The 143,111-nt window shown below is 42.5% G+C and overlaps 1 protein-coding gene and 1 long non-coding RNA gene across 3 annotated transcripts; both read left to right on the top strand.

The window, feature by feature from the left end:
* Positions 1–21,616: 21,616 nt before the first annotated feature.
* LOC135229453 (uncharacterized) lies at positions 21,617–80,045 on the top strand. Of its 2 annotated transcripts, none has more exons than XR_010320158.1 (5): positions 21,617–21,726; positions 63,773–63,920; positions 70,934–71,108; positions 75,161–75,279; positions 75,527–80,045. It is a non-coding gene; the product is annotated as an uncharacterized LOC135229453 (long non-coding RNA). The 2 variants fall into 2 exon arrangements; XR_010320159.1 differs by lacking the exon at positions 21,617–21,726 and adding an exon at positions 22,973–23,168.
* Positions 80,046–86,414: 6,369 nt separating this feature from the next.
* On the top strand, positions 86,415–110,443 carry LOC135229454 (protein FAM170B-like). The gene is made up of 2 exons (XM_064279023.1): positions 86,415–96,198; positions 96,907–110,443. Exon 1 carries the CDS (start codon positions 94,174–94,176, stop codon positions 95,233–95,235), a length of 1,062 nt encoding a protein of 353 aa, XP_064135093.1. The 5' UTR covers positions 86,415–94,173; the 3' UTR covers positions 95,236–96,198; positions 96,907–110,443.
* The last annotated feature ends 32,668 nt before the right edge of the window (positions 110,444–143,111 follow it).

Raw genomic sequence — 143,111 nt, 5'->3', positions numbered from 1 at the left:
CATAGATAGAACACTTCCTAGTGTAGTATGTTTTAGGTAGTTCAATATTTGTGGAATGGATGCATGAATCCAAAGAAAGACAGCTCGAATAGGGAAACTCTCTGCTATCTCTTCTCCCAATAATGGAGGCACAACTGTCATATCTCTGGTGATTCCAGGGCTTTCCATGCCTCTCATTTGCAGCCAAAGCTGTAGACTGGGATTTCCTAACTACTCTTTATGCTGGAGACATGCACGTGAAATGCTCCATGTCCCCCTCCCACCACTGAGATTCAAGTTGACACCCCTCACCCAGGCCCAACCAACATCCCCTCTTTTTTGCTCTTTTGGGCACTCGCTGCATCTGATCTTGCGATGTCAGCAAGGGTCAGAAAGCCCCATGGAAAGAAAGAAAGGCCCCCCCGTGTCAAATCTGCGCCCCAAAACAGACACCAACCCCATCAGAAAATCCCAAGGCCACAGATCTTCTCATCAAATTTGTCTCAGAGGTGTCTCCTATGGAAGAATTCTGAGCTGACCATAGGGTCATGGAGCCTCACCAGGTCTAGAAGGAGGGAGTCACAAGTTGGGCCTGCGTGTATTGAGGTCAACACTCACACCCGTGCTTATGATAGAAGTAGACTCGGCCACTTCTGACTTCACCAATCCGTATTACTCTCCTTTGTACCTTGGTGGGCTGAGCACAGGAAGGAGCTTTTGGGAACCCAGCCATGGCTCTGGCTACTGCTCTGATATCCCGGTTGGGTTTGGGAATGAAGGATGGTTGCTCTAGGCACTTTTGATCCCCACCCCTCTCAGAGGTATGGCCAGTTGAATTGATGTAGATGTTTCTTCTTTATTCCCTGAATCTTCTTGAATCTGAATTCTTCATTTGGATATTCTAGGACCTCTCTCCTCAGGCTGGGATCCAGGGACCAGCAGCACTGGTAGCACCTGGAACCTTGATGGAAATGTAGACTCTTGGGCCTCAACCCAGACCTCCTGACTCAGACTCATCATTTTAACACGATCCTTAGGTGATCTGGGTGCACAGTGAAGTTTGGGAAGCACCATGACTGACCTGGATCTCAGAGAAATCAAATATAATGCATGTGAGTTCTTGGGCCCATTACAAAAGGGATTGTCATCCCTGAGATCTGGTTTGGCCCCATCTTTCTGTCAGTAAGTGAGATCTCTTCGGTTCCTTCTCAGGAGATAAGCCTTCCCAGCTTCTAGTTGAGGTCTTAAAGAGAAGTACTTAGTACCAAAGGACATGAAAAATAAACTTGAAAGAAAAATGTGTTCATTTCGAGGAGAAAACCCAGTGCAAAGTGTTGCATTTATACTTGGTATATTTTCAATCTCAGAGGAATTCACAGTTTAAATAATTCTGTTAAAACATTTTTTGTTAATTGACTGCTGAATTAATGTCTACCACTGGGACATGGAAACAACACTGATTTCCTCAACCTTGATAATGTGAATTTATCGTATTATTTCAGGAAGAAAATGCACGTTTCTTCATGAACGTGTAATTTAAATAGGGAATCTGCAGAGTTTTATAACTGTTTAACGGTTTAAGCAAGGATAATGAGATAAACTTAACAGATTCTTAGTGTGAATTCCCTTGGATTCACTTGTCGGAAAAGACAGGCAGAGGAGAGTTAAAACATATAGAAACAGTATGCTTCAAAAGCATTGATGATATGTCTTTTCATTTCTGTAGAGTTGTATGTGACTGTTGACAGTGTGTACTGCCCTGGTGGCACAGTGGCTAAAAGCTCGCTTGCTAACCAAAAGATTGGTGGTTCAAATCCACCAGCTGCTCCTTAGAAATCCCATGGGCAGCTCTACTCTGTTCTATAGGGTTACTATGAGTCGGAATCAACTTGCTGGCAGTGAGTTCGGGTTTTTTGTTTTTTTGGTATGTTCCCGTTTATATATGAGTTAAAAATTAGAAGAACCAAAAAGATAGCGTTACTGCCATGGCTACTGACTTATGGGAACCAAGATAAATTGTCAAGTGAAGAATGGTGCAGAGAAACATGTGGGTAGAGTGTGACCTAATCTCCAGAAAAGCAAACAAACCATAAAGCTACGTGTGTACCTGTGACTATGCATATGTGTTCCAGCAAACAGGAATGTGTGAAGAGGTACACATGTGTCTTTGAACATGGACACCTTGGAGAAGCAGGTAAAATTTACACATGTGGGGATAGCTCTTATTATAATTCTTATAAAGATCTGTGTTGTTAAATGTGTTATAATAAGAATACAAGAGTTTTCAAAGTAAAAAAAAATCATAGAAATATATATATGTATATATTTAAAACAGTTTTATTGGCTGTTATTTTATATAGGCAAAACACTGTCATCAATACTGGATTCAGAGACTTTCACCACTGGGTGAAGAGCAAACTCAGAGATGGAACAAAGGTCTCAGCAAATTTCTTGCTTGTTCTTGGAGCTAATGACCTCTTCTGGTCTCTATACCTGGAAATGGCCAAAAAGAGTTCTGTCAGGATTAATGCAGTCATTGTTCAAACATCTACTGCATGTACATGTCTTCGGGGTAAGGAAGAATGCTGGACACCATGTGCAATTCATTAAGTAACAAGTGGACCATTAGACAGTTCTTTCTCTGATGTCCCACTACCACGTTCCTCCCCTTGTTGCTCTACTGGAAAACCCACGGTATACATTGTAGGCCTTTTTTCAGGACTCAACATAGAGGAAGTTAACTGGAAAGATACATCTTTTAAAGATAAAGAAGATTTTGTCCACAAGGTCTTTAGACAGGTGGACCTCCCAGGCAGCCTCTGCATAGGATGGGAATGCAAGACCCCTCTCACTCAGTATCTCTGAGCATTTCAGTCTTTCTGTTTCTTTATCAGGAGACTGCAGAATTTACCCACTTCAGAACCCTTGCTGCCATCAACCCCAACCAGTCCCATATAGGACCCCTCACTTCCACTCTGAGAAATAAAAGTAGGACAGCCTGCAGGTGGAGGTGCCTGACCTGGAGTCCCTGTCTATCCTTCCTTACCCCTGAGGGCTTCCCTGTGCCAACTGGGGTTTCATTTCCCAGGGTGGACATACCTCTGGCACTTCCAGGGCTTCCCAGGCCCTGGAGCTTGATATTGAGGATGGGACTTGGGCTTTTCTGGGCCTGCAGAGCCTGGGCCTCAAGCTGCCCCTTCCTACCCTCAACCTTTGGTTATCTGTACTCTGGCTGTCTTTACCAGGTTTAGGAGGCCTTGCCTTCTCTTTTGCTCCTTTCATCTCAGTCAGGCTTTTCTCTTCCAGTTCTCTGATCTCGGGGCAGTTCAGGCTAGACCATAGAAAAGAGAAAGACGAAACAAGTGTCACTGATTATGTGTGAAGACTGCTGGGAAAGGAATTGACTGTCATTGGCTTAGGGCTTTATGCCCACTGCTCACCTGCAGGCAGGTTTCCCCACAGCCTACTGTCTCATTGGCTCCTTCTGCCACAAAGAACTTGGTGATGCCCCCTTCACCATCACACTTCCCTTAGACCTGTCATTACAGAGGCTCCCTCTCAGTCTCCCAAGTCCCACTGAAATCCCATTTCACTTTCCCTACTAATGCTGTGCTCATCCTCAAGGCCTCAAGAGCTCACCATCCAGATGAGGCCTGTCCTTTCCTCTCCAAGAGAGCCTCTGAGCAGACCTGGTGTCTATGGTCAGCTGTCCTGAGGTTTCTTCCATCCAGTTCCCCCTCGGGCTGGAGCTCTCCATGCAGTTAAGGGGGTGGAGTGGGGTGGGGAGGAAGGCACATGTGAGGGTTTTACAGGTGCAGTGGGTGAAAGGAGCCTGAAAGGACGTCTTTCCAGAAGGGCCCACATTTTGAGGCCATGCCTGTACCCTCTGTAGCCAGGTCTCCCACATCTGCAGCAGCACCAGTAGGTGCTGTAGTCTCTCCAGCCCCTGTCTCTGCTCCTCTAGATGCTCCTGAAGGTGCCCGGCTCTTCTTGCCAGGACTCCAGGATGCTGACCGAGGCTTAGGTATTGTGTAGACTGGAAGCAGAGCCGATGGGGCTGTCTTTGAGAACTTGGCCTCAAGACTGGGGGCATCTTGCCTACGGAGGCAGGGGATGTTTTGGTCTGCCGGACCACGGCTACCCCCTTAACTGTACACACTTGGGTGAAGTACACATACTTGACTCATGGCTTCTCTGGAGTAGCTTGATGAGTGAGATATCTGTTCAGAGGAAGCTGAGAAAGAAGACCTCTCTGATTCTTAAGGAGTCTTCCTGGACCTGAAGCTTACGTTTTTTGCTTCCGATATTCTAGCTTGAGTGGCACTTTCCTCTTGGGTTGAGACTTCTGATAATAAAGAGTTAACTTACATGAACCCTCTGGGCACTGAGTTCTCAACTGTGACCCAAGACCCTGGTTTCAGGTGTCCCTGGGAGCCTCTCCATCATCACTGTCCTCCACCTCTGCAGGACCTGTGGTTTCTTCCTTTTTCCCTGGGGACCTTCTATCTTTGGGGAACATCACTGTGGGAGACCAAGTCTCCTCTGGGAAATCTTTTGTGATATTAGCACTTCATAACAGAAGTCTATAGTCTTTCAAAGGACTATAATACACTGATAATTTCTATTGCAAAGAGAGGGTCTCCACATTAATTTTTTTGGCATTTGTTGAATGCCAAATGAAATTGTTCCTTTGGAACTTGAAAATGACCTCATTTGCCTGATCTTTCATAATCACACATGACTTCTCTGAGAGACATTTTCTATGAAAGTGATTTTCATAACAGATTTAGAGTGTAAACAGTGAAACAGGAGAAATTGTCATCACTTTTTAAACTTTTTTCAGCCTTCTTTTAAGGGAAGGGTATTTATAGGAGGAAGCATACTTAGAAAAATTTGTATTTTATATGCATATAAAGCTTCTCCTTGTATCCTTAACCAACCCAGGGTAGAAGGTTAAAATTGCCCTTTTCTGAACAGAAGGCCCTTACCATGCTGCTATGAGAAGCACTCCTTCAGGGTGATGCAGAAACAGATGTCCATTTCTGAGAGTTTTGATGCCACAAACCTCAGGTGGGCAACATACAAGAACCTCACCTGAGTGTGTCTGGGTGTGCTGTAATGTCAGCCTAACGGTCTGTGCACATTTCTGAATATGAAGGAAGGATTGGTGAGTTAACGAAGAAATGAATGGAAGCAGTTTGGGAGGGGAGTGAAAGCTCCAGGGACAGACAGAAGATGGGATGGGGGACTTGTCAAGAGGGTGTCAGAAAACCAGGAAGGAGCAGGAAGCACGGCCAGGGGAGGGCAGCATAGGCTAGGGGGCAGCAGAGATAATGGTAGTGGGGAGAGCAACAAAACTGGCCTATGATACAGTGGGAAATTAGTAATCCTAGATGAAGCTCAGGTTAAGTCAAGTAGGAATGTAAAAAATTCTATCCTGTAGCTATCTTTGCTGTGAGGGATTTAGGTCCTTGGGGAGAGGTGGGGAGGAGACATAGGAGGAAAAGGCGCGTTCCTGGGTCTAGGGAAGGAGTGTGAAAGACCTTCTTCTGCCCTAACAGGCTGGGGCTGCATGGTTCACAATGATGTGGGCCCTGTGCTTCTTCACACCACCCACTCCTAGAACCTCCTGAAAATTTTCTTAGTTCTTCACATAGTATGTTCATTCCATTTCATTAGAAAATATAATAATGCAATACACTTTTCCCTCACCACCCTTTCCTCAGTCCTACATTCTCTGTCCCAGTTGTACACTGGCTTCCTTCCTTTCCATCAGGTTTAAAGGCCAGAACAATTGAGTATTATTTCTGCACTTATTCCAGAAATTTCTCAGAATCCTAAGTTTGATCATTGATTTATTCCTGCATTTCCCATGGACATTACAAACTTTGGTGAATTATCTACTAAATGACAGGAAATGCTTTCTTAGGTCAATCCTCCTTATGACCCTATCTGTTCACCTCAAATCCTTCATCTTCTCCTGTCATAGCTCTGATTTCTGTGGAAATCAGATCCCCTAGTTCCCTAGCTCTCACCCATCTGGGAGATTTTTCCTCTCACCCTTATTTAGAGTCTTAGAGAAAGGCCTCTTCTTTGTTTATCACTGATTCATCCTGTCTGGGTGAAGACATCCAAAAAATAATGGTACTCTGAAGGATCTCTATCCCTCCTCCCAGTTACTGATGATATCTGAATCTTTCATGACTTGGAGACTCTGATGTAGCCCTGAATTTCCTGGATTTGCTATCTAAAGACACTCTCCTGCAGGAGACCTCAGATCGACACCCTCTCCAAAGAGCAGTTGACATCTGAGCGAGCACCAAGACTTCCATAGCCCTTGTGTGACATCATTGTTGACACTGCTCGGTTCTATGGGCCCAGTTTGAAGCAAAGCTGGGCAGCAAGGAAAATATGGCAACTGTTGAAGTAGGGGCTTGGGGGCTGGGAGGAGGGAGATTATATATTAAAAATAAATTAAAACTTCTCTCTGCACTCAAAGAGGTTACCATCCCTTGGGAGGGAGAGAGAGCATACAGGGAATGAAAATAGTGTGAAGGGCAGTTGCTTCCACCAAATCCTCTCATTTAACTCAGTTTGAATCGTCTCTCCAGCCCTGGTCATACAACATCCACTCTGCACCCTTTTCAGGTCTCCTTAGCCTCTGAGGCTTCACACAGGCTCTTCACTCTGACTAGGAGATGTTGTCCCCCTTCCCATCTCCTGGCCTACTCTCCCTGGTGAAGTATGTGGTGAAGAGAACTGACCCTGTTGGAACAGGTTAGGCTTATGGCCTCACCAAAAAGCCCTAAGACTCAGGACTTTTATGCAGCCAGAATAGGAGGTTTAGGAGTTGACTTGGGAAAGGCCATGACCTCTGCTTCTTCCAGACTCTATTTTTGTTTTGGATGCCATTTAGAAAAAGATCCTGGAAATGGGGAGATCTATTATGGAAGAAATTAGGAAAGTTGGGGAGGTGACGAGAGAGGTGCTGACTTCTCGGTAGAAAATAGAAATTACAACACGAAGATGCTAGGGGCTCGTTTTGTGTGACTCCCAACTGTATAGGAGGGAGGACTGGTTGGAAAACAGAACAAAAGACGATCTGTGCCTGTTGACAAATGCTCCAGTGGCTTCACTCTGTCTCCTCAGAATGTTCTCATCAAGCCATCCCTCACCTCGTACTGAAGCCTCTAGAGAATTCTTGGGGTTTCCTGGATTCTGGGCCTTTGTCATCCCTTAACTATCCAACCATATTCCCAACTTGGTTCAGGCATCACTTCCTAGTTGAGATCTTCCCTGACCCTTTTCCTGGTAAATTTGTCCACTTCTTCCTCTGTACACCTTTGTATTTAAGATGCCCTTTACCACCACATAAAACACAATTACATTTACTTGCCACAGATGATTTTAGGAAGGTCGACACATTCTCCCTCTCTCTGTGTCCATGCCTTCTGTGAGACTCTGGAGCGCCTTTCCTCAGCAGCAGGAGTCTTTCTGCACCCTCATTTGAGGCTGACCTTACGGTTGCTTTGGCCATTAAGATAGTAGTGAACCGGATACAAGGTGAGAGTTGAAAGGACTTTGCATTGAGACTTGCCCTTTTGTTGCTCTTAAACCCTGAGAACCCATGGGAACGGACCCAGGCCAGCCTGCTGGATGGTGGGAGACCATTGGAGAGAGGATCCAGCAGTTTCACTGAGTTGATTTTAGACGAAATGGCTCCTAGCTGACCTGGAAGCGAACTGTAGACACATGAGGAAGGCCTGCTGCGAGTCACTGTGCTTGGCCCAGATAGGAAGATCCCCAAATTGACAACCAGAATAACTCTGAGCTTAGTAAGTGGTTGTTCTTTTAAGTGCTACATTTTGGGGTCATTTGTTACACAGCAATACACAACTGATACAACGGTTAACTTGGCTCTTTCTCTGATCAGGCAATGAGGGACCTTCTCTGAGTTATCTTATCATCAAGAGTACATGGCATAGGGTCTGACATGTAGTCAGTATACAGTAAATCTTTGTTGACTTAATGGATAAATGAATAATATGAATCATAAGTGTGAATCTGCATAAAATCCTGTGTGAAAAAAAGCATGATATTTCTTTAAATAAACTGAATTCCAGCTCAGAGCAGCCTGCTTACAAAATTGGGGGGCGGGGGGGGGGGACGGGGTGGTGGATTTTCACCTTACTTATTTTTAGGTTTCCTCCTCATCCAGATATGCAATAATTCCTGGGGTCTAATGAAGGACCAAGGTTTGGAGACAGGCTTCAAAACACCCATTGCCCCAGCCTACGTGGGTGATTTCTCTAGAAGTATTGGCTCTGCTCCTTCCATTCCTAGCTGGAGCAGGAGAACCTTGGCAGGGCTGCGAACACCATGATGGGGTTTGTGTACCTATGTGCCTGCATTATCCTTTGAGGTGCTGCCGTCTACCCCAGGGCACTGTCAAGAAGCAGGGCCAACCCCTTTCCTATTTCTAGGACTCTGCTATCCGACTCTCACTCCTCCCCTGGGCTTCAGTTCACGCAGTGTGATTACTCCAGTGAGCTGAGGCTTTTACAACAGGCTCTTCAGAGTCTCAAAGTTTCAGAGGTTCAACCCTGTGAGTCCAACTACCTCCTTGAAATGAGACAGGGAAGGAAGAAAAATATAGGAAAATTTTATTTTGAATTTAATGTTTCAATAAATTTTCTTGCCATGTGTTTTGAAAGCGTCCTGCCTAAAAATTCCCCCTGTTCTCTTGCAATTTGCAAGACAGTGAAAAGGGAATGTTTGATTGTGTCATAATCTGCAGAGGATGTAAAGCACACATGGGGTCCATTCCTCCCGATGCTCACACTAGAGCACCCCACCCACTTGGAAATTTCTGCAAGTATTTCGGAGTCCCTCACACGTCCACAATGAACAGCTTTCAAATTCTCCTAAGCAGGAATTATTACTGTCACAGCCTGTGACCCAATAAGCAAGGTTATGCATGGGTCCAGTTGTGCCTTCCCACTAATCTACAGTGCACCATTTCACCTGTCAACCACCACATCAAAGACGTAGTGAAACCCATGTGAAATTGCTCGCCGTACATTGTTGCTGTTGTGTTGTTGTTGTTAGGTGGGTCTAATCAGTTCCAGCTCATACTGACCTTATGGACCACAGATGGAAACACTGCCCAGTCCTGCACCATCCTCACAGTTGTCACCATGTTGGAGACCACTGTTGCAGTCACTGTGTTAATCCATCTCATTGAGGAACTTCCTCTTTTTTGCTGAGCTTCTACTTTAACAAGCACGATGTCTTTGTCCAGGGACTGGTTCCTCCTGATAACATTTCCAAAGTACGTGAGACAGAGCCTCATCATCCTCGCTTCTAAGGAGCACTGTGGTCATACTTCTTCCAAAACAGATTTGTTTCTACTTCTGGTAACCCATGGTATATTCAATATTTTTTTGCCAACACCATAATTCGAAGGTGTCAGTACTTCTTCGGCCTTCCTTATTTATTGTCCCAGCTTTTGCATGCATGTAAAAAAAAAAAAATGCATATAAGGCGATGGAAAATACCATGGCTTGGGTCAGGCCCACCTTAGACCTCAGAGTGTCATCTTTGCTTTTGAACACTTTAAAGAACTCTTTTGCAGCTCAATCTGCCCAATACAATAAGACATTTGATTTTTTTGACAGCTGCTTTCCTGGGTGTTGATTGTGGATCCAAGCAAAATGAAATCCTCTACAACTTCAGTCTTTTCTCTGTTTATCATGATGCTGCTTATTGGTTCAGTTTTGATGATTTTTGTTTTCTCTGTTTTCACCATACTTATTCAATCTGTACGCTGACCAAGTAACCTGAGAAGCCAGACTGTATAGAAGAATTTGGCATCAGGATTAGAGGAAGACTCATTAACAACCTGTGATATGCAGATGACAAGACGATGCTTACTGAAAGTGAAGAGGACTTGAAGCACTTAGTGATAAAGATCAAAAACCACAGCCTTCATTATAGATTACACCTCAACATAAAGAGAACAGAAATCCTCACAACCAGACCACTAAGAAACGTCATGATAAAAGGAGAAAATATTGAACTTGTCAAGGATTTCATTTTACTTGGAGAGACAATCAAAGCAGCACTCAAGAAATCAAATGACGTGTTACTTTAGGCAAATCTGCTGCAAAAGACTTCCTTAAAGTGTTAAAAAGCAAAGATGTCACTTTAAGGACTACGGAGTGCCTGATCCAAGCCATGGTGTTCTCAACTGCCTTATATGTGTGTGAAAGCTGGACAAGGAGTAAGGAAGACCAAAGAAGAGTTGGTGCTTTTGAATAATGGTTTTAGTGAAGAATATTTAATGTACTGTGGACTGCCAAAAGGAGAAAAAAATCTGTCTTGGAAGAAGTACAGCAAGAATGTCCTACTGAGCAGTTACATCACTCTTATAGGGTTGCTGTAAGTTGGAATCAACTCAATAACAATGGGTTTCATTTGGTTTAAGTGGCGTTCAAGGCAAAAATGTTTTATATAAATATCGCCAAATACATTTCCTAAATATAAATTGATAATTTATATTTAGGAAATGTATAAATTTTGTTGCATTTTTGATTTTATAAGAAAATAAAATTTATAACTCTTCAGGGTTATACTTTATCTTATACTTTCTGAGCATTCTTTTTAGTTTATATGATTTTTCAGTTGAGTCTAATAGTGTTTCAGGATGATTATATCATACATAAATACCATTCGTTTTTGCTAGCTTTTCAAAGGTAAGATATTTTTGGTTCCAGTGTTGATATCCAGATCTACGATTTCCAAGAAAAGTGTTGAGTATTTGATCCTTAATGTTTGATTCTAACATTGATGGAAAACATTAACAGTGTTTTATTTTCCATTTAAAATATGTATGCATTTTATCATATTACAGATTTTTTTCTGCCTCTTCTAGACTATTAAAAAAAATTAGTATGTTTGTATTTAGTGTTCTATGGGAATTTGTATTATTTTTTACCAAAAATGTTTCTCCTCCACTGATGTGATGTTGGGGTTTTTCTCTAATTTGGAGTATTCATTGACTTCTCTCTTTCTCTAACATCTTATATACAACACTTTCTGTTGGTTGTATCTTCAGAATAGATTCCATATCTGCCCACTTCTAAATTACTCCCTTGCCAACACCCTGGGCCTGGCTGCCATTACAGCTTGCTCAGACACTGTAAGGGCCTCCTAACTGCTCTCCCAACTTTCAATTTTTCCCTCTAGAGTCTAATCAGACAACAACCAGGGAGAAGTTCTTAAAACATTACTCAGGTGACATGTCTCTCTGATCAAATCTTTTCAAAGATTTTAGATAAATCCAAGTCCTTTAGGCTGCCATGATAATCTTTTGGACATATCTCTCACCTCACTACAGAGCACCCCTCTCTCCCTTGATTTCTGCTGTGCATCCTCCTTGTTTTGTTTCATTGCCTCCAGGCCTTTGTACTGGGGTTGGTTCTCTCTCCTAGTATTTTTTTTTTTGTTTTTTTTTTGCATATTTTCCTGTTGGTTGTCTCTCCCCTTTCATTCAGATCTCTGCTCAGATACCACTCTTAAGAAAGGACTTTGCTGACCAACTAATTTAACCTATAAATTAACATTCTACTTCAATGCCTTGCTCATTTTGTAAGCATTAGCATTACTTTGAGTTTTACTGTATCTCTATTTGTATATGCATTTTTGTGTATTTCTACATTGGAATGTAAGTTTCTGATGGGTAGAGAATTTGTCTGATGGTTTACTTCCATTTCTATGGGACCTGAAACAGCAGTTGACAAACAATATGCACTTACTTAATATTTTTTAATGAATGGATGACTGTACTGGTCCTATTGTAGGACCATCTTAGGAATTTTGTAATTACAAATATATGTTTAAAATACAGTATCTTTTTATCTACTGATAGCACACATTTTCTGGGATTTTATTTATGGTGTTAAATAATATGCATAAGTGAGACTTGTCCAACTTTATATTTTTGTTCTCTTTGTTATCAAATGTTTCAGTGATAATGCCATAAATATTCATGATATATTGATAACAATTAAGTAGCAACTACAATATACCAAGCAGTGTTCTACACATTTTGTTTACAATAAGTCACTTAACTTTCACAGGGAGTCCCTAGTTGCACGAATTATTAAGCTCTCTTTGCTGTTAACCAAAATATTTGTGGTTTCAATCTGCCCAGAGGCACCTCAGAAGAAAGACCTAGTGATCTACCTCCAAAAGGTCACAGCAATTGAAAGCCCTACAGAGTACAGTTCTGCTCTGACACACATGGGTTTGCCATGAGATGAAATCAGTTGGATGGCAACTAGTTAATCCTCACAACGTCAAGACCTATTACTTCTATTGAATCTGTTACTGTTATTACTGCCATTGTACAGATGACAAAGTTGAGGCTCAGAGAGGTTAAGTAACTTGTTCTTGGTCATGCAACTAGAATTTGTATGATTATTATTAATCTCACGGTTTTGTTCTATTTTGTATTCTCCATTGTCTAAACAGAAGCATCGCAAAAGGGGGGCAGAGGAGGGCACGTGCGCCAGGGTCCAAGTCCAAGGGTGCAGCAGACAAGGTACAGAATGCTTTCAGGCGCCGCAAATATGAAAGCCAGACAAGAGGGGGAGACATTTCTGCTGACTCATCAACATCTATTCGTCTTGAAATTTGGGATAGGGAAAGGCTGAACTTAGAGATTGCCCCTGGAAATGCCTTACCCTCACTAGGCCCTGTGTCTGAAATATATTACAAAGTATAAGAATTGCAAGTTTCTTGATATTTTGATAAAAGTAACATAAAAATTATATGACAGTGATTTGCTTTGGATTTTACTAGTTCAGTAGCTTTCTAGTTTAGGTATTTTCTATTCAGTATTTTTTTGGTATTTTATTGATTATATTTTGTTAATGTATATCTGTGAACAGACTTACACGCGTGTATATGAACGCACACATGCATGCACACACTCCTACACTCGTGAACACACATATCCACTCAAGGATTTCATGGATAAAATTATAATATTGACATGAAGGTAGATCTCAATAATTCTTGAGATATAGAAAGTTAATGGTTAAGAAGACTAAATTCCACCAATACTGTTTATATATTCTATGCAAATCTAATAAAAATCACAACAAAATTTGTAAAGAAAATGACAAACTAATTCTAAAACTTACGTAGGTATGTAAAGGCCCAATAGTAGCTAGAGTAGTACTAAAAAATAAGTAACAGCCCCTACCAGATACCTGACATTTTGTAAGAAATGAACAGTGCTGTGTCCTTACTTAAATAAACAGACTTCTCATTTGACTAAATCTAGTTTATGTCATTGTTTAATTTCTATCTCTATGCTTACAACTACCAAATTTATATCTCCAAATAGAATCTCTTCCCTGAAATCTATGGTTGAATATCAACTTCCAAGTTAATATCTCCATGAGGATATATATTAAGTATTCAAAATTGACTTATTTGAAGTTTAAAGGTTGATTAGGCTCTCCAAGATATTTTCCTGCTCAATCTTCATCCTATCAATAAATGATGCCTTTATTCAACCAAAGCTTTAGTAGCATCCCTGACTCCACTGTTCTCTCAAAGAATGCATTATTCAGCATTTGCTCATTGTCTTCAGGATTTTGCTACTTTTGCTATTTTCCATACTTGATGGTTCAAGTCATCATACTTACTCACCTGTACTTTTGTAATATCTATCTAAATGGTCTTACTGTGCCCATCTTTGTACCATAAAGCACATGGAATAATCCATTTAAAGTATGTTAGATTTTATTAAGGTTCTATTCAATTTTACAAAAACCTGAGTTGAATGGAAAGCTTTTAAAACTAAACTCAAGGCCCAACTCCACCTGGCCTCCATTATTGTATGCTCCTCAATTCCTATTACATCACTGGGCTCTTTCATTGTATTACAGCTATATTTTGCTGAGGTTTCTTCTATTTTAGGGCTTTAGCCAGTTCATTTGCTTTGAGCAGTCTGCTTCTAGAAATGATAGAGAGACTTCATCCCTGAACCAGTTACTATCTTGTCCTTTTACCCTACTTTTTAAATTTTTCTTCAGATAGCAAGGCACCATCTAACTATATATATGTAATTATGTGTATCTATTTCTGTCTATCTACTACTAGAAAAAGAATTGATGCATGCAAACTCCAGCGTTGATGAAGAATGTTGAATATACCATAGACTCCCAATAGAATGAATGTTAACTCATTCAGTCGTAGAAGAAATACAACCAAAATGTACCTTAGAAATTAGGATGGTGTCTTAGTCATCTAATGCTGCTATATCAGAAATACCACAGGAGGATGGCTTTAACAAAGAAAAATTTATTCTGTCACTGTCTAGTAGGCTACAAGTCCAAATTCAGTCGTCAGCTCCAGGGGAAGGCTTTCTCTCTCTGTCTGCTCTGGAGGAATGCCCTTGTCATCAATCTTCCCTTGGTCTGGGAGCATCTCAGTGCAGGAATCTCAGACCCAAAGGACATGCTCTGCTCCAGCACTCCTTTCTTGGTGGTATGAGGCCCCCATGTCTCTCTTCTCACTTCTCTCTTTTGTATCTCAAAAGAGATTCACTTAAGACACTACCTGATCTTATACATTTCATCAACATAACTTCTGCTAATCCATCTTATTACATCATAGTGATAGGGTGTACAACACTTAGCGAAACCACATCAGATCGTAAAATGATAGGCAATCATAGAATCACACAAGGTAATCATGACCTAGGCAAGTTGACAGATATTTTGGGGGAGGGACACAATTCAATCCATGACAGATGGTGAGACTTCAAATTGCTTACTTTGAACATGTCATCAGGAAAAACCAATTGCTAGAAAAAGGTACCATGTTTGGTAAAGTAGAGAGCCAACCAAAATGGGGGAAACCCTCAGTGAGACGGATTAACCCAATAGCTGCAACAATGGACTCAAAATACCAAAGATCATGAAGATGTTACAGGACATGGCAATCTTTCATTTTATGATGCATAAAGTCACCGTAACTCGGAACCAACTTGATGGCAGCTAACAACAACTAGAATGCATATACTTTGACATCCTGCTTTGGTATCTGAAAAAAATATTTGTGTCCAGAAAGTATTTCTTGGATGAGTGAATGCAACTTGTGTAGATTAGATTATTAGTCACCAAATATTGACATTATTCCCCTGCTTGCCCCCCCCCCACAGACCTACACTGTCTCCATGGGAGGAGTATATTTCCTGACCCATTGACACTAGTCTTGGCCATGTTACTTGGTTAATGGAATGTGGATATGAGTGTGAGTGTGGTGTTTCCCAGCCTAGTCTGTAAGAGACTTCTCCTCTGAAAGCTTGAAGTTCTACCATGAGATGAACTTGCCTCAAGTGTCTGCCGCCCCTTCAACTTGTCCAAGGAAATTAAGAGATGCATGGAAACAACCTGAACTCAAAACCTAGCTGATCTGTAGAGTTGCATGAAATACTTTTTATTACTTGTCACTAAGATTTTGTGGTTGTCTTTTATGCATCATTATTGTAGTAAAATTCTGACTAATATCCCAACCCAGTGCCTTCGAGTCGATTCCATGACTAATATAGGAACATGATATGGAAGCCAAATACAGACCTAATGGTATATGAAGTATATGATTAATTCACTATACCTAGAAACAAGGGAAAGGGTTATCCTTGGTGCATCCTGAGTAGCGGGGTATTTCTCATCTCTTTCACGTCAGGATTTGCCATATGACTTGCTGGGCAAATGGAATATGAATGAAGTGAAAGATTCCACATTCAAACAGAAGAATTAAGTGCCATTTACCTGGTTCCATCCATATTCCTATGCATTTGCCATGATAGTGGCTAACATAAGAGCTGCTAACCAGAAATGAAATTAGAAAAGATGATAATACAGAGCAGATTTGCACTTGACTCACACCCAAGAGGTATTATAAATGAGAAATATCCCCACATTTTAAGTCAATGAAACTTGTGGATTGTCAATCAACTAGGATAGAGTTCAAGCCCAGTTCTAAGGATATAACCTAACCATTTCACCAATAACAGTAATCCCATTTGTCGTGGTTATTTCTGGAGCATGAATTAAACCAGATGTTGTCTAATTAGGTCAATTGTTTATTTATTCTAGAAGGGGTTCATGCACCTGTAATTATTATACAAGTTTGAACTCAGGTTTTTTTTTTTTTTTTTAACCCAGTTAACACAAATTTTAACTGATTTAGTGATAATGCAAAAAAAGTGCTTTTGCTGATGATAATGGTGATGATATACACCCGTCCCAACCCATATGTATTTTATATAATTAATACTGACAGAAGCTTGGGTGAAACTTTGACTTGCTCTACAAACATGACTAGAAACCAGTGAGATATCACAGGTGTCTCCTATGAACAATAGGCATATTGGTTTTTACAGACCCTAAACCAAAGATGTCTCTATAATAGCTGACTTGAATATCATATTTTTAATACCATTAGGTGACCATTAATATATATATATTTTTATTAACTTTTATTGAGCTTCAAGTGAACGTTTACAAATCAAGTCAGTCTGTCACATATAAGTTTACATACATCTTACTCCGTACTCCCACTTGCTCTCCCCCTAATGAGTCAGTCCTTCCAGTCTCTCCTTTCGTGACAATTTTGCCAGCTTCCCTCTCTCTCTATCCTCCCATCTCCCCTCCAGACATGAGATGCCAACACAATCTCAAGTGTCCACCTGATATAATTAGCTCACTCTTCATCAGCATCTCTCTCCCCCTCACTGTCCAGTTCCTTTCATGTCTGATGAGTTGTCTTCGGGGATGGTTCCTGTCCTGTGCCAACAGAAGGTTTGGGGACCATGGCCGCCAGGATTCCTCTAGTCTCAATCAGACCATTAAGTATGGTCTTTTTATGAGAATTTGGGGTCTGCATCCCACTGATCTCCTGCTCCCTCAGGGGTTCTCTGTTGTGCTCCCTGTCAGGGCAGTCATCTATTGTGGCCGGGCACCAACTAATTCTTCTGGTCTCAGGATGATGTAGGTCTCTAGTTCATGTGGCCCTTTCTGTCTCTTGGGCTCTTAGTTGTCGTGTGACCTTGGTGTTCTTCATTTTCCTTTGCTCCAGGTGGGTTGAGACCAATTGATGCATCTTAGATGGCCGCTTGTTAGCATTTAAGTCCCCAGACGCCACATTTCAAAGTGGGATGCAGAATGTTTTCATAATAGAATTATTTTGCCTATTGACTTAGAAGTCCCCTTAAACCATGGTCCCCAAGCCCCCGCCCTTGCTCCGCTGACCTTTGAAGCATTCATTTTATCCCAGAAACTTCTTTGCTTTTGGTCCAGTCCAATTGAGCTGACCTTGCATGTATTGAGTGTTGTCATTCCCTTCACCTAAAGCAGTTCTTACCTACTAATTAATCAGTAAAAAAACACTCTCCCTCCCTCCCCCCCCCCGTGAAATATTTCATAGTTTGGAGGAATCTGGAGGGCATTATGTTGAGTGAAATTAGTCAGTTGCAAAAGGACAAATATTGTATGAGACCACTATTATAAGAACTCAAGAAATAGTTTAAACAGGGAAGAAAATATTCTTTGATGGTTATGAGGGTGGGGAGAAAGGGAGGGAGAAGGATATTCGCAAATTTAGATAGTAGACAAGAACTATTTTAGGTGAAGGGAAAGACAACATACAATAAAGGAGAGGTCAGCATAACTGGACTAAATGAAAGGCAGTTTCCTGAATAAACCAAATGCTCCAAAGGTCAGAGTAGCAGGGGCAGCAGTTGGGGGACCATGTTTTCAGAGGACATCTAGGTCAATTGACATAATAAAATCTATTAAGAAAACATTCTGCATCCCACTTTGGTGAGTGGCGTCTGCAGTCTTAAAAACACTATCAAGCGGCCATCTAAGATGCATCAATTGGTCTCAACCCACCTGGAGCAAAGGAGAATGAAGAACACCAAAGATACAAGGTAATTATGAGTCCAAAAGACAGAAATGGCCACGTAAATCCAAGACTACATCAGCCTGAGACCGGAAGAACTAGATGGTGCCCATCTACAACCGAAGACTGCCCCGACAGGGAATGAAACAGAGTATCCCTGACGGAGCACGAGAGCAGTGAGATGCAGACCTCAAAGTCCCATAAAAAAATCAGACTTAATGATCTGACTGAGACTAGAGGAACCCTGGAGGTCATGGTCCCCAGACCTTCTGTTGGCCCAAGACTGGAACCATTCCCAAAGCCAACTCTTCAGACAGGGATTGGACTGGATTATAGGATAGAAAAAATAGTGGTGAGGAGTGAGTTTCTGGTCTCAAGTGGACACATGAGACTATGTGGGCAGCTCCCGTTTGGAGGGGAGATGAGAAGGCAGAGGGGGACAGAAAGTGGCTGACTGGACACGGGGAATACAGCGTTGAGAGGAGTGTGCTGTCTCATTGGTGGGAGAGGAACTAGGAGTACATAGCAAGCTGTATACTAATTTTTGTATGAGAGACTGACTTGATTTGTAAAATTTCACTTAAAGCACACACACAAAAGATGGAAAGAATACACAGAGTCACAGTACCAAAAGAAATGGTCAATTTTCAGTCGTTTCATGAGGTGGCATATGATCAAGAACTGGTAGTAGTGAAGCAAGAAGTCCAAGCTACACTGAAGACACTGGCGAAAAACAAGGCTCCAGGAGCTGACAGAATACCCACTGAGTTGGTTCAACAAACAGATGCAGCACTGTAGATGCTCACTCCACTATGCAAAGAAATTTGGAAGCTAGCTACCTGGCCAACAGACTGCAGGAGACGCACGTTTGTGTCCATTCCAAAGAAAAGCAATCCAACAGAATGTGGAAGTTATCAAATGTAAATCATAGTATTAGTAAATATGGTAAACAAAGAAACTCTATCTATTCTACACTGAATATGACATTCTATCCCCAGGAGATCTAGTGAGTTTATGATGTTGTTGTTAGGTGCTGTTGGGTCAGTTCCAACTCATAGCAGCCCTATGTACAACAGAACGAAACAGTGCCCAGCCCTGGGCCTTTCTCATTGCTATGTCTGAGCCCACTGTTGCAGCCACCGTCTCAATCTGTCTCATTGAGGATCTTTGTCTTTTTCACTGACCCTCTACTTTACCAAGCACGATGTCTTTTTCCAGGGACTGATTCCTCCTGATAATATGTCCAGAGGACGTGAGACCAAGTCTTGCCACCCACCTTTCTAAGGAGCATTCTGGCTGTACTTCTTCCAAGACAGGTGTGTTCATTCTTCTAGCAGTCCATGGTATATTCATTATTCTTCACCAACAACATAATTCAAGTTTCAGTTCTTTTGTCTTCCTTATTCATTGTCCAGCTTTAGCATGCATATGAGGCGATTGAAAATATCATGGCTTGGTTCAGGCACACCTTAGTCCTCAAAGTGACATCTTCAATTTTTAACACTTTAAAGAGGTCTTTTGTAGCAGATTTGTCCAATAAAATATGTCATTTGATTTCTTGATGGCTGCTTCCATGGGTGTTGATTGTGGATCCAAGTAAAATGAAATCCTTGACAACTTCAGTATTTTCTGTTTATTGTTCCAGTTGTGAGGATTTTTGTTTTCTTTATGTTGAAGTGTAATCCATACTGAAGGCTGAAGTCTTTGATCCTCATCAGCAAGCGCTTCAAGTCTTCTTCGTTTTCAGTAAGCAAGGTTGTGTCATCTGCATGTCTAGGCTGTTAATGAGTCTTCCTCTAATCCTGATGCCCCTTCTTCTTCATATAATCCAGCTTCTTGGACTGTATGGATTATATGTTTTTTTAAAGACACTGAGTTTTTGGTAATTTACTATGGCAGCCCTAGAAAATGAATACAGAGCCCTTCACCAAGAACAAGTCAAGTTAGCACCAAAAATGCTCCTGTAAGGGTAGCCACGTAACATGAGACATGGCAGTTTTAAAAAGTATGAAGTAAAACTCTCAGCTTTGACAGACAAAGAGCTCCTCTAAGACTAAGTTCACTGCTGTTGAGTCGATTCTATCTCATAGCGACCCTAAAGGACAGAGTAGAATTGACCCACAGGGCTTCCAAGGAGTGGCTGGTAGATTCGAACTGCTTGAATAAGTATTGTGAAAAAATACAACCCTGACACACAACTTTTCTGAGCTTAGTATTAAAACAAAACAAAACAAAGTCGCTATCGAGTGGATTCTGACTCATAGGGACCCTATAGGACAGAGTAGAGCTTCCCCACAGGGTTTCCAAGGAGCGACTGGTAGATTCAAACTGCAGACCTTTTGGTAGCACCCAAATGCATAATCATCGCACCACCAGTGGCTTTCAAATCAGCTATAGGCTGATGATCTCCAAATTCTTAGAACCTGGAAAACTACTCTACCTCAGAGTGGTATCCACAGCTGGGAACTGTTCTCCACACTTGGATGACCTCAGACATCCAAATCTAACATGTCCAGAAAAAATCTTTTGGTCATTTTCTCAAGTTTGTTCCTCCATGGTTTTCCACATGGTAGAGAATGGCTCTGGTGACCATGCTCTCATGGTAGCCTGAATTCTAGAAGTCACCTTTGATTCTCCATTCCCCTCATCCCGTACGTCTGATCCACCAGCAATTCTTGGCAGCTCAAGCTCCAAAGTACACCTCAAGCCTGCCCACTGTTCCCACCTGCACTACCACCATCACTCCTCACCCTGACCACTGCAGAAGCATCCTGACTGGTCCTCTGTATTTGCTGTCTTCAAGTTCTCCTGGGCTACAGTTAATTCCTGGGACACATTCTTTCTCAAGACCATTGAACAATAGAAGGAGAAGGGCATTTAGTTGTATGCTACCTCCTCCGCTTGAGCTGCACGCCCCTCAGAAATCACTTTTCACTGTCCACTCTATAATGTCTCTATTCCAATTTCCTGTCTTTGGCCGCACTGCTTTGATAGCGTGCATGGATGTGTGCTTCAGGGGTCATGTAGACAGCTGCTTGGAGGAATTTTTCTTAGTACAATCATGGTTGTGTGCCATCAAGAGATTCTGACTCATATCAACCCTGTACGACAGCTTAGAACTGCCTCACAAGGTTTCCTAGGTTGCAGTCTTTATGGCGCAGCCCTGGTGGCACCGTGGTTAAGAGCTCGGCTGCTAACCAAAGGGTGGGCAGTTCGAATCCACCAGTTGGTTCTTTGCAGAAAGACATGGCAGTCTGCTTCTGTAAAGACTTACAGTCTTAGAAACCCTATGGGGCAGTTCTGCTCTGCCCTATAGGGTCACTATGAGTCGGAATTGATTCAACAGCAACTGGTTTGGATTTTGTTTGGTTAGAATCTTTATGGGAGCCCATCTCCAGATCTTTTCAACTCCTGAGCTGGTGGGTTCCAACGGCCCACCTTTCAGTTAGCCAAGCACTTAACCGTTGCACCTCCAATACTTAACTCTGCGCCGGAGAGGGCCCTCTCCTGACGTCTCCTGTCTCCTCACCCCGTACACCTAGGCCTTGTCCTTGCTTCTAGACCCCACCCTCCCCTCTGGAGGCCCAACCCCCCCACGCCCGCCCCACACCCGGGCCGCTGGGCGGGGCCGGCAGCCATGTTCCTCGCCGTCCAGCCAGTTACTCCCGGAAGTGCTGGGACGGGTGGTGAGGGGCCCGGGCAGGTGGCGCGCCTTACAGCGGACGGTGTTCGTGCTGCTTTCTGTGCTGTATTTTCTGAAAGGTATGAAACTCCGGCAGCTGGGTGGAGGGACCCGCTCCCAGACTGAACAAGCCCGGCCCCTCGAAGGTGTGGAGGGAAGGCGCCAGGAGGGCGGGTCCCAGTCCCAGCAGTCCGTGGGCTCCAGAGGTTGGGGAGTCCGGACGTTGGGTTAGCAGCTGGCATCGCCCCCTCCGGGGTACCCCGTCCCGAGTGATCCCCAGGGGCGGATGCGGCGCGGGGGCGGGCGGACGCAGCCACTCTAGGGGCTGCGAGAGGGAGCCTCTGGCCCGGGAGACTCAGCTGGTCTGCGAATTTGCATCCCCGTGGATTTGCGGGGGGGGGGGTCTAGCCGCGGGATCCAGCTGCGGAGTGCCCTCGGGCCTGGGGGCTTGAAGGGCTTGGGGAGAAAGGCTGTGTCCAGGGCTGCGCCAAGGTCCCTACTCTGCCCGGGGAGGGTTTGCGGGCCAAGCTGGGGGATGGGCGCCTGTCCCCCCGCCCCCCACCTGCTCCCTGTGCCAGGGGGGAAACCAAGGCCCAGAGTTCGCCCGGGGGGGTGAGATTCCAGACTGAGGGCGGGGCACTCGCCCCCATTCGTCCTCCCACCTCCACCAGACTCCGTAGGGTGCCAGGGACAGGGGAGAGAGGGATCCCCCGCCCAAGGCCATGCTGCCCCTTATTGTTTTGGGTGCTGTGCCTGGGAGGCTGAGGCACCCCGCGCCCGCGCCCGCGCCGGCTGGTCTACTCTCCGGGCTGGGTCGTCGGCTTGGCCCCGGCCCCACCTGGAAAGGAAGGGGTCCTGGGAATCTGTGGAGCAGCGTGGGGATCCTACTCCTTGTGGATGCAGCAGCGATTCAGTGTCTGTTAACAGTGTGGATGCCGGGTCCCGCTCCCCCTCTGGGTGCCGGGGGTGGGGGTAGCAGGAAGGGGTCCTGAGCAACCAGGTCGTTTGTTAACTTAAACATTTGTGCGGCGCTGTGTACCGGTCGCTGTGGACGCGATCTCTGGTGCTGAGGGGATTTGAGGGTTCCTCACACTGGCGGGATTTGGAGCCTCTACCCTGGTGGCAGTGGGTTCAGTGGGTTACCCTGGTGGCGTAGTGGTTAAGTGCTAAGGCTGCTAGCCAAACGATTGGCAGTTCGAATCCACCAGGCGCTCCTTGGAAACTCTGTGGGGCAGTTCTACTCTGTCCTATTGGGTCGCTGTGAGTCAGAATTGACTCCACGGCAGCGTGTTTTTTTTTTTTTTTTTTTTTTTTTACGTTGGAGGAGATTAGGTGTCTCTCGGGCTGACTTTTGAAGGTCTGGAGCTGGCCGTTTATGAGGGTTTATAAGGGTTTTAAGCGCTCCGGCCATGGGCACCAACCCGATCTTCCAGCCCCTGCGGACGGACTGCCCCCCCCCCGCCCCGGGGGGATTGGCTGCTCTGGGACCCCGAGCCCAGAGGGCAGTGAGAAGCTGACAAACGTGAGTGATGCCCTGCAGGCTCCAGTCGGCGGGGCAGCCCTGCTCACACGGTCTCAATACGGGCAGTCGGCTTCGTGCTTGGGGGGTGGTTTCCGGATGTTCACTCGTGTCCCCCCACCCCGTGCAGGGCGACAACTCTGCTCTGGACGGGGACCTAGTAGAGGCCTGCAGGGCATCAGGGTGTGGAGGGGCAGAGCTTGGGCGGGGAGGGCGCGGCCCTGCAGGTTCCTGTACGTGACCACGGCAGGGGGATGCGGGTCCTGAAGGCTGGGCCTGGTCGAGGACCCACTAGGTCTCGCAGAAGGAGTGGGTTAGGATAATAACAGCATTAATGGGAGTATTGAGAGAGCGCCCTGGGGCGTTGGGTCCCTCGGGAAGAAAAGCTTCTGCTATCGCCACTGGAGCGGTACCCAGGTCGGTCCCGGCTTAGGTCCAGGAGGTTCCCATACTCAGAGGGCCTGGTGGGCAGAACAGAACCGGCGGTGCGCACGCCCTCTCGCGGCCTTGCACCGAATCGCTGAAGTTTAGTGACAGGCGATTCTAAGCCATGGTTTTGGAACTGAATAGTGAAGCAGAGCAAAGAAATGATGCAGTGCCTTGATGGAACCGGTGGAGACAACAAGAAGCAAAGCACAGCTCAAACTTCAAAATTCCACTGAGTGTTAGTACGATTTGGAGGGAGAAAATAGACGGAGAGTCGAGAGGCCCAGAGATGCAGAAGGGTTGGAGGATTAGGGTTAGGGGTTAGGGTTTGGTGCTAGGGGTCCAGGTTTGGGGGTTAGAGGTTTGGGAGTCAGGTTTAGGGGTATAGGTTTTAGGTGGTTGGGGGTTGGGGTTAGGGCTGGGGTTACTAGGCTAGGGCACAAGTGGTTTAGGGTTAGGGTTAGAGTGAGGCTGAGGTTGATTCCCAGTCTTGTGTACCGTCTCTTCCTTCACCAGAGTTACCACATATGTGTCGTTTAGTTGGAAACCCTGATGGCGTAGTGGTTAAGAGCCACCGGTGCTAACCAAAGGCCTGCAGTTCAAATCCACCAGGCGCTCCTTGGAAACTCTATGGGGCAGTTCTAATCTGTCCTATAGGGTCGCTATGAGCTGGAATCAACTCGACGGCGGTGGGTTTGGTTTTTTTGGTTATTGTTTAGTTGGCTTTTCTCTACCCACTCTTCGTCTCCCTAGTGAACATCAAAGATTGTTTCTGTGCGTAAATGTTTTCATGATAGTGGTCACTTACTGTATATGTCGTTTTGTGATTGACTTAGTGTGATGCGCTCCAGATTCATCCATGGTGTGAGATGTTTCGGAGATTCATCATTGGTCTTTACTGTCGTGTAGTGTTCCACTGTGTGTATGTACCGTAGTTTGTTTATCCGTTCCTCTGTGGATGAGCACTTAGGTTGTTCCCATCTTTTTGCTACTGTGAATAATGTTGCAGTGAACACGGGTGTGCATATGTCTATTCCTGTGACTGCTCATGGTAACCCTGGTGGCTAGTGGTTAAGTGCTATGGCTGCTAACAAAAAGGGTTAGGGTTTGGGCTTAGGGATGTTAGGGTTAGGGTTGTTAGAGTTAGAGTCCTTAGGGTTTGGTTTAGGGGTTGGGGTTTGGGGGTTAGAGTTTAGGGTTGGGTTTTTTGGTTAGGGTTTTTGGGTTGGGGTTAGGTGTTAGGTTTAGGGTTTGAGGTTAGAGTTTGGAGTTACAGGTTAGGTGTTAGGGGTTGCAGTTTGGGGTTTAGGGTTTTGGGGGTTTAGGGTTTTGTGGTTTAGTCATTAGGGTTTGGGTTAGGTTTTAGGGATTTAGGTTTAGGCTTGGGGTTGGGTTTGTTTGGGATTTGTGGGTTGGGGTTAGAGGGTGGGTGTTAGAGGGTTGGGGTTTAGAGTTTGGGGGTTAGAGATTGAGGGAGTCAGGGTGAGGGGTTAGAGGGTGAGGGGGTTAGAGGTTGAGAAGATTATAGAGTGAGGGAGTGAGAAGGTGAGGGTGTGAGGGGGTGAAGGTTAGGGTTTAGGGTTAGAGGGTTTAGGCTTAGGGTTCAGAGGCTTAGGGTTGGGGGTTAGGGTTTGGGGGTTCAGAGGTTGGGGTTGGTGTTGTGGTTAGGGTTAGAGGGTTAGGGTTAGAGGGTTAGGGGTATAGTTTAGAGGTTTAGGGTTACTGGTTAGGGCTAGGGTTTAGGGGTTCAGGTTTAGGGGTTTGGGATGGGTTTGGGGTAAAGTTTTAGGGTTTAGGGTTAGAGGGTTAGGTTTAGGGCTTAGGGCTTAGAGTTTAGGGTTTTAGGACTTAGGGTTTAGGGCTTAGGGCTTAGAGCCTAGGGTTTAGGCCTTAGGGTTTAGGGTTTAAGGCTTAGAGTGAGGGTTAGGGCTGGGGGCTGGGGTTAGGGTGTAGGTTTTAGGGTTTAGAGTTAGGGTATTAGGGTTAGATGACTTAGGCTTTAAGTTAGGGTTTAGGGGTTAGTGGTTGGGGTTAAGGGTGTTAGTGTTTAGGGTTTTGGCATTTAGGATGTTAGGGTTAAATGTGTTAGGGCTAAGGGTGTTAGGGTTTCGCGTGTTAGGGTTTTAAGTGTTATGGTTTAGGGTTTAGGGTTGTGTTAGGGTTAGGCTTAGGCTCATTCTTAGGTTTAGGGCTAGGGATTTGAGGTTTAGTGTTTGGGGTTGGGTTTGGGGGTTGGGGTTAGAGGGTTAGGGTTAGAGGGTTAGAGTTAGAGGGTTAGGGTTTTGGGTTAGGGTTTCAGGTTAGCATTAGAGGGTTAGGGTTCGAGGGTTAGGGCTAGAGTAGTTAGGGTTAGGGTCGTTAGGGTTAGGGTTGTTAGGGTTAGGGTGGTTAGGGTTTAGGGTTAGGTGTTAGGGTTTAGGGCTTACGGTTAGGTTTTGGGTTTCGGCTTTGGGGCTTGAGGTTTGGGTTTAGGGTTTCGGGCTTAGAGTATAGGGTTTAGTGTGTATGGTTTTTGTGTGTAGTGTTTTGGGGTGTAGGTGTTTAGATTGTAGGGTTTAGGGTATATGGTTACGGTTTGGGTTAGGGCTAGAGTTCAGGGTCTTGGTGGTTAGGACCTAAGGGCTTAGGGTCTTAGGGGCTTTGGGGCTCAGGGCTTAGGGGCTAGAGTTAGAGGGCTAAGGCCAGAGGGCCAGAGGGCCAGAGGGCCAGGGTTATGGTTTGATTCCTGGCTGGCAATTTTTTTCCTTCAATATTTTATATAAGTCATCCCATTGCCTTCTTGCCTCCATGATTTCTGCTGAGTAGTCCAAGTTTATTATTATTTACTTTCCTTTGTTGGTGACTTCTTTTATCCCTAGCCTCTCTTAAAATTCTCTTTATATTTGATTTTGGCAAGTTTGATTGTTATATGTCTTGGTCACTTTCTTTTGAGATCTACCGTATGTGGAATTCGATGAGCATCTTTCATGATATCAGGGAAGTTTTCTGCCAACAAATCTTCAACAGTTCCCTCTGTATTTTCCGTTAGCCCTCCCTGTTCTGGTACTCCAATCACTCATAGTTATTTCTCTTGATAAAGTCCCACATGATTCTTTGGATTTCTTCATTTTTTAATTTCTTTTCTCTGGTTTCTCTTCAAATATATTGGTCCCAAGTGCTTTATCTTCAATCTCAGTTATTCTGCCTTCCAGTTCTTCAATTGTGCTCTTCTTACTTTCTGCTGAGTTTTCTATCTCTGTAATTTTATTGTTTATCTTCTGAATCTCTGATTGCAGTCTCTGTATGGTTTCTTGCAGCCTATTAAATTTTTAATTATATTCTTGAGTAACCTTTTTAATTTCTTCAGCTGCTTTATCTGTGTGTTCCATGGCTTGTTCTGCATTTTGCCTCATTTCCTTCCTGATGTCTTTAAGAGTTCTGTATATTAATCTTTTGTATTCTGCATCTGGTAATTCCAGGATTGCACCTTCATCCAGAAGATTCCTTGAGTCTTTGTTCTGAGAGCTTGTTGAAGCAATCATGGGTCAGCTTTTTTTTTATTTCAATAATTTTTGTTGTGTTTTACGTGAAAGTTTACAAATCAAGCCAGTCTCTCACATGAAAACTTATACACAACTTCTTACATATTCCCAATTACTTTCCCCCCAATGGGAGAGCCCACTCCCTCCTTCCACTCTTTCTTTTTGTGGCCGTTTTGCCAGTTTCTAAGCCCCTCTATCCACCCATCTCCCTTCCAGGCAGGAGATACCAACATTGTCTCAAGTGTCCACCCAAACCAAGTAGCTCACGCCTCACCAGCATCCCTCTCCAACCCATTGTCTAGTCCAATCCATGTCTGATGAACTGGCTTTGGGGATGGTTCCCGTACTGGGTAAACGGAAGGTGTGGGGGCCATGATCACTAGAGTCCTTCCAGTCTCAGTCAGACCATTAAGTCTGGTCTTTTTATGAGAATTTGGGGTCTGCATCCCACTGTTCTCCTGGTCCCTCAAGGGATCTCTGTTATGTTCCCTGTCAGGGCAGTCATTGGTTGTGGCCCGGCACTATCTAGTTCTTCTGGTCTCAGGATGATGTAGTCTCTAGTTCATGTAGTCCTTTCTGTCTCTTGGGCTCGTTATTATCTTATGTTCTTGGTGTTCTGCATTCTCCCTTGATCCAGGTGGGTTGAGAATCATTGATGCATCTGAGATGGCCGCTTGTTAGCATTTAAGACCCGAGACGCCACATTTCAAAGTGGGATGCAGAATGTTTTCTTAGTAGATTTTATTATGCCAGTTGACTTAGATGTCCCCTGAAAACATGGTTCCCAAACATGTGCCCTTGCTTTGCTGACCTTTGAAGCGTTCAGTTTATTTAGGAAACTGCTTTGGTTTAGTCCAGTTGTGCTGACCTCCACTGTGTTGAGTGTTGTCCTTCCATTCACGCATAGTAGTTCTTGTCTATCTCTTTAGTAAATACCCCTCTCCTACTCCCCCTCCCTCCCCCCTCTCATAACAACAAAGGAATATGTTCTTCTCAGTTTAAACTATTTCTCAAGATCTTATAATAGTGGTCTTATACACTATTTGACCTTTTGCAACTAATTTCACTCAGCATAATGCCTTCCAGGTTTCTCCATGTTATGAAGTATTTCACAGATTCGTCACTGTTCTTTACCGATGTGTAGTATTCCATTGTGTGAATATACCATAATTTATTTATCCATTCATCCATTGATGGGCACCTTGGTTGGTTCCATCTTTTTGCTGTTGTAAACAGTGCTGCAGTAAACATAGATGTGCATATATCTATTTGTGTAAAGGCTCTTATTTCTCTAGGATATATTCCGAGGAGTGGGATTGCTGGGTTGTATGGTAGTTCTATTTCTAGCTTTTTAAGGAAGCACCAAATTGATTTCCAAAGTGGTTGTATACCATTTTACATTCCCACCAGCAGTGTATAAGTGTTCCAGTCTCTCCACAGCCTCTCCAACATTTATTATTTTCTGTGTTTTGGATTAATGCCAGCCTTGTTGGAGTGAGATGGAATCTCATTGTAGTTTTGATTTGCATTTCTCTAATGGCTAATGATTGAGAGCATTTCCTCATGTATCTGTTAGCTGCCTGAATGTCTTCTTTAGTGAAGTGCCTGTTCATATCCTTTGCCCATTTTTTAATTGGGTTGTTTGTCTTTTTGTGGTTGAGTTTTAGCAGAGTCATGTAGATTTTAGAGATCAGGTGCCGGGCGGAGATGTCTTAGCTGAAAACTTTTTCCCGGTCTGTAGGTGGTCTTTTTACTCTTTTGGTGAAGTCTTTAGATGAGCATAGGTGTTTGATTTTTAGGAGCTCCCAGTTATCTGGTTTCTCTTCGTCATTTTTAGTAATGTTTTGTATTCTGTTTATGCCATGTATTAGGTCTCCTAATGTTGTCCCTATTTTTTCTTCCATGATCTTTATCGTTTTAGATTTTATGTTTAGGTCTTTGATCCATTTGGAGTTAGTTTTTGTGCATGGTGTGTGGTATGGGTCCTGTTTCATTTTTTGCAGATGGATATACAGGTACGCCAGCACCTTTTGTTAAAAAGACTGTCTTCTCCCCAATTAACTGACACTGGGCCTTTGTCAAATATCAGCTGCTCATATGTGGATGGATTTATATCTGAATTCTCAATTCTGTTCCATTGGTCTATGTGTCTGTTGTTGTACCAGTATCAGGCTGTTTTGACTACTGTGGTGGTATAATTGGTTCTAATATCAGGCAGAGTGAGTCCTCTCACTTTGTTCTTTTTTAGTAATGCTTTACTTATCCACGACTTTTTTCCCTTCCATATGAAGTTGGTGATTTGTTTCTCCATCTTTTTAAAAAATGTCATTGGAATTTGGATCGGAAGTGCATTGTATCTATAGATGGCTTTTAGTAGAATGGACAATTTTACAATGTTGTCTTCCTATCCATGAGCAAGGTATGTTTTTCCAATTACGTAGGTTCCTTTTGTTTTTTTGCAGTAGTACCTTGCAGTTTTCTTGGTATAGCGGTTTTAGTTTTTGGTGAGGTTTATTCCTAAGTATTTTATCTTCTTGGGGGCTGCTCTGAATGGTATTCATTTGATGATTTCCTCTTCAATGTTCTTTTTGTTGATATAGAGGAATCAACTGATTTTGTACGTTTATACTGTAACCTGAAACTCTGCTGAACCCTTCTATTTTAATAATTTTCTTGAGGATTCCTTAGGATTTTCTGTGTATAAGATAATGTCGTTGGAAAATAGAAATAATTTTACTTTTTCCTTACCAATCTGGATGCCCTTTATTTCTTTGTCTAGCCCAGTTGCTCTGGCTAGGACCTCTAGCACAATGTTGAATAAGAGCGGTGATAAAGGGGATTCTGGTCTGTTTCCCCTTCTCAAGGGAAATGCTTTCAGGCTCTCCATTTAGGATGATGTTGGGTATTGGCTTTGTACTAATACCCTTTATTATGTTGAGGAATTTTCCTTCTATTCCTATTTTGCTGAGAGTTTTTATCATGAGTGGGTGTTGGACTTTGTCAAATGCCTTTTCTGTATCAATTGATAAAATTATTTGGTTCTTGTCTTTTTTTATGTGGTGGATTACATTAATTGTTTTTCTAATATTGAACCAACCTTGCATACCTGGTATAAATCCCACTTGGTAATGGTGGATTATTTTTTTGATACGTTGTTGAATTCTATTGGCTAGAATTTTGTTGAGGATTTTTGCATCTATGTTCATGAGGGATATAGGTCTGTAATTTTCTTTTTTTGTGTTGTCTTTAGCTGGTTTTGGTATCAGGGTTATGCTGGCTTCATAGAAGGAGTTAGGTAGTATTCCGTCCTTTTCCATGCTTTGAAATACCTTCAGTAGTAGTGGTAAGTCTTCCCTGAAAGTTTGGTAGAACTTTGCAGTGAAGCCGTCAGGTCCAGGGCTTTTTTTTGTTGGGAGTGTTTTGATTACCTTTTCAATCTCTTTTTTTGTTATGGGTCTATTTAGTTGTTCTACTTCAGTGTGTGTTAGTTTAGGTAGGCAGTGTGTTTCTAGGAATTCATCCATTTTTTCTAGGTTTTCAAATTTGTTAGAGTACAATTTTTTGTAGTAATTTGATATGATTGTTTTAATTTCAGTTGCATGTGTTGTGATATGGCCCATCCCATTTCTTATTCGGGTTATTGGTTTCTTTTCCTGTATTTCTTTAGTCAGTCTGGCCAGTGTTTTATCAATTTTGTTAATTTTTTTCAAAGAAGCAGTTTTTGGCCTTGTTAACTCTTTCAATTGTTTTTCTGTTCTCTAATTCATTTAATTTTGCTGTACTTTTTATTTTTTGCTTTCTTCTGGTGCCTGACAGTTTCTTTTGTTGCTCTCTTTCTCTTTGTTCAAGTTGTAGGAACGGTTCTTTCATTTTGGCTCTTCTTTAATATGTGTGCCTTTATTGATATAAATTGACCTCTGAGCACTGCTTTCACCGTGTCCCAAAGGTTTTCATAGGAAGCGTTTTCAGTCTCGTTGAATTCTGTGAATTTCTTTATTCCCTCCTTAAGGTCTTCCATAACCCAGTCTTTTTTGAGCAGGGTATTGTGCAGTTTCCAAGCATTTGATTTCTTTTCCCTGGTTTTTCTGTTATTGATTTTTACTTTTACGGTCTTTTGTTCAGAGAAGATGTTTTGTAATATTTCAGTGTTTTGCATTCTGCAAAGGCTTGTTTTATGACCTAATATGTGATCTATTCTAGAGAATGTTTCATGTGCACTAAAAAAAAAATTATACTTTGCAGCTGTTGGGTGGAGTGTTCTGTATAAGTCTATGAAGTGAAGTTGTTTAATTGTAACAATTAGATCTTCTGTGTCTCTATTGAGCTTCTGACTGCATTTCCTACCCTTCACCGAGAGTGTTGTGTTGAAGTCTCCTACCATAATTGTGGAGGTGTCTATCTCACTTTTTAATTCTGTTAACGTTTGTTTTATGAATGTTGCGGCTCTATCATTGGGTGCATAAATATTTAATATGGTTGTATCTTCCTGGTAAATTGTCCCTTTAATCATTACGTAGTGTCCTTCTTTATCCTTTGTGGTGGATTTAACTTTAAAGTCTGTTTTGTTGGAAATTAATATTGCCTCTCCTGCTCTTTTTTGATTGTTGTTTGCTTGATATATTTTTATCCGTCCTTTCAGTTTTAGTTTATTTGTGTCTCTAAGTCTAAGGTGTGTCTCTTTTATGCAGCATACAGACTGATCGTGTTTTTTTATCCAGTCTGCAACTTTCTGTCTCTTTATTGGTGAATTTAGTCCATTTACATTAAGTGTAATTATAGATAAGTATGAGTTTAGTGCTGTCATTTTGTTGCCTGTTTTTGACAATTTCATTTTTCCATTTACTTTTTTGTGTTGAGTTTTCTTTGTAGAATGTGTGTTACTCCCTTTTATAGTAGTTGAATTTATTTTGGTGAGTCGTTATGTTTATCTTGGTTTTTATTTTGAAGTATGGAATTGTTAGACCTCATTGTGGTTACCTTAATATTTACCCCAGTTTGACTAAGTAAAAACCTAACTTGTTTCACCCTATATCACCTTGGTTTCCTCTGCATATGTAAGATCTATGCCTCCTGTATTTAGTCCCTCTTTTTTGACTGTTGTAATCTTTTACGTAATGACATCAATGATTCCCTGTTTTGAGTAATTTTTTTTTAATTAATCTTATTTTGTTTTTGTGATTTCCCTATCTGAGTTGATATTAGGATGTTTTGTTCTGTGACCTTGTATTGGTATCTGATATTATTGATTTTCTGACCAAAGAATTTCCTTTAGTAATTCTTGCAGTTTTGGTTTGGTTTTTGCAAATTCTCTAAGCTTGCGTTTATCTGTAAATATCTTAATTTCACCTTCATGTTTTAGAGTTTTGCTGGATGTATGATTCTTGGCTGACAGTTTTTCCTCTTTGAGTGCTCTATATATGTTATCCCATTGCCTTCTTGGCTGCATGGTTTCTGCCGAGTAGTGCAAACTTATTGATTCTCCTTTGTAGGTAACTTTTCGTTTATCCTTGGGTGCTTTTAAAATTTTCTCTTTATCTTTGGCTTTGGCAGGTTTGATGATATGTCTTGGTGATTTTCTTTTGGGATCTATCTTGTATGAGGTTCGATGAGCATCTTGGGTAGATAGCTTTTCATCTTTCACGATGCCAGGGAATTTTTCTGCCATCAGATCTTCCACTATTCGCTCTGTATTTTCTGTTACCCCTCCCTGTCTGGAACTCCAGTCACACGCAAATTATTCTTGATAGAGTCCCCCGTGATTCTTAGGGTTTCTTCATAGTTTTAAATTCTATTATCTGATTTTTCTTCAACTATATTTGTGTCAATTGTCTTATCTTCCAGCTCCCCCACTCTGCATTCCAGTTCCTCGAGTCTGCTCCTCTGACTTCCTATTGAGTTGTCTGATTCTGTGACTTTATTGTTAATCTTTTGGATTTCTGAATGCTATCTCTCTATGGATTCTTACAGCTTATTAATTTTTTCACTATGTTCTTGAATGATCTTTTGGATTTCTTCAACTGCTTTATCCGTGTATACCTTGGTTTTTTTGTAGATTGCCTTATTTCATTTGTGAGGTCATTCCTGATGTCTTGAAGCATTCTGTATACAATTTTTTTTTTATTCTACATTTGGCAATTCTAGGAATGTATCTACATCCGGGAATGATTTTGATTCTTTGATTTGGGGCTTTGTAGAAGCAATCATGGTCAGCTTCTTCATGTGATTTGATGTCGACTGCTGTCTCTGAGCCATCTATAAGATTTTGTAATATTTTCTTTTATATTTGCTCACTGAGTCTTGTTGTTTTGTTTTGTTACAATACACCCACATGGGCTACTAGATTGTGGTATCGTGATTGCTGTAGCTTTTGAATCACTTACGTCCTATTACCAGCTTGCCTGAGCTGTTACCAGGTATATAAGTGTATGAGTCCATTCACTATTCTTGAATAGAATCAGCTCAGGTGTCCTGATAGCTGGTCACCTAGTGTGTGGTGTAGGCTCTCACCTATTATCTTAGAGGAGTAGTGGTGATGGTTGTATGTGCCAGTTTCTATTAGTGGCAGGGGGTCACATTTCGAGGAGGGCAGGATGCTGACAGCCTTCCTTCAAGTGTCAGTGAGGTAGGTGTGGCTCTATTCTCTAGAGTGCTCTGGTGGGTGAGCTCTGCAGCTGTATCTTAGGCACCCAATACTTGGGTAGACGTCACTATTCTCAGACCCCTCTAGCAGGTGGCTAGGTGGTGTGGGTGGAGTTTCAGCCTTCTTTTCGCTGGTGTGGACCAGTGAGGGCTCTGTTTAATAGGTACAGAGGTATCTGACCTCCAAAACTTGCCTTTCCATTGCTGAGCTAAAACAATTATGGTCAGATCTCTATCAGAATTGCCTCTGCATTATAATAGCCACCTAGTTACCTGTAGGGTGAAAGCCAAAGACTATGGGTCTCTTAATGCCTGGATGGAGCTGATTCTGTATTGTTAATTGCAGCTTAGGGAAGTCAGGGAAGGATTTTTTCTTTGATTGTTAAATGGTACTTTTCTCAGGCCAGGAGAATGGGTTAGAAAAGAAAGAAGAAAAAAAAAATCGAGCAGTGCACTTCACTCTCTGGCACAGGGAATTCCAGTCTTAATGAAGCTGGCTGGGGCAATGAGGGGTGGAATCAGATATATAGAAGAGAGTAGCCTGGCAAAATATACAAAGTTACTTATGTTGTTTGGTGAGGACTGTTTTTTCTGAGATTCCAGAGCGTTGTGTAGCTTGCGTGTGCTGGCTGTATCCCTGCTGAGACTGTCCCAGAGGGTTAGGGTTAGCGTCCATGCTCACACCATCTCAGGAAGCCACAATCAGCTCCCCTACACTTAGTCCAACACCCAGCACCAAGGTTTCCTTTCTGGGGCGCTGCACTCCAGGCTCCAAAACCAGTTGCTGCTTCCCCGTGGTTTTTCATTTCCCTGCCAGCCGCGTCTGTGTGGAGCCTGCGTGTGCTGCCTGGGTCCCCTCTGAGGTTGGTCCTGAGGTTAGGCCTACATCCGTGCTTCCCTGTCTCAGTAAGCCACAATCAGCCCCACCACTCTGACACCAGGAAACCGCGAGGGCTCAATGCTGTGGCGTGGGACTCTGGCTCCGGAAGCGGTCGCTGCTGCAGTGTGGCTTTTCACTCCCCTGTCACTCAGGTCAACTCCTTAGCTCTGTGTTTGATGGTCAGGGTTTGTAGATTGTCCTTTATGTAATTAATTCACTTGTTTTTTCAAGTCTTTGTTTCAAGAGGGATAAGCGGAAGCTTCTACCTAGTCAGCCATCTTGGTCCTGCCCCCGTGTCTGCCTCTTTATGTGATTTGATATTGACTGTTGTCTCTGAGCCATCTATAAGTTATTGTATTAGTTTGTTTTATGCTTGCTTTTTGTATCCTAGCTTCTTCCTTTGTTTAGTTTTGGTATACCCAGATAAGCTGCTTGAGTGCGTTAGGTTGATTATTTTCACCTTTGAAGCTCTAATGTACTATCACCAGATGGCTAGCACTGTTACCAGGTATAGGAGCCTAGGAGTTCATTTATTTTTCTTGTATGGATTCAACTCAGGTGCCCAGGTAGTTGGTCATAAAGTGTGTGGTACAGGCTCTGTCCTACAGTCTTAGAGGGGCAGGGGTTATTGGTGTAGGCAGAAGTATCTGGCTGCAGTAGGGGGTCAGGCTCTGATCAAGGCAGGGGTCTGACAGCTGTGCTCTGAGTGTCTGTGAGGAAAGTGCATCCCTGTTCTGTAGAGCACACGGGTGGGTTCTGCAGAAGGGCGGTGGATACCCAATGCTTTTGGTTGTAAGTTCTGGGCGGTACTACTTACCCTTGGAGCCCTGTCACAGGTGGCCAGGTATTGTGGGTGGAGCCACCAGTCCTTAGGCCCCTGATGTGGGTAGGTGAAGACCCTGTTTAATAGGCAAAGCAGTGTCAAACATCAAACACCCATCTTTCCACCGTCCAGCTGAAACCATTGCAGTCTGGCAACAAGGGCCTATTCTCCTGAAATGGGCCCACGCAGGTCCATGCTGGGGTGAAAAATATTCAAAGCCCATGGACCGTTTGTGCCTGAACAAGAGCTACTTCTGTCCTGAGCTCCCCAGCTTAATTGAGCTGGCAGATTATCTTTCCCCCAGTTGTGAACTTATACCTTCTTCAAGGACGGAAGAATGGCTCAGAGTGCTACCGGGGCCTATCTCAGGCCCAGGGAAGTTGACGGCCACTGAAACCGGCTTGGGAGTTTGAGGAGTGGTAAAATAAACACAAGTAATTAGCTTTTGCCGAGAGTGCCATTCTTCTCTTGTTCTGGAGGTGTGAGTAGTCTGTGCAACTAGCTGTCTTTCCCTGAGTGAAGCGCCTCTGGAACGCTACTGCCAGCCTCACTGCAGTCGCTCCAGGGAATGGTGCCTGAGGGTTCCTGGCAATTCAGGTCCAGTAACTCCTCTCCCCTTCCAAATAGTCTCTCCCTCCCCCTGCCGTTGAGTCCATTTTCTAACTTTGCCTTTGATGTTCAGGGTTCCTAGCTTGTCATAAATATAATCGCTTCACTTGTTTTTTCGGGTCTTTTTTGTAAGAGGGATCACTGGCAGCATCTCCCTACTCTGCCATCTTGGCCTCGCCTCTCTAATATAATCAACAATTTTTTTTAAAAAGAAAGAAAAGAGTGAAACCTGTAGAAACAACAAATAACAGAATGAGATCCACAGAAAAACTAGATATTTGAACTATCAGACAAAGACAGTGAAATAACTCTATTATGTTCAAAGAAATAAAGGCAAGACTTAGAAATTTGGCAAAAAACTAGAAACTACGAAAAAGATCAACTTAGAAAGTCAACTGAAAACTATAGCTGAAGTTAAAATCTTAATGTATGTATATAACAGCAGATTACAAATGCTGAAGAGAGATTTAGTGAACTGGAAGACATGTTGGAAGAAAATACAGGCAAAGACAAAAGGAAAAATATATATAATATAAAAAGGAATAAGATACAGAGAATACAATGAGAATATCTAGCATAAAATACTTTAAGAAGGAAGAAAAAGAATGAGGCAGAAAAACTGAGATCATGGCTGAGAATTTTCCTCAAATGATTAAAGATATCAAGTCACAGATTCTAGAAGACTTACAAAACCCAAACCAAAAAAAAAAAAAAAAAAAAAGAACAAAGCCACTGCTGTCAAGTTGATTCTGACTCAAAGCGACCCTACAGGACAGAGTAGAACTGCCCCGTAGAGTTTCCAAGGAGCGCCTGGTGGATTCGAACTGCTGACCTTTTGCTTAGCAGCCGTAACGCTTAACCCCTACGCCACCAGGGTTTCCTCATAAGACCCATGTAGGGTAAATACAAAGAAATTCATAGTAGGACTGCTGAAGCTAAAGACAAAAAACCCCACAAAAAGCAAATAATTGAACACTACTAAAAGATTATCTTTAAAGGACAAACAAAGAAACTGACCGATGACTTCTGTACAGAAATAGTGAAAACCGTAAGACAATAAGATGGTATATTTAAATTACAGAGAGAAAATCCATGGCAACCCAGAACTCTATGCTGAGGAAAAACATCCTTCATGAACGAGCAAAGACCTTTTGTTTTCAGACAAACAAAACCTAGATAAGTTAACATCAGCATGCCCACATTAAAGAAAATTCCAAAGGTATTCTTCAAGCAGAAAGAAAATAGGGTAAAAGGCTTAAGATGCAAGAAGGAATGAAAGTTAATGAAATGGGTAAAAATAGAGGATTACTGACTGCATAACATAATAAGAATAGACTTTATTGGGTTTAAAATATGTAAGAAATTAAAATGTATGATAACGACAGCATTTTGACTTTTATGGCTTTATGGTCAGGAAACATGCTGTGTAATATTTTGATGTCTTGGATTCTGTTAATGCTTGCTTTGTGGCCTAATACGTGGTCTATTCTCAAGAATGCTCCATGAGCGTTAGAAAAGAAAGTTTACTTGACTACCGTTGGGTGAAGTGTTATGTTTAAGTCTATGAGATCAAGTTGGCTGATTGTGGTATTTAGGTCTTCCGTGTCTTTATTGAGCTTGTTTATGGATATCCTGTCTGTCATCAGAAGCGGTATGTTGAAGTCTTCGACTATTATTGTGGAGCTATTTCTCTTTTCAATGCTGTTTGAGTTTGTTTTATGTGTTTTGGAGCCCTGTCATTGGGTATGTAAGTATTTATTATGATTTTGTCTTCCTGGTATATTGACCCTTTAATCATTATATAGTGTATTTCCTTTTCCTTTGTGGCGGATTTTACTTTAAAGCCTGTTTTATCAGAGATTAATATTGCCACTCTTATTTTTTATTGTTGTCTGCTTGATATATATATATATATATATTTCCATTCTTTGAGATTTAGTTTGTTTATGTCTTTGAGTCTATGGTGTGTCTCTTGCAGTCTGCATACAGACGGATCATGTTTTTTAATCCATTCTGCTACTCTCTGTCTCCTTATTGGTGCAATTAAACCATTTACCTTTATCATAATTATTCATAGTTATGAGTTTAGTGCTGTCATTTTCTTCTTTTTTGTGAATGTCTTGTTGACATTTTCCTTATTCCACTTAATTTTCTCTGTTGAGTCATTGTTCTTTGTGCATTTTCTTTTCATCCTCTTCATTTTTGTTGCCTTTGTATTTACTGCTAATTAATTTTTTCTGTGCTGAATCGTTTTTCTTTTTAGTCTTTCATCTTTTTCCTTGTTGTTGCTTTTGTATTTGCCGAAAATTTATGTTTTCCTTGTTTTAATGTGTAGGATTGTTAGTTTCCTTTGGGTTACCTTAACATTTACCTCTGTTTTTCTAAATTTAAACCAATCTTTTATTTCTTTATATCGTCTTGACTTCCTCTCCATATGAAAGATCTATGACTACATTATTTAGTCCCTCTTTTTTCTCTTAATGTTGTCATCTTTTACAGATCGATGTCTCTGTTTCTACATTTTCAGTGTTTTAGCTTTGATTTATTTGTGACATCCCTACGTGGGTTGATATCTGGTTGTTCTGTCCCGTGTTCTAGTCTTGGGTTGTTAGCTGAGGTTATTGATTTTCTAACTGGAGAACTCCCTTTATTATTTCTTGTCATATTGGTTAGGTTTTTAAAAATTCCCTAAACTTCTGCTTATCTGGAAATGTCCTAATTTTACTGTCACATTTGAGGGACAGTTTTGCTGGATATATAGTTCTTGGCAGGCAATTTTTTTTTTTTTTTCCTTCAGGGCTTTGTATATGTCCTTCTTGCCTGCATGGTTTCTGCTGAGTAGTCCGAGCTTAGTCTTACTGACCCTTCTTTATAGGTGACTTTTTGTTTATCCCTAGCTACTCTTAAAATTCTCTCTTTATATTTGGTTTTGGCAAGCAAGATTATTATATGTCCTGGTGACTTTATCTTGGCATCTACCTTGGGTGAGGTTCAGTAAGCATCTTGGATAGATATCTTCTTATCTTTCACAAGATCAGCGAAGTTTTTAGCCAAGAAGTCTTCAACAATTCTCACTGTGTTTTCTGTTATCCCTCCACCCCCTGCCCCGATTCTGGTGTTCCAATCACTCTCGATAGAATCCCGCATAATTCTTAGAGTTTCTTCAATTTAAAAAAATTACTTTATCTGATTTTTCCTCAAATAAGTTGGCATCAAGAGCTTTATCTTCAGTCTCACTAATTCTGACTTCCAGTGCCTCAATTCTGTTCCTCTCATTTTCTATTGGGTTGTCTAATTCTGAAACTTTATTGTTACTCTTTTGGATTTGCTTGCTGTCTTTCTATGGATTCTTGCAGCCTGTTACATTTGTCATTATACTCTTGTGTAACTTTCTTAAGTTCCTCTATTGTTTTATCTGTGTGTTCCTTGGCTTGTTCTTCGTTTTGCCTGATCTCCTCCTGGATCTCTTGAAGGGCTCGGTCTATTAATCTTTTAAATTCTACCTGCAGTAATTCCTGGAATTTTTTTTCATTTGGAAGTTTTCTTGATTTGTTGTTTTGGGAGCTTCCTGAATCCATCATGGTCTGCCTCTTTATGTTATTTGATATTTACACTTGTCTCTGAGCCATCAATGAGTTATTATATTCATTTATTTTATGTTTGCATACTGAGTCGGAACCTACTTGATGGCACTGGGTTTGGTTTTGTTGTTGTTGTATTGTGTCCTAGTTTCTTGTTTTATTTTAATATGCCCAAATAGGCTGCTTGGTTGAGCTAGTTTGATTATTGGCACCTTTGAAGCTCTTACATCCTGTCACCAGGTGATCAGAGCTGTTACTAGGTATGTGAGCCTAGGAGCCCTTTTACTTTTCTTGTATGGATTCAGCTCAGTTGTCCACATAGTCGGTCACCAAGTGTGTGGTTTAGGCTCTCACCTACAGTCCTGCATATAGACAGGGTTGATTGGTGTAGGTACAGGTGTCTGGCTACTATGGGGGGAATGACTGCCCCTGAGTGTCTGGGAGGAAAGCATGTCCCTGTTCCCTAGAGCACATAGGTGTGTGGGTTTTGCAGCCAGACCATGGTCACCCAATGCTGTTGGTTGTAAGGACTGGCATTCACCACTTATTCTTGGACTCCTGAATTGGGTGGCTAGGTGACGTGGGTGGAGCCACCAACCCTCAGGTCACTGATGTGGGTAGGTGAGGACCCTGTTTAATTGGCAGAACATTGTCAAATATCCCAAACCTGCCACTCCACTTTATAGCTGATACAGTTGAAAACAGGCTTCAGGTATATACCCTGTTGTAGTGTGCTAATGAGGGCTTATGCTGTTGAAATGGGCCCACACAGGTCTATGCAAGGGTGAAAGGCACTCAGAGTCTTTGGACCCCTTATGTCTGTGACTTCCCTGAGTTCCTGGCTTAGGGAAGCTGGCAGATTATTTTTTGTTGTTTGTTCCTGCTCCAGGGCATGTGATAGTTCCTACTTCTGGCCCAGGGGACCCAGAAATAGCTGAAGCTGGTCTAAGACTAAAAACAGAGAGGGAGGAAGCAGATAAATGGGAGAGATGTTCTTCCCAAAGGGGATGATTTTTGATTTGTGTGGCATTTTAAATGCATGTACTTATCTTTTGCCAACTTAGCACTGCTTTTCACTGGTTCTGGAGGCTTGTGTAGACTTTCTACCACTCGGTCTCTTCTGATGTGAAAAACATGTCCCGAGCGTCACTGCTTGCGTCACCGCACATGCTATTCAATCCAGCCTGCAGGGTGCTGGTTTCTGCCGGGTCAGATCTGTCCACCTCTCACTGCTTCTGAACCATATCCCCCTCCCCCTGCCACTAAGTCCAATTCTGTAACTTCACCTTTGATGTTCAGGGCTCCTAGATTGTCATATATAATCGATTTACTTCTCTGGGTCTTTGTTATAAGAGGGGCTACACAAAGCATCTGACTATTCTGCCATCTTGTCCCCACCCCTACAAGAGACATTTTTCATCACATTCCTGAATCTGACACTATCACAGAAACTTATCTCTGAGAAAATGAAATAGGGATGAGGCAGTAGGCAGAACAAACCTGTTGGGTTGGAGTCGATTGTGATGCATAATGACCCTATAGGTCAGAGTAGAACTGCCTCATCGGGTTTTCAAGGAGCGGCTGTTGCATTTGAACTACTGGGCCAGAGTATATTTGGAGCACTGGCAGTGCAGTGGTTAAGAACTCAGCTGCTAACCAAAAGCTTGGCAGTTTGAATACATTAGCTGCTCCATGGAAACCCTATGGGGGCAATTCTATTCTGTCCTATAGCGTTGCTATGTGCTGAAATCAATTCACCAGCAATGGGTTTGGTTTTTTGGTTTACACGCCTACATGAGTAAAATTTGTCTTGAATCTCTAAACTTAATTCTAATGTAAGAATGAAATTGTAGCACTTCTCCATAAAGCTTTATCTTAAGTCATCAGGATAAAAACCAAACCCACTGCCGTCGAGTCGATTCTGACTCATCCCGCCCCTAAAGGCAGAGTAGAACTGCCCGATAGAGTTTCCAAGGAGCGCCTGGTGGATTTGAACTGCTGTCCTCTTGGTTAGCATTCGTAGCACTTACCCACTGTGCCACCAGGGTTTCCTCGTCAGGATAAGCCTGTGCTGGTTTATTGGGTACCTTCAGGAATTCTTCATCAGTTATATTCACATTAAGAAGGAAAAAAATATCAGAAGGAACTTCATACATCTTCACCCTTCATTTCATGCAAGATTCAGGTGTGTCAGTGAGGATGGTTGTGTGAAATTGATCCCTGGCACTCAATACTTCTGGAGCATTTCTGTCATTTACTTGTTTCTTTTAATGCTTCTGCAACAATAAACTGCTTGATAATCAGTATTTGGCAGTATTTGTTTTATTGTGTTTTCAAAATATTCTCTTATGTAAATATCTTGTTAATAGCTGGTAGAGATCCATGCATGTCTATAAATTTACTTCTCAATCTTGGAGAATTGACTCATCAAATGAAAATGATGCAATATATTATTATACATAACAAACATAAATATATGGGCTGTGTTTCCATTTTGTTGGTGACGTTTTAAGCTTCTGTTCTGGTATCTCCTTTTTGTGACTGGTCTTCAGCAATATTCTCTGTGGCACCTAGAATCTGAGTGTGTGATTCCAGGATTGCACTCGTTGCTATAGCATGTGCTTCCCAGTGGGTATTAGAAAGACATTTTAATGCTGATCATTTCCTATGAAGAGGTCATCGGTGAATACAGATGGCAAAAAATTTGTAAAATATCTGAATAGAAGAAAAAATCATTTTTTTTACAAAAATCCATTGTGATACATCCTACAAAATTAAGTGAATATGCAGCACCTTGGTATGAAAATGGCATATTCATTACATTCCAGAATTTTCTGTTGCATGCCTTTATAATGCAGTGACGTAATGGCAGCATTGTCATAGGATTGGTCTCTGCACTTAGAAAAATCAATTTTGCAAACTTCACGTAATTAGTGAAACACTTGCTTTGCAATGTCTTTACCAGTATGATTTTTTAGATTTTTTAAGCTAGCAAACGTGATAAATCACCACACAGGTTTTCTATCTGTTGGAGATACGGATCTTTAAACAATACTTAGCTGGCCTGTATGAGAAGGCTCAGAAGTGGAATCCACAGACAAAATAAAATATCGAGCTATACTTATTTCACTGACAGTAGTTGATTGAACTTCATCACTTATCAAGATTATAATTTTTTTACACATTATTTTAGAATTATAGGATGGATTGCCCTTTCCTGTGTTACCATATTTTGAGATGTGACTTGCTAAAAATAGATCAAATGAGCAACAAGTTGAAGCCAACTTTAAAATTTTCCATTTCGTGGGGACCCAAAGACTTCATTTCTTTTTCACGAAGATAGTCCACATTCAGTGATTGTTAGGACAACAAAGACACATTACAAAATGGCTTTTCAATACTGATGTTCATTAATTTGTGATTCCAGTTCATAAATTAAGCCAGAACAATGTGTTTGGTTTAAATATGATAACATGATCTCTGTGAATTGAACTATTTTCATGTTTACCGATCCTATTCAATTTGCACCAATTGCTAAATTCATCTGTAACAATTCGAGAATTAAATGAGGATGAGGGGTTTGTTTGTTTGGTTAGTAGGTTTGCAAACAAAACAATACACAGAGCTGTCTGATGGAGATTGCAGTAGCCACTCCCTCTTATAATTTTCATCATTAACTTTGCACTCTAGAAAAAATTCTGGCTACAGAACTTTGTTTACCGTCCAGGAATTTTCAACACAAATTTACAAGTGGACAACTGTGATGTTGACAATCACTTGGGCCTCTTTTGATCCAGTAATTTACTTCATTGGAAGAAAATTATTCCACAAGGCAGGATCTGCATTTCTGTTATTTATGGGGTCTGCAGACGTGACAATTTAATATTCTTAGTTTCACTTTCTAGATCATTACTAATTTCTTTTTTTTTTACTACAGCAAGAAATAGTTGCAGAATTTGGAACAAATTCGGTTATATTTGTATTGCCATCGTTAATTTCAGCACTAGTGGTACTAGTAAGATGATTCCCACCCATTAAGCACGTACCTTTAATGCAAGAAGTCTCTGCTGATTTATTACATTCTAAAAACGAATTTTGGAATAGTCTTTAGGGATTCACAGATCATTTTCTTTTTATCTTCTGCAGGCTTCCTTTTTTGTACGGCACTTAGTTATTGCCGTTTCATTTTGCCTGGATTGAAAATTAATGTCACTTTTTAAATTTGATTCTGCCATAACAATAAATTTGAATAATAGAAAATAAATTTATAAAACCGGAAGTTTATAAAATAAAATTTACTTTAGAATTTAGACATGAACACAAAAAATTTATATTTGAAAATTAAATAACTCATTGCTGTGGATTAAATTTTAACTAACAGTGACCCTATTGGACAGAATAGAACTGCACAGCAGGGTTTCTAAGGAGAGGCTGGTTGAAACCTTTTAGTTTCAGCCAAGCTCTTAACCACTGTTCCACCAGGGCTACATTTGAAAATTAGTAAGTAAAAACGTTAATTTGGACCATGAGATTTTGTTCTTCAGGTCTTAGATAGTCCAAAGAAATAGTACATGATATCCTTCTCCATGGACTAATTCCTTCTGAAAACAGGTCCAAAGTACGTAGGATGTAGTCTAGCCAGCCATCTTTGCTTCTAGGCTAGGGTACATTCTGGTTATACTTCTTTCAGGATAGATTTTTTCCTTCTTTTGGCAGTTCATGGTATATTCAGAATTCTTCACCAACACAATTAAAAGGCATCAATTCTTCTACGGTCTTCCTTATTCATCAGCCAGCTTTCCCACACATACGAGGCCACTGAAAACACCTTGGCTTGGATCAGTTGCATCTTAGTTTTCAAGGTGATGTCTTTGCTTTTCAACACTTTGGAGGTCTTTTGCGCCGATTTGCCTGATGGCAGTGCATCTTTTGATTTCTTAACTGCTGTTTCCATGGGTGTCGATTGTGGATGCAAATAAAATGAAATCCTTGACAACTTCAGTCTTTTCTCCGTTGATCATGATGTTGCTCATTGGTCCAGTTGTGAGGATTTTTGTTTTCTTTATGTTGAGGTGCAATCTCTACTGAAGGCCGCGGTCTTTGATCTTCATCAGTAAGTGCTTCAAGCCCTCTTATCTTTTAGCAAGCAGGGTTGTGTCATCTGCAAAATGCAGGTTGTTAATGAGTCTTCCTCCAATCCTGATGTCGTGTTCTTGGTAAAGTCCAGCTTCTCAGATTATTTGCAGATTAAATAAGTATTGTAAAAGAATACAACCCTGACACACACCTTTCCTGACTTTAAACCACGCAGTATCACCTTTTTCTGTTTGAACATCTACCTCTTGATCAGGTTCCTTATCAGCACAATTAAGTGTTCTGGAATTCCCACTCTTCGCAATGTTATCCATAATTTGTTATTACCCAAGCAGTCAAATGCCTTTGCATAGTCAATAAAACACAGGTTTAAATATCTTTCTGGTATTCCCTGCTTTTGGCCAGAATCAATATGGCATCAGCTGTGATATCCCTCCTTCCATGTCCTCTTCTGAATCCTGCTTAAATTTCTGGCAGTTCCCTGTCAATGTACTGCTGCAGCTGCTTTTGCATGATTTTTAGCAGAATATTACTTGCATGTGATATTAATGATATTGTTTGATAATTTCCACATTTGGTTGGATCACCTTTCTTAGGAATAGGTGTAAATATGGATCCTTTCCAGTTCATAGGCCAGGTAGCTGTATTCCAAATTTCTTGGGATTAGACAAGTGAGTGATTCCAGTGCTGCATCCATTTGGTGAAACATCTCAGTTGGTATTCCGTCAATTCTCGGAGGCTTTTTTTTCTCACCAATTCCTTCAGTGCAGCATGGACTTCTTCCTTCAGTATCATCGGTTTCTGATCATATGCTACTTCCTGAAATGGTTGAAGGTCGACCAATTCTTTTTGGCATAGTGACTGTGGGTATTACTTTCATCTTCTTTTGATGCTTCCTGCGTCATTTAATATTATACCCGTAGAATCCTTCAGTATTGCAACTCAAGGGTTGAATTTTTTCTTCAGTTCTTTCAGCTTGAGAAATGCTGAGTGTGTTCTTCCGTTTTGGTTATCCATCTCCAGATCTTAACACATGTCATTATAATACTTTTTCTTCTCAAGCCACCCTTTGAAATCTTCTGTTCAGCTCTATTACTTCGTCATTTCTTCATTTCCCTTTAGCTACCCGACATTCAAGAGCAACGTTCAGAGTCTCTTCCGACATCCATTATGGTCTTTTCTTTCTTTCCTGTCTTTTAAAGGACCTCTTGCTTTCTTCATGTGTGATATCCTTGATGTCATTCCACAACTCACCTGGTCTTCAGTCATTAGTGTTTACCACATAAAATGTATTCTTGAGGTGGTCTCTAAATACAGGTGAGATATACTCAAGGTCATACTTTGGCCCTTTTTGACTTATTCTACTTTTCTTCCGTTTCAACTTGAACTCCCATATGAGCAATTGACAGTCTGTTTCACAATCGATCCCTGGCCTTGTTCTGACTGATGATATGAGTTTTCCCATCTTCTCTTTCCACAGGTGTAGTCAGTTTGATTCCCGTGTATTCCATCTGGTAAAGTCCACGTGTATAGCTGCCGTTTATGTTGTTGAAAAAAAATATTTGCAGTGGATGAGTCACTGGTCTTGCAAACTTCTGTCATGAGATTTCTGGCATCATTTCTATCAGCAATGCTGTATTTTTCAACTACTTTTCCTTCTTTGTTTCCAACTTTAACATTCTAATGACCAGTAATTATCAATGCATCTTGATTGCATGTTTGATCAATTTCAGGCTGCAGAAGTTGTTTAAAATCTTCAATTTCTTTGTCTTTGGCATTGGTGGTTGGTGCATAAATTTGAAGAGTCATATAAACTGGTCTTCCTTGTAAGTGTATGGATTTTAGCCTATCAGTGGCAACATTGTACTCCAGGCTAGATCTTGAAATGTTCTCTTTGATGATTAATGTAACGTCATTCTTTTGACTGTGGTGGAATATCCACGTTTGTAAGACTGCTCACAGACTGTTTCACCAGAGAGTTTTCTGGTACTGCAATATCTACCACTAATCTCTGTGATCCCTGTGAATTGGCAAAATAAGAATAGTGCTATAGATTTCTTCCAAATACAGAAAACATAATTATGAAAATGTTCTTGCCATTGATTATGTTCTTTACCAATCCGTTCCGATGGGATTTTTGATACTTCACTCGAAAAATGAGTCCAAGGTACTGTGATGTGATTGTTTACTTTGTGTGGCCTTCCTAGCCATGGTCTTATAACATCCACCCTGGTGCTTGGGCAGGACTGTGTGATAGGGTAATTGTGGCTCACCAAGGGGATTGTTTAGTTTTCCCTTCAAAGAGAACCAGTTCCAGAGCAAAGAGGAGGATTCAACTCCCATCAAGGAAGAACAGCCAGGAGCTGAGCATATATTATGGACCTGAGATCCCTGCACTGAGAAGCTCCTAGAAGCAGGAGACTGAGATAGAGAGAGGAAGCTGTAACCCTGAAGACGGTAAGATGCCATGGCAGGAGAGACCAAGCAACAGGGACCCGGCTATAGGAGATGCTGGCCCAGGGAGAAGGAAAGCTGAGTGCCTTTGGAGAGAGGCCCAAGGCCAGGCAGAGGCACACCTATGAGCACAGGAGGGAAGAGGCTGTCCTGATAGAAGAACTGTATCCTGAGTGTCTTTGAGCCCGAGTTATAACTGTTACTTCCCTAATAAACCCCATAATCATGAATATGGACTGTGAGCTCTGTGTGGCCGTTGCAATGAATTATTGAACCCAGCAGAGAAGTAGGGAGTGCTGTGTGAGGGACAGTTGGTGTCAGAGTTAGTGAAGATGGTGGAGAGAGGATAGTTTTTTCACCAATGCCTTCAATGCAGCTTCGATTTCTTCCTTTTATACCATCAGTTCTTGATCTTATGCTACCTCTTGAAATGGTTGAAAATTATCCAGTTCTACTGCAGTACTATATTAATATCAGACAAATTATACTTCAGAAAAAGGAGTATTATTGGGAATAGGTAGGGACATAACATAATAAAGGTTCACTTCTCCAAAAAGATACAACCATCCTAAATGTGTACATATTTAACAACAGGGCTCCAAAATACAAAAACTAATAAATCTGAAAGGGGAAATGGACAAATACGCATTTGTAATTGGTATCAGTACTTTTCTATCAATAATTAATAGAGCCCTGCTAGTCGAAGTCCAAAGCATCTGTATGAACCACTCATGGATGTCTATGTGTGTGTGTATGTATATAGTATAAAGACAAGTAATACAGAAATAAACATAGAGTCCTTGGGAGGTGCAAACGGTTAATGCATTCAGCTGCTAACCAAAATGTTGAAGGTTTGAGTCCACCCAGAGGCACTTCGGAAGAAAGGCTTGGCGATCTACTTTTGAAAAATTAGCCGTTGAACTGACACACTTGTGTGTCACTACTACTCTGACACACATGGGGCGAGGGGTCACCATGAGTCAGATCAGCTTGATAGCAATTGAATGATTTTTTTATTCATTCTGCCAGTGTTTGTCTTTTAATTGGTATCTTAGGCTGGGTTCTCTAGAGAAGCAAAACCAGTGATGTATATATATGTATGTATTTATATATAAATAGATTTATATCAAGGAAATGGCTCCCGAGGCTGTAGAGGCTGGTAAGTCTCAAGTCCATGGGTCAGCCTGGTGGCTTCTCCTGACTCACATAGATGCAGGGACTGCAGAACTGAAGATCTGCAGGTCATACAACAGGTCTGTGGCTCACAGGCTGCAAAGGCTGACAAATCTCAAGATCGGCAGGTAAGCTGGCAGCCCGTGGCTCACAGACTGCGGAGGCTGATGAATCCCAAAATTGGAAGGTAAGCTGAGAGTTCAAGTCCCAAAAACTTGAGATCAGATGAAGAGGAGCCAGCTGCAGGATTCAGAGTGAGCAAAAGCTCAAGAGCCTTGCCAGAAAGTCCACCTATATTGGATGCAGTCCACACCCCTGAGGAAACTCCCTTACATCTGATTGGCTACTCACAGCAGATCCCATCATGGAGGTAATCACGTTATATCACATCTCATCATGGAAGTGATTGCATCGTTTTACGACTGCTAAACTACATCATAACTGCCAAAGCACTGAGAATCATGGTCCAACAAAGTTAACACACAACTTTAATGATCCCAATTGTGAATTTAATCTATTTATATTTAAAGCAATTCATGATAAGGAAGGACTTATATCTTCTACTTTGTAATAGTAGGTCATATACGTATTTTGTTTCTCATTTTCTTCACTACTGTCCACTTTTGTGTTTGACTGATTTTTTTTCAAGTGTACAATTTTGATCCGCTCCTTGTTTCCTTTCCTTATATTTTTTAACTTCTTAGTGGTGAGCATGAGGATTACAATTAATATCTTATATTTATAACAATCTTCTTTTAATTAATACAAATTTAGCCTCAACAGTATACAAAATTCTGCTTTTATTCAGCTCAGTTACCTCCCCTACTTACGTTGCTGGTACAAAAATTGCATCTTTATACATTGTGTGTCCATTAAGAGAGATGTGTAAGTATTTTTATGCATTCGTGCTTTAAATCACATATGAAAAAAAGAGAGGCGTGATATAAAAATATTACTGACTTTGTTTTATCTAAGTAGTTACCTTTACGGAGTCTTTGTTTCTTTTTATGGCTTCCAGTTACTGTCTAGTGTCCTTCCATGCCAGCCAGAATGATTCCCTGTAGCATTTCTCATAAGGCAGTTCTGCTGCTAACACACTCCCTCAGGTTTTGTGTATCTGGGCATGTCTTAATTTCCCCTTCATTTTTGAAAGATAGTTTTGCTAGATACTGACATCTTGGTTCATAGTTTTGTTTCTGTATTTTTTTTCCAGTATCTTAAATACATCATCCCACTATTTTCTCATCTCAATGGTGTCTGATGAAAAATCAACAGTTAAACTTGTTGAGACTCTCTTCTTGTACATTAGGGGTCACTTATCTCTTGCTACTTTCAAGTTTCTGTCTTCGTCTTTTGACATTTTGATTATGTCTCTCTGTGGATATCTATGTATTTATTGTCCTTTGAGTTTATTGAGCTTCTTGGATATCTAGATGACATTTGGGAGACTTCCAGTCATTACGTTTTCAAATATTCTTTCTGTCCTTTCATCTTTCTTTCCTTTCTGGGACTCCTTAATGAGTATATTGGTATGCTTGATGTTGTCCCGCAGGTCCCTTAGGCTCTGTTCATTTTCTTCATTCTTTTTCCTTTACGCTCCTCAGTTAGAACAATTTCAGTTGTGCTTTTTCAAGTTTACATTTTCCTGCTTTCTTGCTCAAATCTGCTGTTGAGCTCCTCTAATGAAAATTTTATTTCAGCTATTCTACTTTTCAGCTCTATAATTTCTATTTGGTTCTTTTGTATAATATTTCTTTATTAATATTTTCTACTTGTTCATACATTCTTCTCTTGGTTTCTTTTTTTTTTTTTTTTGTCTATGGTTTCTTTAGCTCTTTGAGGAAATTTAAGACAATTGGTTTAAAATCTTTGTCTAGTAATCCCAATATCTGTGTTTCCTTAGGGATGCTTTGTGTTCATTCTCTTCTTTCTTTCTTCTTAACAAATGAACCATCCTTTTCTTTTTCCTTTTATGACTTAAAATAGTGTGTTGAAAACTGGATATCTTAAATATTATAATGTAACTCTGGAAATCAGAGTCCCTCCAGTCATTAGGGTTTGCTTTTTTTTTTTTTAATTGTTGAGGGCCAGTCATCCATTTGCTTAGTGATGTTTCCAAACTAGTTCTGCAAAGATTGTATGTCTTCTCATGTGTGGACACTGAAGTTCTGTTCTGTTATGACAGCAGTCAGTTCATGACCTGACAGTGATTTCTTTAAATGCTTGTAGCCAAAAAGAAAAAGTAACATTATCCCAGTCTTTGCAGATTGGCTCTGAACTGGGGTGTTCTTTCAGTGCTAAGCAAGAGCACCTAAAACTCTGCCTTAGCCTTCACTTCCTGCCCCCGTGGAGCCCAAAGATCAGCCAGAGGTGCAAGCCTAAAGCTTTGTCAGGATCTTTATGAGCATGTCTTCATCCTTAGGCAAGAATATTGCACTTCAGATTCTTCAGTATATGTGGTAGCCCTTCAAAGCCCTTAAACCACCAACCATTGTCCTCTCAGCCCCCTTTTTTCCAAGCTTTTGGATGTCTCTGCTGTTTTCTCTGTCCTTCATCCTTTGACCCTGGATGTAGGTTCAATTCTTATACCTTCGTACTGCTCAGTTTCCATCACATCATACATTTTTTCTTATGTGCTGTTGAGTCAATTCTGACTCATAGTGACTATAGGATGGAGTAGAACTTCTCCAAAGGGTTTCTAAGGCTGTAATATTTATGGAAGGAAACTGTCATATCTTTCTCCTGTGGAATAGTTGGTGGATCAAATCAAAAGGTTTAACAGCTGAGTGCTTAACCACTGCACTACTGGGGCTCCTTTTGACATCATGCATCATAATAGATTTTTAACACACCCCTCAGAAACATAGAAGTCCATAAATTGTCAAGGATACAGAAGATTTAACATGTATAAAAATACCAAATTGATATATGTGTATGTGTGTGCATTATCTAACCACTAAAGAATATACATTCATCTCATGCACATACATAGTGTTTATAAAAATTAACTGTATACTGTGTTATAAAGCAAGTCTCAACAAATTTCAAGAGTCTGCAATAATATAGAGGATACTGTGTAAGTACAGCGTAATTAAAAAAAAAAACCATCTTAGAAAAAGAAAATACAAAATCTCCATGTGCTTGGATATTTTAAAATACTAGGCATTAAAAAAGACATCATAATGAAAATTAGAATATATTTTGAAGTGAACAATTATGAACATAGTACATATAAAAATTGGTGCAGTACAGACAATATAATATAGGAAACTTATAGCCTTAAAAATATAATTGGAAAGAACAAATTTTGAAAAATAAGTGAGTTAAACATCCATTCAAAATGTTGGGAAAAAAACAGAAACAAACATTCATAGGAATTTTTGTTTCTATTAATGATTGGATACATGCAACAGACGATCAACGAAGACTAAAGTTAATTCTTAGAAAATGCTAGTAAAATTGACAAACTTTAGGCAAGATTGATCAAGTGAAAAAGAATGAAGGTATAAATAACGAATATCAGGAATTAGAAAGAAAATGACTGCAGATCTTGCAGAACTTAAAGATAATGTGAGAATGTTATGAACCATATTAGCTAATAAATTTGCAAATTTAGGTAAAGTAGGCAAACGTATCATACCATGTAAGTTAATAACAACGATTCAAGAAGAAACAGGAAGCAAAAGTAATTCCACAGTTGTTAATAGAATTGAATTGGAGCTCAAACTATTCTCAGAAAGAAAACTTCATGTCAGATGGCTTTTCCTGCAAATTCTGCCAAATATTCAAGAAATACTTCACAAATTCTTCAATATAAAATGAAATATATACCCAAACTCATTTTATAAAGCTTGTAGAATGAATATTGATACCACAACCTGACAAGAGCAGCACAAGATGGGAAAATTACAGGCCAATGTCACTGATGAACATAGATGCAAAATATAAAAAGAAATAGGCAAAACAAATCCAGCAATACTCTAAAGAAGAATATATTATGACCAAGTTGGGTCTATCCCAAGAATTCAAGGTTAGTTTAACATTCAAAAATGAATCAGTATAATTTGCCATATGTACAGGAAAAATAAATGTGGTTATACTAATAGGTGTAATAAAATAAGTATTTGATAACCTCCAGCATCCACTCATGTTTTTTAAAAGAACATCTAGCATGCCATGAGACCAGAAGAACCAGAAGGTTCCCGGCTACTGTCGCTGAACATTTTGATCAAAGAGTCCATAGCAAAGCCCTGATCAAAAGGGGGAAAATGCAGAACAGAATTTCAGATTCTCATGAACCCTAGACTTTTTGGAGCCATTGAGGGTGAATGAACTCCTGAAACTATTGCCGTGAGATAATCTTTAAACATTACACCAAAAGCCTTCCCTTGAATCATCTTAAAACTGAAGTATAAAAAAGAAAACACCATACTGTTGCCATTGAGTTGATTCCGACTCAGAGACCCTGTAGGACAGAATAGCACTGCCGCATAGGGTTTCCAAGGTGCAGGTGGTGGATTCAAACTGCTCTTCTTTTGCTTGGCTACCGTATCACTTAACCACTGTGCCACGAGGGCTCCAGAACATTAGCTACTTAACTAATAAAAATGGTCTACCTTGAGCATATGCTCTTTTAAGAACTGTCTATATGGCATCAGATTGCCAACAGCTACTGAAAAGATTAGATAGGAACCTTAAGGAGCAGTGGGTTTATGCTAATGACAGAGGAACTACTCAGAAAAGGAGGGTAAGAATGGTTGCACAACTTGAATGTAACCGATGTCGTTAAATTGTACAGGTAGAAACTGTTGAGTTGGTGTATGTTTTGCTGCATATATTCTCAACCACAAAAAATACATTTACAGGTAATAATTAACAAAAAATGTCAAGGAGAGCTAAATATTTTGAAAATAAGACAGAGTTGCATGTGAGGGAATGAGTGGGGTGAGCTGTTTTAGATTAATAGTTAGTAAAGGCTTATGGGATCAGGATATTTGAGGAGATAACTGACCTATATCAAAGGAGAGAATAGCTGTATGAAGTTCTGGAGGGAGGATATTGCCAATAAAGGAAAGAGTTGTTTCTGAGGCCCTTTAATAACCAAGTGTTCTGGCATGTTTTGAGGAAGCTCAGGAAATAAGTCATGGCTAGTGTGGAGTGAACCGAGGGAAGACTGTTAGGAAATGAGGTTAGTATGGTGGGCAAGCCCCGCATCATGAAAGACCATGGGAAGGATTTGGGAATTTTTCCTAATTGCCATGAGAAGCCACTGAGGTGATGCTGTTATGTAGACTGTAAGAGGGAAGATCGGTGGCACGGAGTCCAGTTTTCACCAAGAGATGATGGTGGATGTAAGGTGGAGGTAGTGAGAAGTGGATAGAGTCAGGATTTATTTTAAGGTAGCGCCAAGAGTCCAGAATATGTGTCAATGGATTGGATGCAAGATTTGAATAAAGGAGAGAAATCAAGGATGATTTCTAGGTTTTTGTCCTGAACAATCCAGAGGATAGTGAGAACATTTGCTGAGATAAGGAAGACTGGGAGGTAGATAAGACACTTGGACGAAGAATTTTATTTGAACCACATTAAGTTTCAGATGCCTAGTAGACATTCAAGGGGAGATGTGAGGTCAGCCATTGGTGAAGGAACAGGGCAGAGTATGTAAATGAGGGTATCCTAGGGCTCAGGTGGAATTGACTGCCATGAATTGGGTCAGATAACCTAGACAGTGAGAAGTGATGAGTGATGTTACTTAAACAGGGCATGGAAATCAATGAAAAAGGTGTGGGAGTGGCAGGGAGGCTAAGGTAGAGAAGTTTCTCTCTTCCTAAACCTGATTGGCTGGATTTGAAGACATCATAAGTTCCTGTATGAGAAATATCCAGCAAATTACCAGTTGATTTAATAAATTGATAACAAAGTCTACCTTTCAGCCAAAGATTGAAAAACAAACAAACCAATTGCCATCCAGTGAATTCTGACTCTTAGCAACCCTATAGGACGGAGTAGAACTACCCCATAGGATTTCTAAGGAGCAGCTGTTGGATTCAAACAGCAGACCTTTTGGTTAGCAGCTGAGCTCTTAACCACTGCACCACCAAGCTCAAACCAAGAATAACACACATGAGGAACTTACTCCTTAGTTCAATCAAGTATGTAGAAATTCAAATTTGTAATTTTGGAGATTCCCCCTCTTTTTTTTCAAAGTGGGGGGCATTGAGATGCAGGATTTTCCTATGCCCACCATCCTAAGGGATTTAATTAACCCATAGTTGAGACATTGTAAACATCTCAAGAAATTATTACCTTTGAGAAACTTGAGGGTGAGTAAGCATATCACCTGGCTCCTCTTAAACTCCTTTTAAAAACCTGACTTGAAGACTCACCTGCCTTTTTGAATAAGTGCCAGCTTGAATAGGCAGGGTTCAGGGAATTGCCAACCAAAGGTATGGTTTCTCCAGAGGCCTCCAAGGGGTGTAAAAGAAGAGCGGAGCCAGACCCCGTGCTTGGGACACACCCTTGGTAGGAAATATTTGAGTGTGTGTGTGGTGAGGGGAGCACTCGGTGTGGGAGAGTGGGGTGGGTGGGTAATAGGGAAATGCCTGTTTTTTTTTTTTTCTGGTTTTAAGAAACAGTTTTTTACTTTTTTTTTTTTTTTAATTACAACGAGCAGTTCAGTGGAGACATGTTCCTTATCTGCAGGGGCTAGTGGAATTGCTGATAGCTGAGAATGTAGCCTGCTCCCCAAGTGCGAGTTGGCATTTTAGAGAGAAATCTTGATGTTTGGAGCACTGACTGGCCCTGCCTTTTCTAAATAATTAAGGGTGGTGGGGTGGTGGTGAGAGAAAGAGGATGGTCTGTGAACACTGACCCTGGAAAATTAACTCCCAAGTGTGTGGGTTGTGGATAGCAGGAAAAGAACATCACCCGCAAATGACAGCAGTGCCTTTATTTATTTATTTATGCTTCTTTTTAGTTCTGAGTTGTTTTTAAGCCACAAATTAATGGGGCCACCATGAGTTTTCAGAGAATGAGTTTTACAAAAATCTAAGTGTTTTAAATATTGCAAGGATTTACTTATATATGCTGTATATGAGAAAAGTCCTTACAGTTACAGGGAGGAGAAAGAAAGTATATTCAGGAATTAAATTTTCACAGTTCTCTGAATTCTTATATTTCTCTTGTTGTCCATTTTTCTTTTTTTGTCCTTCATCCACCCCTTCCACCTTTACCCACTGTCTTCATCATCTAGTGCTGCCGTAACAGAAATACCATGAGTGGATGGCTTTAACCAAGAGAAATTTAATACCTCGCATTAAAGTAGGCTAATAGTCCAAGGCATCAGCTCTAAGGGAAAGTTTTCTCTCTCTTTCGGCTCTGGAAGAAGGTCCTTGTCCTTATCCTTCCCATGGTCAAGGAGCTTCTCAGGTGCAGGGACCCTGGGTCCAGAGGACATGCTCTGCTCCTGGTGCTGCTTTCTTGATAGTCTGAGGACCCCAACTCTCCGCTTGCTTCCCTTTCCTTTTACCTCTTGCGAGATAAAAGGTGGTGCAGGCCACACCTCAGGGAAAGGTGACCTGAGTGAGGGTGGTGTTACAATCCCACCCTAATCCTCTTAAAGTAAAATTACAATCACAAAATGAAGGACAACTAGGCAATAGTGGGAATCATGGCCTAACTAAGTTGAAACACACGTTTTTTAGGGTCATAATTTAATCCAAACCAAATCAAACTTGTCACCATCAAGTTGATTACAACCCGTACAGACCCTAGTTGATATTAACTCATAGAGACCCTATAGCATAGAGTAGAACTACCTCATAGAGTTTCCAAGGACTAGTTGGTGCATTCGAACTGCTGACCTTTTGGTTAGCAGCTGAGCTCTTAACCACTATGCCACCAGGCCTCCTCTTGATACACAGTCCACCCTAATTCACCACTGTGTTAGAAAAAGGTTTTGCTATTCTGAAATAAGAACTTTTTACTATACTTTTGTGTTCGTGGTTGCTTTGGGTATGTCTTTAAGCACTGAACAGTTAACTCATACCCATTAAAAACCCATTGCCACTGAGTCTATTCCAACTCATAGCGTCCCAATAGGGCAGAGCAGAACTGTGCCATAGACTTTCCAAGGAGCGCCTGGTGGATTTGAACTGATGACCTTTTGGTTAGCAGCCATAGCTCTTAAACACTACACCACCAGTGTGGGAGGGGTTTAATTGATAACATGATGTCTGGGCTCCAAGGGAGATGGAATGGATGTGCAGGAGAAGGGCATGCAGAGTCAGCCTGTATAGTCCCCTGAACTCTGTTCAAGATCATACCTCAGTAATCACTTGAATCTAAACATACAACTTTAACAGTTGATGTAAATGACTTTACACATGAATTTTGGAACGCAACTATTTCTCAATGGAAGTTTCTTCAACTAAGCTGTTTGTATTCCCTTGATAATTATGAAAGCTAACATTTATTGTGTTCATTCTGTGTGTAAGGCCTTTTTCTAAGTGCCTTGTGTGTTTTATTTAACCTGCGTAACAACCTTTTGAATAAGACTCATTTTAGAATTGGGAAACTGAGGCAGTGAGAGGTAAAGTAACGTTCCCAGATCAACCAGCTGATAGATTGAGTTAGGATTTAAACCCAGGCAGTTTGTTTCAGAATTTGCTTATGTAATCACTGTACATGACAGCAGTGAGCCCTAGTGGCTGTGTGGCTAAAGAACTTGGCTGCTAACTGAAAGGTCAGTGGTTCGAACCCACCAGCCTCTCTGCAGGAGACAGATGTGGCAGTCTGCTTCAGTGAAGACTTACAGCCTTGGAAACCCTATGTGGCAGTTTTACTCTGTCCTTTGGGGTCACTATGAGTTAGAATCGACTTGATGACAGTGGGTTTTGGCACATAATACTAATGTGCAGTGTATTCTGTATGCCGTGTATATGTTCAGAAACTAATTTTCCCAACATTTATGCCATATATAGATTACCAGTCCAGTTGCCGTTGAGGAGATTTTCACTCATGACGACCCCGTGAGTTTTCAGAGTAGGACTGCCCTCCATACGGTTTTCAATAGCTGTAACCATTTGGAGGTAGATTGCCAGGCCTTTCTTCCAAGGCAACTGAGTGGATTTAAACTGCCAACCTTTCAGTTAGTAGCTGAGCACTTAACTCTTTGTGCCACCTAATACATATATATACTAGGAGGTTTTCCTCCTTATTTGTACTTTAATGTTTTGTAGCCTCTTATGAATAGTTGTTCCTGGCAGTGAACTAGATGCTAAAGAACAGAATAGGCACATGTAACCCTCTCTCACCTTCTCCCTCCCCTCTTTCACAGAGATGAAATGAAAAGGAATTAATGAGGACAGATTATTGGATTAGGGCCCATACTCAGGGCTCTAACAGCATGGGGAGTTTCTCCTGTCACTTCAGTTCAGGAATTGGCACCTGCTTTTTGTGAATCACAAATACCAGTGCTTTATATCAAGCCATTTAGATTTGGGGTATGGAGCAATGACTTAAAAAAATTAAATTTTATGTTCAGAGATTTTTTCTAATAATTATTTACATTTATTTTAATTGTATATTCTAAAGCTGCTACAAAAAGGCATGAAATAATTGTTTAAATTTTAATTCATATGGGTCAAATTGTATGTTAAACTACCTATTGTCACCTTCAGGGTCGTTGTTATGTATGAGCCAATTGTTGTGGCCACTTGTTACCAAGTATGACCTGCTTCTCCAGGGACTGATCTCTCCTGACAACATGTCCAAAACATGTGAGATGAAGCCTTGCCATTCTTGCTTCTCAGGAATATTCTGGCTGTACTTCTTTCAAGACAGATTTGTTCATTCTTTTGGCAGTCCGTGGTATATTCAATATTCTTTGCCAACCCCTTAATTCATTGCCTTCAGTTTTTCTTTAGTCTTCCTTATTCATTGCCCACCTTTCATGTGCGTATGAGGCGACTGAAAACACCATGGCTTGAGTCAGGCGCACATTAGTTTTCAAGGTGACATCTGTGCTTTTGAACACTTTAAAGAGGTCTCTTGCAGCAGATTTGTCCAGTGCAGTGTGTCGTTTGATTTCTTGACTGCTGCTTCCGTGGGTGTTTATTGCGGATCAAAGTAAAATGAGGCCCTTAATGACGTCAACATTTTCTCTGTTTATCATGATGTTGCTTATTGGTCCAGTTGTTAGGCTGTTGGTCTGTAGTCTTTGATCTTCATCAGTAAATGCTTTAAGGCCTCTTCACTCTCAGCAAGCAAGATTGTATCATCTGCATATCTGAGGTTATTAATGAGTCTTCCTCCAATCCTGATGCCTTATTCTTCTCATACAGTCCAGCTTCTCGGATTATTTGCTCCGCATACAGATTGAATACATATGGTGAAAGGATACAACGCTGATGTACACCTTTCTTGACTTTAAACCATGCTATATTCCTTGTTCCGTTTAGATGACTGCCTCTTGTTCTATGTATAGGTTTCTCATGAGAACAGTTAAGTGTCCTGCAATTCTCATTCTTCCCCATGTTATGCATAATTTGTTATGAGCTAGAGTAGGTCTCAGAAATAATGTGCCATTTCTTCCAGTTGGTCATGCACAGCTGGTCGTGCACCCTAGGTGGTAGCAGCTAAGGCCTGTCTCAGAAACACTCCCGTCCTCACTTAGCATGAGTCTTCACACTGCTCCATCTTCTTTCCCATATGTGTCTCCTGCCCTCCTCGGTAAAAGAATCAGTGGCCGGGGAAAATGATAGTAGTCCACTGATGAGATTTATTCTTTTATTATACTTTATTTTATCATTTGTTTTTATAACATAGTTCCGTTAAAATCAAGGGTAATAAAAATGTTTGTATGATGGAAGTGGATAATCCCACCCATTGTGCCCATCTAAAGTTTCATGAGAAAACTGTGCCCACAACAGAGGGCTCCCACTCCTCTGGCTCACTGTATTTTCTCCTTGTTTATTTGCTCTTCCCTCTTTCCTGATGGATGCATGGGACCACTGAGCTACAGGACTCCACAATTCTCCTTTTCATACCAGTGTTACTATAATCTTGGGTTCATGGGCTGCTTTGCCACAGATTTACTCATTCTGTTTCTGTTAATTATTTCATTACTTAAAAATCTCTCATGAATTTTTCCAGAAGTACATTCTATTCCTCAAAAACTTGGAAGCAATGGGAAAGTATGCAATAAATAACAAGAAAACATACATAATGCATAGAATAAATTATTAACGTTCCGATATGTCTGTTATCTTACTTATATTGGCATGTACGTGTATTAGAGTCTCTGATTGGTGCAAAATGGTTAATATCTTGAGCTGCTGACAGAAAGTTGGAGTTCAGGTCCACCCAGAATTGCTGTGAAAGAGAGGTCTGGCAGCCTACTTCCGAAAACTCAGCCATTGGAACCCCTATGGAGTACAGTTCTACTCTGGTACAGTGGTGTCATCATGAATCAGAACTGACTCAGTGGCAACTGATTTTATGTGTGTATTAGCGCACACATTTATGTATATTAACACGGATATTATATCCTGATATTTTCATTCATCATTAGTCTTTTCTCATGATAAATTTTTTTTTTTTAATGAGGGCATTAAATTACTTTATAATATTCTGTGTGCATGTAGTATATGTTTTTTAACGATTTGACTATAGTTGCAATAATAAATGTGCATGTTTCTAGTAATCTTCAACGTATACTTACATCTTTTTAACATACATCTCTGTCATTAAATCTCTTTGTTTAATTATTGTTTAACACTCTTTACGCCTAAGAGATGGTCTCAGAAGCAGCCCTGATCAGTTTTTCTCCCTCTTACTCATGAAGCCCCTTAATGTATCCCAAGGTATCAACTACGAAGGATTTTACGTACTTATCGTTTGTTTATTTTTCTTTCAGTCAGTATATTCCATGGGCCAGAAATAGTCTATGTTATGCAGATACAGTGGTGAAAGGTACACACTGTCCCTGTCGTCATGAAGGGGACAACCCAGTGCAGGTGGGAGGAGCACTGGGGAAATGCAGCTGAGAGCAAGGACAGACAACCCTCCAGGAACCACACTGGACTTCAGAGAGGCTTGTTGGCTGCTGTTCACCTGGCAGGCTTCTAGATACCCGAGTACCCTTGGGCTTGGTGCCTGCTCCTCTCTCTGTTGACACCCTCCCTCTAGGATGCCTCAGTGAGTTCACTGCTGTCTATTTGTAGCTAAGGACGTGAGGTTTATACCTCCATCCATTCAAACTCCTCCTGGGTCCAGACTCATATATTCAAATGTCAGCCTAACTCTCTGTATTGACCTCTTTATGCATTATAATGATACATTCCTCATATGGCCATCATGAAAGCAAACATGAAAGGAAAAGCACAGGAGTGCCTGGCACCAGTGTAGGTACTCAATGAACATTAGCTGTTGGTATTATCCTTGACATCTCCGTGTGGGGTGAAGTTTTATTACCTGACATCTCCATGTGAATATCTAACACCTACACCATGTTATCTAGGCTATGAAACAATTCTTGGTTCCAACCACCATTCTTTTCTTATCCATGAATTTCTCAAGGCTTTGGTGATGGGATTGTGTGTTTTTCCACACAATGGATGTGATTAGGAATGGTTGGCCAGGTCCTACACAATAAATTGCTCCAGCATTCCTTTGGGTGACCATTGAGACAAGTTTCAGCCAACAAATGTAGCAAAGAATTGGAACCACTCTCAGCTGTTCATGCGAGTACTCTCAATCCAGAATATCTGGTAAGTCGACTGTTAGGGATTGAATTGTGTCCCTCCAAAATGTATGTGGAAATCCTAACCCCTGTACCTGTAAATCTGACCTTGTTAGGAAAGAGGGGGCCTGCTTTTATTATGTGAATGAGGTCATACCAATGTAGGGTGGGTCCTAAGCCTAACTCTTCTTAGTTATAAAAGGAGCAGAATACACACAGACACAAACAGGTGAAAAGGAAGACAGACAAAGAAGACAGATGCTTCCAGAAGGCCAGGAACACAAATGATTGCTGGCATCTACTAGAAGCTGAGGTAGACAAGGAAGGACCTCCCACTACAGCCATGCCCTGAATTCGAACGACTACCTGCTAAACTGTGAGAAAATAAATTTCTGTTCTTTAAAGCCACCCAGTTGTGTTATTTTTTGTTATGGAGGGACTAGGTAGCTAACACACATACCCGTTCTTATAAGTTCAGCCCAGTGCAGAATAATTTTCTTCCCTCCTTGGTCTAGACCACCCGAACCTGCTCTTTCCCTATCAGTGTCCTTTGCTTTCACCTAAGAGCTATGACAGAGTCAGCTTGATGCTGATGCATTGAAATTTCAATTTATTTTTTATTTATGATTACTATTAATTCCATTATTTTCTACAGTTTTCAATGGAGACAGTCCTATAATCTATGAATAGCATTTATACTTTTTCTCTTTTTGTACTAGCTTACACTTCCGGTGTTCAATGTTTAATAAAAGTAATGATAGAAGCACCCTTATTTTATTGTTTATTAATTTTAAAGAGAATGTCCCACACGTCACCATGAATTATCATGCTAGTTGTAGTTTTCCACGTTCGGGAACTCCTTTTCTGTTCTATATTTGCTCCTAGTCCTTATCTCTCCGTGTGATTGGATTTTATCAACCTGCTTTGCCCCCATCTCTTGAGGTGAGCATATGTCTTCGCTTCTTTCACCTATGCATGTGGTGAGTGAAATTACTAAATCTTTAACGTTCACTCAAATTTGTATGCCTACAATAAACCGCCTTGATCATGGCATGTTACGTGGTTTATACTTTGCTGGATTTCCTTTGCTGGCATCTTACGTAGGGTTTTGCATTTCAGTTACTGAGTGTGCTTGTCCTCTAACTCTTCTTCTACCATCCTTCTCTAAAATTTGTTATCATTTTTAAACTAGGCTTAAGGATCAAGTTAGGGGAGTATCTCATGGTTTTCTAATCTCTGTTGACTATGTACAAGATTAAAATGACTGTTTCTTGCATGTTTGCTGGAACCTGACTGGAAACGATCTAGGTCTGCCATTTTCTTTGTAGGGAGATCTTGAACTACTGACCCATTTTATTTAGTGGTTAAAGGCATCTTCTGGTGCTAATTTACTTAGAAAAAATTCTGATGCATGTTCTAGGTTGCTCGAATCTCATCTTCAAATATTGATTATCAGGGCTTGTAGCCTCATGCAAGGCAATTCATCAATCCCAGATTTCCCCAAAGTCAGGCTCTGCAACTCTTCCCGGTACCAAATTCCCTCATTTAAGACTTATTTGCAAAGAGACAACAGTATGCTATCTATGCAGTTGTTTATCCACAACCTTCTTGAGTCCATAATGTGAGGATACAGTCTTCTAATACTTTTTTTGTAATTGTTCTCTTTCTTATTTTTTTTTTCCTTTTTTCACTGCCAATACCCACCCCCCCCAGTCTAGTAGTTTTAAAGTTGTGCGTTTCAGGTTCAAGTCTGTAATCCAACTGAGCTTCTGTGTGTGCTGCATGTGTGCATCAAAAGAACGCGCTTCTAGAAGCAGAAAGCAGGCAGTGCGACTGTTGGGTGGTTGGTGGGGTAGGGGGAGGGGAGCTGCTGCCCAGAGAGGGCGCCCGAGGGAGGCAGGAGATGCCGGGCTGCCCACCGCAAGCCCACAGGCTCCAAGGAGGAGGAACCTGCGTGCGCCATGAGCCTTTTGAGACAGGCCCAAGCCCACCCAGCCGGGTGCTAACCTCGCATCCGCCAGGCTTGCAGGTTCCACCAGGACTAGGGGAAGCCTAAGGCCGAGGAGGGCAAGGTCTAGGGTCTGGACCTGAGAACTGGTTCTGCCACTTGTGATCGCAGCGCTTATGCTGGAAAGGAGGGCAGGAAGCATATCGCAACGTGTGTCCGGACGATGACCCAGAACGGGGGAGCTGTGGTCACCCACGGACTCTGGGTCTGCATATGGAGGCCCCCAGGGTGCAATTCCAGGAGCAGAAGGCAAAGCCACAGAGGCCAAAGTGCACCTCGCCGATGCTTCCCAGGGGCATTTCCCCAAATATGGGGAGCAGTCCCTCCTCTGGGCTAGGGACTTTGTTTCCTCCATTGTCATCACTGACTGTGAGCAGAATCTAGTCTATGCAGACTAATGAGGAGTTATCAAAATGAGCTCCAAACTCCGGATTTGAGTTAAGGATCATAAATTAACACAGAGAAATATGACTTTAGCAATAAGTGACTGTTTGAAGCCCAAGTTGCCTTAAAACACGGAATTTCAGTCTTTCAGCTCCTCTGCTAATCTAGTGACTAAGAACAGGATCTCACTGGAGCTCAAAGATGTGGGGCACTGGGAATACTCTGGGTCTGTCTGCTCACGGCTGATTGCCTGATCCCAGTTTTATTATACAGCTTAAATACAGACCAGAAGAGGAGTTTGGGGCTTGACACCTGACATCTTAACACCAGTTCCTGTTTCTTGAGGAAGGAAGAGGTAAAATAAATCAGCGTTTACTGTGTAGTTCTCCATCCCCAGAAGTCCTGATGAAGACCCTCTCAGGTAAGGATTGACAGGGAGTGGCTTGGTTTACTATTCAACTTTGTCCTTCAGTCACTTTGTTTATGTCCTGTATGTAAACTATTATGCATTGACAGAAGCATTCTAATTCTTATGCAGAATGACTAGACCTGCTGCAGAATGACTATATTGTGCCTCCCTTGGGCACCCCTGTCTGCGCAGCACCCCCCACCCCCAACTGCCCAACCGCCTCTCTCCTGGCATTCTGCTTCTAGAAGTATGTTCTTTTGATGCAGAGATGCAGCACACACAGAATCCCAGCTGGATTACAGACTTGAACCTGAAGACCTTATGCAGAATGACTATTTATGAACCCCTAAGCTTAGTACTAAAGCAGGTACTTACTCCTCAGAGAAGGCCCTGGGGGAGGTTGATACATGCATTCCCCAGTGCTCCTGCTGCTCTAGAAGTGCCTGAAATGCCTCTCTGGGAAAGGCCTTCAGAGTAGGCTCATGGCCCACGTGGGAATTCAGGCCTATTTTTCTGTTAGAACATCTCATTTCGCTCTGAAAATTTTATTATCCAGTTTATTCACCAGGCATGAGTACAGACATCTCATATTTTCAAAATAATCCCATTCTCTAATACTAATTTGCCACCAAGAGTATATTCCAAAGTGTTTCCAATAGGCTAGAAAGTCTTTCCAAAGAGGGGAGTCCTGCGCCATGTTGTGCAGTGACAGCAGGGTTGGCATAATATGTTTACCCAGATACCTACCACTTTTTAAAAATTTTTTATTGTGCTTTATTTGAAACTTTACAGAGCAAATTACTTTCTTGTTCAGCCATTTATACACAATTGTTTTGTGACATTGGTGGCAATATTCATGATGTGTCAGTATTCTCTTCTATGCTCCAGTTCCCCGTTTCCATCCGCCATGATTCCTGTTCCATCCTGCCCTCTTTTCTGTGCTTTTGGGCAGGTTTTGCACTTTTGGTCTCATACACACGATTGAACTAAGAAACACTTTCTTCACGTGTGTTATTGTTTGTTTTATAGACCTGTCTAATCTTTGGCTGAACGGCAAACTTCAGAAGGTACTTTCCACTTTGTTGCTTTCCATAATTCCTGAAATTCCAAGCCTGCCACCTGAAGAACTTCCTTAGTGTTTCATTTAGAACAAGTCTGGTGGCGATGAATTCTCTTAAGCGTCCTTCACCTGAGAATGTCAGTATTTTTCCTTTACTCATGAAGGAAATAACAGCCTATAGAACACTGGGTTAATGTTTCTTTTCTTTCAGTGTTGAAAAAATGTTGTTTTCACAGCCTTTTGGCCTCCATGGCTTCTGATGATGAATACAGAGTCATTCCAATTGTTTCTCCTGTGTGAGATGAGTTGTTTTCTCTCTAGCTTCTTTGAAGATATTTTCTTGGTCCTTGTTATTCCACAATTGACAGTGAGGCATTTGGGCGTAAAATTATGTGAGTTTAACTTGTTGGAGTTTGCATAGCTTGTTGAATCTGTAAGTTTATGTCTTTCAACAAATTGGGAAAGTGTTGAGCCAGTATTTCTTTAGATACTTTTTTCTACACCACATATTTTCTCTACACCTTATGGAATTCCAGTAAATAAATGTTAGATATTTTTGGATTTTTTTGAGGCTCTGTTCATTTTTTTTTTCAATATTTGTCCTCTGTTTTCAGATTGGATATTTTCAATTGAACTATTTTCATCTCATTGATCCTTTTGTCTGTCAACAGCATTCCGCTGATCAAGTGAATTTTTTATCTCTATTTTTCCTGTCTAAAATTTTCATTCGTGAATGGTTTCTATGTATTTTTCTATTTTTCTAAGGTGTGCCCGTTACTTCTTTGAGCGTGGTTAAAGTAGCTTTTTAAAGTTTTTGTCTATGATTCCAAGACTATGTCTTACTTCAATCTTACAGAAAATGTTGATGTTGTTTGTTTTAGCAATCACTTGACCCAGTTATGTTCAGGCTGCAGGTTCTTTCCCAACTTCTGGATGCTGTGGCTCAGATGTCAGTTCAGATTTTGAAGACTTTGCGATGATATTTGGTTGTAATCTATGGGAGTGTCACTCAGTCTGGGACCTTGTTGGTGTTCTAACCCATAATGCAGTTCTCAAAGGATTGATCTACTTCTTGGAGTCAGAGCAAAGCATATGCAACTATGGGAGTGGAGGGGGGTATGAAAAACAACTTTATGGTATCCCTCTCTTGAGCCACCTGGTCTCTGTCTCTCTGAGGCTCTCTGATGTCTGAGCAGCTACCTTCCTTGTCCACTGGCAAGAATGTTGGGGCTTTAATCTCTTCATTCTGCCGTGCAATTAAGTGACTGGGTCTGCCTATGAGGCCAAATATTGGTAAGATGGAGAAAATGTAACAGAGATTCCTCTATATTATTTGGTCTTTATATACTTAGGTCAGAGAGAAGGCACACTGTTTCTGGTGATACTTCCAAACAGGTGTGGAGAAAAAGGCATTAACAGGTGGATAGCTGCATACTAGGTGTTACGGATTAAACTCTGTCTTCCCAAAATGTATATATCAGCTTGACTAGGCCATGCTTCCCAGTATTGTGCGATTATCCACCATTTTGTCAGCTGGTGTGATTTTCCAATGTATTGTAAATCCTACCTCTAGGATGTTAATGAGCGAAGATTTGAAGCAGTTATGTTAAGGAGGCAGGGCTCAATCTACAAGATTAAGTTGTGTTTTAAGTCAGTCTCTTTTGAGATATAAAAGAGAAAAGAGCAGAGAGACAGGGGGACCTCAGTACCACCAAGAAAGAAGTGTCAGGAGCAGTGCATCCTTTGGACCTAGGATCCCTGTGCTGAGAACCTTCTTGTCCAGGGGAAGATTGGTGACAAAGACCTTCCCCTAGGAGTGACAGAGAGAAAGTCTTCCCCTGGAATTGGCACCCTGAATTTGGACTTATAGCCTCCTAGACTGTGAGGGAATAATTTTCTTTGTTAAAGTCATCCGTTTGTGGTATTTCTGTTACAGGAGCACTAGATATCTAAGACACTAGGTACCAGGAGATGTACATTTCCCAGCTCTTTCACTCCCAGGGCCACTATGACTAAGTAGCCATTGCCATAAATCCATGTGAGCAGACTATTCTGATTACTGCTTTGACTCTACTGTCTGTTATGGTAACCACACCCACCTTGTCTTTGTTGATTGAGTGCCACCACTTGGCTGCTACCACCACGGGGTCCAGTCAACTGCATTGTAGTTAGGTGTCTTAATTCAGTTAGGGCAGTTCTCACTGTGGACTCTTACTTACATAAAATAGCAACCACAGAAGTCTTCAATAATGCTGGGGCTTGCTGCACAAATTTGTACCTCACCGCTATGGTACAAAGAAAGCCCTCTGGGCACTCCGTGTGTGGGTCTGTGGGTCCAGCCTAATAAATCCATTCTAACCTGCCAGTTTCCCTCAGCCTTTGGTTACCTTCTCCTACAGTATACAATGGCAGATCTGCCATTTCCACTTGATTTATTGTAGGCCACCACTTAATCCATGCTTCAGTAAACCAACCAAATAAACTATGACGTCCTTTTCTAACCTCTCAAGCTGAAACACTGAATGAAGAATCTATGCTTCCTGGGTCTATATCAATAAACTCAGACTAATCCACCTTTATGTTGCTTGCACCATTATCCCACACCCATAATAGCCATTCCCACACATGTTCACCAGGTTTCTGTATGTATGTATGTATTAGAAAAATCAAGCAGTTCTTTTGGAGTTTAGCATACCTTCTCCTGGGTCACACTTCATAGTTCACCTTTTGGGGCTTGTTGGGACTGAAGTCTAGGTATAGGTCTAGAAGCAAAAATGGGCAGTGGCAGTGGGATGTTCAGCCGTGTCTTATAAGACATCTGCCTAAGGTGATGCCCCAGGCAATGCCCCAGATACCACCCCAGGAGATAACTCAAACAAGACACTTCAGGCACAGCTGAGGGTAATCTCATTAGATGGAGGTGGAAGGGATAATTGTTTTACTGGGAAGGGTGCCTTAGCAGGCAAAATTAGAGAATCTCTTCAGATGGGAGTAAGAGGTCTGGTTCTGTTAGGAAGAGCGATTCAACAGAAATTGGAGGTTCATTGTCCCCCGCTTCCTGACTGTCTGCCCATATGTCCTCATCCCAAGTTTCAGGATCCCATTTCTTCCCAATCAGTGCCCTCACTCTAACTTCAGACACCATTTGAGGCTGGATATTCAACTGGCGCTTTAATTCAGTCACTCTTATGATAAGAATCTGAGTTTATTTTTGGCAGCATTAGCCTTGTTACTATAAGAAATATGGTTTTCTTTCTGGGCACAAGTGGCAGCTTTCAGATCTTGTATGTGGTGCTTCAGCTTTGAGCCCATTTCTTTCATTCACCAGTGTGACTAGCAAAAGCAGGACTAACCAAGCAGCTTCCTTATTATTCTTATTCTGACAAAATTATAGAAAAGTATCAAATATGTAATCAGGCAGAGCCTTGTCTCTCACAAATATTTGATCCAGTGGTAGTAGTATTTTGCGTATTTCTATTGTCACCTCCCACCATGGATTAGCAATAGCCTGTTTACTACTGGAGACAGTCATCAGTGCCTTTAAGACTAGCCAGACTTGAGAATCAATTCAGAAAACTCATCCTTAAGATTTGGTTCCTCTAGAACCACAGTAGGTACCAAATGTCTTAGCTGGGATCTCTAGAGATGCAAAACTAGTGAAGAGAATATATATATATGGAAAACCTAGTCGCATAATGGTTAATAGCTATAGCTGCTAACCAAAAGGTTAGCAGTTCGAATCCACCAGGCGCTCCTTGGGAACTCTGTGGGGCAGTTCTACTTTGTCCTGTAGGGTCACTATGAGTTGGAACCGACTCGATGGCAATGGGTATATATATATACACACACACACATACACACATACATATATATATGCATACATATGTTAGTTGTGGCTGTTAGATGCCATCGATCCTGTGTAAAACAGAATGAAACACCGCCTGATCCTGAACCATCCTCACAATCATTGCTATGTTTGAGCCCATTCTTGCAGCCATTGTGTCAGTTCATGTTGTTGAGCGCCTTCCTCTTTTTTTCTGACCCTCAGCTTTTCCAAGCATGATGAGCCTCTCCTGGGACAGGTCCCTCCTGAAAATATGTCCAAGGCACGTGAGACGAAGTCTCGCCATCCTTGCTTCTAAGGTGCATTCTTGGTGTACTTCTTCCAAGATGGTTTTGTTTATTCTTCTGGCAGTCCATGGTATATTCAGTATTCTTTGCCAACACCATATTTTAAATGAATCAGTTCTTCGGTTTTCCGTATTCATTGTCTAACTTGCTCAAGCATGTGAGGTGATAGAAAATATCATGGCTTTGCTCAGGCACACCTTAGTCCTCAAAGTGACATCTTTCTTTCTCAACACTTCAAGGAGGTCTTTTGCAACAGATTTGCCCAATGCAATACATTGTTTGAATTCTTGACTGCTGCTTCTGTGGGCATTGATTATGGATTCAAGTTAAATGAAATGCTTGATGACTTCAGTATTTTCTCTGTTTATCATGGTGTTGCTTACTGGTCCAGTTGTGAGAATTTTTGTTTTCTTTATGTTGAGGTGTAATCCATACTGAAGGCTGTAGTGGTTGCTCTTCATCAGTAACTGCTTCAAGTCCTCTTTACTTTCAGCAAGCAAGGTCGTATCAGCTGCATATCATAGGTTGTTAGTGAATCTTTCTCCAAAACTAATGCCATGTTCTTGTTCTTCGAGACCAGCTTCTCAGAATGTTTGCTCAGCATACAGATTGAGTAAGTATGGTGAAAGGATACCACCATGACACATAACTTTCTGATTTTAAACCACACGGTATCCCCTTGCCCTACTCAAATGACTGCCTCTTGGTCTACGTAGATATTCCGCATGAATACAGTTAAGTGTTCTGGAATTCCCATTCTTTGCTAAGCTATCCATAATTTGTCGTGAGCCACACAGTTGAGTGTGCTTGTATAGGAAACAAAAATAGGTAAACATCTTACTGATATTCTCTACTTTCAGCCAAGATCCATCAGACATCAGAAATGATATCCCACGTTCCATGTCTTCCTCTGAATCCAGCTTGAATTTTTGGTAGTTGCCTGTCTGTGTACTGCTGCAACTGTTTTTAAATTATATTCAGCAAAATTTTTCTTGCGTGGGATGTTAATGACGTTGCTCGATAATTTCCGCATTGCGTTGGACCACCTCTCTTTGAAATGGGTACACATATAGATCTCTTTCAGTCATTTGGTCAGGTAGCTGTCTTCCAAATATATTGGAATAGTCAAGTGAGCGCCTCCAGCACTGCGTCCCTGTGTTGAAACATCTCATTTGGTACTCCATCAGTTCCTGGAGCCGTGTTTTTTGCCAATGCCTTCAGTGCAGGTTGGAGTTCTTCCTTCAGTACCATCAGCTCTTGATCCAATGCTACCTCCTGAAATGGTTGAACGTCGACCAATTCTTTTTGGCGTATTGAGTCTGTGTATTCCTTCCGTCTTCTTTTGATGTTTCCTGTGTTGTTCGATATTTTGCCCATAGAATCCTTCCTTCAGTATTGCACCTAGAGGCTTGAATATTTCCTTCAGTTCTTTCAGTTTGAGAAATGCCAGGTGTTTTCTTCCCTTTTGGTTTTCTAACTCCAGATCTGTTCACATTATTATTATCATACTTTGTCTTCTCCAGCTTCCCTTTCAGGTATTCTGTTGAGCTCTTTTACTTTATTTTTCCTTCCATTCTCTTTAGCTACTGTACATTCAAGAGCAAGATTCAGAGTCTCTTGTGACATCCTCTTTGGTCTTTGCTTTCTTTCCTGTCTTTCTAATGACTTTTTGTTTTTTTCATATATGATGTCCTTGCTATCATCCCACAACTAATCTGGTCTTCGATCATTAGTGTGCAGTGCATCAAATCTATTCTTGAGATGGTCTCTAAATTCAGGTTTGATATACTCAAGGGCATACTTTGACTCATGGACTTGTTTTAATTTTCTTCAGCTTCTACTTGAACGTGAATATGAGCAACTGATCATCTGTTCTGAAGTCAGCCCCTGGCCTGATTCTGACTCATGGTATTGACCTTCTCCATCATCACCTTCCACAAATTTGATTCCTATCTATTCTGCCTGGAATGGTTCACGAGTATAATCACCATTTATGTTCCTGACGAAAGGTATGTGCAATGAATAAGTCATTGGTCTTGCCAAATTCTATCATGTAAGCTTCATTGTCATTTCTATCATCAATACCTTATTTTCCAACTGCTGATTTGTCTGCTTTGTTTTCAACTTCGCATTCTAATTACGTAATTATCAGTACATCTTGATTGATGAATGCATCACGTTTGATCAGTTTCAAACTGCGGAACTTGGTAAAAACCTTCAACCTCTTCATCTTTCACATTCATAATTTGTGTGTAAATTTGAATAATAGTCTTATTAACTGGTCTTCCTGGTAGGCCTGTGAATATTATCCTATTGATCGTAGTGTTCTACTTCAGAAAAGATCTTGAAATGTTCTTTTTATCGATGAATATGATGCCGTTCTCTTCAGTATCTCAATCCTGGCATAGTAGAACATATCATTGTCTAGTTTAAAATGTCCAAAACCAAGCTATTTCAGCTCACTAATGCCTTGGATTACTGACCTTTATGCATTCCATTTCATTTTTGATGACTTCCAATTTCCCTAGATTCATACTTCCTTCATTTCACGTTCTGATTATTAAAGGATATTTGCATCAGTTTCTTCTCATTATGAGTTGTGCCCCATCAGGAAACGTCATTAAAGTGGGATCTACTTTGAGAAGGTAGCTCTTCCCCACTCATATTTTGAGTGCCTTCCAACCTAAGGGGTTATCCTCTGTCATTCAATCAGACAGTGTTCCAGTACTATTTGTAAGATTTCACTGGCCAGTTGTTTTTAGAAATAGGTCACTAGGTCCTTTTTCCTAGTCTGTCTAAATCCAGAGCTCCACTCAAACCAGTCTACCATGGGTGAACATGGTGGTATTTGAAATACCGGTGGCATAGCTTCTAACATCACAGCAACATGCAAGCCACCACAGTACAACAAACTGACAGAAGAGTGGTGGGAGTTAAAAATAGGAAGAACCAAAAAGAGTGCTTCTTCCATGTCTGCTGATTTAGAGGAACCATGAGAAATTGTCAAGTGAAGAGTGATTCAGAGAAAAACATGGGTAGAGTGTGACCTAATTTCCATAAAAACAAACAAATGAATGTACTTACATGTGTCCCGGCAAAAAGAAGTGTGTAAAAGGGTACATATGTATCTTTGGACACTGGACACTTTGGGGGAGCAGGTACAATATACTTATGTGGGGATGGCTCTTATTATAACTTCTGTATACAAATCTCTTGTTAAATGTGTTATAAGAATGTAAAACTTTTTAAAGTTTAATAACATCATAGGTGTATGTGTGTGTATTTGAAACCTTTTTTTTTTTTGACTATTTGATATATGTGTTTTTTCGTTATCTAGTGTGGCTATAGCAGAGATTCCACAAGTGGATGCCTTTAACAAACAGAAACTTATTCTCTCACAGTTTAAGAAGCAAGAAGTTTGAAGTCAGGGCACCAGCTCTAGGAGAAAGCTTTCTCTCTTTGTGGCTCTGGGGGAAAGTCCTTGTCATCCATCTTCCCCTGGCCTAGGAAATTCTCAGCGCGTGGACGCTGGGTCAAAAGGACATGCTCCACTCCATGCACTTCTTCCTTGGTGGTATGAGGTCCCTCTCATTTCTGCTCACTTTTCTCTTTGTATCTCAAAAGAGACTGACTCAAGACTCACCCTAATCCTGTAGATTGTGTCCTCCCTCATTAACCTAACTGCCTCTAATCCCGCCTCATTAACATTACAGAGGTTAGAATTTACAACACATAAGTAATCACATCAGATCACAAAATGCAGGACAACCACACAATACTGGGAATCATGGCCTGGCCAGGTTGGCACACATTTTGGGGGACACTATTCAATCCATAACAATAGAGAAAACACTGTCTTCAATGCCAGATTCAGAGACTTTTATCCATCTATGAAGGGCAAACACAGAAATTGAACAAAATTCAGACCAGCGAATTATTGCTTGCTCTTGTAACTAATGACTTCTTCTGGTCTCTATGCCTCGAAATGGCCAAAAAGAATTCTGTGAGGATTAATGCAGTTATTGCTAAAACATCTACTGAATTTGCATGTCTACAGGTAAGGAAGAATACTTGATTCATTAAGTAACACAGGGACCCTTAGACTATTGTTCTCCTTCTCTGATATGCCACTATCACCTTCTCCCCTTGTTGCTCTCCTGAAAAACCCACACTTGTATATTCCAGGCTTTTTTTCAGGATTGAATTTGCAGGAAGTTGAAGATATATCTTTGAAAGATAAAGAAGACTTTGGCCACATTGTCTTTAGACAGTCGAACTTCCCAGCCAACCTCTGTGCAGGATGGGAATTCACAATCCCTCCTACTCAGTACCTCTGAGCAGGACGGGATTTCTGTTTCATTATCAGGAGACTGTGGAATTCACCCCTCTTCAGAAAACTTACTTTCCTTTGCCTCAAACTGTCCCTCTCAGGATCTGTCACGGTCACTCTGAGAAATTCACATGGGCAGCCTGTATGGAAGTGCCCATCCTAGAGGCCCTGCCCTCCCTTCCTTGCTCCATAGGGATTCCTCTGACACTTGGGGTCACATCTCCCAGGGAGTACACACCTCTGGCACTTCCAGGGATTCCCAGGCCCTGGGATACTGTGGATGGGACTTGGAACTCAATCTGTTTCTTCCCATCCTCACCTTTGGTTATCTGTGTTCTGTCTTCACCAGATTTAGGAGGCCTTGTCTTCTCTTTGCTCGTTTCATCTCAGTCAGGCTTTTCTATTCCAACTCTCTGATCTCAGAACAGATCAGGTTAGACCACAGAAAAGAGAAAGACCAAGCAAACATCACTGATCTGTGCAGAAGCTGCTGGGAAGGGATTCGATTCTCATTGGTTTAGGGTTTTATGCCCGCTGCTCACCGGCAGGCAGGTTCCCCCCAGAGTCTGGCTTCTGTCTGGTACCTTGTACTACAAAGAACTCAGTGACCAGCCCACCTTCACAATCACACCTCCCTTAGAGCTATCTTTGCAGAGGCTCTTTCTCAGACTTCCATGTCCCACTGAAATCCCATTTCTCTTTCCTTACAAACATTATGCTCATTCTCAGGGCCCTGAGACCTCATCTGCAGGTGAGTCTTGTCCTCTTCTCTCCTTGGCGGGGGAAGCTTTTGAGTGGACCTCATGTCTTCGGACAGCTATCCTGGGGCTTCTTCCACCCTGGTGCCGTAGGGCTGCATCTCTCTTTGTACTAGAGGGGGCGTGGAAGGGGCACAAGGCTAAAAGAGGATGGATTTTCCAGGTGAGGTGGGTTTAAGAAGCCTGAATGAACTTCTTCCCTGAAGGGTGCATATTTTGCAGTCCAGACATCCTGCTTCTCTCAGTCTAAGAGTCCTAGCACGTCTTCAGGTGCTTTCTCCTTTGACCTTGAGGCCATGCCTGCAATCTCTGCAGCCAGGTCACCCACATGTGTAGCAGCACCAGTAGGTGTGGTAGCTTCTTCAGCCCCTGTCTCCTGCTCCAGATGCTCCTGGAGGTGCCTGGCTCTTCTTGCCAGGACTCCAGGATGCTGACCAGGGACTCAGTGTTGGTTAAAGGATGTCGGCCAGTGACCACGTGTCCTCATTTCCTTTGAAGGCTTAGGCTAGTTGCCTGGGCAGAAGACAGCCAAGGTCAGTCTGAGCCTAGACACCTAGTGACCGACCTGTGACACTGCAGCGAGTGATAGATGTTAATTTCCATACTCAGGTATCCGCAGGTGGCGGACTCAGAGTGGTCGGAGGTGAAGTGTAACTAGAGATCACACAATCATGAGGGCACGGGCCAAAGGTCAGGGAAAATAGCTGAGGTCGTGGAGCTCTAGCGGAGCCAGTCTAGGGCACAGGCCTCCCTCCTGTATGTGGCAAAGAGGCGATCCATATGCCGCCATGCGCAGACTCTGGACTGCTGGGGCCCTGGATGCCCGGATTTCGGCCTTGTCTTTGGAGAAGTGACGCGCATGCACTGTGCCACCGGGGGCTGTGCCCCAACAGAAGCAAAATCTTGACAATACGGGCTTCAGTTGACTTTGCCTGTGCTCTCCTTTGGCTGAGTGACTTCGTGTGTTTCCTAGCAGGTGAAGACATTCGTTGAGAGAGGCAATTTCCATGCGTGCAGGCAAAGTGTGTGCTGAGATGATGAGTTGCTGGAGACCAGGGTGGACTCTTCAGACCCAGAATAGGCCTCTGGCAGGTATGTGTCAATGTTTTCTGCCCATGGCACTCACCCGGGTATTTGCATAGAATGTTATCAGCGGAATTAGTAGTCTCCGGAGAGGCTGCCCCGTGTCAGCAAGCTTCACCTGGCCAGGGTCCACCCGTGATGTAGCTCCCCAATCAATGACTACTCTCTAGACCTTCCAGATAGACTAGCAGATCTTCTCTGCCCATGGGCAACCAGTAGAGCCAGAGGCCTTCTCCCTTTGCTCTTTCGTCTCTAGGCATTCTATCAGGCACTCCAAGCTGTGAAGTGCATGGGGGGAGAAAGAAGAGATTTCAGAGAATGAACACATACAGAGAGAGAGGCAAGAGATGGTGAGTGGGGATGTCTTGCATACTGATATCCTGAGGAAAGTGGGAAAATTGGACCCTGGCTTGCTCTGCCAATGCCGTGAAGCAGTCCGCACCAGGGGCTCCCTTGTGCCTGCATAGCCTTTCCCAGGGTGTGCTCAAATCCTTTGGCCACTAGGTGTCCTAGGTCACAATGGAGGACCCTGTGTCATCTGCCTGGTGGACTGGATCTCTGCCATTGGCTAAGTCTTGTCACCAGGCCCATCATAAGCTCTGCCCACTCTTCCGGTGGGGAGACTCTCTCCATGGTGATGGCAAAGAAACCTTAGTCCCGCCCACCTGGCCTTGACTTCACCTACCTGGCCTGCTGACCCTCACCCAGACCTCTGTGTGGATGAAAATGAATGTCCACCAGTGGCCCAGTGTCAGCGTCTGGTATAAAGGATTCGGGACGTTTCCTGAGGCAGAAGGCAGCCTACGTCTGCGGGTACCTGGAAGTCTAGTGACTTGTGATGCTGCTGCCAGTGAGAAATGGTGACTCCCACACTCACATATCCCCTGGTGGCAGAATGATAGTGATGGGTGGAGAAACATGGCTCCGGAGCACATGTTCAGTGGGGCACCGGCCAAATGTCAGGGCCAGGAGTGGACGTCGTGGAGCTGCATGGCGTGCCAGTGAAGGGCCCAAGGATTTCTCCAATGAGGCAAAATGCAGATCAAGCCAAGGAACACAAAGATAAAGCAGCTGAAGAAATTAAAAAGGTTACTCAAGAACATAGTTAAAAATTTAATAAGCTGCAAGAAACCATAGAGAGACTGCAATCAGAGATTCAGAAGATTAACAATAAAATTACAGAGTCAGAAAACTCAATAGAAAGTAATAAGAGCACAATTGAGGAATTGGAAGGCAGAATTACTGAGATGGAAGATCAAACTCTTGGGACTAATATATTTGAAGAGAAAGCAGATAAAAGAATTTTAAATGAAGAAATCCAAAGAATCATGTGGGACTTTATCAAGAGAAATAACTATGAGTGATTTCAGTACCAGAACAGGGAGGGCTAACAGAAAATACAGAGGGAACTGTTGAAGATTTGTTGGCAGAACTTCCCTGATATCATGAAAGATGCTCATCGAATTCCACATACGGTAGATCTCAAAAGAAAGTGACCGAGACACATAATAATCAAACTTGCCAAAATCAAATATAAAGAGAATTTTAAGAGAGGCTAGGGATAAAGGAAGTCACCAACAAAGGAGAGTAAATAATAAAAAACTTGGACTACTCAGCAGAAATCATGCAGGCAAGAAGGCAAAGGGATGACTTACACAAAATATTGAAGGAAAAAAATTGCCAGCCAGGAATCAAACCATAACCCTGGCCCTCTGGCCTTCGGGCCCTCTGGCCTTAGCCCTCTAACTCTAGCCCCTAAGCCCTGAGCCCCAAAGCCCCTAAGACCCTAAGCCCTTAGGTCCTAACCCCCAAGGCCCTAAACTCTAACCCTAACCCAAACCCTAACCCCTATTCCCTAAACTCTACAACCTAAACACCTACACCCCAAAACACTACACATCAAAACCCTACACACTAAACCCTATACTCTAAGCCTCAAACCCTAAACCCAAACCTCAAATCCCAAACCCCAAACCCTAAACCTAACCGTAAACCCTAAACCCTAACACCTAACCCTAACCCCTAACCACCCTAACCCTAATGACCCTAACCCTCGAACCCTAACCCTCTAACGCTAACATGAAACCCTAATCCGAAACCCTAACCCTCTAACTCTAACCTCTAACCCTAACCCTCTAACCCTAGCCCTAATCCTAACCCCAACCTCCAAACCTAACCCCAAACCCTAAACCTCAAATCCCTAGCCCTAAACCTAAGAATGAGCCTAAGCCTAACCCTATCACTTAACTCTAAACCCTAAACCATAACACTTAAAACCCTAACACCCTTAGCCCTAACACATTTAACCCTAACACCCTAAACGCCAAAACCCTAAACACTAACACCCTTAACTCCAACCCCTAACCCCTAAACCCTAAGCTTAAACACTAAACCGTCTAACCCTCTAACCCTAATACCCTAAACCCTAACCCCAGCCCCCAGCCTTAACGCTCACTCTAAGCCTTAAACCTTAAGCCCTAAACCCTAGGCTCTAAGCCCTAAGCCCTAAACTCTAAATCCTAAAACCCTAAACTCTAAGCCCTAAGCCTAACCCTCTAATCCTAAACCCTAAAACCTTACCCCAAACCCATCCCAAACCCCTAAACCTGAACCCCTAAGCCCTAGCCCTAACCCTAATCCTCTAAGCCTAACCCTCTAACCCTAACTCTCTAACCCTAACCACAACACCAACCCCAACCTCTGAACCCAAAAACCCTAACCCCCTAACCCCAAGCTTCTGAACCCTAAGCCTAAACCCTCTAACCCTAAATCCTAACCTTCACCCCCTCACACCCTCACCTTCTCACTCCCTCACTCTATAATCTTCTCAACTTCTAACCCCCTCACCCTCTAACCCCTCACCCTCTAACTCCCTCAATCTCTAACCCCCAACCCTCTAGACCCCAACCCTCTAACACCCACCCTCTAACCCCAAACCACATATCCCAAACAGACCCAACACCAACCCCAACCCTAAACCTAAACCCTGACCCCTAAAACCTAAACCAAACCCTAACGACTAAACCCCAAAACCCTAAACCCCAAACTGCAACCCCTAACACCTAACCTTAACTCCAAACTCTAACCTCAAACCCTAAACCTAACCCTAACACCTAACCCCAACCAAAAAACCCTAACCCTAAACTCTAACCCCAAACCCTAACGACCCTAACTCTAACAACCCTAACCTTAACATCCCTAAGCCCAAACCCTAACCCTTTTTGTTAGCAGCCATAGCACTTAACCACTAGCCACCAGGGTTTCCATGAGCAGTCACAGGAATAGACACATGCACACCCGTGTTCACTGCAACATTATTCACAGTTGCAAAAAGATGGAAACAACCTAAGTGCTCGTCCACAGAGGAATGGATAAACAAACTACGGTACATACACAGTGGAACACTACACGACAATAAAGACCAATGATGAATCTCCGAAACATCTCACACCATGGATGAATCTGGGGCGCATCACACTAAGTCAATCACAAAACGTCATATACAGTAAGAGACCACTATCATAAAAACTCATGAAAACATTTACGCACAGAAACAATCCTTGATGTTCACCAGGGAGACGAAGAGCGGGTAGAGAAAAGCCAACTAAACAATAACCAAAAAAACCAAACCCACTGCTGTCGAGTTGATTCCAGCTCATAGCGACCCTACAGGACAGATTAGAACTGCCCCCATAGAGTTTCCAAGGAGTGCTTGGTGGATTCGAACTGCAGACCTTTGGTTAGCACCGGTGGCTCTTAACCACTACGCCACCAGGGTTTCCAACCAAACAACAGATCGGTGGTAACTCTGGCGAAGGAAAGACGGTACACAAGACTGGGGAATCAATCTCAGCCTCACTCTAACCCTAACCCTAAACCACTTGTGCCCGAGCCTAGTAACCCCAGCCCTAACCCCAACCCCCAACCACCTAAAACCTGTACCCCTAAACCTAACTCCCAAACCTCTAACCCCCAAACCTGGACCCCTAACACCAAACCCTAACCCCTAACCCTAATCCTCTAACCCTTCTGCATCTCTGGGCCTCTCGACTCTCCGTCTATTTTCTTCCTCCAAATCCTACTAACACTCAGTGGAATTTTGAAGTTTGAGCTGTGCTTTGCTTCTTGTTGTCTCCACCGGTCCCATCAAGGCACTGCATCATTTGCTCTGCTTCACTATTCAGTTCCAAAACCATGGCTTAGAATCGCCTGACACTGGACTTCAGCGATTCGGTGCAAGGCCGCGAGAGGGCGCGCGCACCGCCGGTTCTGTTCTGCCCACCAGGCCCTCTGAGCATGGGAACCTCCTGGACCTAAGCCCGGACGACCTGGGTACCGCTCCAGTGGCGACAGCAGAAGCTTTTCTTCCCGAGGGACCCAACGCCCCAGGGCGCTCTCTCAATACTCCCGTTAATGCTATGATTATCCTAACCCACTCCTTCTGTGCGACCTAGTGGGTCCTCTACCAGGTCCAGCCTTCACGACCCGCACCCCCCTGCCGTGGTCATGTACAGGAACCTGCAGGGCCGCGCCCTCCCCGCCCAAGCTCTGCCCCTCCATACCCTGATGCCCTGCAGGCCTCTACTAGGTACCCGCCCAGGGGAGAGTTGTCGCCCCGCACGGGTCGGGGGACACGAGGGAACATTCGGAAACCACCCCCAGGCACGAAGCCGACTGCCGGATTGCCGGTATTGAGACCATGTGAGCAGGGCTGCCCCGCCAACTGGAGCCTGCAGGACATCACTCACGTTTGTCAGCTTCTCACCGCCCTCTGGGCTCCGGGTCCCAGAGCAGCCAATCCCCCGGGGGGGGGGGGGGCGGTCCGTCCGCAGGTGCTGGAAGATCGGGTTGGTGCCCATGGCCGGAGCGCTTAAAACCCTTAGAAACCCTCATAAACCGTCAGCTCCAGACTTTCAAATGTCAGCCTGAGAGACACCTAATCTCCAACCTAAAAAAAAAAAACAAAACACACCCGTTGCCATCGAGTCAATTCTGACTCATAGCGACGCTATAGGACAGAGTAGAACTGCCCCACAGTTTCCAGGGAGCGCCTGGTGGATTCAAACTGCCAACCTTTTGGCTAGCAGCCTTAGCACGTAACCACTACGCCACCAGGGTAACCCACTAAACCTACTGCCACCAGGGTAGAGGCTCCAAATCCCGCCAGTGTGAGGAACCCTCAAATCCCCTCAGCACCAGAGACCGCGTCCACAGCGACCGGTACACAGCGCCGCACAAACGTTTAAGTTAACAAACAACATGGTTGCTCAGGACCCCTTCCTGCTACCCCACCCCTGCCACGCAGAGGGGGAGCGGGACCCGGCATCCACACTGTTAACAGACACTGAATCGCTGCTGCATCCACAAGGAGTAGGATCCCCGCGCTGCTCCACAGATTCCCAGGACCCCTTCCTTTCCCGGTGGGGCCGCGCCGACGCCCCAGCCCCGAGAGTAGACCAGCCGGTCGCGGGCGCGGGCGCGGGCGCGGGCGCGGGCGCGGGGTGCCTCAGCCTCCCAGGCACAGTGCCCAAAACAGTAAGGGGCAGCAGAGCCTTGGGCAGGGGATCCCTCTCTCCCCTGTCCGTGGCACCCTACGGAGTCTGGTGGGGGTGGGAGGAGGAATGGGGGCGAGTGCCCCGCCCTCAGTCTGGAATCTCACCCCCCCCGGGCGAACTCTGGGCCTTGGTTTCCCCCCTGGCACAGGGAGCAGGTGGGGGGCGGGGTGGGCAGGCCCCCATCCCCCAGCTTGGCCCGCAAACCCGCCCCGGGCAGAGTAGGGACCTGGGCGCAGCCCTGGACACGGCCTTTCTCCCCAAGCCCTTCAAGCCCCCAGGCCCGAGGGCACTCCGCAGCTGGATCCCGCGGCTGGACCCCCACCCCCGCCCCCCGCAAATCCACGGGGCTGCAAATTTTGCAGACCAGCTGCGTCTCCCGGGCCAGAGGCTCCCTCTCGCAGACCCTAGAGTGGCTGCGTCCGCCCGCCCCCGTGCCGCGTCCGCCCCTGGGGATCACTCGGGACGGGGTACGCCTGAGGGGGCGATGCGAGCTGCTAACCCAACGTCCGGACTCTCCAACCTCTGGAGCCCCCGGGATGCTGGCACTGGGACCCTCCCTCCTGGCGCCTTCCCTCCACACCTTCGAGGGGCCGGGCTTGTTCAGTCTGGGAGCCGGTCCCTCCAGCCAGGTGTCGGAGTTTCATACCTTTCAGAGAACACGGCAGGGAACGCAGCATGAACAGTATCCTCTCTAAGGCGCGCCATCCGGCCCGGGCCCCTCACCACCCGTCCCAGCACTTCCGGGAGTAACTGGCTGGACGGCGAGGAACATGGCTGCCGGCCCCGCCCAGCGGCCCGGGTGTGGGGCGGGCGTGGGGGAGTTGGGTCTCCAGAGGGGAGGGTGGGGTCTAGAAGCAAGGACAAGGCCTAGGTGTACGGGGTGAGGAGACAGGAGACGTCAGGAGAGGGCCCTCTCCGGCGCAGAGTTAAGTATTGGAGGTGCAACGGTTAAGTGCTTGGCTAACTGAAAGGTGGGCCGTTGGAACCCACCAGCTCAGGGGTTGAAAAGATCTGGAGATGGGCTCCCGTAAAGATTCTAACCAAACAAAATCCAAACCAGTTGCTGTTGAATCAATTCCAACTCATAGTGACCCTATAGGGCAGAGCAGAACTGCCCCATAGGGTTTCTGAGGCTATAAGTCTTTACAGAAGCAGACTGCCATGTCTTTCCGCAAAGAACCAACTGGTGGATTCAAACTGTCCACCCTTTGGTTAGCAGCCGAGCTCTTAACCACGGTGCCACCAGGGCTGCGCCATAAAGACTGCAACCTAGGAAACCTTGTGAGGCAATTCTAAGTTGTCATACAAGGTTGATATGAGTCAGAATCTCTTGATGGCACACGACCATGATTGTACTAAGAAAAATTCCTCCAGGGCATCTGTCTACATGACCCCTGAAGCACATATGCATGCACGCTATCAAAGCAGTGCGGCCAAAGACAGGAAATTGGAATAGAGACATTATAGAGTGGACAGTGAAAAGTGATTTCTGAGGGGCATGCAGCTCAAGCGGAGGAGGTAGCATACAACTAAATGCCCTTCTCCTTCTATTGTTCAATGGTCTTGAGAAAGAATGTGTCCCAGGAATTAACTGTAGCCCAGGAGAACTTGAAGACAGCAAATACAGAGGACTGGTGAGGATGCTTCTGCAGTGGTCAGGGTGAGCAGTGATGGTGGCAGTGCAGGTGGGAACAGTGGGCAGGCTTCAGGTGAACTTTGGAGCTTGAGCTGCCAAGAATTGCTGGTGGATCAGATGTATGGGATGAGGGGAATGGAGAATCAAAGGTGACTTCTAGAATTCAGGCTACCATGAGCGCATGGTCACCAGAGCCATTCTCTACCATGTGGAAAACCATGGAGGAACAAACTTGAGAAAATGACCAAAAGATTTTTTTCCGGACATGTTAGATTTGGATGTCTGAGGTCATCCAAGTGTGGAGAACAGTTCCCAGCTGTGGATACCACTGTGAGGTTTTCCAGGTTCTAAGAATTTGAAGATCATCAGCCTATAGCTGATTTGAAAGCCACTGGTGGTGCGATGATTATGCATTTGGCTGCTACCAAAAGGTCTGCAGTTTGAATCTACCAGTCCCTCCTTGGAAACCCTGTGGGGAGGCTCTACTCTGTCCTGTAGGGTCCCTATGAGTGAGAATCCACTCGATACCAACTTTTTTTTGTTTTGTTTTGTTTTAATACTAAGCTCAGAAAAGTTGTGTGTCAGGGTTGTATTTTTTCACAATACTTATCCAAGCAGTTCGAATCTACCAGCCACTCCTTGGAAACCCTATGGGTCAATTCTACTCTGTCCTTTAGGGTCGCTATGAGATAGAATTGACCCAACAGCAATGGACTTAGAACTTGGACTTAGAGGAGCCCTTTCTTTGTCAAAGCTGAAAGTTTTACTTCATACTTTTAAAAACTGCCATGTCTCATGCTACGTGGCTACCCTTAAAAAAAACATTTTTGGTGCTAACTTGACTTGTCCTTGGTGAAGGGCTCTGTATTCATTTTCAAGGGCTACCGTAGTAAATTACCAAAAACTCAGTGTCTTTAAAAAAACATATAATCCATACAGTCCAAGAAGCTGGACTCTATGAAGAAGAAGGGGCACCAGGATTGGAGGAAGACTCATTAACAGCCTAGACATGCAGATGACACAAACTTGCTTACTGAAAGTGAAGAGGATTTGAAGATGAGGATCAAAGACTTCAGCCTTCAGTATGGATTACACTTCAACATAAAGTAAACAAAAATCCTCACAACTGGAACAAGAAAAAAATCACGATAAACAGATAAAATACTGAAGTCGTCAAGGATTTCATTTTACTTGGATCCACAATCAACACCCATGGAAGCAGACTTTGAGAAATCAAATGACATATTTTATTGGGCAAATCTGCTACAAAAGACCTCAAAGTGTTAAAAATCGAAGATGTCCCTTTGAGGACTAAGGTGTGCCTGAACCAAGCCATCATATTTTCAGTCGCCTCATGTGCAGCTAAAGCTGGACAATGAATAAGGAAGGCAAAAGAACTGAAACTTGAATTATGTTGTTGGTGAAGAATAATGAATATGCCATGGACTGCTAGAAGAATGAACACACCTGTCTTGGAAGAAGTACAGCCAGAATGCTCCTTAGAAAGGTGGGTGGCAAGACTTGGTCTCACGTACTCTGGACATATTATCAGGAGGAATCAGCCCCTGGAAAAAGACATCGTGCTTGGTAAAGTAGAGGGTCAGTGAAAAAGACAAAGAGCCTCAATGAGACAGATTGACACTGTGGCTGCAACAGTGGGCTCAGACATAGCAATGAGAAAGGCCCAGGGCTGGGCACTGTTCCGTTCTGTTGTACACAGGGTCGCTATGAGTTGGAACTGACTCAACAGCACCTAACAAAAACATCATAAACTCACTAGATCTCCTGGGGATAGAATGTCATATTCACTGTAGAGTAGATAGAGTTTCTTTGTTTGTTTGTTTACCATATTTACTAATACTATGATTTACATTTGATAACTTCCACAATCTGTTGGATCGCTTTTCTTTGGAATGGACACAAACGTGCATCTCTTGCAGCCTGTTGGCCAGGTAGCTAGCTTCCAAATTTCTTTGCATGGTGGAGTGAGCATGTACAGTGCTGCATCTGTTTGTTGAACCAACTCAGTGGGTATTCTGTCAGCTCCTGGAGCCTTGTTTTTCACCAGTGCCTTCAGTGTAGCTTGGACTTCTTGCTTCACTACTACCAGTTCTTCATCATATGCCACCTCATGAAACGACTGAAAGTCGACCATTTCTTTTGGTACTGTGACTCTGTGTATTCTTTCCATCTTTTGTGTGTGTGTGCTTTAAGTGAAACTTTACAAATCAAGTCAGTCTCTCATACAAAAATTTGTATATGGCTTGCTATATACTCCTAGTTCCTCTCCCACTAATGAGACAGCACACTCCTTCTCTCAGCCCTGTATTCCCCGTGTCCATTCAACCACTTTCTGTCCCCCTCTGCCTTCTCATCTCCAATCCAAACGGGAGCTGCCCACATAGTCTCATGTGTCCACTTGAGACAAGAAGGTCACTCCTCACCACTATCATTTTCTATCCTATAATCCAGTCCAATCCCTGTCTGAAGAGTTGGCTTTGGGAATGGTTCCAGTCTTGGGCCAACAGAAGGTCTGGGGACCGTGACCTCCAGGGTTCCTCTAGTCTCAGTCAGATTATTAAGTCTGATTTTTTTATAGGACTTTGAGGTCTGCAATCTCACTGCTCTCGTGCTCCATCAGGGATGCTCTGTTTCGTTCCCTGTCGGGGCAGTCTTCGGTTGTAGACGGGCATCATCTAGTTCTTCTGGTCTCAGGCTGATGTAGTCTCGGATTTACGGGGCCATTTCTGTCTTCTGGACTCATAATTACCTTGTATCTTTGGTGTTCTTCATTCTCCTTTGCTCCAGGTAGGTTGAGACCAATGGATGCATCTTAGATGGCCGCTTGATAGTGTTTTTAAGACTGCAGACGCCACTCACCAAAGTGGGATGCAGAATGTTTTCTTAATAGATTTTATTATGTCAATTGACCTAGATGTCCCCTGAAAACATGGTCCCCCAAATGCTGCCCCTGCTACTCTGGCCTTCGGAGCATTTGGTTTATTCAGGAAACTGCTTTTGATTTAGTCCAGTTATGCTGACCTCTCCTTTATTGTATGTTGTCTTTCCCTTCACCTAAAATAGTTCTTGTCTACTATCTAAATTTGCGAATATCCTTCTCCCTCCCTTTCTCCCCACCCTCGTACCCATCAAAGAATATTTTCTTCTCTGTTTAAACTATTTCTCAAGTTCTTACAATAGTGGTCTCATACAATATTCGTCCTTTTGCAACTGACTAATTTCACTCAGCCTAATGCCCTCCAGATTCCTCCAAGCTATGAAATATTTCATGGATTCATCATTGTTCTTGATCTATGTGAAGTATTCCATCGTGTGAATGTACCACAATTTATTTATCCATTCATCTGTTGATGGGCACCTTGGTTACTTCCATCTTTTTGCTATTGTAAACAGTGCTGCAGTGAACATCGTTGTGCATATATCTGTTCGTATAAAGGCTCTTATTTCTCTAAGATATATTCCAAGGAGTGGGATTGCCATATCCTATGGTAGTTCTATTTCTAGCTTTTTAAGGGAGTGCCAGATTGATTTCCAAAGTGGCTGTACCATTTTAAATTCCCACCAGTGGTGAATAAATGTTCCAGGCTCTCTACAACCTCTCCAACATTTATTATTTTGTGATTTGGGATTAATGGCAGCCTTTTTTTGCTGGAGTGACATGGTATCTCATTGTAGTTGTGATTTACATTTCTCTAATGGCATTTTTTTTTTAATGGCTAATGATTGTGAGCATTTCCTCTTGTATCTGTTACCTGCCTGAATGTCTTCTTCGTTGAAGTGCCTGTTCCTATCCTTTGCCCATTTTTAAAATGGGTTATTTGTCTTTTTGTTGTTGAGTTTTTGCATTATCATGTAGATTTTAGAGATCAGATGCTGATCGGAAATGTTATAGCTAAAAACTGTTTCCCAGTCTGTAGGTAATCAGTTTACTCTTCTGGGGAAGACTTTGGATGAGCATAAGTGTTTGATTATTAGGAGTTATCTCATTTTTCTTTGGGTGCTTGTACATTGTTAGTAATGTTTTTTGTACTGTTTATGCTATGTATTAGGGCTCCTAGTGTTGTCCCTGTTTTTTCTTCCATGATTTTTATCATTTTAGATTTCATATTTAGGTCTTTGATCCATTTCAGTTAGTTTTTGTGCATGGTGTGAGGTATGGATCTTGTTTCATTTTTTTGTGGAGGGATATCCAGTTATGCCAGCACCATTTGTTAAAGAGGCTGTCTTTCCCCCGTTTAACTGACTTTGAGCCTTTATCAAATATCAGCTAATAAGTGAATGGATTTATGTCTGGATTCTCAATTCTGTTCCATTGGTCTATGTGTCTGCTGCTGTACCGGTACCAGGCTGTTTTGACTACTATGGTGGTATAATAAGTTCTAAAATCAGGTAGTGTGATGCTTCCCACTTTGTTCTTCTTTTTCAGTAATGCTTCATTTATCTGGGGCCTCTTTCCCTTCCATATGAAGTTGGTGATTTGTTTCTCCATCACATTAAAAAATGTCCTTGGAATTTGGATTGGAATTGCAGCATATCTATAGATCGCTTTCAGTAGAAGAGACATTTTTACAATGTTCAGTGTTCCTATCTATGATCAAGGTATGTTTGTCCACTTACGTAAGTCTCTTTTGATTTCTTTTAGTAGTGTCTTGTAGTTTTGTTTGTATAGGTCTTTTATGTCTCTGGTTACAATATTATTCCTAGTATTTTATCTTCTTGGGGGCTACTGTAAATGGCATTGATTTGGTGATTTCTCTCTTTGATGTTCTTTTTGTTGGTGTAGAGGAATCCAACTGATTTTTGTATGTTTATCTTGTATCCTGATATTCTGCTGAACTCTTCTATTAGTTTCAGTAGTTTTCTTGAGGATTCTTTTGGGTTTTCTCTGTATAAGATCAAGTCATCTGCAAATAGAAATACTTTTATTTCTTCTTTACCAATCTGGATGCCCTTTATTTCTTTATCTGGCCCAATTGCTCTGGCTAGGAGCTCCAGCACACTGTTGAATAAGAGTCGTGATAAAGGGCATCCTTGTCTGGTTCCCCATCTCAAGGGAGTGCTTTCAGAGTCTCTCCATTTAGGGTGATGTTGGCTGTTGGCTTTATATAAATGCCCTTTATTGTGTTGAGGAATTTTCCTTCTATTCCTATTTTCTGAGAGTTTTTATCATGAATGGGTGTTGGACTTTGTCAAATGCCTTTTCTGCATCAATTGATAAGATCATGTGGTTCTTGTCCTTTGTTTTACCTATATGGTGGATTACTTCGATTGTTCTTCTAATGTTGAACCATCCCTGCATACCTAGTATGAATCCCATGTGGTCATGGTGAATTATTTTTTTGATATGTTATTGAATTCTATTGGGTAGAATTTTGTGGAGGTTTTTTGCATCTAAGTTCATGAGGAATATAGGTCTGTAATTTTGTGTGTGTGTGTGTGGTGTCTTTACCTGGTTTTGGTATCAGGGATATGCTGGCTTCATAGAATGAGTTTGGGAGTATTCCATCTTTTTCAATGCTCTAAAATACCTTTACTAGTAGTACTGTTAACTCTTCCCTGAAAGTTTGGTAGAACTCACCGGGGAAGCTGTCAGGGCCAGGGCTTTGTTGTTGTTGTTGTTGGGAGATTTTTAATTTTTTTAATTACCTTTTTCAACCTCTCCTTCTGTTATGGGTTTATTTAATTGTTCTACCTCTGTTTCTGTTAGTTTAGGTAGGCAATGTGTTTCTAGAAATTCATCCATTTCTTCTAGGTTTTCAAAGCTGTTAGAGTATGATTTTTCATACTAATCTGATATGATTCTTTTAATTTCAGTTGGGTCTGTTGTGATGTTGGGTAATTTGCTTCTTCTCCTTTTTTTCTTCTGTCAGTTTGGCCAATGTTTTAGCAATTTTGTTAATTTTTTCAAAGAACCAGCTTTTGGTCTTGTTAACTCTTTCAACTTTTTTTTCTGTTCTCTATTTCATTTAATTCTGCTCTACTTTTTATTATTTAATTTCTTCTGATGACTGAGGGTTTCTTTTGTTGCTCTCTTTTTATTTGTTCAAGTTGTAGGGATAATTCTTTGATTTTGGCCCTTTCTCCTTTTTGAATGTGTGCATGTATTGCTATAAATTGACCTCTGAGCATGCTTTACCTGTGTCTCAAAGGTTCTGGTAGGAAGTGTTTTCATTCTCATTGGATACTGTGAATTTCTTTATTCCATCCTTAATTTCTTCTATAACCCAGTCGTTTTTAAGCAAGGTATGCTCAGGTTCTGAGTGGTTGATTTCATTTCCCTGCTTTTTTTTTTTTGTTTTTGATTTCTACTTTTATAGCTTCCTGGTCAGAGAAGATGCTTTGCAATATTTTGATGTATTGGACTCTGTTAAGGTGTGCTTCATGGCCTAATATGTGGTCTCTCCCAGAGAATGTTCCATATGCATTGGAAAAGAAAGTATACTTGGCTGCTGTTGGGTGGAGTGTTCTGTATATGTATGTGAAGTCAAGTTGGTTGATTGTGGCATTTAGATTTTCCATGTCTTTACTGAGCTTCTTTCTGAATGTTCTGTTCTTCACCAAAGTGGTATGTCGAAGTCAGCTAATATTATTGTGGAGCTGTGTATCTCACTTTACAATGCTGTTAGAGTTTGTTTTATGTATCTTGAAGCCCTGTCATTGGGTGTGTATATATTTAATATGGTGATATCCTCCTGGTATGTTGTCTGTTTAATCATTATATAGTGTCCTTCCTTATCCTTTTTGGTGAATTTAACTTTAAAGTCTATTTTGTCAGAAATTGATATTGCCATTCTTGCTCTTTTTTGATTGTTGTTTGCTTGATATATATTTTTGCCATCCTTTGGTTTTAGTTTGTTTGTGTCTTTAAGGAGTGTCTCTTGTAGGCAGCATATAGATGGATCGTGTTTTTTAATCCATTCTTTCACTCTCTGTCTCTATTGGTGCATTTAGTCCATTTACATTCAGTGTAATTATGGTAGTTATGAGTTTTCTGCCATCATTTTGATATCTTTTTTTGTATGTTGTCGAGTTTCTTTTTTCTGCTTAATTTTTTGTACTGAGTAGTTATTCTTTGTATATTGTCTTTTCCTCTTATTCATTGTTGATTTTTTTTTTTTCCCGAGTTGTTATGTTTTTCTTGTATTTTATTTCGATGTGTAGGATTGTTAGTCTCCTTTTTGGTTACCTTAATATTTGCCATTATTTTTCTAAGTTTAAACCTAACTTTTACATCTTTCTATCCCCTTGACTATCTCTGTGTGTGAAAGATCTATGACTACATTTTTCACTCCCTCTTTATTATTTTAGTATTGTCATCCTTTACATAATAACATCACTGTTTCCCTGTTCTGAGCATTTTTTTATCTTGATTTATTTTTGTAATTTCCCTGCCTGGGTTGATATCTGGTTGCTCTGTCCTGCATTCTAATCTTGGGTTGATATCTGATATTGTTGATTTTCTATCAGAAAACCCTCTTTAGTACTTCTTGTAGGTTTTTTTTTTTTTTTAACAAATTCCTTAATCTTCTGTTTATCTGGAAATGTCCTAATTTCACCTTCATATTTGAGAGACGGTTTTGCTGGATATAATATGATGCTGGCTGGCAATTTTTTTCCTTCATCACTTTATATAAGTCATCCCATTGCCTTCTTCCCTGCATGGTTTCTCTCGAGTAGTCTGAGCTTATTCTTATTGAGTCTCCTTTGTAGGTGACTTTTCATTTATTCCTAGCCACTCTTAAAATTCTCTCTTTGTCTTTGGTTTTGGCAAGTTTCTTTATAATATGTCTGGGTGACTTTCTTTTGAGATCTACCTTATGTGGGGTTCAATGAGTCATCTTTCATGGTATCAAGGAAGTTTTCTGCCAACAAATCTTCAACAATTCTCTCTGTCTTTTCTGTTATCCCTCCCTAATCTGATACTTCAATCACTCATAGGTTATTTCTCTTGATAGAGCCCCACATGATTCTTAGGGTTTCTTCATGTTTTTTAAAAATAATTTTATCTGATTTTTCATCAAATATATTGGTGCCACGTTATTTATCTTCAATCTCACCAATTCTGCTTTCCATTTCGTCAATACTGTTCCTCTGTCTACTGAGTTGTCTAATTCTGTAATTTTATTGTTAATCTCCTGAATTCCTGATTGCTTTCTTTCTATGGATTGTTGCAGCCTATTAAATTTTTCTTTATGTTCTTGAGTAAACTTTTTAGTTTCTTCAGCTACTTTATCTGTGTGTTCTTTGGCTTGTTCTGCATTTTGCCTGATCTCCCTGATCTCTTGAAAGTTCTGTATATTAACCTTTTGTATTCTACATCTGGTAATTCCAGGAAAACACCTTCATCTGGAAGATTCCTTGATTCTTTGTTTTGAGAGATTGTTGAAGTGATCATGGTCTGCTTCTTTATGTGATTTGATATTGACTGCTGTCTCTGAGCCATCTATAAGTTATTTTATTTTATTTTTTTACTTTTGCCTACTGTATCCTAGCTTTTTGCTTTGTTTTGTTTTGATATGCCCAAATAGGCTGCTTGAGTGAGCTTGCTTGATCATTTGCAACTTTCAAGATTTAACATCCTGTCACCAGATGGCTCGACCTGTTACCAGGTATATGAGCCTAGGAGTCCATTCACTTTTCTTGTATAGATTCAGCTCAGGTGTCTAGGTAGTTGGTCATCAATTGTAGGTCCTCACGTCCTATAGTCTTATATGGGGAGGGGTGATTGTTGTAGACACAGGTATCTGCTTGCAGCAGGGGGTCACACTCTGAACAAAGACGGTTGCTGAGAACCATCTCCCAAGTATCTGTGAGGAAAGTGCACCTCTGTTTCTATAGTGCACAGGTAGGTGGGTTCTGCAGTCAGACCACAGGCACCCTACGCTTTTGTTTGTAAGGACTGGGAGGCACCTGTTATCCTTGGACCCCTGTTGTGGGTGTCTAGATGATGTGGGTGGAGCCACCAGTCCTCAGGCCCCCAACGTAGGTAGGTGAGGACCCTGTTTAATAGGCAGAGCAGTGTCAAACATCAAAAACACACCTCTCCACCAGAAGGTGAAACAGTTGAAGTTGGATACCCAGCACATACACCACTGCAGTAACAAGGGCCTAATCTACCGAAATGGGCCTACACAGGTCCATGCAGGGGTGAAAGGTATTCAAAGTCCATGGAGCATTTGTGCCTGGAAAGGAGCTTCTTCTGTCCTGAGCTTCCCAGCTTAGTGGAGCTGGCAGATTATCTTTTCCCCCAATTGTTAATTTATTCCTTCTCCAAGGCCAGGAGAATGGCTCAGGCTGCACAGCAACACCTATCTCAGGTGCAGGGAGATCTACAGCTACTGAAGCTGTCTTGGGGGCTGAGCGCACAGTAAAACGAATGCAAGTACTTAGCTTTTGCCAACAACACTGCTCTTCTCTGGTTCCGGAGTTGTGAGTAGACTGTGAGACTTGCTGTCTCCCCCGGAGGAAACTGCATCCTGACTGCTACTGCCAGCCCTGCCACTGTCCCTCCAGGGGACTGTGTCCAAGGGGTGCCCAAGAGACAGAAAGGGCTACATAAAGCAGAGACTCCATCAGCCTGAGACCAGAAGAACCAGATGGTGCCTGGCTACCACCAATGACTGCACTGAAAGGGAACATAGCAGAGAATCCCTGATGAAGCAGGAGGAAAGTGGGATGCAGACCTCAGATTCCAGTAAAAAGACCAGACATAACGGTCTGACTGAGATGGAGGTACCCCAGAGGTCATGACCCCCACACTGTCTGTCAAAACTAAAACCATTCTTGAAACCAACTCTTCAGACAAAGATTAGACTATAGGACATAAAATGATACTGGTGAGGAGTGTGATTCTTAGCTTAAGTAGACACATGAGACTATATGGACAGCTCCTATCTGGAGTCAAGGTGAGGAGGGAGAGGAGAACAGGAGCTGGTTCAATGGACACAGGGAACACAGGTGGAGAGAAGGAGTGTGCTGTCACATTGCAGTGAGAGCAACTAGGGTCACATAACAATGTGTACATAAGTTTTTGTATGAGAAACTGACGTGGATTGTAACTTTTCACTTAAAGCACAATAAAAAAAAATAAAAGAAAATCTAGTATATACTCACAAACAACTTTTATGACCTTCGGGAGATGATGCTTTTCTTCTAAACTTATATCCTAAGATTTGCTGAAGCAGTGCATCAGCTCCCGTTGAGGGGCTGTATTTCTTCCTTGGGTGTTCTGTGCACAATAATGCCAAAGCAAACTTTCCTGAAGTCAGGTATCATTACCTGGATCTTCTGCTCAGAAATCCATGATGAATTATCATTGCCAATTACTAGCTACACAAAGTTATTTTAATTCACATATATGTACATACATATATATCTTCAGTTTCTCTGCAATGCATTCCTTTCTACCCACTCACCCAATTTCCAAAGTTCTAGTTAACCAGCCCTTTTACTGGAGTGTCTATATGACATGGTCATTGTAGCTGCCATGACTCTCCTCAAGCTTTCCGCAAAGAAGAAGTGCATTCTGTCACTCTGGTTCCCTGATGCCTAGCTGACACAAAGTATTGCACAGTGGCACCTTCTCTTACTCATTTCTCTTTTTTTGAATTTAAAACTCAAGTTATATGGTGATTAAGTAATAGAAATGTTATAAATTTAAAAAGAAAAAGTATTGAGAGTATAAAGAGATTAAGAATGACAGCATGAGATGAGACAGTGAAAGATTTCAGACCCTTCCCGCCTCCCTGTCACAGCTGGCAACCCCCAATAATCTTCGGTTTCTATATATTTGCTTATTTCATACAAGTAAGATCATACAGTAGTTGTCCTTTTATGACTAACTTTCTTCAATCAGCATGATGTTTTCAAAGCCTAGCAAGAAAGAATTTTCAAATTCCAACTATAGCTAACCTCAGTTTCTGCTATCATTCCCAGTTCTCCATCCTTTCTCCAACTAGTGTACCACCTTTGTCTTTTCTGTTGCTGCCCCATTCTGCCCTTTGGTAGCTGAGCCCTGCTTCCTGCTCCCTCCTTGGTCTCTGTACCCCTCTAACACACTGCTGGCAGGTTCCGTTTCTGGATCTTGTCTTTGGAGCTTTCCCTCCATCCAACACACATGACCTAGCTCTATCTCTTTCTGGATCCTGAAGTCTACAGTCTTTCCCACATATTCACAAACATACACAGACCTTTAGGTTGACATAGGCAACCCACCCAGACACACCCAGTTAAGGTGGTTGTGTGCTGTCTGTCTGAGGTTTCTGGCATCAGGTTCTCAGATACGGATATCTCTTTCTGCCTCACGCTGAAGGAGTTCCTCTAATAAGGACAAGGGCTTCTATTCCGAGAAAAGCAACTTTAATCCCCTACTGTAGCTTGGTTAAGAAGGGTACAAGAAAGAGGTATACACGTAAGAGTCTTAACTAAATATACGCATTCTTCTCTTTAAGTATAACTTCTCCGTAAAACAGCCTTTCAGTAAAAGAGGTTGAAAAGAGGTGAGCATTGCTCTCCTTTGAGCGTTTACACCCCAAATTTACTAAGAAAATCACCCTCATAGAAAACTTCTTTCAATGACGTCACACATTTATTATGAAGTTTCAGGGGAATGAGGTCATTTCTAAGTTCCGAAGGAACAAATTCATTGGAATTCAATAAATGTGGAATTAAAGAAAAATAATTTCTTAAAAAATGAACTACCATAAACAGTGCCACTTTACAATGGAGACTTTGTCTTCCACAGCAGTGCCCCCAAAGGGTGGTGGGTCTCTGGGGAAGAAGAAAGAAACCATGGGGTCTGCAGAGGTGGAGGATATGGTGATGGAGAGGCCTCCAGGGGTCCCTATGACCAAAGCTTTGGGGTCACAGGTGAGGATAAGGACCCTGAAAGCTCAACTAAATCTACTATTCTCAGAGGTCTCTATCCAAGAGGAAAATGCCCAAGAATCAACAACATCCCAAGCAAAAAGCCCAAGTTCCAGGCCCAGGAAGATTCCAAAAGCATCAGAGAGCCCTTTTCCTTCATCTTCTACCGAGCAGACCTCTCACTCCTCCAGCTACAGGGCTACTTCAGAGAAACAATGGGTCAGGTGCGCATATTTCACCCAGATGCGCACAGTCAAGGGGGCGGCGGTCGCTTGGCAGACCAAAACCTCCTTTGCCCCCGTGGGCAAGATGCCCCAGGTCTTTGAGGCTGAGCTCTCTGAGGAGAGCACCATCGGCTCTGCCCCCAGTCTGGCCAACACTGAGTCCCTGGTCAGCACCCTGGAGCCCTGGCAGGAGGGGCCCCAGACCTGTACTTCGGACCCCACCGACCAAGGGGAGAAGCATGGGGAGAGCCCCCGCGCAGCCACCCCGGAGTGGCTGGTGACCCGTGAGCGCGGCTTCCGCTGCGTGGCCTGCGGCCGCCTGTTCCAGTCCCGGGAGGCCCTGGTTGCGCACGCGGCGCATGGTGTGAGCCAGAGCTTCAGCTGCCGGGTCTTCTTTCAAGAGCTGCTGGAGAGGCCGCTGCCAGGCTCAGTCCAGGGGAGGCCCCAACGCTGCCACCTGCTGGCCAGGCGTTACCTGATGGCCTCCAAGAAGAGGGAGGTGAGGGAGATGAGAGCAGTCTGCAGGCGCCTGGAGGAGCAGCTGGAGAAGCAGAGAGAAGAATTGAAGAGGCTGAGGCACCAGCTGGACAGGCTGCAGAGGCAGGCCAGGCCGCAGAAGGTGCAGCACCAAGGCCAGAGGGGGAAGGACCTAAAGACCTGCTAGCACCCTGGGACTAGGAGGAGCAGGGCCTTTGGGCTGGAAACGAGGGCCCTTCATGAGAGACCTCCATTCAGGTTCGTTTAACCCAGCTCCCCTGGAAGATCTTAGCCTCCTTCCCCTGTGACCACCAGCCTTCCACCCTAAGGGCACAAAGACCTCCAGCCCTAAGGAAGAAGCCCCAGATAGCTGAACACAGACACCAGGTCCCCTCAGAGGCTCCCCTGGCCCAGGAGAGGACAGGACAGGCCTCATCTTGATGGTGAGGTCTTGGGACCCCTAAGGATGAGCACAGAGTAAGTAGGGAAAGGGGAATGGGATTTCAGTGGGACTTGGGAGGCTAAGGGGGACCCTGGTGAGGTGTGATGGTGAAGGGGGTATCAGTGAGTTCTTTGGAGGAGAAAGAATCAGAGAGATGGCAGGGTGTCAGGAAACCTGCCTGCAGGTGAGCAGTGGGCATAAAGCCCTAAACCAAGGACTCTGGGTCCCTTCCCAGCAGCATACAGGCAGAGAAAGAGGTAAGGCTTGGCAGGAGGAGAGGAGGGCCCGGTGAAGGAAAATGAATTCACCCCAGCCATGTCTTCTGGTCTCCTAGGGTGAATTTGGGGTTCTGATTAGGATGCATTGTTGTTGCCTCATTAGGGGAATGTAAGTGGGAGGTGGTGTAGAAAAATCCCCCTGGGTGTTAACCATTTCTGGATAAGAGTTGATCCAGTGCTTACAGGGTATTTCTTGTAGAGTATGTCCTCGGGTAAGGGGTAGAGCTTTGGAACTTTTTCTTCTCCTTTAAATAAAGCTGTACATTCCAGTTCTTGACACGTCAATAAATCTCGTTAATTCCCCCCCCCCCTCCGTGGTCAAATCTGTTCTGTCCCGAGGTCAAAGAACTGGAAGAAAAAGGCCATCTGAGATGAAAGAAGCAAAAGAGAGGAGAGGGTTCTTAACCTGGGGAGAAGAGCGAGAACACAGGTATGGATGTGAAGAGGGAAATTCAGGCCCAGGCTCAACAGTGGACAAAAAAGACCAAGTCTCAGTCACAACATCAAATCCCAGGTGTGGGGAAGCCCTGGACATGACAGGGATGTATCCATCTCTCTGGGCGATGAGACCTCAGAGGGCAGAGGAAAGGAGGGCAGGACCTCTAGGATGGGCACCTCCATCCACAGTCTGTCCTGTGTGTATGCCTCAGAGTGACAGAGACAGCTCCTGTGAGGGAGAGGGCCACAGGCAGAGAAGAGCCAAGGTGTTCAGACCAGGTAAATTCTGCAGTCTCCTAAGGATCCAGAACAAAAAATCAGAGATTCTCAGAGGTATCAGGGTGGGAGGGGTTGGCATTCCCAGGCTGGGGAGAGGCTGGCTGGGGAGGTACTGCTTTCTGAAGTCTTTTGATCAACATCTTTCTTCTTAAAAGCTACTTTCCCGGTTGATGTCCTCTATGCTCTAGGCTCAGACCTGAAAAGGGCCTCGAATGCACAAAGGCGGGTTATACAGTGGGTCAAGGCAGGGAGGAGGTGGTACCAGCACATCCAGGAAAGAGAATTTTCCGGAGCCTCATGAGTTACCTAGTGAATCGCACATGGTGTCCAGCCTTCTACATTTAGCTGTAGACATGTGCTTGCAAACGTGTTTGAGGGGTAACTCTACTGACTTCCCAAAATTATTTTTGGTCATTTCCAGTTATAGAGACCAGAAGAGCTCACTGGTTCCAAGAACAAGAAGAAATGCACTGGATCTGATTATTACTGTCTGTGGTGTGCTCTCCTTCCAGTGATTAAAATCTTTTGTCTGTCATTATAGAAAATTTTCACCTATTTAAAATATCTAACGAAACACATTAAAATATACATGTATCTATGATGTTTATCAACTTCCAAAGTTCTGAAATTGTTTTTTATTACATTTTCGAGATTACAGATTTGTATGACAAAAAAGTTATGTCAGGGTCCCACCCTCGTATGTAATTTGCTCCCACTCCCACAAGGTATCCAATGTTAATAGACACATATGTGTCCTTCCCTACACTTCTCTGCAGGGACACATATACACAGTCACAGGTACACAAGTACATCTGCTGGGATGTTTGCTTTTATGGAAACTTGGTCTCACTCTATCCACATTGCTCTTGCCCCTTCTTTCACTTGACATTCTACCTTGATTCTCTGTAAGTCATTAGATATGGCACTAACACTATATTTTTGGGTCTTTAACTTACATGAATAATTTAAATAGATGATATCAATTCAGTACACTTTATCTGGACTTGTACATGTTGTTGTTAGAAGCTATCAAGTCAGTTCTGACTCACAGTGACCCTAGGCACCACAGAACAAAACTCGGCCGGTCACTGCAATCCTAATAATCGTTGCTATATTTGAGCACACTGTTGCAGCCATTGTATCAATCTCATTGAGGGTCTTCCTCTTTTTCCCTGGACCTCTGCTTTACTAAGCATGATGTCCTTTTCCAGGGACTGGTCCCTCTTGATAAGATGTCCAAAGCCATCCTTACTTCTAAGGAATATTCTGGCTTTCTCTGCTCAAGACAGATTTATTTGTCCATACATAACACCACTAAAATGGAAACATTATCATCCATGCTTTTTAAGTCCACTCTTCCTGCATGTTCTAACTCTCCTCCCCCTGTTCTTTCCCACAAGTGAATCCAAGGTAATTCAGGTTAACAATGTGGTAAGTAGTCTCTCCTATCCTTGCTTAAACAAGCCCACACAGACTTGCATGTACCCTCGTCTTCTCATTTATACACACACATAAACATACACAGGTATTCAAGCATATTCAAACAATTGATATTGTTTAACCCAGATGTGCTCATTTTATATACACTTCTCTGCACCTTGATTGTTTCAGTAATACTTCCATAATACTTCATAGAGATTTCTCCCACTCAACTACTACAACTCTTTTTCATTCTAATGACTCCCTGTTTTATTGAGGATGTAGCTTTACCATAAGTTATCTATCATTCCACCATCAATGGACAGTCAAAGTTTCGTCATATTAATAATAACTATCCTTTGTGTACTACAGGATTTGTTTCTGTGGAATAGACTCCACAGAGTGAGATTTCCAATTCAAAGAATGTTAAAAGTACAGAGTCATGGCCATATCTTTCCCCTAGAGGCTGCCATAATGCACCTCTCCAGCCACCTCTCAGGGCATCCTTCTCCCCACAGCCCAGCCAGCTATAGGTGGTGCTGATTTTCAAATTGTGCCAGTTTCACTGGCAGTTTGATATTTTCTGAACTTGGACTATGTTTACTGGGCATGTGGATTTACTCTGAATGAACTGTTTGAATTCACTGCTCATTGTTCAAGTGCATAACTTTTATCCTTCTGTGTAAAATGGAAATTGTTATTAAGGCTTGTCATCTCCATTTCACATGATTTCCCAAATCTATGATTTGTGTATCACATTTTTGCAAGCTTTGTGCCCCAGAACGATCACTTGAGTCAGCACCATTTATTAAATAAATATAATTTTCTTGAAATACGACCTTTGTAAGTTATTGTGACTTCTTAACAGATTTTGTTTCATTGGTCGACTTGTCAGCTTCTATGCTATGTAATATCAATTTGTTCTGTTACCCGAAGAGGTAGACACCTGTCACTATCCTGCTTTTTCATGTTTTACTTTGGTAAAACCGCCCTGGTTTTGCAGCGATTAAGTGCTCAACTGCTAGTCCAAAGAAAGTGTGGCAGGTCGAACCCACCAGGTGTCCCCAAGGGAGAAAGACCTGGTGTTCTGCTCCCATAATGATTACAACCTAGAAAACCCTATGGGGCAGTCAAATGGGATGGCTTTGAGTCAAAAATTGCCTCCAAGTCTCGTAACAACAGGAATATTCTTTGTTATCTATTCTTTGTTATCTACTGTAGTATTTGTAGCATATGATTACTGTATACAGTTCAAAAACAACTATCTTAATATTCTGGCTAGAAATGCATTCCACTTATATATTAGTTTTAAGGACCTCCATTTAATCGACAAGACGTTCCATTTGAAAATATGGCATATTTTTGCATATATTCAGGTTTCATTTTATGTACTTTAATACACTGTTTTCCCTCATAGAGGTCCTTTGCTGCTCTGGTTAAAACAATGTTTTGCTAAATATTTTACAGTTTTGGACACAGTGTGGTACAGTCAAGTAGTAAGGGAAAGAGAACGGTCTGCCCTTCCCACCCTTGCCAATTTTAGACCCTTATTCTATACTGGAGAGAAACCATTGATTTTGATGCATTTGTCTTTTATGCAGGTATATAATTATATCATCATTATTTTAAATATCTCTTTTAATACTTGTACTAGTTATTTAAATTTTCTAGTTTATTCCTTCACCTAAAAACTATGTTGAGTGATAGCAAAATTTTTGTCTAGTTCCAAATTTATCGGAATGGGTTTAATATTTTTCCATTTATCTCACACCTGATAAGTTTGGGGAGAATTTGTTATGCACCAAGAGATAACTAATACTCTGAGCTACTGACCTTTATGGTAATCTACACACGACTTGTTTCTGACAGTTAAGTACTTCCACCTGGCCTCTGTTCAGCTGGGATTTACATTGCTACTAGGCAGCCCAGCTCCCACTAAAACCTGATCCTATAGAGAATTGTTCTTGTTAGCTGTCATCAAGTCATTTCTAACTCATGACAACCCCATGTGGGCATAGTACAAGTGTTCAATAGGGTTTTCAAGGCTGTGATCCTTTAAAAGCAGATCGTCAGGACTGTCTTCTGAGGTTCTTTTGGTTAGGTTCAAACCTCCAAACTTTCAGCTAGTATAGAACACTTAACTGTTTGTGGCACCCAGGGACCCCCTGCAAAGGATACATATTGGATAAGCTCCATGTTGCTGGTGCTCCCCTCATCTCCACGTTCCTTATTCTTTTGATGAAATGGGTGTCCTTCAGGACCTCCAAGAAATGCCCACATATTGGAGGCTTTTATTTCTTCTTCCAACACCCGACACAGTAGGTCTGGCATTTCGATTTCATAGAATTTGGGCCGTTGCCTTTTCCAACCTTCCAAAAGCAATCCCACAGCATATTAAACCCATTTCCAGAACCCTTGCTACGGCAATAAATCCTTGTCAACAAACTCTCCTTGACCCAACTTTATATTAAACTCCCCTTGACTCAGCACCTTCAGCACTCGTCCCTCAGCACACCCCCGTCCTGCTCACACAAGGCAGCCAGATCTTGCAGCTCCTTCAGTGTACAGTCCCTCCCCCTCAACCACAACCAGCACTTCCCCGGTGGCTATGCTGGTATCTGACAGCTAAGTATCTGGACAAATGCATGGGACTCTATCTGAGGATTCTGCAAGGGAAACTGTTGAAGGTGGATTGGGGAGGTGGCGGGAAACCAGAACAAAGAGTATGAACATTCCAGAGGTTGAAATTAAATGAGCCCAAATCCCAGAGCTGCACATCCGTTGTGGACAGAAATAGCTCCAAGAGAAGCCCTCTCTCATATAAATGGGATAGAGGGTCCATAAAGGAGAGAGACGGGCAGGTGGGCAGGTGGGCAGACACCTGAAACTCTGGCAGAGGAGAATCCTTCTCTCTGACCAGAGTATGGAAGAACCAAATATTGTAGAGAAAGCTCCATTACATTTTCTCTCTCTCTGCTGTTAACTGGCACCTAGTCAATTCTACCTCAAAGGCTGAGACTTTTCAAAAGCAGATCACCAGGCTTGTCTTTTGAGGTGCTTCTTGACAGGTTCCAACTGCCAGCCTTTTGGCTGGTTGTCCATCCAGTGCTTTGGCCCCATAGGTAGAACCAGTCACTTATGTGTACAACAGAATGAAGAGATTAAAGCCCCAGCATTCCTGCCAGTGGGCCAGGAAAGCACTCCTTCAGAACTCAGACAGCAGCAGAGAAATAAAGAGAGGAGACTGTGCAAGAAAGAGATTCTGCAGACTTGCTATGAAATCCTGGTTCACCCCCCAGATGCATCTGCATTGCCCTGACTCTAAGAAGCATTATCAAATCCTTTAAGAGGCGCCCTATGGGTTAGAACACCATCAAGGTTCCAGACTGAGTGGGGCTCACATAGATTAGATCTGAATACAGCTGCAAAGCCTTCAAAAATTGAACTTACATTTGAACCATAGAATACAGAAGATGGGACAGAACTTGGAGCCTGAACATAACTGGGTCAATAGACTGCTAAAAACAAAAAACAAAAAAGAAAAAAATTCTCATAAAATTAAGCCAGACTTGTAGTCTTGAAATCATAAGACACAGATTTTAAAATGCTATTCTAATCATTCTCCAAGAAATAACACGGACACTTTTTAAATAAATGGAAAGATAATAGGTGCTATTTGCAAAGGAAAATTTTACATGGTAAAAATACATGGTAGAAATAAAATTCATTTGATAGTTTCAAGAGCAGAATGGTGATGACTGAGAAAAAAAGATGAGTTTAAAATATTTACTCTGAAAAGAGAGAAAAAATATGGAAAAAAATGAACAGAGCCTCAAGAATTAGAGAAAAAGTCTGTTTATTTATTAGAACTCCAGAAGAAGTGGAGAAAATGTGTGCTGTAGGAAAACATATTTGATGAAATACTGGGCAAACACTTTCCAAATTTGATGAAAGACGTAAACTTACAGCTTCAGAAGGTCAGCAAACCCCAACAGGTTAATCCTAAAGAATTCTATGTGAAAATATATTTTTATGCAAATATTGTGTTACGTGTTTTTTGCAAATCACACACTCCCCTCCCCCCAAACCGGCATATTTGCAAGTATGCTATGCTAGTTTTTTACACCAACATATAAAAAAAATAAATAAAATTAGGCACCATTCTCATAAGAGTACCCGGGAAGGGGAAGGCTCAGTTGGCAAAGAATATCTATAATGTGTGCATTATTTGCACAAAAATACAGTACATCATAATCAACTGCAGAATAACAAAGATCAACAAAATACCCAGGAAGAAGCTAGAGAGAAAACAATAGATTTCACATGGGAAAAATAATTTCACTGACTCTTTCTTCATTATCAGAAAACCACAGAGGCTGAAATGTTGTGAAAAAACATTTTTTCAACACTGAAAGATCAGAAACATTACCCCAGATTTCTATATCCAATCATTACCTTCAGGAGTAAAGAAAAAATAGTGCCATTCTTAGCGAAGGAAAACTGAGAGAATTCATCGCCACCAGACTTCTCCCAAACGAGACTCTAATGGAAGTGCTTCAGGAGGTAGACTTGGAATTTCACCCGTATTTCAGGAAAGCAGAAAACATGGGAACTATGTGGGTAAATATACTGTGTTAATACTGTAGTCACTGCACAACATGGCGCTGGACATGACTCTTTGGAAAGTTTTTCCAGTCTCTTGGAAATGCTTGGGAACATACTCTTGACAGAAAATCATTACTAGAGAATAGAATTAATTTTGACAATATCTGAAAGATGTCTGTAGTCAAGTCTGGTGAATAAAATGGAAACTAAATTTTGGGACCCAAAATAAGGTGTGGTAACAAAAAATGAGTCTCAATTCCGATGTGGCCATGAGCTGGCTCTGAAGGCCGGCCTTCCCCAGAGAGGCGTTTCAGGCACATTGGGAGCAATGGCTTGTTGTTCTTGTTGCTAGGTGCTATCGAGTGGATTTCTGAGTCATTGAGGCCCAGAGTGAAGGCAATACTGTCCCAACAGGGTTTCCTGAGTTTTAAGCTTAATGGGAGAGGATTGCCAGATGTTTACTCCTTTGAGCCTTTGGGTGGGTTCAAACCATTGACCTTTCGGTTAGCAGTCAAGCACTTAAACTTTGCACCACCAGGGCTCCTTGGAATAATGGCAGCACCGCAGAATTTGGTACAAACTTCCCCATGGGCCTTCCCTGAGAAGTAACCTCTTTGCTGAAGTACCAAGTTTAGTTTTCATACATAGTCATTCTGTACAAAGTCTACATAAGAATTAGAGTGTTTCCTTGAATAGACAACATTTTACATGCCCTCCATGAAGAAAATGCCTCAAGGGCAAATTTTAAGAGTAAACCAAGGCATTTCCCATCACTCCTTAACCTGAGAGGCTCTTCGTGAGGATTTCCTAAACACATGGAAAAGAACATAGTAGACACTGCCTTCTTTTACCTCTTCCCTCCTAAACAAACTGAAACCTTTGCTAAGATGTCAGGTGTCAAGCCCCAAACTCCTCTTCTTATCCTGTATGTAAGTTCTGTAATGAGACCAGGACCCAGGCAGTATTTCCCATCTTCCAAAGTTTCGAGGTCCAGTGAAATCCTGTTACAAGTCACTAGATCAGCCCAGGAGCTGGAAGACTGAAATTCCTGGTCCTCTGACAACTGGGAAGGGCAGGGTGGGATTGGGCAGAGCCTCCTTGACCATCACTTGCCCCAAGAGGCTCTGGAGGCTGCTTCATGTTATAAGTCAAAGGCCCTTCCAGCCCAGTCGCATAAGAGCAGGGAAAGGCTTTTGCCATTGAAAGAAGAAATGGGCTCAGGAGCAGCGGGTTTGAGGCCATTCAGCTTCTGTCAGCTTTGCGGCTTCGGACATCTTGGCCGCTGGTCGCCTTCACAACTGGGTCTTTATACCTCTCCACCTCTCTCTCCCTCCCAGTACCATGGGCTGTGGCTTCTGCTAGTTTTAATGATTTCAATGTTTCAGTAGCTCCTCGCCCCACTCAGAGGAGGCAGATTTGCAGGGTGTGAGGGACAAACCCATAGTTCTGCTTAGGTTTCCTTCAACAGAAACACTCCTGAGGTGACAAGCTGTCCTGACTGATCCTGAGACCAAGACAGAGAAACTCAGTGAGGGGGTCATTGGCTTCTGGAAGTGTCAGCACTCTCAGAGACATGTCCTGGGGTCATGCCCAATTGCAGGAAAAATGAAGTGGCTCTGAACCTCGGTGTGTTGATCGTCCAGTACACAGGACCCGGAAGCCTCTGGAGGATTCTCAGTCTTAGTCTAACCCAGCACTGGGGAAATCCTCACAGGGTGGGAGCAGTGATATTCCTGGGTATCTTTATTCTAAAAATCTCAGAGTAGTTGATACAGTCTTGGGAGGTGGGAAAAGAGAAAGATTGGGACCACAGGAGGGCGGCAAAAGAAGGAGGCTCCTATCACTCACTCCCTCTGGGATCTTGTTCAGGTTTTTTTGTTTTTTAATGCAACTTGGGCTCCAGGCAGGCACTTATTGCTAAAGTTGTATTTCTCTGTTTTAATTTATGATATCTAAGTCAAATCTGGAGTCTTGAGCTGATTTTGATAATTCGTCTTTCGTCTGTGCAGACAAGAGTCCGCTCACACCCATGATGAGAGCAAAGGAAATAAATTCCCTAGCCTAGACCAGGGCGGGCTCTCTTGCTCCTCAAACTAAGAGTACCACACATGGGGAGCTCTCCTAGGGCAGCGCAGGCGGTGAGTCCAGTCTGGGGCCCTGGGAAGGGGACAGGGTGGGTGCCAGGCAGTGTGGCCTCTGTGGCTTCACCTTCTCCTCCAGGAAGTGCATCTCGAAGGCCTCCACGTTCAGATCCTGACACTAACCACAAGTTCTCACCCTTCTGTGTCCACTGTCTGGACCCAAGTCCCCATATGCCTCCTCTGCCCTCCTATCCCATCATATGCGCTGTGATCAGGCTCAGGTATGTACCCTGGGTCTCGCCCTCTATGGCCTTAGGGTCCCCGAGTTCTGTTGGGACCTGCCAGTCTGGCCAGTCTTAGGTGTGGGTGGGGATGGGTGGGCTGGGACTGTCACAAAAGGCTCCTGAAGCCAGCTCTTTCCTGCTCCCCGCCAGCTTGTGGTAGGGCTGCCCAGGACCCCGCACCTCTCCCGGGTGCCCCTCTCTGAGCATCCCTGCCGCCCTCTCCCCTAGTTCTTGAAGCGCCTTCTCTTGATGCACAGATGCAACTGAGCACCTCACCACACTGAACCCGGAGTTGGCTCTCAGCTAGATTAAAGACCTGAACCTGAAATGCACAACCTTAAAAGCACTAGAACCAATAACTCATTGTTGTCTAATCCATTCCGACTCATAGGGACCATAAAGGACAGAGTAGAACTGCCCTATAGGGTTCCCAAGGAGCGCCCGGTGGACTTGAACTGCCAACCTTTTAGTTAGCAGCTGTAGCTTTTAACCACTACTCCACCAGGTTTCCTAAAACTGCTAGATAGGTGGGAAATGAAAAAAGAAAAAAAAGTAAATAAAAAAATTTTAAGAAAAAGAACAATTACGGAATATGTAAAAGAAAAAAAATAACAAAACAAAAAAACAACTACAAAAAAAATCACATAATATGAGACTGTAACCTCACATTATGGACTCAAGGCTGGGTTGTATCTTTCTTTGCAAATAAGTCTTAGATTAGGGAATTGGTACCAGGAGTAGATACACACTCTCACTTCAGGAAAACGGAAAATCTGGGATTAATTGACCTGGATAAGGCGGAAAACAGTGATAACCACATAATATTTAAAGATGAAATCCTAACAGCCTAAAACATGCAGTGAAAATTTTCTAAGTAAAGTAGCATCAGAAGAGGCCTTTAATCACTACACAAAATGGGTCAGTAGTTCAAGATCTCCCTACAAAGATGGAATCAACTCAATGGCCAACTGGTTTTGGGTTTGGTAGATCACTTTCAGGCAGGTTCCAGCAAACACGCAAAAAACAGATCATTTCAATCTTGTACACAGTCATTAAAGAAGAGAAAACTATGAGATGCTTCCCAACTTGTTCCCTAAGGCTACTTTAATATTTATACCAAATTAGAAAAGGAAGGTGTAAAAGGAGTTACAGGACAAGCATAGTAAGCAATTGAGATGCAAAAACCTACATAAAATGCTGGCAAAGAAATCCAGCAAGGTATAAAGCAGGTAATACGCCATGATCAAAGGGGTTTATTTAAAGGATGCAAGCTTGAGTGAACATTAAAGGTTTAACAATTTAATTCACCACATGTGTAGGTTAAGGAAGAAAAGACATAGGCTCACCTCAAGAGACGGTGAAAAGGCAGTGATAAAATCCAACCACACTGAGACATAAGAACTCTGAGCAAACATGGAACAGAAAAGGAGTTCCCGAATGTGGAAAACTACAACTAGCATGATAGTTCCTGGTGAAATATGGGACATTCTCTTTAATATTCATTAGCAATAAGGATGCTTTCTCTCATTATTTCTATTAAATATTTAACACTGGAGTACAAAAAGAAAACGTATAACTCTTATTATTCATAGATTATAGGAATGTCTCCACAGAAAAATTTAAAAACCATAGAAAATATTAGAATTAATATTAGTTAATCATAAATACAAAGTAAAAAATAAAGTTAATGTCTATGCAGCGGCATCAAGACAACTCTGTCACAGCTCTCAGTGAAAGCAGAGGACACTGACAGGGAAACAGCGGGATCCAGGTGGGTTAGACCACGGAGGGGAGAGCACTATTTTACACTGGGCTGGATTTATAAGCACAGGTATGTGTGTTAGTTACCTAGTGCTGCCGTAGGAAAAAAAAAGATAACACAGTTGGGTGGCTTTAGAGAATAAAAATTTATTTTCTCGCAGTTCAGGAGGCTACCTGCCTCAATTCAGGGTATGGCTCATGTCTACTCTAGCTTCTAGCAGCTTCCAGCCACCCTTTGTGTTCCTGGTCTTGTAGGTGCATCTGCTCCATTGTCTGTCTTCCTCTCCCACTGAGTGTGTCTGCGTCTATTCTGCTGTTTATATAACTCAGAAGGGACTAGGTTTAGGACCCACCCTACACTGGTATGGCCTCATTAATATAATTTTAAAATCCTCTATATCCAAATCAGGTCACATTTACGGGTACGGCGGTTAGGATTTCAACATACCTTTTGGGGTTATACAATTCAGTCCATAATAGTGCCCTCACCAGATATTCTGGACTGAGAATACTAGCATGAGCAGCTAGGAGTGGTTCTATTTTTTTCCCGCATTAGTTGGTTGTAACTTGTCTCAATGGCCACTCATATGAACTTTGGAGCAGCTTATTATGAAGACCCTGGCCAACCTTTCGCACCCATGTCCATTGTGTGGAAAAACACACAGACTCCCATCACTGAAGCCTTGGGAAATTCACTGATAAGTGTGGAATGGAGTTGGGACCAGAATTGTTTCGTGGCCTTGATAACATGGCATAGCTGTTAGATATCCACATGGAGATGTCAGGTAATAATACTAACAGCTAACACTTACTGAGTACATGCGCTGGTGCTGGGATTCTTGTAAGGGCTTCTCCTTTCCTAAGATATTTGTTCTGCATGATAGCCCTATGAGGAATGTACCATTATAATGCACATTTTATACATGAAGAGGCCGATACAGAGATTTAAGCTGATATTTGACTATAAGTCTGCACCCAGGAGGAGCTGAAATGGCTGGAGGTGTAAATCTCACGTCCTCAGCTACAGACCAATGGCTGTGGACACACTGAGGCATTCCAGACAGAGGGTGTCAATAGAGAGAGAGGACTAAACACCGAGCCCTAGGGCACCCTGACGCCTACAAGCTGGCCAGGTGAACCACAGCCAACAAAGCTCTCTGAAGGTCAGTGTGGTTCCTGGAAGGTGGTCTGTCCTTTCTCTAAGCCGAATTTCCCCACTGCCCCTCCCACCTGCACTGCCTTGTCCCCTTCGTAATAGCAGGGACAGTGTGTAACTTTCACCACTGCCCAAGATCCCAAGGTTACAATAACATTGGTATGGAAAGCAGAATGATGGAGTCAGGAAGCCTGGTGGTCATATGCAGCCAGTTGGAAACAGAAAAGAGCAAATAAACAAGGGGAGAAGACCATGAGTCAGAGGAGAGGGAGAAATGAATATTTCCTGAGTGCTAAGTAAGGCTGGGCGTCTGCTGGAGGCATGTAGTTCCTCATTTAAACTTCAGAGGGACACAATGGGTGGAATAGTCATTGCTGTCCACTTTCATCATGCAAACGTTTTATTTCCTTTGATTTTAACAGTAACTTCTTATAAAAACAAATGAGAAAATAGAGAAGAGTATAATAAAAGAATACATCTCATCAATTCAGTACTATCATTTTGCCTCAGCAGCTATACATTTTTGTTGTTGATGTAAATATAACACAAACCTTTGCCAAGTGAACGAGTTGTACAGGTGTACACACTATTAAAAGGAATTAATCGGTTGTGCAACCCTACCCTTAATCAGTGTGATTTTTCAATCATTGTAAACAGAAACTCAGTTTCCATATGCAATAACACCCCTTTATTCCCTCCCTCCTGCCCCTGGGAACCCTTATAAACTTTCGTCTCTATACATTTGCCTGTTTTTGTAAAAGGCATGCTTTTTAATTTGAAAGTTGATGACAAGCTACAAGGGTGAATTCATGTGGAAGCAGAAGTTATTTGCAATACATACATCCTACTACAAACTTGGTTCCAGAATATACAAAGGATGATTCATAAAGAAAAAAAAAGAAGAATTCAATAGAAAGCCAAGTAAATACTTGAACGCTCTATAAAAGATTTCTGTATGGCCAGCATACATATGGAAAGGGACTACATCAGTTATCAGAGGAATTCTAATAAAAACTCACAATGTGATCCTAACCCTGCACACCAGAATGGCTAAAATAAAAAAAAAAAAAATGGAAACACCAACTATTTGGTAGAACATGGAGCAACTGGAATTCTATTCTACTGCTAGTGAAAGTGTAATTTGGTACAACCACTTTAAAAATGCTTTGGCCATATCTACTACAGCTGTGAACATCCATATATTCTATGACCAAGCAATTCTACTTCTAGATACATACCCAGTAGAAATGGGTACATATGTTCACCAGAACACATAAGTCTAACTATTTCCTAGGGAATGAACACCCTCCTTCTGAATGCCTAACTTTTGTTTTTAACGGTTCTTTAGATGAAGGTTTACTGAGCAAAGTAGCTTCTCATTAAACAGTTAGGACATATATTGTTTTACGACATTGTTTACCAACTTCAAGATATGTCAATACCCTCTCTTCTTAAACTTGGGTTCCCTATTACCAGCTTTCCTGTCCTCTCCTGCCTTCTAGTCCTTCTTCCTGGGCTGGTATGCCCCAGGAGTCTCATTTTGTTTTATGGGCCTGTCTAATCTTTGGTTAAGGGTGAACCTCAGGAGTGACTTCATTATTGAGCTAAAAAAGGATGTCTGGGGGTCATATTCTCAGGGTTTCTCCAGTCTCTGTCAAGCTAGCAATTCTGGGTTTTGCTTTTTTTTTTTGAATTAGGATTTTGTTCTACATTTTTCTCCAGTCCTGTCCTGAATGCCTCACTTAAAAAGCACTATTCTCGTCTGTTCTAAGGTGATGGCCATATATAATGATAAGCTTATAAAGAAAAGTCTAGAGCTTTCTGTGAAATGCAGCAGCAAATCTCTAGAGGCTCATGTTCTTATAGCTTCTGTTCCCTCTGGAGCTACTGCTTCTGTCTGTCCTTCTGCTGGGCTGCACCACATGGAACCAGTTATAAAATTCAACTTCATCTTATAAATTCACAGGAGTCCTACTCACACAAAATTTTTATTGGCTATGAGAACAGCTGTGTAGAAAAGGTATCGAAGGGATTTCTATTCCAGCAAAGCAAAACCTTAAAATGAAATGGCTGGAAATGGCGGGCCTCCTTCTGTAAAAATGTTTTTCCATATGGAATATGGGAAAATGCAGTTAAGATATGGCTTATGCAAAAAGGCAAAAAGGAGTGCTTGCAGCAATTTGGTAATCATTTAGATCACCTGTAAAAATATTTTCATCCTTTTTCTCACAGCTTTCAGGAAACGAAATTCCAAAAGGATCACATATTCAAAAGTAAAATATGCCACCATAGAAATTTCAGAAGAAACTATGAGAGATTTTGTTTTGCTTTTTATTGGTAAAAGAGAAAGATTTTCTAAAAATCCCAAAGCTGTGAAGGTTAAAACTGGTAAGATACAGATATAGATGTTAGGCATATCAAAAACTATATGAAGAAAGCAAAAATACAGGTAAAAATCTGAAGAAAAATTCATAGGCTAAGGATTTCAATAGACATTTCTCCAAAGAAGGTATAGAAATGGTCAATAATCACATGAAAAGAAGCTCAACCTCATTAGTCATTAGGGAAATGCGAATCAAAACCAAAACGCACTATTATTTCAAAACCACTAAGATGGCTCAAATCAATAGGATGGACAACACAAGTGGTGAGGATGTGGAGAAACTGGAACTCTCATACATTGCTGGTGGACATGTAACATGATCCAATCGCTTTGGAAAACAGTTAGGTACTTGCTCAGAAAGGTAAACATAGAGTTAGCATGCAAGATAGCAATCCCATTCCTAGGTATGCATCCAGGACAACTGAAGCACGTTCACATAATAACTTACAAAAGAATTTGCATAGTAGAATTATTTATAAATAGCCAAAACGTGGAGAGAATCCAAAAGTCATGAACTGATAGATAAACTGTGGTATACTCGTAAAACGGAATATTACTCAGCCATTAAAAGGCATCAGGTACTAATACATGGCACAATATGGACAGACCTTGAGAACGTTATGCTAGGTGAAAGAAGCCAAACAGAAATGACTGCGTGGTACATGATTCCATTTACATGAAATATCCAGGACAGACAAACCAACACAGACAGAATGTAGATTAGCAGTTGGTACGTCTTGAAGGAAAGGAGTAATGAGGATGACTACTAATATGCAGGGCGTTTATTTACAGGGTACTGAAAATATCCTGAAGCTAGACAGTGGTGATTGTTGCACAACTCTGTCCATATACTAGAAACCACAGAATTGTGCACATTATAAAAGGCAATGTTATGGCGGGTGAATTATATCTCAATAGAAATATTTGTGACTCCCGAAAGACTAACATTTCAATTAAATATATACAACCTATGAATCAGTAGGCGAAAACAACCCAATTTTACCACCTCTTTCTCCAGCCAAAGTGAAGGGGTACATTCTACTAATACATCTTATTTTTTTATCTCTTCATTAACAAGTTCTGTTTTCATTATACATAACTTTGAGTTATACGAGTCCTAGTCTCCATTTCCTTATGCCTGTTTTCACTATTGTAACTACATAAACAGAACTCTTCCATGGTTTTTATAAAAACCCACCCACTCATTCAATCAGACATATCATTTTTGGAAGCTTCTTAGGTGCCAGGAACCAGGATACTCTGACCAACACAGCAGAAAGGTCCTGCCTGCATGGGCCTTCTATTTTTGTGGAACAGTCAGATGATAAACCAGCCAAACAGTATGTAATGTTACCTAACATCAGGAGGGAGACGTATCATTTTGGAGGTGTCCCAAGCTGTGTCTCTCGCCTCTGAACCCAGTGGAAAGTAAACACTTTGAAGGAACTGTGAGGTCAGTAAGTGTGAAAAAGACATTTCATTTCAGTTTCATTTGGTTGGTTTTACCTGCTATGCTGTCAACATTTTTTTAAACTCTATCCTGCAGCTGACATCAACCAACCCCCCAAAAAGCAAAAACAAAACCTGATGCCATGCAGTCGATTCCGACTCACAGTGACCCTGTAGGACACAGTAGGGTCTCCAAGGAGTTCCTCGTCTTAGGACACAAATAATTCCTGCTTATGAGAATCTGAAAGTTGTTCACTGTGGATGTGTGAGGGACTCAGTAACACTTGCAGAGATTCCATGTGGGTGTGGTGCTCAAGTGTGAGCATCGGGGGGAATGGACCCCATGTGCACTTTGCATCCTGGAGATTATGACACAACAAACATTCCCTCTTCATTGTCCTGCATCTTGTAAGAGAACAGAGGGAATTGTTAGGCAGAACCATTTGAAAATGCATGGCAAGAAATTTTATTGAAACATTAAATTCAAAATAAAATCTTCCTATGTTTTTCAACCTTCCCTACCTCATTTCAAGAGGTAATTAGACACACAGTTAAAGCCCTGAAACTTCGAGACTCTGAAGAGTCTGTTGTAAGAGTCTCAGCTCATTGGAGTAATCACACTGAGTGAACTGGAACCCAGGGGAAGAGTGGGAGTCAGACAGCAGAGACCTACACATTGGGAAGGGGTGAGGCCTGCTTCTTGATAATGCCCTGGGGTAGGTGGCAGCACTTCAAAGGGTAATGCAGGCACACAAGTAGACAAACCACGTTATGGTGTTCCCAGCCCTGCCAAGGTTCTCATGCTCCATCTGAGAATGGAAGCAGCAGAGACAATGCTTCTAGAGAGATCACCCACATAGGCTGAGGCGATGGGTGTGTTAAAGATCTCCAAACCTTGGTCCTTCTTTAGACCCCGGGGTACCTAGAAAATAAACCAACACCAAATATACCCCTATAAAGAAGTAAGGTTAAAATTTTACCCCAATTTTGTAAGCCGAGAGCTCTGAGTCGGAATTCAGTTTATTTAAAGAAATATCAAGTTTTCTTGCACACATGAATTTGTGCTGATTCACTTATAATTCATATTATTCATTCATCCATGAAGTCAGCAAACATTTACACTATAACAGCTACATGTGAGACCCTATGGCAGTTGCTCTTGATGATGAAATGACTCAGAGAATTTCCCTCAATGCCTGGTGAGAGAAACAGCCAAGTTAACAGTTGTATCAGTCATGTATTGCTGTGTTACAAATGACCCCAAATTGTCGTGTCTTAAAAGAGCGACAATTTACCAGCTCACAATTTTTCAAGTTGTCAGTCTGGAGCTCTTCTGATCTGGGCCAGCCTCAGTGGCTCACAACACGGCTTCCTCATGTGTCTACAATTTGCTTCCAGGTAGCTGGGAGCCAGTTCATAACATCAAGTCAGTGAAACCGCTAGATCCTCCCTCCACTGGTCTTCCATCATCTAGCAGGCTGGCCTGAGGATGTTCCCATGAGTTCTCAGGGTTTAAGAGCAACAAAAGGGAAGTCTCAATGTAAAGTCTTCCAACTCTCTCATTTTATCAGGTTTTCTACCATCCCAATGTCCAAAACAATAATGTCAGCCCCAACTAAGGGATGGAGAAAGACTCCTACTGCTAATGAAAGGCGCTCCAGAGTCTCATAGAAGGCATGGGCACAGAGAGAGAATGAATGTGTAGACATTTCTTACATTAACCACAAAAAGTAAATGCAATTGTGTTTTATGCTGTGGTAAAGGGTTTTGCAGGTACAATGGAGTAGGGAGCAAGAAGTGAAGAAATCTACCAGGAGGATATTTAGGGAAGTGATGTCTGAACCAAGTTGAGAATATGATTGGATAGTTAAGGCGTGACAAAAGGCCCGGGTCCAGGAAGCCCCATGTCTTCTCCAGAGAGAAGTCTGAGGAGACAGGCTGAAGCCACTGAGGCATCTGAAACATTTGTGACCAGATGCAGATCATCTTTTGTTCTACTGTTTTCCAACCACTCGTCCCTATTTATAGTTTGGAGTCATACAAGAGTAGACCTTAGCATTTCCCTGTTGAAACTTTTATTTTCCTCTGAGAAGTCATCAGCACCCCAACGTTCTTAATTGCTTCCTCAAATGCTGTCTCCATTTACCAGCTCCTTTTCTAAATGGGCTCCAGAGTGAAAGCAGAGCCTGGAAGATGCAGAGGTCATGGACTTTCCCCAAGTCAACTCCTAAACCTCCCATTCTGGCTGACCACAAATTCCTGAGTCTTAGTATTTTATGGTGAGCTCATAAGCCCAATCTGTTCCAATGGGGTCAGTTCTCTTAACCACCATGCTTCACCAGAGAGTAGGCCATCAGATGGGATGGGAGAGAAAATCTAGTCACGGGGAAGAGCCTGTGTGAAGCCTCAGAGGCTAAGGAGACCTGAGAGGTGTTCAGAGCGGACATTGTATGACCAGGGCCGGAGAGACATGATTCCAAGAGAGTCAAATGAAAAGTTTTGGACAAATCTACTCCTGGTCACACTGTAACGATTCCCTGTACTCTCTCTCTCCCCACCAAGGGATAGTAACGAATGGAGTGCAGAGAAAAGTTGCAATTCCTTTTTTATATCTAAGCCCCCTTTTCCCAGTCTGGGACTGGCAGTATTCAAGCTCCTACTTGAACTGTTTCATATTTTTGTTTTTGCTGTGTTTCTATTTAAAGTGGGCTCATGGAACTGAGCAATGTCAGGAATGATGTCACACAGGGTTATGGAAGCCATGCCGTTCATGCTGATCTCACCTACTCTTTTGGAGAGGGTGTCGATCTGAGATCCTGTGGGAGAGCACCTGGAACTACTCTATCACAGAAATTCTGGACTAAACCGGGGTCCCCAAGTCATCAAACGGTCATGCATCATGAAGAACTGGGAAAAGGGATAAAGATCCTTCAGAACATCACTATGATTGGACATCTTCACCCAGAGAGGATGAAACAGTGATACACAAGGAAGAGGCCTTTCTCTAAGACTCTAGATAAGGGTGAGAGGAAAAATTGTCCCAGATTGATGTGTGTTACGGAACAAAGGGTCTGGTTTCCACCAGAAAAGAGAGCCGTGATAGGACAAGATGAAGGAATTGGGAATGGATAAGGTCATAAGGAGGAGCGCCCTGAGAAAGCATTTCCTGTCATTTGGTAGGCAATTAACCAAATTCTTATATCAATAAGAAATGTAGGAATAAGTGAGGGATCAAGCTACAGAATTCACTGGGAGTTCGAGAGCTTTCCAGGCACTCTGTTGTTTAGGCTCTGTACCTGGTGGAAAGGAAGGAAGCCAGTGGACAACTAGTGCAGAGAGTATACGATGGGGGAAAGGGTGGTTAGAGAGAAGCGTACTTATTATATTTTCTAATGACATGATATTAATGTACTATGTGAAGAATTAAGAAAATATTTCAGGAGGTTCTGGGAGTGAGAAGTTGAAGGAGCCCAGAGCCCACATCATTGAGGGCAGAAGATGGCTTGCAGACTCCTCCCCTAGATTCAGGAACTCCCCTTCTCCTCCTATGTCTTCTCCCCACATCTCCCGAAGGGCCTAAAAAACCCTCACAGCAAAGAGAGCTAAAGGATAGAATTTTTTTACATTCCTACTTTTCTTAACCTGAATTTTGTCTAGGATCTTTAATTTGCCACTCCTTTCAGGGCAGTTTTGTTGCCCTCTTCACTACCATTATTTTTGCTACCCCCCACCACTACTCTAGCGCTGCCCTCCACTGGCCCTATTTCCTTTTGCTTCCTAGGTTTCTAACTGGCCTCTAAAACCCTCTTGAGAGATCCCCTGCTGCAGCTTCTGTCACGGAGCTTGCACTCCACTCCCAAGATGCTTTCATATCTTTCTTCCTTAACTCGCCAATCCTACCTTCATACTCAGAAAAATACAGACCCTTATGTTGACATATACAACCCACCCACACACACAGTTGATGTGATTGTGTCTTGGCTACTGAGATTTGTACCATCGGACTTTCAAATATGGACATCTCTTTCTGCCTCACACTGAAAGAGTATTTCTCATAATGACATGGTGAGAGCTTTCTGTTCAGGGAAAGGCAATCTTAAAGGAGAAGCTTTAAATTATACATAAATATACAAATTTTGCTCTAAGTATAATTCCTTGAATAACAGGTCTTCCCTTAATGGCCACATAAACCAGAGACGCCATCAGCCTGAAACCAGAAGAACTAGGTGGTGCGCAGCTACAGTCAATAACTGCCCTGACAGAGGATACTTGCAAGTTATAAAAATGATGGTACCCTCAAATACAGCCCTTATACTGAAAGAAAAGACCAATATGAATGTCAGAGATACTCTGAAACTTGCTCTTGAACGTAAAGTAGCTAAAGGAAATGAAAGAAATGATGAAGTAGAAGAGCTGAAGAGAAGATTTACAAAGGGCGGCTCGAGAAGACAAAGTATGATAATGACATGCGCAAAGACTTGGCGTTAGAAAAACAAAAGGGAAGAACATGCTTGGCATCTCTCAAGCTAAAGGAACTGAAGAAAAAATCCAAGCCTCGAGATGCAATAGTGAAGGATTGTACGGGCAAAATATTGAACAACACAGGAAGCATCAAAATAAGATGGAAAGAATACACAGGGTCACTGCACAGACACACACACACAAACACACACACACACACAAAAGCATGGGTCAATGTTCAACCATTTCAGGAGGTAGCATGTCATCAAGAACTGATGGTATTGAAGGAAGAAGTCCAAGCTTCACTGAAGGCATTGGCAAAAAACAAGACTCCAAGAACTGACAGGTACCAGTTGAGATGTTTCAACAAACAGATGCAGCACTGGAGGTGCTCAATCGTCTATGCCGAATAATTTAGCCATCCGATTGGACGAGATCCATGTTTGTGCACATTCCAAAGAAAGTGATTCAACAAAATTCAGAAACTATCAAACAATATCATTAATATCAAAACCCAGTAATATTTTGCTGAAGATCATTAAAAAGAAGTTGCAGTCAATTGGCAAAATAATTCTATTATGAAATCATTCTGCATCCCACTTTGAAATGTGGCGTCTGGGGTCTTAAATGCTAACAAGCGGCCATCTAAGATGCATCAATTGGTCTCAACCCATCTGGAGCAAAGGAAAATGAAGAACACCAAGGCCACACGACAACTAAGAGCCCAAGAGACAGAAAGGGCCACATGAACCAGAGACCTACATCATCCTGAGACCAGAAGAACTAGTTGCTGCCCGGCCACAATCGATGACTGCCCTGACAGGGAGCACAGCAGAGGACCCCTGAGGGAGCAGGAGATCAGTGGGATACAGACCCCAAATTCTCATAAAAAGACCAAACTTAATGGTCTGACTGAGACTGGAGGAATCCCGGCGGCCATGCTCCCCAGACCTTCTGTTGACACAGGACAGGAACCATCCCTGAAGACAACTCATCAGAAATGAAAGGGACTGGTCAGTGGGTGGGAGAGAGACGCTGATGAAGAGTGAGCTAATTATATCAGGTGGACACTTGAGATTGTGTTGGCAACTCTTGTCTGGAGGGGGGATGGGAGGATAGAGAGAGAGGGAAGCAGGCAAAAATTGTCAAGAAAGGAGAGACTGAAAGGGCTGACTCAAGAGGGGGAGAGCAAGTGGGAGTAGGGAGTGAGATGTATGTAAACTTATATGTGACAGACTGATTGGATTTGTAAACGTTCACTTGAAGCTTAATAAAAGTTATTAAAAAAAAAAAAAAGAAGTTGCAACAGAAATTCAAGTCAGATTCAGAAGAGGGTATGGAATGAGGAATATCATTGCTGATGTCTGATGGATCTGGGCTCAAAGCAGAGAATACCAGAATACCAGAAAGATGTTTCCATGTGTTTTATTGACTATGAAATGGCATTATACTGTGTGAATCATAACAAATTATGGATAACTCTTCAAAGAATGGAAATTCTAGAACACTTAAGTTTGCTCATTTGAAACCTGTACATAGACCACGAGGCAGTTTTTCAGAGAGAACAAGGGGCACTATGTGGTTTAAGATCAGGAATAGTTTGTGTCAGGGTTCTATCCTTTCATTACATTTATTCAATCTGTATGCTGAGCAAATAATCCAAAAAGCTGCACTCTATGAAGAAGAACGTGGCATTAGGCTTAGAGGAAGATTCATTAACAACCTACGATATGCAGATAACACAAACTTGGTGAAAGTGAAGAGGACCTGAAGCACTTAGTGGTGAATATCAAAGACTACAACCTTCAGTATGGGTTGCACCTCAACATAAAGAAAACAAAAATCTTCACAACTGGACCAATAAGCAACATCATGATAAACAGAGAAAAGATTGAAGTTATCAAGGATCTCATTTTATTTGGTTCCCCAGTCCACGCTCATGGAAGCAGCAATCAAGGAATCAAATGATGTATTGCAAATCTGCTGCAAAAGAACTCTTTAAGCTGGTGACAAGCACAGATGTCACTCTGAAGGCTAAGGTGTGCCTGACACAAGCCATGACATTTTCAAACGCCTCATACGCATGTGAAAGCTGGACAATGAATAAGGGAAACCGAAGAAGAAATGCTGCCTTTGAATTATGGTGTTGGTGAACAATATTGAATATACCACAGACTGCCAGAAGAACAAACAAATCTGTCTTGGAGGAAGTACAGCCAGAATATTCCTTACAAGCACAGATGGTGAGTGTTTGTCTCACACGCTTTGGACATGTTATCAGCGGTGACCAGGCCCTGGAGAAGGACATTATGCTTGATAAAGTAGACAGTGAAAAAGAGGAAGACCCTCAGTGAGATGGATTGACACAGTGGCTGCAACAATGGGCTCTAGCATAATAACAAGTGTGAGAATGGCACAAGACTGGCCAGTGTTTTGTTCTGCTGTATATAGGGTCACTATAAATTAGAACTGACCTGATGACACCTAACAACAACAATACCCTGTTCGGCTTACTGCCTGTCTCTTAGTTTGCTGTACTGTGGTGGTTTGGATGTTGCTATGATGCTGGAAGCTAGGCCACCAGTATTTTAAACACCAACAGGGTTATCCATGGTGGACAGGTTTCAGTGGAGCTTCAAGACTAAGACACACTAGGAAGAAAGACCTGGAGATTTACTTCTGAAAATTAGCCAATTAAACCCTTACAGATCACAAGAGAATACTGTCCAATTCACTTGCTTTGGACATGTCATCAGGACAGATTAATCAGTCCTAGAGGAGAATATCATGGTTGGTGAAGAAGAAGGCCAACAAGGCCGTAGGAGACCCTTGGTGAGATGGACTGGCACATTAGCCATAATGATGGAATCTAAATTGCTGGCACTTGTGAGGATGACACAGGACCTGGCAAACTTTAGTTCTGTGTTACCTAAGTTCACCATTAGTCGGAGTCACCTCAATGGCAGCTAGCAAAAAATTACTGTTTGAGAGGAGAACTGAGATATGAACTTGATACAATATACCAAATATTAAAATGTTCAAAGATCTCATGTTTGCTATAAAAGAATAGGAATTGAAAATACAAGTTTCAAATCGCTAGAAGGAAAAAGAAAGTAAGAGAAATTTCACCATTCCAATAAAAAAAAAACAGGAAAGGCAGAATAATAATAATAAAAAAAAAGAACAGTGAATATGAAGTATAATATTGGAATTATGTCTAAATGTATGAGTAATAGCAAGAAAAAGGGATTAATACCTAAGGAAAAAACATGTACACTCAGCTTAGACTTGCAAATCCAGCCATATCTTATTTATAAAAGTTAAAACATAATGATAGAAACTTTTAAATTATGTAAATGAAGAAATTTCTACTGTCTAATGACCACATGAACAACCCTCTGCCAGATACTGTTGATACAGAAATGATTAAGAAAAGATTCCTTGCAGTCTGGTGAGAGAAACAGCCCAGTTAACAAATCAGTTATCAATTGCTGTATAACAAATGACCCAAAAATGAAGTGCCTTAAAAGAACAAGCAGTTACTTCACTCACAGTTTTGCAGGTTGGCAGTTTGGGGTTCTTCTGGTCTGGGGCAGACTCAGCCGCTCTCGGCTGGGCGCCCTCATGTATCTGGAATCAGCCACCATGTGAGCTGGCGGGCAGAGGGCCTGAAATCTTCTCAGCTGGATTCTCTCTCTAATGGTCTCTTGTCATTTATTAGGGTGGCCTGGGCTGTTCCCATGGGTTCTCAGTGTTTGAAGAGCAGCAAGAGGGCAAGGAGGAGCCCTGGTGGTGCAGTGGTTAAGGGCTCAGTTGCTAAAGGAAAGGTAATCAGTTTGTACCCACCAGCTGCTCTGCAGAAGAAAGACATGGCACTCTCCTTCTGTAAAGATTACAGCCTTGGAAACCCTATGGGGCAGTTCTACTCTGTCCTTCAGGGTCACTATGAGTTAGAATATACTTGAGAGTGATGGGTTTCATTTTTGGTAAGAGAGCAAGTCACGATGTGTCTAATTATATTCGGTCTCTGCTTCTATTGGTCTTTACACTGTCCCAAAGGCCAAAGGAATCATAGATCAGTCCAAATTCAAGGACTGGAGGAGGAATCTTGCTCTTCAGAAAGGGAGCTGTAGGTCATATAATATGTATGGATACATACATATTAGAACATGTGGCCATTTTTGCTATCCATCACAACATGTAAATGCAATCAAGTTTGTCCCTAGTTGTGGCACAAGCGTTTCTTAAATACAATAGAGTGTGGAGCACGGTTGGGAAATTCTACCAGGTGTAGGGTCGGAAAGGCTCCACCAGGAAGTGATGCTTGACCTAAATTTTGAAATACGAGTGGATGGTTAGGAGATTTTCTTTTTTTATATATTTCCAACCACTTGCCCACATTCTACCATCTGTCGTCACACAAAGCGAGCCCTCTGCTCCCATGTTGACATCTTTCATTTTCCTTCAAATCCTCAGGCTCTCCTCTACCTACCAAGCACAACTTCCCAAACCCTGCCTTAAAATGTTTCAACAATTTGCTTGTTCCTTTTCTAATTGCCCCCTGGACAAAAAAGGAGATCAAGCAGAGGACAGTGGACCTTTCCCCGAGGGCTCTCCTAAGCCTCCCAGGCAGGTTGACCATAGACGTCTGGAGTCTCAGTGCTTTTCTGTGATGATGTAATCCTACCCTTTTTAGTGGCTCCAAGGGAGAAGCGTGTGGACAGGCCAAGAGGCTTCACAGGGTTTAGAGTCAGGAGGTCAAGAGAGAGTGGCCTAGACACCACCACTGAGTGATGGTACCTCCAGGCAACAGACCAAAAACTCCATTGTACATGGATGGCTACGAAGGGTGAGTCTTTTGGAAGAGTTTTCTTTTATTTAATCAATAGATATATATTGGGTATCTCCTATGGGTGGGGTTCTGTCTCACTTTCTGGGACTGCCAAATATGAGGCAGACCTCATCTTTGTCCCCAAGTTATTTACAACACATTTGGAAGACACAAATTGGAAATTGAGCATCTCCTATCACTCAGTGCTATGATGGAGGATTACTAAAAGATTACTAGGTCCTCTGAATACATAAACCAGAAGCACAGACTGGGTACCTTGGAGGAGGAACCAGTCAACAGGAAGGGAGAGAACGTCTACTAGTCAGAGGGAACAGCCTGTGTGAAGCCTAAGTGGCAAAGGGGGCCTGAGAGGTGTTCAGAGTGGACATTGTGTTTCTAGGGCTGGAGAGATTTGATTCAGGGCCAGAGAAGAGGTTTGGGAGAAACAGCGACTCATTATACTCTTCTATTTCCTCAACTCACAGTTTCCTTCCTCTTAGATGTTGACTTCTTTAAGTGAACATTTCAATTCATTTTTAAGATATAATTTCCCTCCTCCCAGCCTCCTAGCCTCTCCCACAACAGTTGCCATATTTTTTCCTAGTGCGCTGTTTAGATTCAAACTGGGCCCTTGGAACTGAGCGATGTCAGCGATGATGTCACACAAGAGTTACTGGAAACCTTGGTGCTCACTCAGATCCCAACTGCTCTTTGGAGAGGTTGTGGGTCCGAGGTCTCCTGTGGGAGAGCGACTTTGGATACCAAATTACAAACGGTTCTGCCTACATCAAGGTCCCCAACTTGTGAGAGTTTGGGACATCATCTCTACGTGGGAGGAGGAGAAACATCTTGCCGGTGACCATCCTTCGTGGTTCATCTTCACCCAGCCAGAATGGAGCGGCAATACGTGAGGAAGAGGCCTTTCTCTAAGGCCCGAGGTAAGGGTGGGAGGAAAATTCAGTCTGTGCGATGGGTGCTGGGCAGCAAGGGGTTTGATTCACCCCGGAAACAAGGACCACAAGGTATCACCGAGGCTTTCACCTGAAAAAACTTCCTGTCCATTAGTAAACAGTAAGAAATTATACTGTGAATAAATAAATGAAGGAATAAATATGTGAGTGAAGTATAGAATTCTACTGTCATCTGAGGGGCTTTCCGTAACAGTAGCAGACAAGTCAGATTTGTGAACTCTCCTGCTTTGTTAGTGGAAAGAACGCAGGTGGGCAACTGGGGCAGTGGGTATAGAACCAGGGAGAAGGGTGGTTACAGAGTCTTGTACTTAATTTTTTCATGAGAATGAATTAATATATCATGCGAATTAAAAAAATATATCAAATTTATCAGGAGGTTTTGGGAGTGGGTGGTGTGATGGAGCACAGTACGACACATTCATTCAAGGTTCCCAGTCAATGTAAGCTGCCACAGTCCTCAGCCTGGACTCAGGCAGAAGAAGGTCCAGGAAGGCCCTGCCCCTCTAGCTCTAGGGATTTCCCTTCTCCAAGGTCTCCTGACCATCTTTACCTAAGGGTTTAACATTTCTTCTAGGTAAAGACAGCTATAGTATAGATCGTTTTTTTTTCTCTTGTAATTGAAAAGTTTTATTTTTTTAAATTGTCTTGAAAATATACATAAAACATAACTGAATAATTTCTAATGTATGAGTCAGTGATACTTATTACATTCTTCAAGTCATATAACCATTCTCAATATCCTTCTCCAAACTTTTCTACAACCATTAACATAACCTCAATGCCCCAGTGGAAAAACTTCCCCTTCCCCCTGCCCACACCTGGCAACGACCAATAATCCTTGCTTTCTATATATTTGCTTATTTCATGTAAGTCAGATCGTACAGTATTTGCCCTATACTTAGGGCAAATACTAACTTATTCCATTTAGCATTATATTTTCAAAGTCTAGCAGGAAAGAATTTTAAAATTCCAACTATAGCTAACCTCAGTTTCTGCTATCATTCTTAGTTATCCATTCTTTCTCCGACTAGTCTGCCCCCCCTTTGTCTTCTTGGTTGCTGCCCCATTCTGCCCTTCAGTGGCTGAGCCCTGCTTTCTGCTCCCTCCTTGATCTCTGTATCCTTCTAACACACTGCTGGCATGTTCCATCTCTGAATCTTGTCTCTCTCTCAGGCTTTCCCTCCATCCAATGCACCCGACCTAGCTCCATCTCTTTCTGCATCCTGAACTCTGCAGTCCTTCCCACAGATTCAGAAACATACACAGACCTTTAGGTTGACACAGACAACCCACTGAGACATACACAGCGGAGGAGGCTGTGTGTTCTCCATCTGAAGTTCTCGCATCAAGGTTCTCAGATATGGCCATCTCTTTCTGCCTCACTTCATCTACTAAGGACTGGGCTTCTATTCTGAGAAAAACAATTTTCATCTTCTACTGTGGCTGGTTAAGAAGGGTGCAAGGAAGAGGTATACATGTAAGAATCATAACTAAATATACACATTCTTCTCTTTACGTATAACTCCTCTATAAAAAGCCTTTCAGTAAAAAGAGGATGAAAAGAGGTGACCATTGCTCTGGAGTGTTTACCCTCCAAATTTACTAAGAATATCACCCGCATACAAAACATCAAGTCACACATTTATTTTGAAGCTTCATGGGAATGAGGTCATTTCTAAGTTCCAAAGGAACAAATTCATTGGAATTCAATAAATGTGGAATTAAAGAAAAATAACTTCTTAAAAAATGAACTACCATAAACAGTGCCACTTTACAATGCAGACTTTGTCTTCCACAGCAGTGCCCCCAAGGGTGGTGGGTCTCTGGGGAAGAAGAAAGAAACCATGGGGTCTGTAGAGGTGGAGGAGGTGGTAATGGAAAGGCCTCCAGGGGTCCCTATGACCAAAGATTTGGGGTCACAGGTGAGAATAAGGACCCTGAAAGCTCAAGTAAATTAACTCTCTATTCTCAGAGGTCTCTATCCAAGAGGAAAATGTGCAACAGTCAACAACATGCCATGAAAAAAGTCGAAGCTCCAGGCCCAGGAAGATTCCAAAACAATCTGAGAACTCTTTTCTGTCATCTTTCACCGAGCAGACCTCTCACTCCTCCAGCTACGGGGCTGCCCCAGGAAAGCGATGGGTCAGGTGTGCATATTTCACCAAGGTGCGCACGGTCAAGGGGGTGGCGGTCTCCTGGCAGACCAAAACCTCCTTTGCCCCCGTGGGCAAGATGCCCCAGGTCTTTGAAGCCGAGCTCTCTGAGGAGAGCACCATCGGCTCTGCCCCCAGTCTGGCCAGCACTGAGTCCCTGGTCAGCACCCTGGAGCCCTGGCAGGAGGGGCCCCAGACCTGTACCCAGGAGCCCACCGACCAAGGGGAGGAGCATGGGGAGAGCCCCCGCGCAACCACCCCGGAGTGGCTGGTGACCCGTGAGCGCGGCTTCCGCTGCATGGCCTGCTGCCGCGTGTTCGAGTCCGGGGAAGCCCTCGTGGCCCATGCGGAGCATGGTGTGACTCAGGGCTTCAGCTGCCGGGTCTTCTTTGAAGAGCTGCTGGAGAGGCGGCTGCCAGGCTCAGTGCAGCGCAGGCCCAGACGCTGCCACCAGCTGGCCAGGCGTTGCCTGATGGCGGCCAAGAAGAGGGAGGTGAGGGAGAAGAGAGCGGTCTGCAGACGCCTGGAGGAGCAGCTGGAGAAGCAGAGAGAAGAACTGAAGAGGCTGAGGCACCAGCTGGACAGGCTGAAGAGGCAGGAGACCAGGCTGCAGAAGGAGCAGGCACACCACCGAGGCCAGAGGGGGAAGCGCCTGAAGACGTTCTAGAACCCCAGGAATAGGAGGAGCAGGGCCTTTGGGCTGGAAACGTGGGCCCTTCAGGAGAGACCTCCATTCAGGTTCGTTTAACCCAGCCCCCCTGGAAGATCATACCCTCCTTCCACTGTGACCCCAACCCTCCCAACCTAAGTGCACAGAGAACTCCAGCCCTAAGGGGGATCTGGATGGAAGAAGCCCCAGATAGCTGACCACAGACACCAGGTCCCCTCAGAGGCTCCCCTGACCCAGGAGAGGACAGGACAGGCCTCATCTGGATGGTGAGATCTTGGGACCCTAAGGATGAGCGCAGCATAAATAGGGAAAGGGAAATGGGATTTCAGTGGGACTTGGGAGGATTGGGGGGGGCCCTGCTGAGGTGTGATGGTGAAGGGGGTGTCACTGAGTTCTTTGGAGGAGAAGGAATCAGAGAGATGTCAGGCTGGTGGGAAACATGTCTGCAGGTGAGCAGTGGACATAAAGCCCTAAACAAACAACTCTGGGTCCCTTCCCAGCAGTATAGAGGCAGAGAAAGAGGCAGGGCTTGGTAGGAGGAGAGGAGGGCAGGTTGAAGGAAAATGAACTCACCCCAGCCATGTCTTCTGGTCTCCTACGGTGAATTTGGGTTTATGATTGGGATGCATCCTTTTTGCCACATTAGGGGAATGTAAGTGGGAGGTGGTGTAGAAAAATCCCCCTGGGTGTTAACCGTTTCTGGATAAGAGTTGATCCAGGGCTTGCAGGATATTTCCTGTAGAGCATGTCCTAGGGGAAGGGGTAGAGCTTTGGAACTTTTTCTTCGCCTAAATCAAGCTGTACATTCCGGTTCTTGACATGTCAAACAAACTTGCTAATTTTCTTTTTGTTTTCCTGTGGTCAAATCTGACCTGTCGCGAGGTCAAAGAACTGGAAGAAAAAGGCCCTCTGAGGTGAAAGAACCAAAAGAGAGGACAGGCTTCAAACCCAGGGAGAACAGCGAGAACACAGGTGATCAGAGGTAATGGTGGGAAGGGGCAGATTCAGGGCCAGACTCAACAGTGGACAACAAAGCCCCAGTCTCAGTCGCGACATCAAATCCCAAGTCTGGGGAAGCCCTGGACATGACAGGGGTGTATCCATCTCTCTGGGAAATGAGACCACAAGTATCACAGGGAACCCCCCAGGGGCAGAGGAATGGAGGGCAGGGCCTCTAGGATGGGCACCTCCATCCACAGTCTGTCCTGTGTGTATTCCTCAGAGTGACAGAGACGGCTCCTGCGAGGCAGAGGGTCAGAGGCAGAGAAGAACCAAGGTGTTCAGACCAGGTAAATTCTGCAGTCTCCTAAGGATCCAAAACGAAAAATCAGAGATTCTCAGAGGTATCAGGGTGGGAGGGGTTGGTATTCCCAGGCTGGGGAGAGGATGGCTGGGGAGGTGCTGCTTTCTGAAATCTTTTCATCAACATCTTTCTTCTTAAAAGCTACCTTCCCAGTTGATGTCCTCTATGATCTAGGCTCAGACCTGAATGGGGCCTAGAATGCACAAAGGCGGGTTATCCAGTGGGGCTAGGCAGGGAGGAGGTGGAAGCAGCATATCCGGGAAAGAGAATCTTCTAGAGGCGCATGAGTTACCTAGTGAATTGCACATGGCATCCAGCCTTCTGAATTTAGCTGTAGACGTGTGCTTGCAAGACGTGTTTGAGGGGTAACTCTACTGACTTCCCAAAATTATTTTTGGTCATTTCCAGTTATAGAGACCAGAAGAACTCACTGCCTCCAAGAACAACAAGAAATCCACTGGATCTGATTATTACTCTCTGTGGTGTGCTGTCCTTCCAGTGATTCAAATCTTTTGTCTGTCATTCTGGAGAATTTTCACCTATTTTAAATATCTAACAAAACACGTTAAAATATACATATATCTATGATGTTTATGAATTTCCAAAGCTCTGAAATTGCTTTTTATCACATTTGCAAGATCACAGATTTGTATGACAAAAAAATTTATGTCAGGGTCCCACCCTCATATGTAATTTGGTCCCGCTCCCACAAGGTATCCGATGGTAATAGACACACGTGTATCCTTCCCTACACCTCTCTGCAGGGACGCATACACACAGTCACAGGTACACAAGTACATCTGCTGGGGTGTTTACTTTTATGAAAGCCTGGTCACACTCCACCCACAATGCTCTCGCCCCTTATTTCACTTAATATTCTACCTTGATTCTCTTTAAGTCATTAGATATGGCACTAACACTATATTTTTTGATCTTTTAACTTACATGAATAATTTAAATAGATGATATCAATTCAGTACACTTTATCTGGACTTCTACATGTTGTTGTCAGAAGCTATCAAGTCAGTTCTGACTCACAGTGGCCCTTTGCACCACAGAACAAAACACCACCCGGTCATGTGCAATCCTAATAATCTTTGCTCTATTTGAGCACACTGTTGCAGCCACTGTATCAATCTCATTGAGGGTCTTCCTCTTTTTCACTGGACCTCTGCTTTACCAAGCATGATGTCCTTTTCCAGGGACTGGTCCCTCCCTCTTGATAACATGGCCAAAGCCATCCTTGCTTCTAAGGAACATTCTGGCTTTCTCCCTTTAAGACAGATTTGTTCATCCATACATAACACTACTAAGATGGAAACATTATCATCCATGCTTTTTAAGTCCACTCTTCCTGCGTGTTCTACCTCTCCTCCCTCTGTTCTTTCCTGCAAGTGAATCCAAGATAATTCAGGTTAACAATGTGGTAAGTACTCTCTCTTATCCTTGCTTAAACAAGCACACGGACTTATACACACTCATAAACATAAACAGGTATTCAAGCATATTCAAACAATTGATATTGTTTAACCCAGATGTGATCATTTTATATACACTTCTCTGCATGCACCTTGATTTTTTCAGTAATACTTCAATAATACTTCACAGAGATTTTTCCCACTCAACTACTACAACTCATTTATTGATGATGTAGCTTTACCATAAGTTATCTATCATTCAACTATCAATGTACAGTCAATGTTTGGTCAACACTAATAATAACTATCAGTTGTATACTACAGGATCTGTTTCTGTGGAATAGACTCCATAGAGTGAGATTTCCAGCTCAAAGTATGTTTTTAAAGTACAGAGCCATGGCCATGTCTTTCCCCTAGAGGCTGTCCTAAAGCACCTTTCCAGCCATGTCTCAGGGTATCCTTCTCCCCACAGCCCAGCCAGCCATAGATGGTGTTGATTTTTAAATTGTGCCAGTTTCACTGGGACTTTGATATTTTCTTAACTACCAGTGTTTTTGAGCAACTTGGACTATGTTTATTGGGCATGTGGATTTGCTGTGAACGATCTGTTTGAATTCACTGCTCATTTTTCAAGTGCTTAACTTTTATCCTTCTGTGTAAAATGGAAATTGTTATTAAGTCTTGTCATCTCCATTTCACATGATTTTCCAAATCTATCATTTGTGTATCACATTTTTGCAAGCTTTGTCCCCCAGAACGATCACTTGAGTCAGCACTGTTTATTAAATAAATATAATTTTCTCAAAATACCACCTTTGTATCAATGGTTATTGTGACTTCTTAGCAGATTTTGTTTCATTGGTCGACTTGTCAGTTTCTGTGCTATGTAATATCAATTTGTTCTGTTACCTGAAGAGGTAGACACCTGTCAGTATCCTGCTTTTTCATGTTTTTCTTCTCTATACCTTTTAAAGCAGCCGTAGTGTTGTAGTGATTAAGTGCTCATCTGCTAATCCAAAGAAGGTTTGGCAGGTCGAACCCACCAGGGGGCACTGAGGGGAAAGACCTGTTGTTCTGCTCCCATAATGATCACAGCCTAGAAAACCCTATGGGGCAGTGAAATGGGATCACTATGAGTCAGAAATGGACTCCAAGTCTCCTAACACCAGCAACATCCTCTGCTATCTACTGTACTATTTGTAGCATATGATTACTGTATACAATTCAAAAACAACTATCTTAATATTCCAACTGGAAATACATTCCACTTATATATTAGTTTTAGGGACCTCCATTTGATTGACAAGACTTCTCATTTGAAAATATGGCATATTTTTTGCATATATTCAGGTTTCATTTTATGTATTTTAGTACATTAGTTTTCATCATAGAAGTCCTTTGCTGCTCTGGTCAAAACAATGTTTTCCTAAATATTTTACAGTTTTGAACACAGTTTGATCCAGTCAAGTAGTAGGGGAAAGAGAACGGTCTGCCCTTCTCACCCTTGCCAATTTGAGACCCTCATGTCTATACTGGAGAGAAATCATTGATTGTGATGTATTTGTCTTTTATTCAGGTATGCAATTATATCATCATTCTTTGAAAAATCTCTTATTATACTTATACTAGTTATTTAAATTTTCTAGTTTATTCCTTCACCTTAAAACTGTGTTGAGTGATACCAAAATTTTTGTCTAGTTCCAAATTTATCAGAATGAGTTGAATATTAATTTTCCATTTATCTCACACCTGCTAAGTTTGGGGAGAATCTATTATGCCCCAATAGATAACTACTACTCTGACCTGCTGACCATTATTGGAATCACACACAACTTGTTTCTGACAGTTAAGTACTTCCACCTGGCCTCTGTTGAGCTGGGATCCCATGATTTGCATTGCTACTAGGCAGCCCAGCTCCCACTAACAACCTGAGCCTATAGACGATTGTTGCTGTTAGTTGTCATCAAGTCATTTCTGACTCATGACCACCCCATGTGGGCATAGTAGAACTAACTGTTCAAGAGTGTTTTTAAGGCTTTCATCCTTTAGTAGCAGATGGCCAGGACTGTCTTCCAAGGACCCTCTGAGTACGTTCAAACTGCCAAACTTTCGGATAACAGTCAAGCACTTAACTGTTTGTGGCGTCCAGGGACTCCCTACAAAGTATACATATTGGTAAGCTCTATCTTGCTGGTGCTCCCCTCATCTCCGCATTCCTTATTCTTTTGATGAAATGGGTATCCTTCAGGACCTCCAAGAAATGGTCTTATAGAAGACTAACTCAGACATGCCCACATATTGGAGGCTTTTAATCCCTCTTCCAACATCTGACACAGCAGGTCTGGCATTTCGATTTCAGAGAATATGGGCCATTGCCTTTTCTAAGATTCCAAAAGCAATCCCACAGCATATTAAACCCATTTCCAGAACCCTTGCTACGGCAATAAATCCTTGTCAACAAACTCTCTTTGACCCAACTTTATATTAAACTCCCCTTGACTCAGCACCTTCAGCACCCACTCCTCAGCACACCCCCGTCCTGCTCACACAAGGCAGCCAGGTCTTGCAGCTCCTTCAGTGTACACTCCCTCCCCCGCAACCACAACAGCACTGCCCCCGATGGCTATGCTGGTATCTGACAACTAAGTATCTGGACAAATGCATGGGACACTATCTCAGGACTCTGCAAAGGAAAGTGTTGAAGGTGGATGGGGAAGGGGCGGAACCAGAACATAGAGTATGAACATTCCAGAGGCTGAAATTAAATGAGCCCAAATCTCAGAGCTGCACACCCGTTGTGGACAGAAATAGCTCCAAGAGAAGCCCTCTCTCATATAAATGGGATAGAAGGTCCGTAAAGGAGAGAGACAAGCAGCTGGGCAGGTGGGCAGACGCCTGAAACTCTGGCAGAGGAGAATCCTTTTCTCTGACCAGAGTATGGAAGAACCAAATATTGTAGAGAAAGCTCCATTACATTTTCTCTCTCTCTGCTGTTAACTGGCACCTAGTCAATTCTGCCTCAAAGGGTGAGACTTTTCAAAAGCAGATCACCGGGCTTGTCTTCTGAGGCGCTTCTTGACAGGTTCAAACTGCCAGCCTTTTGGCTGGTTGTCCAGTGCTTTGGCCCCATAGGTAGAACCAGTCACTTATGTGCACAACAGAATGAGGAGATTAAAGCCCCAGCATTTCCACCAGTGGGCCAGGAAAGCACTCCTTCAGAACTCAGAGAGCAGAAGAGAAAGAGAGAGAGGAGGCTGTGCAAGAAAGAGATTCTGCAGACTTGCTATGAACTCCTGATTCACCCCCCAGATGCATATGCATTGCCCTGACCCTAAGACGCATTATCAAATCCTTTAAGAGCCGTACTATGGGTTAGAACGCACTCCTTCAGAACTCAGAGAGGAGAAGAGAAAGACAGAGAGGAGGCTGTGCAAGAAAGAGATTCTGCAGACTTGCTATGAACTCCTGGTTCACCCCCGAGATGCATATGCATTGCCCTGACCCTAAGAAGCATTATAAAATCCTTTAAGAGCCGCACTATGGGTTAGAATGCCATCAAGGTTCCATACTGAGTGGCGCTCACATAGATTAGATCTGAATACAGCTGCAAAGCCTTCAAAAATTGAACTAACATTTGAACCACAGAATACAGAAGATGGGACAGAACTTGGAGCCTGAGCATAACTGGGTCAATTGACTGCTAAAAAAAAAAAATTCTGCATAAAATTTTTGAAGGACTTGTAGTCTCAAAATCATAAGACACAGATTTTAAAATGCTGTTCTAATCATTCTCCAAGAAATAACACAGACACTTTTTAAATAAATGGAAAGATAATAGGTGCTATTTGCAAATGAAAATTTTACATGTTAAAAGTACAATGGTAGAAATAAAAAATTCAGTTGATATTTTCACAATAGCAGAATGGCGATGACAGAGAAAAAACTAAATACTTGAAATAGATCAGTAGAAAATATCCATTCTGCAAACAGAGAGGAAAATATGGAAAAAAATGGACAGTGCCTCAATAACTAGACAAAAAGCTTATTTATTGGAACTCCAGAAGAAGTGGACAAAATGTGTGGTGAAGAAAATAGTATTTGAAAAAATACTGGCTGAACACTTTCCAAATGTGGTGAAAGACATAAACTTACAGATTCAAGAAGTTCAGCAAACCACAGCAAGTTAAAGAATTCTATGCCCCAATACCGTATTTGCACAAAAATATTCTGCGGGTTATGGGTTTTTTGCCAACCCAGTGGGCCTTACCCCACATCCCAAGTATATTTGTAAGTACATTACTCTAATTTTTTTTTTTTTTTAACAGCAGCGTGTAAAAAGAAAAAAACAGTGTACTGTACTTACAGACATACCCGGGAGGGGAAAAACAGTTGACACACATATATATATATAGAACATGGGTTACTTGCATAAAAATACCATACATCATAATCAACTGCAGAATAACAAAGGTCAAGAAAATACTCAGGAAGGAGGTAGAGAGAAAACAACACATTTCACCTGAGAAAAACAATTTGAATGACTCTGTATTCACTATCAGAAGCCATGGAAGCCAAAAAAAAAAAAGATTGTGAAACAACATTTTTTCAACCCTGAAAGATGGAAATACTAACCCAGAATTCTATGTATCATGTATCTATGTATCATTACCTTCAGGAGTAAAGCTCAAATAATGCCATTCTTAGGGGAAGGAAAACTGAGAGAATTCATCACCACCAGACTTCTAAGTGAAACACTAAAGGAAGTACTTCAGGTGGTAGACTTGGAATTTCAGTTGTTATTTAAGGAAAGCAGAAAACGTGGAAACTATGTGGTTAATATACTACGTCAAAAAAAAAAAAAAACACTGTAGTTACTGCACAACATGGCGCTGGACAAGCCTCTTTGGAAAGTTTTTCCAGTCTCTTGGAAACGCTTGGAAATACGTCCTGGCAAATCATTATTAGAGAATGGAATTAATTTTGACAATACCTGAGAGATGTCTGCAGTCAAGTCTTATGAATAAACTGGAAAATAAATTTACTGACTGAAACTAAGGTGTGGTAACAAAACATGAGCCTCAGTTCCCGTGTGGCCATGAGCTGGCTCTGAAGGCCAACCTTCCCCAGAAAGGCATCTCAAGCACATTGGGGGCAATGGCTTCCTGTTGTTATTGCTAGGTGCCATCGAGTGGGTTTCTGAGTCATTGTGGCCCAGTGTAAAAGGAGAACTGCCCCGATAGGGTTTCCTGGTTTGTAATCTTAACGGAAGCAGTTCGCCAGGTCTTTACTCCTTAGAGCCTTTTGGTGGGTTCAAAAAACTAACCTTCGGTTAACAGCCGAGTGCTCAAACTTGGCACCACCTGGGATCCTTGGAGCAATGGCAGCACCACAGAATTTGGTAGAAACCTTCCCATAGGCCTTCTCTGAGAGGTAACCCCTTGCTTAAGGACCAAGTTTAGGTTTTATATATACTCATTCTACATAAAGTCTAGATAAGAACTACAGTGCTTCCTTGAGCGGACAATATGTATATGCCCTCCATAAACAAAATGTGTCAAGGGCAAAGTTTAATATTAAACCAAGGCATTTCCCGTCAGTCCTTACCTGAGAGGGTCTTCGTGAGAATTTCCTGAGACTCTTGGAAAAGGACTTAGTAGACACTGCTTTCTTTTTACCTCTTCGCTCCTGAACAGAAACCTCTGCTAAGAGGTCCTGCGTAAAGCTCCAAACGCCTCTTCTTATCCTGAATGTAGGCCGTGTAATAAGACCAGGAACTAGGCATTCAGCTGGGTGAAGAAACCCAGGAGTACTTCCTGTCTTCAACACCTTCCAGTTCCAGCGAAATCCTGTTACAAGTCACTAGATCAGCCCAGGAGCTGGAAGACTGAAATTCCTGGTCCTCTGACAACTGGGAAGGGCAGGGTGGGGTTAGGCAGAGCCTCCTTGACCATCACTTGCCCCAAGAGGCTCTGGAGGCTGCTTCATGTTCTAAGTCAAAGGCCCTTCCAGCCCAGGCACATAAGAGCAGGGGAAGACTTTGTCCATTGAAAGAAAAGATGGGCACAGGAGTGGCAGGTTTTAGGGCACTCAGCATTGGTCAGCTTTGCGACTTCCGGACATCCTGGCCCATGGTCGCCTTCACGACTGGGCCTTTATAGCCTCTTCACCTCTCCGTCCTTCCCAGTTTTCTCCCAGGACCATGAACTGTGGCTTCTGCTAGTTTCAGTGATTTCAGTATTTCAGTAGCTCCTCACCCCACTCAGGGGAGGCAGTTTTGCAGACTGCAGGACACAAATCCACAGTGCTGTTTACGTGTCCTTCAGCAGAAACACTTCCGAGGGTACAAGTTGGCCTCAGAGACTCTGAGACCCAGGCAGAGAGAAGCCCAGGGGGAGGGTCACTGGCTTCAGGAAGTGTCAGCACTCTCAAGGGTCATGTCCCTGGGGTCGTGCCCAACTGCAGGAAAAATGAAGTGGGCTCTGAGGCTCCCTGTGCTGACCGTCCAGTACACTGGCCCTGGAAGCCTTGGAAGGATTCTGTCTTAGTCTAACCCAGCACTGGGGAAATCCTCACAGGGTAACAGCAGTGATATGCCTGGGGATCTTTATTCTAAAAGTCTCAAAGCAGTTGATACAGTCTTGTGAGGTGGGAGATGAGAAAGCTTGGGACCACCGAGAGAGGGTGGCAAAAGAAGGAAAACTTTATCACTCCCTCTGTTCAAGTTTTTTTTTTTTTTAATTCCACCTGGGGCTCCAAACAGGTCTTTGTGTTAAAGTTGTATTTCTCTGTGTTAATTTATGATACTTAACTCAAATCTAGAGTTTCGAGCTCATTTTGATAATTCCTCTTTAGTCTGTGGAGACAGGAGTCTGCCTTCAGCCAGTGGTGAGAGTGGAAGAAATAAAGTCCCTAGTCCAGACTGGGGCAGGCTCTGCTGCTCCGCAAACTAGGGGTGCGGTCTCTGAAGAGCCCTTCTGAGGACAGCACAGGAGGGGCGTCTCGCCTGGAGAAAGAGCAGAGGGGGGTGGGGGATTGTTTGTGTGAGCAGTGTGGCCTCTGTGGCTTCGCCTTCTCCTCCTGGAAGTGCAACCTGTGGCCCTTCACGTGCGGAGCCAGAGTCCTAGGGTGACCACAACTCTCCCACCCTTTCTGGGTCACCCTCTGGACCCAAGTCCCCATACGCCTCCTCTGCCCTCCTATTCCAGCATAAGCACTGTGACTGGGCTCAAGGGTGTACCCTGGGACTTGACATCGGTAGCCTCAGGCTTCCCCTAGTTCTGGTGGGACCTGTGAGCCTAGAGGGTCTGAGTTCAGGGCAAGGCTGGGTGGGCTGGGACTCTCGCGAAAGGCTCCTGCAGCCAGCTCCTTCCTGATGCACGTGAGATTGTGGTGGGGCAGCCTCCGACCTGGCACCTCCCCTGGGCGCCCCTCTCCACACAGCCCTGCCCAGTTCCCTCCCCCACCCCCGCAACCGCCCAACCACCTCCTCCTGCCTCCTAGTTCTAGAGGAGTGCTCTTTTGATGCGCATTTGCAACTGGCACCCCATGGCCCTGCACAGAGTCAATCAAGCTAATGACCTCAACCTGAAGTGCACAACTTTGAAACTGCTAGATACGTGGGAAATGAACAAAAAAAAAAGAGGAGAAACACTTAACAACAGTTACAAAAAAAGTTATATGGGACTGTATTCTCACATCATGGACTCAAAGATGCTGGGTTGTATTTTTGTTTGCCAACAAGTCTTAGATAAGGGAATTGGTGCCAGGAATAGATGTAGAGTCTGACTTTGGAAAAATGAGGGAAAATCTGGGATTGATTAATTGATGTGGATGAGACTGAAAATAGTGATAACAACATAACATTTAAAGAGGAAATCCTAGCAGCCTAGAACATGCAGTGGAAATTTTTCTAAGTAGCACCAGAAAAGACCTTTAATCACTACACAAAATGGGTCAGTAGTTCAAGATCTCCCTAAGAAAACAGGAGGCCGAGACCACTCTCATTCAGGTTGCAGCAAACAGGCAAGAAAAAGAGCATTTTAATCTTGTGCAAAGTCAGAAAAGAAGAGAAAAAGATGAGATGCTCCTCTACTTCATCCCTAAGGCTACTTTAATATTGACACCAAATTAGACAAGGATGACAGAAGAAGAGTTACAAGGCAAGCACACCAAGTAACTGGGATGCAAAAACCTACATAAAATACTGGCAAAGGAAATCCAGCAAAGTATAAACCATGTAACACGCCATCATCAAGGGGGTTTATCGTCAGCATGCAAGCTTGAGTGAACATTAAAGATTTAATAATTTAATTCATCACATGCATAGATGGAAGAAGAAAAGACATGCTCATCTCAAGAGATGGGGACAAAGCAGTGGATAAAATCCAATCACACTGAGAGATAAGGATGCTGAGCAATCATGGACCAGAAAAGGAGTTCCTTAAGTTGGAAAAATACAACTGGCATGATAGTTCATGGTGAAATGCGGGACATTCTCTTTAAAATTAATTAGCATTAAAATAAGGATGCTTTCCCAATTTGAAGAATGGCGTCTGGCATCTTAAACATTAGCAAGCAGCCATCTAAGATGCAACCATTGGTCTCAACCCACCTGGATCAAAGGAGAATGAAGAATACCAAGGACACGAGGTGATTACGAGCCCAAGAGACAGAAAGGGCCACGTGAATCAGCGACTACATCATCCTGAGACCAGAAGGACTAGTCGGTGTCCGGCTATAACCAATGACTGCCCTGACAGGGAACACAATAGAGAAACCCTGAGGGAGCAGGAGAACAGTGGGATGCAGACCCCAAATTCTCAAAAGACCATACTTAATGGTCTTACTGAGCCTGGAAGGATCCCGGTGGTCATGGCTCCCAGACCTTCCGTTGCCCCAGGACAGGAACCATTCCCGAAGCCAACTCTTCAGACATGGATTGGACTGGGCAATGGGTTGGAGAGGGATGCTGGTGAGGATTGAGCTTCTTGGATCAGGTGGACACTTGAGACTGTGTTGGCATCTCCTGCCTGGAAGGGAGATGAGAGGGTGGAGGGGGTTTAGAAGCTGTGAAAAGGACACGAAAAGAGAGAGTGGAGGGAGAGAGCAGGCTGTCTCATTAGGGGGAGAGTAATTGGGAGTGTGTAGCAAGGTGTATACGGGTTTTTGTGTGAGAGACTGACTTGATTTGAAAATTTTCACTTAAAGCACACAAAAAAATCATTAAAAACAGAAGGATGCTTTCTATCATTATTTATATTAAATATTTAACACTGGAGGTCCAAACAAAACGACAACAAAAAGAAGGAAAAGCTGCAACTGCTATTATTCATAGATTACAGAAATGCCTCCACAGAAAAATTTCCAAACCATTGAAATTAATGCTAGTCAATCCTAAATATAAACTAAAAAATAAACTGCATTTCTATACATCGGCAACAAGCCGACTCTGTTGTAGCTCTTAGTGAAAGCAGAGGACACTGATAGGGAAATAGCAGGATTTGGGTGGGCTAGACAATGAGGGGAGAACACTATTTTACACCAGGCTTCATGTATAACCATGGGTATGTGTTAGTCATCTAGGGCTGCCATAAGAAAAAAATAACACAATTGGGTGGCTTTAAAGAACAGATATTTATTTTCTCACAGTTCAGGAGGCTAGAAGTAGGAATTCAGGGCATGGCTCATGTCTACTTCAGCTTCTAGCAGCTTCCAGCCACCCTTTGCGTTCCTGGCCTTGTAGATTATCTTCCCCTTTGTCTGTCTCCCTCTTCCCCTGTTTGTGTCTGTGTCTATTCTGCTATTTTTATAACTCCGAAGGGATTAGGGTTAGGACCCACCCTAAACTGGTATGGTCTCATAAAAATAATTTAAAAAATCCCCTATTTCCAAATCAGGTCACATTTATAGGTACAGTAGTTAGAATTTCAACATACCTTTGGGGTTACACAATTCAGTCCATATAGTACCCTCACCAGATATTCTGGACTGAGAGTACAAACATGAGCAGCTGAGAGTTCTATTTTTTCTATATTAGTTGGCTATAACTTGTCTGATTCCACCCATATAAACTTTGGAGCAACTTATTATGAAGGACCAGGCCAAGCTTTATTAGCCATGTCCATTATACAGAAAAACGCACACATTCCCATCACTGAAGCCCTGAGAAATTCATCGATAAGGGTGGAATGGGGTTGGGACCAAGAATTGTTTCATGGCGTTGATAACATGGCATAGCTGTTAGACATCTACGTAGAGATGTCAGGTAATAATACTGACAGCTAACACTTACTGGTGCCAGGACTCTTGTGAGGGCTTCTCCTCTCTTAAGATACTTTCTCTGCATGATACCCATGTGAGGAATGTATCATTATACGGCACATTTTACAGATGAAGAACTCAGTACAGAGAGTTAGGCTGACATTTGAATATAAGTAGCGAACCAGGAGGAGTTGAAATGGATGGAGGTGTAAACATCGCATCCTCAGATACAGACAGCCACTGATTCACTGAGGCATCCTAGAGAGAGGGTGTCAATAGAGAGAGAGAGGACTAAGCACTGAGCCTGAGGGCACTCTGACATCTACAAGCCAGACAGATGAACGGCAGCCAACAAAGCTCTCTGAAGTCCAGTGTGGTTCCTGGAGCATGGTCTGTCCTTTCTCTGGACTGCATTTTACCAGTCCCCCTCCCACCCACACTGGGTTTCCCCTTTACAATGGCAGGGACAGTGGGTACCTTTCACCACTGTGTCCACATGATGTAGACTATTCCTGGCACATGGAATCTCTCTAAATATTGACTGATTGAAAAAACGAAAGATGAAAATGATGAATGAAATCATAGTTTGCTACCCCCACGTGTCTGTCAGTTTGTCGTACTGTGGGGGCTTGTGTGTTGCTGTGATGCTGGAAGCTATGCCACCGGTATTCAGATACCAGCAGGGTAACCCATGGAGGACAGGTTTCAGTTGAGCTTCCAGTCTAAGAGAGCCCAGGAAGAAGGACCTGGCAGTCTACTTCTGGAGAGCATTAGCCAGTGAAAACCTTATGAATAGCAATGGAACACTGTCTGATATATGGCTGGAAGATGACCTCCCCAGGTTGGAAGGCACTCACAAGATGACTGGGGAAGAGCTGCCTCCTCAAAGGAGAGTCAACCTTAATGACATGGATGGAGTAAAGCTTTTGGGATCTTCATCTGCTAATATGGCACTTCTCAAAATGAGAAGAAACAGCTGCAAACATCGATTTAATAATCGGAACCTGGAATGTACGAAGTATGAATCTTGGAAAATTGGAAATCATTAAAAATGAAATGGAATGCACAAACATCGATATCCGAGGCATTAGTGAATTAGGCAATACCAGCCCATTTTGAATCAGACAATCATCTAGTCTTCTATGCTGGGAATGACAACTCGAGGAGGAATGATGTTCCATTCATCATCAAAAAGAACATTTCAAGATCTATCGTGAAATACAATGCTGTCAATGGTAGGATAATAACCATACTCCTACAAGGAAGACCAGTTAATACGACTATTATTCAAATTTACACACCAACCACCAGGGCCAAAGATGAAGAAATAGAAGATTTTTTTCAGCTGCTGCAGTCCGAAATTGATCGAACGTGCTATCAAGATGCATTGATAATTACTGGCTATTGGAATGCAAAAGTTGGAACCAAAGAAGGATCAGTAGTTGGAAAATACGGCCTTGGGGACAGAAATAATGCCGGAGATCAAATGATAGAATTTTGCAAGACCAATGACTTCTTCATTGCAAATACCTTCTTTCACCAACATAAACGGTGACTATACACATGGACCTCGCCAGACGGAACACACAGAAATCAAACTGACTACATCTGTGGAAAGAGACGATGGAAAAGCTCAATATCATCAGTCACAACACGGCCAGGGGCGGACTGTGGAACAGACCATCAATTGCTCATATTCAAGTGCAAGCTGAAATTGAAGAAAATGAGAGCAAGTCCACGAGAGCAAAAATATCCCACCTGAATTTAGAGACCATCTCAAGAATAAATTTGACACATTGAACACTAGTGACCGAAGACCAGACAAGTTTTCAAATGACATCAAGGACATCATCCATGAAGAAAGCAAGAGGTCACTGAAAAGACAGGAAAGAAAGAAAAAACCAAGGTGGGTGTCAGAGGAGACTCTGAAACTTGCTCTCGAACGTCGAGCAGCTAAAGCAAAAGGAAGAATTGATGAAGTAAAAGAACTGAAGATTTCAAAGGGCCTCTCAAGAAGACAAAGTAAAGTATTATAATGACATGTGCAAAGAGCTGGAGATGGAAAACCAAAAGGGAAGAACATGCTCGGTGTTTCTCAAGCTAAAAGAACTGAAGAAAAAAATCAAGCCTCGCATTGCGAAAGTGAAGGATTGCATGGGGAAAATATTAAACGATGCAGGAAGCATCAAAAGAAGATGGAAGGAATACACAGAATTATTATACCAAAAAGAATTGGTCAATATTCAACCATTTCAAGAGGTGGCCTATGATCAGGAACCAATGGTACTCAAGGAAGAAGTCCAAGCTGCTCTGAAGGCATTGGCGAAAAACAAGGCTCCAGGAATTGATGGAATATCAATTGAGATGTTTCAGCAAACAGATGCAGCGCTGGAGATGCTCACTCGTCTATGCCAGGAAATATGGAAGACAGCTTCCTGGCCAACTGACTGGAAGAGATCCATATTTATGCCTATTCCCAAGAAAGGTGATCCAAACGAATGTGGAAATTATAGAACAATATCATTAATATCACACGCAAGCAAAATTTTGCTGTAGATCTTTCAAAAACGGCTGCAGCAGTATATCGACAGGGTACTGCCAAAAATTCAGGCCGGTTTCAGAAGAGGACATGGAACCAGGGATATCCTTGCTGATGTCAGATGGATCCTGGCTGAAAGCAGAGAATACCAGAAGGATGTTTACCTGTGTTTTATTGACTATGCAAAGGCATTCGACTGTGTGGATCATAACAAACTATGGATAACACTGGGAAGAATGGGAATTCCAGGACACTTAATTGTGCTCATGAGGAACCTTTACATAGATTAAGAGGCAGTTGTTCAGACAGAACAAGGGGATACTGATTGGTTTAAAGTCAGGAAAGGTGTGCGTCAGGGTTGTATTCTTTCAGCATACCGATTTAATCTGTATGCTGAACAAATAATACGAGAATCTGGACTATATGAAGAAGAACGGGGCATCAGGATTGGAGGAAGGCTCATTAACAACCTTCATTATGCAGATGACACAACCCTGTTTGCTGAAAGTGAAGAGGACTTGAAGCACTTACTAATGAAGATCAAAGACCACAGCCTCCAGTATGGATTACGCCTCAACATAAAGAAAACAAAAATCCTCACAACTGGACCAACGTGCAACATCATGAGAAATGGAGAAAAGACTGACGTTGTCAAGGATTTCATTTTACTTGGATCCACAATCAACAGCCATGGAAGCAGCAGTCAAGAAATCAAAAGACACATTGCATTGGGCAAATCTGCTGCAAAGGACTTCTTCAAAGCGTTGAAGAGCAAAGATCTCACCCTGAAGACTAAGGTGCACCTGGCCCAAGCCATGCTATTTTCAATCACATCATATGCACGTGAAAGCTGGACAATGAATAAGGAAGACGGAAGAAGAGTTGACGCCTTTGAATTGTGGTGTTGACGAAGAATATTGAATATACCATGGACTACCAAAAGAACGAACAAATCTGTTTTGGAAAAAGTGCGGCCAGAAAGCTCCTTAGAGGCAAGGATGGCGAGACTGCGTCTTAACATACTTTGGATATGTTGTCAGGAGGGATCAGTCCCTGGAGAAGGACATCATGCTTGGCAGAGTACAGGGTCAGTGGAAAAGAGGGTGACCCTCAATGAGGTGGATTGACACAGTAGCTGCAACAATGAGCTCAAGCATAACAATGATTGTAAGGATGGCGCAGGATCATGCAGTGTTTCGTTCTGTTGTGCGTAGGGTCCCTATGAGTCAGAACTGACTCGACGGCACCTAACAACAACAAGAACAATCTCTGAATACTTTAAGGGCCTTCGTGTGTAAGAGGGAGAAAATATGATCTGAGTTGATCCTGAGACTATCTCTTAGTGTTAAAGAATGCTGAATAACAATTAGATAAAAAGGTTCAATAGCAAAGATCTTTGTTAAAAGATTTAAGTATAGGTTGAAGATTACTAGAAACATGCACGTTTAATATTTCAACTATAGTCAAATTGCTAAAATGATATACTCCTTGCACACAGCAGAATATAATAAAACAATTTGATGCTGTCTGTAAAATAAACAAAACATGATCATGGAAAAGGCTAATATTGAGTGAAAGGAGCAGGATATAATATTTATGTGAATATACATAAATGTGTGTGACACACATATAAAACCCATTGCCATGGAGTCTATTCTTACTCATGGTGTTCCCATGTGTGTTGGGGTAGTCTCCAAATTTTCAATGACTAGAATATACTCCTATAAGCAGGACAAAATTAAAGGAGTATATTTAAATAATAACTTAACAGATGTGAAAGAATTAAACCTGCAGAGAGGCTGCCCAGGAACCCAAGACTACAATAACATTGGTATGGAAAGCAGAATGATGGTGTCAGGAAGCCTGGTGGTCACATGCTTCCAGCTCTAAAGAGAAGAGCAAATAAACCAGGGGAGAAGACAGTGAGCCAGAAGAGTGGGAGAAATGAAGCATTTCTCGAGTGGCAACTAAGGCTGAGCCTCTGCTGATGGCATGTAGTCCCTCATTTAAACCTTACAAGGATGTAATGGGTGGGATAGACCTTGTTATCCACTTTCATCATGCAACATTTTATTAATTTGAACAGTAGCATATTATAAAAACAAATTAGAAAATAGAGAAAAGTATAATAAAAGAATACGCCTCATCCGTTGAGTACTATTATGCTGCCTCAGCAGCTGCTCATTGTTGTTGTTGTAAACATACCACACAACCTTTGGTGACTGAACAACTGACAGTAATTAGCATTAATTGGCTGTGCAACCCTGCCCTTCATCAATGTGACTTTTCCACCACTCTTAACCAGAACTCAGTCTCCATATGCAGGAACACCACTTTATTTCCTCCCTCCTGCCCCTGGTAACCCCTAATAAACTTTTATGTCTACACATTTGCTTGTTTTTGTAAAAGACGGGTTTTTGAATCTGAAAGTTCATGACAAGCCACAAGGGTAAATTCATGTGGTAGAAGTTATTTGCAATACATATATCCTACTACTGACTTGGTTCTGAAATACATAAAGAACAATCCAAAAAGGAAAAAGGAAAAAGAAAGCAGACAGTTTGATAGAAAAATGAGGAAATACTTGAACACTGTATAAAAGATTTCTATATGGCCAAGAAACATATGAAAAGTGACAAACCTTCACTGGTTATCAGAGAAATTCTAATTAAAAGCCACAATGTGATACTATCCCCTACACGCCAGATTGGCTAAAACGGAAAAGATGGAAAATACCAACTATTGGGTATAACGTGGAGTAACTGGAGCTCTAATCTACCGCTAGTGGAAGTGTAATTTGGTACAACCACTTTAAAAATGTTTTGTCCGTATCTACAAAAGCTGTGAACATACATATATCCTAGGACCCAGCAATTCTACTT

This window comes from Loxodonta africana, unplaced genomic scaffold (genome assembly GCF_030014295.1).
Source record: "Loxodonta africana isolate mLoxAfr1 unplaced genomic scaffold, mLoxAfr1.hap2 scaffold_301, whole genome shotgun sequence".
Lineage (NCBI taxonomy): Eukaryota > Metazoa > Chordata > Mammalia > Proboscidea > Elephantidae > Loxodonta > Loxodonta africana.
The sequence above is the reverse complement of the archived record's forward strand: the minus strand, read 5'-3'. Positions and strand labels throughout refer to the sequence as shown.

Coding starts and splice junctions, on each gene's coding strand:
- LOC135229454 (XM_064279023.1), top strand. CDS start 94,174: ATGAACTACCATAAACAGTGCCACTTTACAATGGAGACTTTGTCTTCC.